We start from the raw sequence: 144179 nt of genomic DNA on the forward strand, positions 1-144179 counted from the left end.
TGAAGAAAAAATAATAAACCTCTATCCTCCTCTCTGCACTAGCGATTTTGGTTAGAGCAATTGCAAGAACAATATTGTATTCTTTCTCTGTCCCTGCTCTAATTAGCCTATGACTACACCCTGCTCTCTCCCTCTGTCAAATGGCGATGGATTGCTGTGGAGGCGTGTATTTATAAAGTTGAAGTATCGCGAGAACCGAGTCCCGAGATCCGACGACGTCACAATGACGTTCGGCCTCGATTTGGATTCGGAATTGGCGGGAGAGTACCGAGCTGCTCAGCTCGGTACTCGGATACCCAAAGTTCGGGTGGGTTCGGTTCTCGGAGAACCGGACCCGCCCATCTCTAGAAATAACACTGATCCTTGACTAACCATTACAATGTTCTGCTTTATCCTTTGAAATACTTAAACAAACATAACAAAACAAAATAAATCATGGCAATTACAAGAAAAATAAAAGCTCCAAACACCCCGAAGAATGATAAATAATTAGAGTAAAAAACAATACTAAGAATATATACGTTTTGTATTTCATTCCATATTTATTCTATATCACTTTGCCTTCCAGAAAAGCCATTGCATCATATGTAAGTAACTGTAGCTGTGATTATACAATAGAAATGTATTTAGATGACATAATGATCTATTATTCATTCATGCAGCAATTAAAATAATTATTGTACATAATGTAACATGAATACAGTATTACAATACATATCTAGTCACATCAATACACCTTTTTCCAAGTGGCAGCTACTTTTCATGCATTATTTTAACTCACTTGTAATGAAAATACTCAGTGATGATATAATAATACTGAATATTTGCTTCTCTTTTAGGACTCCTAACCCATACCCCCCAAGAGTGCCAATTTCTTTTGATTTCCTTTGGAGTGTGTATACCAGATTGGAATTATGACAACAGCAAATGGGGACATGAAGAGGCAAAATGGATCATGGCATGGGCAAATTAAGAGGGGGGACTAATTTTTTCAGAAATTTTATTACTTCCTTAACCCATGTTGCATCGAAATTCAACATATACCTTATCCACTACAGTACAAAAACATGCACAACCTGCTAATGGTGCATGGTAGTCCTCAAAAATAAATATATATATATATATATATATATATATATATATATATATATATATATATGGAACGCACAGGCTGGATGTTAGGTAACATCTTCAGGGGTGTTTTACTTGGGCGAGGATCCACCCCTCCTGATGAAATCTGCTTAGATGAAACGCGTCAAGTTGGCTGTGGATCCAGGGTCTTATTGATGATGTCCGCTATTACAGGAGTGAATTGATTGCTGGTTCAATGCTTGATTATACTGTATATCTGGTAAGTGTACATTCTGTTTTTAATAAAAATCTTTTATTTGGATAACACACTATGGAAGTGCCCCCATTTGTTTGATATTCCATATATATATATATATATATATATATAGTGTAACACAGGCCGCCTTCTGGTGATGCACACACGGATGGACAACTTCCTGCTATATCAACAGTACTTTTATTGTTCCATCACACAATAAACAGCATATATTTCGTTAGGTTTAAATCAGGCAACCGAACATTGACTAGACTTACTTTTCCTGTCTGGTCACCTGCCACTGTTTGGCATCGGCCGCAAAGCGTAGTAACACAATACGGGTTTTTTTTTAATACTTGAGACTCCTGCCCCAGTCTTAGCTTGATGGACAGGTGACACTCCCATCTTGCCTTTAAAAGGGAGTTCTCTGCAGAAGTTCTGTAATTGCTCCTCACTGCAGATAAACTCTGTCAGCTTTGCTGTTAGCTGTGGAATATAGCCTTTCAATGCATGTAAGTTAAATCACACTTTTACTTTGTTACACATATCTCACACTAGGGATGAGCGCACTCGGATTTATGAAATCCGAGCCCACCCGAACGTTGCGGATCCGAGTCGGATCCGAGACAGATCCGGGTATTGGCGCCAAATTCAAATCTGAAACTGAGGCTCTGACTCATAATCCCGTTGTCGGATCTCGCGATACTCGGATCCTATAAATTCCCCGCTAGTCGCCGCCATCTTCACTCAGGCATTGATCAGGGTAGAGGGAGGGTGTGTTAGGTGGTCCTCTGTCCTGGTAGATCTCGTGCTGTGCTGTTTAGTTCTGTGCTGTGCTGTTTAGTTCTGTGCTGTGCTGTGCTGTGCTGTGCTGTGCTGTGCTGTGCTGTGTTCTGCAGTATCAGTCCAGTGGTGCTGTGTGCTGTGCTCTGTCCTTCTGAGGTCAGTGGTGCTGCTGGGTCCTGTGCTGTGTCCTGTTCAGTCCAGTGGTGCTGTGTCCTGTGCTCTGTGCTTCTAAGGGCATAGTTATTTCCCCAATATTCCCCTGTGTTTAAAAAAATAAAAAAAAGTTTTTTAAAAAAATACCAAAAACTACTTTAATTTTTTTTAATTACCACAAAATTTGCACAACCAATCCTGCAGTATAAGCCCATTGGTACTGCAATATTACCAAGTTCACACATTCAGCAGTAAAAGTCCAGTGGTACTGCAATATTACAAAGTTTACACATTCTGCAGTATCAGTCCAGTGGTGCTGTGTCCTGTGCTCTGTCCTGCTGAGTTCCGTAGTGCTGCTGGGTCCTGTGCCGTGTCCTGTTCAGTCCAGTGGTGCTGTGTCCTGTGCTCTGTGCTTCTAAGGGCATAGTTATTTCCCCATTATTCCCAAGTTTTTAAAAAATAAAAAAAAAGTAAAAAAAAATAAAATTTTTTAAAAAAAAATATATATATAATAATTATAACCAAATTTGCAAAACCAATCCAGCAGTATAAGTCCATTGGTACTGCAATATTACCAAGTTCACACATTCTGCAGTATCAGTCCAGTGGTGCTGTGTCCTGTGCTCTGTCCTGCTGAGTTCCGTAGTGCTGCTGGGTCCTGTGCCGTGTCCTGTTCAGTCCAGTGGTGCTGTGTCCTGTGCTCTGTGCTTCTAAGGGCATAGTTATTTCCCCATTATTCCCAAGTTTTTAAAAAATAAAAAAAAAGTAAAAAAAAATAAAAAATTTAAAAAAAAAAAAAATATATAATAATTATAACCAAATTTGCAAAACCAATCCAGCAGTATAAGTCCATTGGTACTGCAATATTACAAAGTTCACACATTCTGCAGTATCAGTCCAGTGGTGCTGTGTCCTGTGCTCTGTCCTGCTGAGTTCCGTAGTGCTGCTGGGTCCTGTGCCGTGTCCTGTTCAGTCCAGTGGTGCTGTGTCCTGTGCTCTGTGCTTCTAAGGGCATAGTTATTTCCCCATTATTCCCAAGTTTTTTAAAAATAAAAAAAAAGTAAAAAAAAATAAAAAATTTAAAAAAAAAATAAATATAATAATTATAACCAAATTTGCAAAACCAATACAGCAGTATAAGTCCATTGGTACTGCAATATTACCAAGTTCACACATTCTGCAGTATCTTGTGCTACATATAATGGAGACCAAAAATTTGGAGGATAAAGTAGGGAAAGATCAAGACCCACTTCCTCCTAATGCTGAAGCTGCTGCCACTAGTCATGACATAGACGATGAAATGCCATCAACGTCGTCTTCCAAGCCCGATGCCCAATCTCGTAGTACCCGGCATGTAAAATCCAAAAAGCCCAAGTTAAGAAAAAGTAGCAAAAAGAGAAACTTAAAATCATCTGAGGAGAAACGTAAAGTTGCCAATATGCCATTTACGACACGGAGTGGCAAGGAACGGCTTAGGCCCTGGCCCGTGTTCATGACTAGTGGTTCAGCTTCACCCACGGATCTTAGCCCTCCTCCTCCTCCCCCCCCTACAAAAAATTGAAGAGAGTTATGCTGTCAGCAACAAAACAGCAAACAACTCTGCCTTCTAAAGAGAAATTATCACAAATCCACAAGGCGAGTCCAAGGATGTTGGTGGTTGTCAAGCCTGACCTTCCCATCACTGTACGGGAAGAGGTGGCTCGGGAGGAGGCTATTGATGATGTAGCTGGCACTGTGGAGGAACTTGATGATGAGGATGGTGATGTGGTTATTGTAAATGAGGCACCAGGGGGGGAAACAGCTGATGTCCATGGGATGAAAAAGCCCATCGTCATGCCTGGTCAGAAGACCAAAAAATGCACCTCTTCGGTCTGGAGTTATTTTTATCCAAATCCAGACAACCAATGTATGGCCATATGTAGCTTATGTAAAGCTCAAATAAGCAGGGGTAAGGATCTTGCCCACCTAGGAACATCCTCCCTTATACGTCACCTGAATAACCTTCATAGTTCAGTGGTTAGTTCAGGAACTGGGGCTAGGACCCTCATCGGTACAGGGACACCTAAATCCTGTGGTCCAGTTGGATACACACCAGCAACACCCTCCTCGTCAACTTCCTCCACAATCTCCATCAGATTCAGTCCTGCAGCCCAAGTCAGCAGCCAGACTGAGTCCTCCTCAATACGGGATTCATCCGAGGAATCCTGCAGCGGTACGCCTACTACTGCCACTGCTGCTGTTGCTGCTGTTAGTCGGTCATCTTCCCAGAGGGGAAGTCGTAAGACCGCTAAGTCTTTCACAAAACAATTGACCGTCCAACAGTCGTTTGCCATGACCACAAAATACGATAGTAGTCACCCTATTGCAAAGCGTATAACTGCGGCTGTAACTGCAATGTTGGTGTTAGACGTGCGCCCGGTGTCCGCCATCAGTGGAGTGGGATTTAGAGGGTTGATGGAGGTATTGTGTCCCCGGTACCAAATCCCGTCGAGATTCCACTTCACTAGGCAGGCGATACCAAAAATGTACAGAGAAGTACGATCAAGTGTCCTCAGTGCTCTTAAAAATGCGGTTGTACCCACTGTCCACTTAACCACGGACATGTGGACAAGTGGTTCTGGGCAAACGAAGGACTATATGACTGTGACAGCCCACTGGGTAGATGCATCCCCTTCCGCAGCAACAGCAACAGCTGCATCAGTAGCAGCATCTACAAAATGGCTGCTCATGCAAAGGCAGGCAACATTGTGTATTACAGGCTTTAATAAGAGGCACAACGCTGACAACATATTAGAGAAAATGAGGGAAATTATCTCCCAGTGGCTTACCCCACTTAGACTCTCATAGGGATTTGTGGTGTCAGACAATGCCAGTAACATTGTGCGGGCATTAAATATGGGCAATTTCCAGCACGTCCCATGTTTTGCCCACACCATTAATTTGGTGGTGCAGCATTACCTCAAGAGTGACAGGGGTGTGCAGGAGATGCTTGCGGTGGCGCGCAAAATTGCTGGACACTTTCGGCATTCAGCCAGTGCCTACCGCAGACTAGAGGCACATCAAAAAAGCATGAACCTGCCCTGCCATCACCTCAAACAAGAGGTTGTGACGCGCTGGAACTCCACCCTCTATATGCTGCAGAGGATGGAGGAGCAGCAAAAGGCCATTCAGGCCTACACAGCCACCTACGACATAGGCAAAGGAGTGGGGATGCGCCTCAGTCAAGCGAAGTGGAGACTGATTTCCGTGTTGTGCAAGGTTCTGCAGCCATTTGAACTTGCCACACGAGAAGTCAGTTCCGACACTGTCAGCTTGAGTCAGGTCATTCCCCTGATCAGGCTGTTGCAGAAGCAGCTGGAGAAAGTGAGGGAGGAGCTGGTAAGCCATTGCGATTACACCAAGCATGTAGCTCTTGTGGATGTAGCCCTTCGTACGCTTTGCCAGGATCCGAGGGTGGTCACTCTTTTAAAGTCAGAGGAATACATTCTGGCCACCGTGCTCGATCCTCGGTTTAAAGCGTATGTTGTGTCTCTGTTTCCGGCGGACACAAGTCTACAGCGGTGCAAAGACCTGCTGGTCAGGAGATTGTCCTCTGAAGAGGACCGTGACATGCCAACAGCTCCACCCTCATTTTCTTCCACATCTATGGCTGCGAGGAAAAAGCTCAGTTTTCCCAAAAGAGGCACTGGCGGGGATGCTGATAACATCTGGTCCGGACTGAAGGACCTGCGAACCATTGCAGACATGTCTACTCTCGCTGCATTGGATGCTGTCACAATAGAAAAAATTGTGGATGATTATTTTGCTGACACCATCCAAGTAGACATGTCAGACAGTCCATATTGTTACTGGCAGGAAAAAAAGGCAGTTTGGAAGCCCCTGTACAAACTGGCTCTATTTTACCTGAGTTGTCCCCCCTCCAGTGTGTACTCGGAAAGAGTTTTTAGTGCAGCGGGGAACCTGGTCAGTGAGCGGCGAAGGAGGTTGCTTCCTCACAACGTTGAAAAAATGATGTTTATAAAAATGAATAATCAATTCCTCAATGAAGTACAGCACTGCCCTCCAGATACTACAGAGGGACCTGTGGTTGTGGAGTCCAGCGGGGACGAATTGATAATGTGTGATGAGGAGGAAGTACACACTGTAGGGGGAGAGGAATCAGAGGTTGAGGATGAGGACGACATCTTGCCTCAGTAGAGCCTGTTTAGTCTGTACAGGGAGAGATGAATAGCTTTTTTGGTGTGGGGGCCCAAACAAACCAATCATTTCAGCCAAAGTTGTTTGGTAGGCCCTGTCGCTGAAATGATTGGTTTGTTAAAGTGTGCATGTCCTATTTCAACAACATAAGGGTGGGTGTGAGGGCCCAAGGACAATTCCATCTTGGAACTTTTTTTTTTGCATTATATGACCAATCAACAGTCGTTTGCCATGTTCAAAAAGTAAAACCAAATTTAAAAAAATTCAAGAAATTAAACCAAAAGTAAAATGCCGTGTCATAATTTAAAACAAGATGTATTGACGTGCTCTAAAACTACTGTATTGTTGTTTATATTTTATAAACACTACACTTGAAAGCTTGAGTCTTTCAATAAAAAAGTAACTGTCCATTGCACGAATATTTGCAACAGGGACAATTTTAGGGTTAAGAAAGTCAACTAATAACACTTCGACGCTGTCTGTCTTTATAAACACTACACTTGGAAGTTGGAGGAGGTATTGTGACCCCGGCACCAAATTTACTACCGGGGCCACTCCACTGTGCAGTCCATATTTAGGTGTATCAGATATTAAACAACGGTGACAGTTGATGCCCAATTTTTTAATTATATTGTGGCCTCGGTACCAAATTGTGTACCGGGGCCACCACACTACGCAGTCCAGATACTTGTTTGGTGGAATTCAGACCAGTTGAGGGTTTTATTATTATATTGTGGGGACCACTCTATCTATACCACACTACAACTCTATACCACTCTATTTAATACTTTAATTCTATTTAATACTTTAATTCTATTTCATACTTTAATTCTATTTAATACTTTAATTCTATTTCATACTTTAATTCTATTTAATACTTTAATTCTATTACTAATTACCATAAAGAGGAACTGCCGCTTCTATTTAATACTTTAATTCTATTAGTAGTTACCATAAAGAGGAACAAAATAAACCAATTTTACCAAAAGTATAATATGACTTAGACTTACAAACACTACACTTGAAAGATGGTGCCTTTAAATGAAAAAGTCAGTCTTCATTGCACGACTATGTGCAACAGGGACAGTTTTTTGGTTTACAAAGTCAACCAATAACACTTCGACCCTGTCTGTCTTTAACATACTTGATGGGATCTCAATGACGAATTGTCTGTACCATGTTTGGAGGAGGTATTGTGGCCCCGGTATCAAATTGGGTACCGGGGCCACCCCACTACGCAGTCCAGATACTTGTTTGGTGGAATTCTGACACGTGGAGGGTTTTTTAATTATATTGTGGCCTCGGTACCAAATTGTGTACCAGGGCCACCACACTACGCAGTCAAGATAGATAGATGCGTATCATAGATAAAGTACATTCAGTGGTGTGGGGCAAATTGAAAAATATTCAAAATGCACTGACATTATCAAAAACAAGAGGTTGTCACACGCTAAAACTCCAACATGTATATGATGGAGAGGATGGAGGAGCAGCCGTATGTGTAGTGTAATGCAGACCTGTTGAAGGTTTTTTATATATTTTATTGTGGTGCCCAGTGCCCACTCCTCTACGCAGTCCAGATACATTTATTGGTGCGATTCATAAAAGTTCAGGGTTTTTAATATATTGTGGTGACCCACTGCTCTACGCAGTCCAGGTACATTTATTGGTGCGATTCATAAAAGTTCAGGGTTTTTAATATATTGTGGTGACCCACTCCTCTACGCAGTCCAGGTACATTTATTGGTGCGAATCAAACAAGTTGATGGTTTTCTTATTATATATATTGTGGTGACCCACTCCTCTACGCAGTCCAGGTACATTTATTGGTGCGATTCATAAAAGTTCAGGGTTTTTAATATATTGTGGTGACCCACTCCTCTACGCAGTCCAGGTACATTTATTGGTGCGAATCAAACAAGTTGATGGTTTTCTTATTATATATATTGTGGTGACCCACTGCTCTACGCAGTCCAGGTACATTTATTGGTGCGATTCATAAAAGTTCAGGGTTTTTAATATATTGTGGTGACCCACTGCTCTACGCAGTCCAGGTACATTTATTGGTGCGATTCATAAAAGTTCAGGGTTTTTAATATATTGTGGTGACCCACTCCTCTACGCAGTCCAGGTACATTTATTGGTGCGAATCAAACAAGTTGATGGTTTTCTTATTATATATATTGTGGTGACCCACTCCTCTACGCAGTCCAGGTACATTTATTGGTGCGATTCATAAAAGTTCTCGGTTTTTAATATATTGTGGTGACCCACTCCTCTACGCAGTCCAGGTACATTTATTGGTGCGAATCAAACAAGTTGATGGTTTTCTTATTATATATATTGTGGTGACCCACTCCTCTACGCAGTCCAGGTACATTTATTGGTGCGAATCATAAAAGTTCAGGGTTTTTAATATATATTGTGGTGACCCACTCCTCTACGCAGTCCAGAAAGATACCTTGTTGCAACGTTTTGGACTAATAACTATATTGTGAGGTGTTCAGAATACACTGTAAATTAGTGGAAATGCTTGTTATTGAATGTTATTGAGGTTAATAATAGCCTAGGAGTGAAAATAAGCCCAAAAACTTGATTTTTAAACTTTTTATGTTTTTTTCAAAAAAAATCCGAATCCAAAACCTTAAATCCGAACCGAGACCTTTCGTCAAGTGTTTTGCGAGACAAATCCGAACCCCAAAAATAACGAAAATCCGGATCCAAAACACAAAACACGAGACCTCAAAAGTCGCCGGTGCACATCCCTATCTCACACCTGTATACCCTAACCTATGTGCACTGCTATAGCTGTGTGTAACTCGGTCTTCAGCCTTTACCTGCAGACTGTCAGCTGAATAACTGATTCCTCTCTTAGAGGCCTGTGGAAAATCACTCCCTTTATCACAATAGATTTAATAATACAGAAAGCAACCCCCGCAGCTATGCAAGGAAAATGTGAACTTGCGATTGAATTGTATAGATAAGAAGAAAGAAGCCCAGCACTGAGGTTTACCTGCAGTACCAATTATAATAATCACAACTTAAAAACCATATATAATAAACTTAATAGAGTTATTAGTACATTAAACCTGGTATCAGAATAGTAAATTTAAAAATCACATATAAAAGTAAATGGAGCCAACAAATACTCACCCTTCAGGAGCAAGTATATTTATAAATATCACCATGTCAGCATGTTAAATGTAATATATATATATATATATATATATATATAGTAACAAAACGCCCCCTTCTCGTGGCCCTTTTGTCATCTTCTGTTGCAAGAACATCCAGCAGATATCAGCAACACGAAAAATTCTTGTTTTAAATCAAATATATTTATTGTTTGCTTCACAATAAATAACACTTCTTTTGTCAGGATGACACCAGCAAGCAACCCCTTTTGCTTGCACCTCCTGGTGACCCACGGCTAACTAGACATAGACCAGCTCACTACTGACTGGCCAACTAGTTCAGCATCAGTCACATCTAACAAGAGCACAACTCAAGGTTAAATACACAAGGTCTCCTCCCACAGGCTTGGATGACTGACAGGCAACACTCCCACCTTGTCTTTAAAGGAAGTCTCCTCAGGTGTTCTGTAACGCCTATTCAGTACAGCCACCCCTATCAGCTCTGCTGCTAGCTGTGGATACAAACATGTTAAAGCATGTAAGCAAATCACATTTTACATCTACTTTATCACATGTCTCTCACCTGTACATAACTGATCTTAAGCACAGTGCTACACCTGTATATAACTTGGTTTACAGCCTTTAACCTGCAGACTCTTAGCTCCATATCTAATTCCAATCTGAGAGGCCTGTGGCAAACCACTCCCATTGCCACAATATATATATATATATATATATATATATATATATATATATATATATATATATATATATGTAATGAGCTGTCAAATCTTTATTTCTCTGTGCTCTGTCAGGAGATGTATAAAGTGGTATTGAAGTGGTCCACGTTAGCAGTGTCCACTAGTTGTTTAAAAGGTCAGGAGACTAAATAAAACACATTCCAGTGGAAGTCTCAATTGAAATAATAGGAAAAACATCCACATATGAATAACGGTGCCCGTTTAGCTACTTAAAGACTTTTTCTTTCTGTGCCAGTAACAAAAAAATTTGTGGCATATCCTTTTATTTGTTTATGGTCACTAATACCTGATAGAGATATCCCACTGGAAGCTCTAAACATTTTTGGCTCTACATCTGATGACAAAGTGGATTGGAAAAAGTGGAGCTGTTGCCTATAGCAACTAATCAGATTCTATTTATTATTTATTTAGTACATTCTACAAAATGACAGCTAGAATCTGATTGGTTGCTATAGGCAACATCTCCACTTTTTCCAACCCACAGTTTAGCAAATATATCCCCAGGAATTACTACGCCTACTGGTGGAATGGATGCTGACAAATCCCAAACTTAAAGTTACACATTTTTTACATTTAACTGATAATCATTGTTACTTAGCAATATATATATATATATATATATATATATATATATATATATATATATATAAATAAATATAAATAAAGTTGAATTTAAAAATATTTTATGTTGTCTAAATTTAACATTAAATATACATTAAATGCATCATTTAAAATTAAGTAGCGAACATATATGCATTTCCGTAATGCGCATTTGTACTAAAATGTGTCCGTACCTAAATTTGCATGAAATTTAGACACATAGTCCCTTATACATGGAGAGACGGAATGGGGGCAGTGCAGTAAAGGCATGTTTACAGTGTAAAGTAATAATAAATTATACTGCGCTCAAAACCCCAAGTATAACACAACTGGTTTGGACAACTGCAGGGAAGATTTAAAAGATTTTTAAAGGGGTAAACAACTGATATGGGGCTGCTTGTATTTCTTTACATTTTATATTGAAAATGTAACTTTCACATTTATTAATAACACTGTGAAAACACTGTACTCCTTATGACACTTCAATATATTATATTGTGTACAAACTGGATACTGAGACGTTCACATTTACTACTATCACTGTAAAGCGGCATCTCTACTCTGTTAGGCGTAAGACATTTGTATGTCTAACGTACACCAGATGTAGAACTAGTGCTGGTTTTTCAGTTGGACATATCTTGATATACGTAGAACTCTACATATACTTATAAGTACTCTTTTTATTTGAACCAGAATCTTTACGTCTATGCTCCAAGCACAAAATGGATCAATCTCTAAATGGGGCAATAAATGCGAAATCTACCATCAGGGGTTTACATATTTCCCTCCTCTCTGTCTGGCAGACAGTGTCCCTCCCCTTGGTGTGATTCACTTGCCACCAAACCGTAGTCTTCAGGTATTGGTTTCTGGAGCTCCATAGAGCCCTGACATAGAGATCTGCCCATGCTTTGACAGTCTAGGATGAATGCTGTACCTGTATGGATGTTTGGGGTGATCAGCAAGTCAGCAGAAGGGAGGAAAGCCTTCAAGAGTGGACATTTGATAAATGTTTGTGATGCAATTGAGCTTATGGTTCATTTATTCTACTATCAGCTTTTGTAGTATCAAATAACTGTGTCAATAACTGTAGCGGCTGTGGAGATTGGCCAACCTGAAGTTGTAAAGCAAAATTGAATTCACACAATACATCTGACTCACAGCAATGGACAAAAAAAAATATGTTTTATTATGTTGATCTGCCAATATGTGACACTTGAAATTTAGACAGCCTTTATATTCCAATAATTTTCAGAGTTAAAGTGATTGTCCACCTCATGATGACTTTAATTTAGAATCTTGAATGTTTCCGTGTGGAACTTTCACTATACACAAACTATAATGAGTCATCCCGTGTCTTCTTTCTTTTTAGCCCTGTATTTATATCACAAGGATGAATTGTTTATTTTTCTTTTATGGAATATGGACACAGCATCTTGCGCTTGTCCTATGTCACTTGTCCTATGCCAGTCCTGACCTGGCATAGGACAAGTGCATTATTAGTCATTAGTTTGTCAAAAGCTCCAGTTACCTCTGTGCCATCATCCAACCAAAAAGCTACAACCCTGTATTATAAATTAAAATGTCCTGTGCATCCTGGTTGTTATACACCATACGTACTGTTTCATTTGTAAACTATTATCATAAATGCTCCCCAATCTGCCAACACATCCAATATCCAAAAGCACACTTAGTTCAGGTAATGTTTTCTAAACTAGTGTAATTGTATACACAGCATAATGAAGCCTCAATCCATTATAAAAGAGTTTTAGAAGGGCATTTATTAAGAGGATTTCTATCCCAAAAGCCCTGGAGTGTATTGCTCTGTGTTCAGTTATGCTCAATGCTTGCATAAGCCACAAATGATTTAAAGAATGCTTACCAGTTCAACATCTTGTTGACTGATCTCCTGCAGATACGGGATCGTTGCTAGCTCTGCCAGAGCTTGATTAATCACCTGGGACTGTTCCGTTACTCGTTGCGATTGACTGAGGATGCTGGCATACTGCAGCCTTTCTATCACACCTGAACATGGAGAAACGCCACTCTATACTCAGCAAAAGAGGACAAACAAATGTATACACGTTCAGTTGAAATACATATTAATTTAGCTTATCATGACACTTTAACAAAGCTATGCTTGGCACTGTTTTAGAGTTTAATTAGTCTTTTCCCTTCTGTTCTTTGTGAACAACTTGTGTAACTAATTTACAGTAATTTACTCTTATCATTGTCGTAGCCTAACAGGCCTACCAGCTTCTCTTTAAGAGAACAAAAGAAAAAATATCACAGGGCTGTCAACTTGACCTTTTGCCGTATTTCCAAGTCCTTTCTAAGAGCAATAACCAGCAATTAATTAATTCATTGATGCTGTTATCTATAATACTAACTAATAATTCAACCCAGGTTAATAGCAATTGGAAAATAAGCATGGAGAAACAGGAGTAAAACATTATCAGCCGGAATGGGTCACATTGCCAGGTCTGACTTTTATCTTCTTTTTTTTATAGAAGATTTTTTAAGTGTGACATTCTGAATTCCCATTTCCCTGTAATGATGGGTTCCTGGTAGTACTATTTTTTTTTATTTTTTGTTAATTGTCATACAACATAATTATACAATACATAAAAAAGAGGAAACTTTAACATAGTGCTAAAAATATCATTTAATTTCCTTACATATTCAATGCAATATTTTTACTTAATTTTGAATACATTTTTGGATACATTTTTAAATACATCTTCCAGGTGCCGTCAATTTATCTAAAAGGAGTCTAATACCTACTCCAAAGAAAAACCCACTTTCTACATATAAACTATTTCATTTGATAATTGAATAGGGGGATTGTTTAAACCTATCCTTTTCTCATACCAACTTGTAAGTTTGAAGCATAAACAATTTGTAACTAAAATGTATTAGGTAATAAGTAAATAAAGCTTTCCCAAATTTCAAAAAAGGGATTTACTTTATTATCCTTATGCAAAGCGGTCTCCATCCAATCCATTCTAAAAGCAAAAAAACATTTCTGTCTGAAATATATCTAAGGATGGCGGTTTTTCATGTGTCCACATTTTCAAAACACTCTTCCGAGAAACAGCCGGAATAATCAAGAGTAATTTTCTACTTCCCCTCGTTATTTGAGAAGAGACTGTCACAATTCCCAATACAGCCCACTCCGGGGATAAAGGAACATAGTTTAAAAGATATATTGATGCATAGTGATAGACCTGCCTCCAAAAATGTCTAATGTATGGACATTTCCATATACAATGAAAAAACGTAGCCTTTGAGCAATGACATTACGGGCAACAATATGATTCAACTAGACCCATAATATAACCTCGATGTGGGGACAAATAGCCTCTATGGAATATCTTATAAAACATTTCCCTATATATACTAGCTGGTAACGTCTTGATAGAAAATACAAGTGTTTTAAAGATCATATCCAAAGTCACCTGAGGAAAAAGATCTACCCAGTAAGACAGTCCCGAACAAATTTTTGTATAATCAAACATTGTTTGTAAAAGTTTGTAATGAACAGAAATGGCCCCCTGACCTAATATTGGCCTAGAAATGACAGTATCTAATTCATTAATCCAGTCTTGGGCTGAGAGATGTTTAATAACCGAATATAATGGTGAGCCTGATGTACTCCAAAGACATGCATAAAGGGCAGTTCAAATTCCGCACTAATCTGAGCTACCATAAGTATTTTCCTAGCTTGCTGATCTACTAATGATCCTATATTGGGGATTTCCATATTCTGCCATATATTGAATGGATATATAGCTTTCCCCTCTTGAAAATCAGGATTCTTATAAAATGGTAAATAAAGCGAATGAGTACAATTAAGCCCATATTTTATTCGAGTTGTACTCCAAATTTTCCATGTAGTAAGTAATAAGGGGTTGTCTATCCATTATTCCAATAGGTCTTGCCTAGGTAAATGTAAGAAAGAAACCAAACTGCAAGTAGATACAAAAGAACTATCAGCTTTTAAATTGACGTAGACGTTTCGGGCATTAAGCCATTCACGAACATACCTAAGAATCACAGCTTGATTATAAATCTTTAAATTCGGAAAGTTGATTCCCCTTCTCGATATGGGCTGTTGCAGCTTAAGTAAGCCAGTTCTAGATCTCTTAGCTTGCCAAATAAATCAACGAAATTCCCCATCTTACAATTTTTCATTTACGGCAGTTAACAGAACTGGCAAAAGTTGCAGCGGACACAATATCTTTGGGAAAATAGTCATTTTTATCAAGTTTGCTTGACCTAGATATGACAGGAGAAGCTCATTCCATCTCCGAAGTTGAGCAACAACTTCTTTAATAATAGGACTAACATTCAAGGAGTAAAGATAATGTATATTCTTAGGTAATTTAATCCCTAGATATGTTAGTGAATGGGATGCCCACGTAACCCAAAGGCTCTCCCCCATGTTGGTTTAGTAACCTACCCCAAAACCATTGCCACAGATTATTAACTGTAAATCCAGACACCATCCCAAACTCTGCAAGTTTATCAAGCACTGGTGGTATTGAGGAATGTGGGTCAGAAATAAACAACAACAGATCATCAGCAGAGACTACCACCTTTACTTCTTCTACCCCCAAGGAAACACCATGAAAATCTGTCATTTCTGTCAATATTCGTAAAAGAGGATCATGGGCCAGGTTAAAAAGCAGGGGCGATAATGGACATCCTTGCCGCGTTCCACGAGTCATTTTTATCAGTTTATTGTTAATATTATCTAAAGATAGATATGTAATTGGATTATTATATATATGTATTTAACAAACCTGGCGAATTCCTCTCCAAATTGCCTATACTCAAATATAAGTTAAAGATGCTTCCATGAGATTTTGTCAAATGCTTGTTCTGCATCTATACTTAACAAAACTTCGGCAATTGCCTTAATTATATGTGTAGATTTAACAACAGCTGCAATAGCCGTAGGTGCCCCTCGTACCGAATGTCGACCTTGAGTAAAACCCAACTGATGAGATGTAATCAAATCAGGAAGATAGCTTTATTACCTATTTACCATTATTTTAACAAAAATTTTAAAATCTTGATTTAACAAAATGATCGGACGATAAGAAGATAAACCTTTTTTTGGCTTAGGGATAAATATTGTGTATGCTTCGTTAAAACGATGGAAGGGAAGGTATTCAGCATGCAATCTACCGTACATAGTAGAAAGAAATGGTATTATATTAAAACATAATATTTTATAGTATTCCCCTCCCCCCTAGACCATCAGATCCTGGTGATTTATTATAAGGCAAAAACTTAATAATTAAATAAATTTTCTCGATTAGGCATACTTGGAGCATAAATATTCAACAAAGTAAAATGTTTACAATTAATTAACAAATGCAAAATAATATATCTATCCTCAGTGTCAATTAACTGATCCTCATTAGTATAACGCAGTCTTTTGTTCAAAAGTATCGCAACTCCTCGCTGTTTAAGTTTCATAAGGGGGAGAAATACAATCTTGGATCCATGAAGACTTTAAAATCATCCCCTGAGTACAATTCTAATGTGTCTCCTGAATAAATACAATATCCGGTGACAAAGTCTTCAAATGGGTTATAACTTTATTCCGCTTAAGCAGTGAATTCAATCCTCCTACATTCCAGGAGAAAATATTACATTTAGACTCCAACATCCTGAAACTCAATTTCTATCATATTGTTTCTTATTATCCTATCCCCACTCTCGGGCAAGATAAAACAGTTAGGAATTTACCAAACACCTCTCCCGCCCTGTCCCAACAAGCAGGACGAGAACAAATTTCAATTTCTTTATATCTATGACCGCACCTGTATTGCCAAAAACTAATAACAATCAAAATCCTAAATAAAAGTTGTGGACTATAAATACATAACTTCTCCCTTTTACAATTTTCCACCTGACCTAACTTCATGCCTCCTGACTTTAAATACCAGAGGCATGGAGGAAAAAACTGCAATCACAAATAAGAAGGCAAAAAATATCAAACAAATTAACATCATTGGACAACCTATTCATTTGAATGATCTCATTTGCATAGTATCTGAAAGATTCATCTGATTTACAAAATCCTGGTCTTCAAAAATATAATTTTGCCCCTTATCCGTAATTCGTAATTTAGCAGGATATAATAAAGCAATCTGCACTTGATTCTCCGAAAGAATTTTACACAATGGAGCAAATTCTCTTAGTTTTTGCAAGGTAATAGTACAAAAAACCTGATATATCAGAATCCTTGACCCCCTTACTGTCAAAGATTCAGTTCTACGGAAAGAGCGTAAAATCATTTCCTTCTCTCTGAAGCTAAGAAACTTAGCAATGACTGGTCTAGGATGACTATTTATATTGCCATGTTCTGAACCAATTCTATGAGCCCTCTCTATTATAACACTCTTAGCATTAGCATCACCTACAGCTTCAATTATCTCAATTTCCAAAACTTTTAACAGATCAGTTCCATTCACTGTTTCAGGAATACCAATAAAACGGAGATTACTACGTCTAGAACAATTTTCAAGATCGTCTGTTTTGTCTATAAGCATTTTAACTGTTTTACTTTGGGAGGAGGTTTCCACCTGTAAGGCCTCATTAGAGTCCTCAATATCACTGACTCTAGTCTCTAAAGAATCAATGCGTTTAGCATTTGCTTCAATTTGTGCCATGGGAATAGTGACAGCAGCATGTATGCTATCTAATTTCTGATCAATCAAAGGCATTAATACAAGTGATTGTGCTTTAGCCATCTCTGCAGCTGTAGGAGAAATCAGGGAATCAGAACTGACTGTAGCTGTAGATGTACCAACTTCCAAAGAAGGTCTAGGGGGTTTCACTGTAGGGGAGGAGGAACTGCGAGTAACCTGTGATTTGACCTATGAATATTTAGATCTTCCACCTTTCACTCCAGGATTCTTTCCCCGGTATTTTCCCCCATATATCTATCTATACCGATTACCACACACCTTCCCCCTACCTCAGGTTACATCCAATCAAGAGGGAAAAGCTTAAATATTTCTAAATCAAATCATGCTAAAAGAAAAAAAAAAAGAAAGAAAAAATCTGACACAAAAAAATAAATTCCACAATATTGTAAGCGTCGGAATGTTAAAGATGTTAGAATAAAAACACCAAGTCCAGTATCAGTACGAGCATACGAGCATACAATCATATACTCAGGTATACTTAGTTATACCTCCACTTCTGCCTCACAGCCCTGGGGTTATGAGTTCAATTCCCGACCATGGCCTTATCTGTGTGGAGTTTGTATGTTCTCTCCGTGTTTGCGTGGGTTTCCTCCAGGTGCTCCGGATTCCTCCCACACTCCAAAAATATACTGGTAGGTTAATTGGCTGCTAGCAAAATTGACCCTAGTCTCTCTCTGTCTGTCTGTGTGTATATTAGGGAATTTAGACTGTAAGCTCCAATGGGGCAGGGACTGATGTGAATGAGTTCTCTGTACAGTGCTGCGGAATTAGTGGCGCTATATAAATAAATGTTGATGATACAGTGGATATGTATTTATGTACTTTTTCAGGCTGCCCCCACTTTGTGAAATCTCCTCCCTCATACAACAAGACTTTCCCTAACTGTCAAACCAAAGTGTTTGCTGAAAACTCACCTCTTTATGCAAGCTTATCAAATTCCCTCTTCAGTCTCTTAAACGCCCTAAGCAAATATACCGGATCACTGCCCTCTACACAATTCACTCAAAAACGTATTTTCCTTCTATATTCAAGCAACTCTCTGACTCCCAAACCAGCATTGCTGTGTTACTGGATCTAAGAACATTTTCCCATTGTTTTCTGGACCAATATGCATATGCAGTTTTGTGGCACTTAAACTCTTGTATCAAACTCTTTTTACTATAGATTGTAACCAGGCAGTGCCCTCTTACATCTCTGTTAATACTGAGTCTCGTTTTATTCCACTTACCAATTGTGCATCGGTGCAAAATATACTGACACTATATAGATGTTAATAAAATAAAAGAATAAATAAAGGTAATATCTTCTTGTTAGGCAATTAATGGGTGTTGGAATAAAACAGATCCCTTGGGGTGTATTAAATTTGTTTTGAAATACACCCATTTTTGGCTTCAAAATTCACCACTACTGAGGTAGAAAGACATAGAGAAAGAAAGATCATTTAGAAAAATACAATTTAGTATCCTGGAAATGCTACATATGTATATGTATATGTATATAAGATTTACTGCCTTTAAATGTCTTTATAGTTCTTTTTACTTAAATTATATGACCATTGAGTTACAAGTGAAATTAGCAAAATACAGGTTAACTTTTTATATCCTACACTTTTGTGGAGGTTGGGTAACTGGTAGAAATATCGATGAAGGACACTCAAGTTGCCAGCATCATTGCTCAAGAATGTTATTAAGAGCACTTTGGTTAGAAGTTTCCATTTAGAATCTCCTCGCTTGAATCCCAATGTTGTTATGAATGGTTTCTGGTAGGAGATGTAAAGCACGCAGTTACCAAAAATAACTCAGACAAATGCTCAGAAGTAAAATAATGACGCAGTAACACTATTTTTAAAATAAAGGGTTATATTCGTTGTGACACAGCCAATGTAACATATTTAATTCAGCGTCATGGTAGAATACAGCAAGGGGGAAGGACTGGAAGAAAATTAAAAACAAATTAACAAGCATGTTACAAACGTATGATTAACTCCTAGGGCTAGATTTACTAAGCTGCGGGTTTGAAAAAGTGGGGATGTTGCCTATAGCAACCAATCAGATTCTAGCTTTCATTTATTTAGTGCTTTCTACAAAATGACAGCTAGAATCTGATTGGTTGCTATAGGCAACATCCCCACTTTTTCAAACCCGCAGTTTAGTAAATCTAGCCCCTAATCTTCCAAATAATTTTTGATTCATTGACAATGAAGGTCCAAGGGGATGAGAATGTTCTGGATTATAACACATTAGGAAACACTGGAGAAGAAGTAATGTCATTAGGGATATGTTGAAGAATAAAGCAAACGAGATACATTGTTTAGGCACTATAGCTCCATACGGTTTTACCATTGGGATTTAACTTAATTATTTTACAAGCAATTAATTATATGTTCCACAGTAGCATTTTATTTGCTTTCATTTCACATACTTTGTAACTAAGTTAATTGATGCTCATTGATACCATTGCAATAGCCACTGGTGAAGCCATAATTGCAAAACCTGGTTGGGCATCCCCGGTTATACATTTACAGTTTGGAACACTGCATTTATTTGGTGACTGCTTTACATACCTTTATTATGGAAATGGAATAAAACTTTCCTTTGACTTTAAATACCACAGAGGGTATGATGTATCTGTGCTTTTGCTGTCTGTAGGCTGAACCATGTTATAGGCTATACTGAAATGGAACTTAGCAAGTTTAAAGAGATTGCAGTCAATATGGAAGGTTTGCATAGAGACCTCATGGAATCTGCACCCTATAAAGAAACCTGCTAATTACTGTATATCAGTGATGGGCAACAGATGGCATCAGCATGCCAGTCATCTCTCACTTGCGGCTTCCAAACTGCTTGAAAAACTATTCTTTCCTCTGAATCTGCTATATCTGCAGGTGAAGTTGTGTAAGAATAAAGAGCTGATTGGAGGAAGTCTTCTGCATCACAGGAGCGCTCGAGTAAGAAATCAGTGCAGAGCAGAAGATTACAGGTCAGTACCATATGTTTTCTCTCCTACCTCCATGAGAAATGCCTGAATCTTGACTGAAATGGAAAATGCACTTTATGGTGCAGTGGTAATTAATGGTTAATAAGTGGCCATTATTTAGCAGTCATTAGCATTAAGTACTGTTGGAGACCATGTAGGAGGGGTTGTAGATGACATGTGAAGAGTTTTGGAATACATGAGGGAACTAAGGTCATGTGGGGTATTTTGTGGCATATGGTCGGGGCACTTTTTGAGCAAACATTGGCTATTATACTGTTTATCTTATAATAAACTGCCTGTTGATATGTCATTACAGAGTAGTGTCTCTTTGATTAAATATATATATATATATATATATATATATATATATATATATATATATGCAACCATTCTGAAGGCTAGAGGGCCTCACATGTAGCCCTGGAAGTGTATCAGGTTGCCCATATGAAAGTCAGATAATTGGATGAAGTTGTTTCCAATTAAATGTAATAGATTTAATAGGTTAATATAATAATGTTAATACCACTTTTTTGATATCTAAGGTTCAGGATATAGGAAGTGTATGATGCTTAGTGTTATACTAATCCACTTTCTACCATTAGACACCCGCTACAATTGGGTAAGCGATCGCACCTTGCGTATGCTAGTTATGGATGACAAAGGATTAATGCTCAAAACGATATTTTGTTTGAAATGCTAATAGACTAGTTTGAACCAGTATTTCAGCGGGAAGACACATAGGCAGCAGTTGGAGAGTTGACCCCCACCCTTGGAGAGCATTGTTTGAACCAACCTATGACCTGCATTATACTGGACTGTCCTAAATCCTGAACCAATGGAAAAATGCCACAACATCACCACTGTTTTATATGTAACACAAACTGTATAAAAATCAGGTAATGAGACCATCATTCAGTCTATTTTGACCACAGGCTTCAGGACTGAATGACTGTATGCTGGATCCAGTGCGCTGCGTATGTATCGGCTGTACTTTATTTTATTTAATTGTTATTTGTTACATTTTGCTATTAATCCAAGACTTCTCCCGTGCTGCCCCCTTTCACTGGAACGACCTCCCTCGCTCCATCCGTCTCTCTCCCAATCTGTGCTCCTTCAAATGGGCACTTAAAACTCACCTGTTCCTTAAGGCCTACCAACCATCCATTTAACCTCTCATCTCTTCTGCTCATCCTCCCTTGACCCCTCTTCTCTCTCCCCTTTGATTCACTGGCTCCCTTTTGTGCCTGACTTTGTTTACCTTCCCTTAGGATGTAAGCTCGAATGAGCAGGGTCCTCTTCCCTCCAGTCTCCATACCTGTTCTTCTGCTCCGTCTCTACTGTATCTGCCCTCCCAGAGTTTCTGAAGTACTGGTACTGTGTGTTTATTGTTCTGTACGGTTCTACCCTGTATAGTCTACTGTATAGTCTACTGTTTGTACTGTGTGCGGCGCTGTGAAAACCTTGTGGGGCCCTACAAATAAACAATAATAATAATAATAATAATAATAATAATAATAATAATTAAATCTCTTTTGTGCATTGGAACCACACTTGACCGCAGTGGACAATATTTATTGATAGCGACCAAGCAAACATAACACCCATCACTGCCATATATGCTATTGCAGTTTGGGAGTCTGGTGTGTGCAGCTCAACAGGTCAATTGTTTGACACCTCTTGCCTGCAGTCTTTAGTTTGAGACTATTTAGAATTTTTATCTTGCTGATGTTAGTGCTGTGGACTCTATTTGTTTTTATCACTTTATTTGAGGATTACTGGAGACCCACAATCCCTAAAATGTGGATGATTTAATTCAAAAGCGTTGACAACATCTTCATATATATGAATGCATTTATTACTGAGACACCCTCCAACATTACTTCTTCCATTTAGTACAAAATACTCTGCTCCCAAAATTCCCACTTTATTTCCATTAGTTTACTATTATAGTTACTTGTGATTTGTTAATTAATTCATGTTAAAAAACACCCTTCTCATTAATAATTGTTTTCAGTATAGGAATCTGCATTAGAAAATTACGTTGAAACTTTTGGAGTAGAGTATTTTATACTGGGTGAATGGGTTCATGTTGGACAGTGTGTATTTAATGCAATACCTAATCTTTAACTGAATGTTACAGTATAAAACCTTGTTTTCAGTGACACATAACTTTACAATAAAACTAATCTGAGTGAATCTTGAACACATATTGTCCATGTGATTTTCAGAAACATCAGTACTAAAACTAATATTTACTCAATAGATTTGTCTGTGTTTTGCTTTATTATTGTGACCTCAATGTAGAGGTTTCTGTGAATCCCTGTAAGAGTTTTACGGCTATATATATTTTACAAAATACAGTCTTTCTGGGGTACGGGCAGCCTGCAGTGATATCACAACACTGTGTGTAATGATTGTGGCAGAGAACAACAGGCACAGTGGTTAGCATTGCTGCCTTGTTCCGCTGGGGTCATGAGTTTGATTCCGACCAGGTCCCTATCTGTGTGTAATTTGTAGAAAATAATGTACTCCCAGGCGCAATACTCTAGATATAGGATGAATACAGATATGTCAATATAGCTGTTTATGTAACACACGTTTTATTATACACATTGGCCCCAGTGCACTGGGTTTAAACAGATTAAAACAAATATGGTTACAGGGTCTCCTTATAACCATTCGTAAAGGCATACATTCGCAAGCTTCACAATCTTGTTAGTAATAATATACCATATCACTTAGGTAACCGATCTTGGCTATATTAGTCCACAGGCATAATAACAAGGCAACATGCTGAAATAAGTCAGAGTAATCTCTTAGTGTCCAATATATAGGGGTCTGCGTCTTCCACTTAGGAAGAGTGTAATTTGTATGTTAAACATAGAAGCATAGAATTTGACGGTGCATAAGAACCGCTTGGCCCATCTAGTCTGCCCATTTTTTAACCTATGGTAACCTCAAACCATATTTGATCCTTTATTCTTTGTAAGGATATCTTTATGTCTATCCCAAGCATGTTTAAATTGCTCTACTGCATTATCCTCTACCACCTCTGATGGGAGGCTATTCCACTTATCCACTATGTTCTCTCCACGTTCACATAGGTTTCCCCTGGTTGCTCCGCACACCAGAAACATACTGTTATGTTAATTGGCTGCTGACTAAAATTGTACCCTAATCTGTAAGTTTTTGGTTGTGTATTACGGATTTTACATTTGAAGTTCTAATGGGGCAGGGACTGATGTGAATGATAAATATTATTTCTACAGTTTTGAGTAATATACTGGCACTATATGAATAAACAATAATAAATATGCAATAAATAAATGTGTTGTATCTGTCTCTCCCTTGTGATATCATTTCCAAACTGCCTTCATCATGGTTGGAGCAGATAGTTTTTATTTTTTCAATCATGCTTGCCCAAAGCTAAAAACACAAATGGCACTTTAAAGTAGACGGGTGTTGGCCACACAGCCTTAAGACTGCAGAGCGGCATCTGTTACATAAAACAACCAAACTAAAGCATTACAGCTCCATGAGACATTGCGGTATCTGCTAAAACTCAGGCACCACATTATATTGACAAATATGTATGTTTTGGCCTTATAGATTTAATAGAAACAACTTGTTTGAAAGTGGCAGTGTTCCTTATGTTTTAGAGTTCTACTGTGCACTTTACTTTGATTAAAATGAATAATACGTACATTTTTCATGAGTCAGCAAAATGGTCTGATATCAACCCTCAACTCTTTAAATGAGCACAGTGATAATGAATTGGAAAAAAATACTGGATCTGTTTTGGGCATGTTTGCAAATCTGGTCTGTAGATGCTTGCTGTGGGCCTGTGCGTGGTCATCTGCCAAAAGCAATAACAGGCTTCTATGTAATCTGGTCACTTGGCATGAGTGTCTGTGTCAGCATTGACTTAATTATAAAAAAAAGTCACTGTAATTTATGATTAAAGTGAGATCAAAACAAGACTTTGCAAAATATAGAAACAAATCTGGAATGTTTGTCATTCCCAAGCACTATTGAATTTAAAACAGAGAGAGACAATAATGAATGTTTGCCATCCCAAGATAATGTTGAATTTAGACACAGGCAATATAACTGAATATTTGTACATTCTTAGGTATTTTGTGCATTTATTAATTTGCACATTATTATTATTATTATTATTATTATTATTATTATTAATAATAATAATAATAATAATAATAAAAAAATCATTTTATTGTACATATTTTGCATCAGTTTGTCATTCTTACTTTGTGCTAGTATTTCTGGATTGTAATCTTGGCAACCTGTTGCAGCATTAAAATGTCTGGATCTGTCAAGTTTGGCCACAATGTGTCATGGTGGGCTCAATGCCCTAGATTGTAAAATCTAACTTTTATGTCCAGCTTACCACATAAGTGTACTGCTGAAATTACTTCTTCAGCCACTCGCTATGGTCACTTAGCTTGGTTCAAGCTAGTCAAGCTATTCAGACACACTCCAGCTGGACCAAGGTCTGTGCCTGTAAATTCTCTCTCTAGCACACAACTTTCCTCAGCTCCTGACTGGCAGAATCCATTTCTCATTGGACATTCCACTTATTTCTCTCCAGCTAGCCCTAATAATCAGCTTCCCTGCCTCTAGAATGAAGCTGCAGATGAGAAAATGTAAATGTCCCTGAAAATGTTCGTCTTTTTCAATAATGAGGTACTGTACAGTATTTATTTATATTTTAAATAAAAATGATATTAAAAAAAAAATAATTCTGTATATTGGACGCAAATTTTTATTTTAATTTTTTTGGGCTTAAAATGTATTGATGAGAAGAGTATAAAAATGCAATAAATAATTTACCATGTTCATCGTGTATGTCATGATGGGGATTGTAGTGCACTTAAATCTCTTCTCACAAAAACACAGGATTCACATAAGCTTCTGTTTGCTGGAATCCAGCTCTCCAGGATACCCTCCTTTCTCCACCTGGCCGTAGGTCTGGGCCTGCAACTTCATAGTGATGTTTGTACACACAGTATAGACAGCACGTTTTGGAAGATTTATCAAACCATCTAAAAAGGAAAGGTAAAGGTGCTGCCCAAAACAGCCAATCAGATTCTAGCTATCATGTATATATTACAGTTTAGAAAATGATAGCTAGAATGATAGCTAGAATTGATTGGTTGCTGTGGGCAACTTTTACTTTTTAGAAGGTTTGAGAAATCTGCCCCTATGTGGGAACTGCACCTGTTCAGCAGCGTGGTATGCCTGGAATGTTACACATTTCATAATTGAAAAAAATTTTTTAAAAATTAAAAACATTGTTTCAATATATTGCTTCACTATCAATGAAACCCTTTTAAATATGACAAAATGTATATTAAAGCAAACAGTTAAAGACAGAGAGAACAAATTACGGCTTGAAGGAAATAAAGATTACTGTTCTAAAGAAACAGTCAGAAAAACATTTGGAACATATGGTCCTAATTAGGCTACACCTATTTTCCAGAGTAAAATTTAAAGCTGACATATATGTTGGTAATGTATTAATTAGAATGTGTTAATTATTTGGGAATTTAACATTGAAGAAGAAATTGTTAAAGATTTTTTTTAAAAGGCCAACTTTAGTTTTGTGAATTTCATTCAGTGATTTGAAATTACATCCTATACTCAAGCATCATCACCATCATCACCATTTATTTATATAGCGCCACTAATTCCGCAGCGCTGTACAGAGAACTCATTCACATCAGTCCCTGCCCCATTGGAGCTTACAGTCTAAATTTCCTAAAACAGACTCAGGGAGAGACAGACTAGGGTCAATTTGATAGCAGCCAATTAACCTACTAGGTATGATTTTGGCATGTGGAAGAAAACCGGAGCACTCGGAGGAAACCCACACAAACCTTTCTAAAGAATTTTGACTTTAAAATCAAACACCAACAAACTGCATAATTCTTGGCATTGATAGCATGGACTGATTAATATATTTTTTGCATTACAGATAATGATCAAGTTGAAAAGTGAATTTTGCAATAGTTGTCCTTTAAGGTAGAGTACACAGTTTTTGAGAATAAAGACTTGCTGTTGGTTCCTCTGGCATTGGAAGAAGGAAGGGCATAAACAGGAATTGACAAAGCAGATTGAAGAGCACAGAGAAAATAGTAGGCATGTTGAGTTCTTGTTTTTGAATGCAGCTGCCCTTGGAAGTACAGGAATGATTTGATGAGGTGATGACAACATTGTGTATGTAGGGAGGTTGGTGTAGTGTGCAGTAGCATTATAGTGCGTGAAGGAAAACCATACCAAAACCACAACAAGAAATGACCCTAATGGGAATCTGCTGTATATTATGCACATGCCAATTTACTCCCTATGGTTCATGTTATACATTGTTTCTTTCCTGGCCCTGAGCTGTCTCCTGGTTGACTCTAAATCCATTTTGATGGCATTCAGTATATTAATAAAATATATTAATATGAAATGTGCTGAAGCAACAAAGCTAGCTCCCGTAAAAAGGAGAAAACAAGCATCTGTTTGAAAAGCATCAAGTAAAAGCCCTTGGAATTAACACTCCTTATAATGGAATAAAAGGTTAAAGGTGAAGCGTGTTCACTGTGACCTTCCACCAGAGTTCCGATTGAGTGCCACATTATGTATCACATGGAATCCTATGCTCCTGAAAACATCTACATCTTAAAGTGCTAAATAATTCAGATGATTGTGTAAAAGCTTTAAAGTTTTAACGTTGAAAAGATTTCTGAAATACTGCAGCGTTAAAAACCTAGACAGTTTTTTAAAAAATATAATCTTTAGTTTTAGCAACAAAATTATTATTATTTGTCAACAATGTGCAAATATGCAGTAAAGAATGGCAACCAATCCACAATCAGTTTTTATTGTATGCCTTGCAATAGATCAGTCAAAGCTAATTGTAGATTGATTGCTATGGTTTGCTGCATATCTGCACATTTCAACACTGTTACCAAATGATCCGTTGAGATAGTCTCACCCTATATTGTCCAATCTGCATTATATATTAAGACTCCTCATTAAGACTTGTATTCATTCAAGACCCTTTACATTCAACAGAATATTATTCAAATTTAACAATTTAATTCTTAATTCCAAAATGATAAAATAACCAAGCATATCAAGGGGTAAATGAAGATTTTTCACTGCGTGAATTTCCCCTTTGAATTAAAAAAAATATTCATATGCACACTCTAGAATATTTTCTAGAAAGTTTGCATACAGTACAATATTCATAGATAGAGCACATCTTCCTCTGAAAAGTCTACAGGTCACACAGTCTTACAATGAGAAGTCAGCACACATTCTTGTACAGCATTGACAACGAAACAACTTTCTTTGTACTATAAACATTTTCACTGGCCTACATAGGAATTTCAAGGCAAATGTAAAGCCTTTCTACACACACAGAGGAATGAACAAAAATCACACATGATTGTGAAACCCAACTGGTTTTGCACTCAACAAGTTCATCTTCACTGTTCACGTGTGCATAAGCTTATGTATTTAGAAAATAACACATGTACAGCGGGTGAAATAAGTATTGAACACATCTACATTTTTCTCAGTAATTATATATTCAATGTGGCTGTTGTAATGAAATTTACACCAAATGTCAGCAACAACCCTTGCAATCCACACAAGCAAAGAAATCAAACCATAGATGTCCATAAATTAAGTTTTGTGTAATAATGTGAAATGACACAGGGAAAAAGTATTGAAGAAAAAGAGGTGCAAAAAGGAAAGCCAAAACACCAGCTGAACTCTATCAGTAATTAGAAAGCAATCCTGCCAGCTGGTTCAGTCACAACTGATGGCCTAAAAAAAGGTGTCTCATTACGAAGGTGTCACACAAGAAACATCTCATGATGGGTAAAAGCAAAGAGCTCTCTCAAGACCTTCGCTACCTTATTGTTGCAAAACATACTGATGGCATTGGCTACAGAAGGATCTCTAAACTGCTGAATGTTCCAATGAGCACTGTTGGGGCCATAATCCGCAAGTAGAAAGAATATCATTTCACCATAAACCGTCCACAACCAGGTGCACGTCGCTAGATTTCTGACAGAGGAGTGAAAAAAAATTATCAGAAGAATTGTTCAAGAACCAAGGACCACTTGTGTAGAGCTTCAGAATGACCTGGAATTAGCAGGTACAATTGTTTCAAAGAAAACAATAAGTAATGCACTCAACCGCCATTGCCTGTATGCATGATTTAATCCGAATTTGGGTTAAATCACCACACAAGACTCCTTTGCTGAAGAAAAAACAAGTTGCAGCTTGTTTAAAGTTTGCTGCACAACATTTGGACAAGCCTGTGAAATATTGGGAGACTATAGTGTGGTCAGATGAGAGCAAAATTGAACTCTTTGGATGCCATAATACACACCATGTTTGGTGGAGAAATGGCACTGCAAATCACCCCAAAAACACCATACCAACAGTAAAATATGAAGGTGGGAACATCATGGTGTGGGGCTGTATTTCTGCACATGCTACTGGCATACTGCATATAATTAAAGAAAGGATGAATGGAAAAATGTACTGAGATATTCTTGATAAAAATCTGCTGCTATCTACTTAGGATGCTGAAGATGAAATGAGGGTGGACATTTCAGCAAGTCAAATGATCCCAAACATACTGCCAATGACAATGTCAATTGGTTTCAGAGAAAGAAAATAAAGCTGCTAGAATGGCCCAGCCAATCACCTTACTTGAATCCAAGTGAAAATCTATGGAAATAACTAAAGATCAGAGTTCATAGAAGAAGCCCACGGAACCTTCAAGATTTGAACACTATTTGCATTGAAGAATGGGGCAAAATCACACCTGAGCAATGCATGCGACTAGTTTCTCCATAGAGGAGGCTTCTTGAAGCTGTCATTACCAACAAAGGCTTTTGTACAAAGTATTAAATACATTTCAGAAAGCATGTTCAATACTTTTTCCCTGTGTTATTTCACATTATTACACAAAACTTGAATGTGTGGATTACAAAGGTTGTTTCTGACATTGGTGTAAATTTTATTACAATAGCCACATTAAATATATATTTACTGAGAAAAATATTGATGTGTTCAAAACTTATTTCTCCCGCTGTAAATGTTGTCCATTATAGATTAACATCCCCATCAAGGTGGGTTTTCCAATTCACGTCCTTGCACAAGTAGGATATTGGCACTTGCCAATTCAGAATAAAAATATGCATATCACTTTAAATTAGTCCTGTTACAGGTTCTATCAGCGCATTTAGACAACTGAAATTTGGTTTAAATCTACATTTTGCTGCACGTTTAGGTTATAGGGTAACTAAACTAGCTCTAGATACCACATGGTTAGTTTGTTTCATTTGCTTATATTATGAATGTGTCATTATTAGAACTTTATACCACTTGTTACTAAGAATGAATTACTATTACATATAATATAGCAAAATAAGATACAAACAGACTAAAATTCTATTGTATTAGGATAATTAAATTAAGGCATATCCTTGTTGAAATGACTGCAAAGATTTATATTGAATCATAATGGTAATATATAGTTTTGATAATCCCGATGAATTTAATGTATAGTCCTATTCTGGTTACACAGGCCTAATTATTTTCTTACTTAATAAAACTGTACTGCCTGTATATGCACAAATATCCTGTATCCCACGGTAACTAATTAGCCATTTGCATTCATTTTGTAAACTGGACCAGGAAATCAAAAGCTAGAAATTGATTGGTTGCTATGGCTGCACATAGCACTCTTTTATTAAATAAGCCCCCACAAAATTAGTCACAGTTACTTTTGTTTCGTACAGATATAAAATTACCATAGAAACTGAAACAACATTTCACATTCTTGTTATGTTCTTTTCTAAAAGGCTTTGACATATTACGTTTAAGTTTTAGTTTCTATATCATTTCTCTATCGTCTTTTAAGGGTCACACCTATCCGCTGTTAATGTGCTTTTCATCATCTTAATTTCTTTCTAAATAGAAAAATGTGTAGTAAAAAAATATTTTTTTATTATTATAATGGCAGTATCGTGTTAGCCAGAAAAATCTATGTGATGTTATATACTTTTGTGTCAGCTAACCAAAAAAAAATGATTATATTTGCTAGCTTTCAGAACACCAAAGCCTCCTCATCAGGCAAATTTACAAATGAATGACGGAGGAAAAGGCACAACATTTAGGAGCTGCTACATCAAGAAATTTGTACAGGTGGGGGGGGGAATACATCATTTAGATAAAGTAATAAAACAAAGGTTTTAGTTAGGGATGGACTAGTAAAAGTCCTAGGAGTTCAGAGATGTGAATTTACTCTGCTGTGGGGTGTGAAGTGTGTCCATGTAGTGGGTCATAAATCCAGGTGTTATATTTAGTCCTTGAGTTAATGACTGGAATGTTCTTATCAGATTGAATTCCCATTGTCACGGTCTCAATTGATTCTAGGACTTTACGATGTGAATCCTAGGATCTGCACAGTTTAGTGTTTACTCTAACAGGGCGCGGAACCTAATGAGCAGATGGTGTTCACCAGGAACTGCCACAAAGCAGTATGGTCTTAGCTGTGTCTGCTCACAGGTCGCGGCCCCTGCCAGAGTACTGAGCGAGACCCTCTTGGAAAGGCAGGAGAGTAGAAGGAACTTGATAGGAGTGTCAGCTTTGCAGACGAGTAGAGTAGCAGGTACTTGAATAGAGTGTCAGCTTTGCAGACGAGTAGAATAGTTGGTACCTGAGTGGAGTGTCAGCTTTGCAGACGAGTAGAGTAGCAGGTACTTGAATGGAGTGTCAGCTTTGCAGACGAGTAGAATAGAATAGTTGGTACCTGAATAGAGTAGGGTGGCAGATGTTCAGAACGAACTTTATCAAATACATCCAGGAAGAAATGATAGTGCTCGGGTAACGTTGTGGATTGAGGTGAAGTAGAAATGGCTCGGAGAGGTTGCACTCGAGTAAGACACTTCTGGAAGAACACAGGTCCCCAAGAGAGAAGTTGAGAAGTGGACCAGTTTATCTGGGGGGAGTGCTGCTGGAGCCAGGGTAGGCCCAAGATGATGGGAGTTGTGGTAGAGGGAAGCATGTGCAAGGTGATTTCTTCATGATGAAGCGCTCCAACTTGCAAGATGGTTGGTTGGGTACAAAGTTCCACAGTACCATTAGCAATTCGGGAGCTGTCTATGGCTGTGATGTAAACAGGAATCTCCAGAGGCACAGTTGGTATGGAAGCCTGTGAAACCAAGGAAAAGAAGATAAAGTTCCCAGCTGCTCCTGAGTCCAGGAGGGCAGAGGTAAGAATAGGACCCGAGGGCCCGTAGAGGGTAACAGGAAAGGAACAGATACTGGGAGTTTTAATGGAGGGAGAGGTTTTGGAAAGCCCTAATCTGACCTCTCCGGAGCAGGTTAGGGTCTGGCATTTCCCGGCCTCTTGGAGCAGGAGTTTAAGAGATGACCTGGATCAGCGCAGTATAGGCACAACTTGTTCTTGAGTCCTCTGTCGCGTTCCTCTGGGTTCAGGCGGAGCACCCAATTTGCATGGGCTCATCTACCGGCCCCGGATGGGAGAAGTGAGAAGCAGGTCTAGTCGTAGTACGCCGGGAAGCATCCCTCTCAGAGGCCCTCTCGCGAAAGTGAAGATCCACCCTGTTGCAAAGTGAAATCATAGCCTCAAGTGTGGAGGGTAATTCCTGAGAAGCCAAGGCATCTTTGATTTTATCGGATAGACCTTGCCAGAAGGTAGCCACTAAGGCATCGTTGTTTCAACGCAGTTCGGATGACAGTGTTTGAAATTGGACAACGTATTGGGCCACCGAGCGGGAACCTTGGCGAAGGCGGAGGATGCTAGATGCTGCTGAGGTGACTCTTCCTGGTTCGTCGAATATTTTACGAAACGCTGCTATGAAAGCAGCACCATCCGCCAGGAGAGGATCATCACATTCCCAAAGAGGTGAAGCCCAGGCTAAAGCCTGGCCTGACAGGAGTTATATGAGATATGCCACCTTGGACCGCTGAGTGGGAAAGTTCTGTGGCTGGAGTTTAAACTGAATTGAACATTGATTCAGGAAACCCCGGCATAATTTAGGGCCCCCGTCGAATTTAGAGGGAGTTGGAAGGCACATAGTAGAATTGTAAGGCAGAGGTACGACAGGTTCCGGAGGGCCTGCTGCCTGGACAACTGAAGGTACTTGAAGAGAATCAAGGCGAGCAGCGAGGCTTTGGAATCCTTGTAGAAGCTGCCGCTGAATTGAATCCTGTTGCTCCACTCGGCTAAGCAAAGGCTGTAACATGTCTTTCGCCGAGGGTTCCACATTGAGATCCGTCATGGTAAAGAAAAATTCTGGCCTGTTCCTACTCTCACGGTCTCAATTGATTCTGGGTCTTTACGATGCGAATCCTAGGATCTGCACAGTTTAGCGTTTACTCTGCCACAAAGCAGTATGGCCTTAGCTGTGTCTGCTCACAGGTCGCGGCCCCTGCCAGAGTACTGAGCGAGGCCCTCTTGGAAAGGCAGGAGAGTAGAAGGAACTTGATAGGAGTGTCAGCTTTGCAGACGAGTAGAGTAGCAGGTACTTGAATGGAGTGTCAGCTTTGCAGATGAGTAGAATAGAATAGTTGGTACCTGAGTAGAGTGTTAGCTTTGCAGACGAGTAGAGTAGCAGGTACTTGAATGGAGTGTCAGCTTTGCAGATGAGTAAAATAGAATAGTTGGTACCTGAGTAGAGTGTCAGCTTTGCAGACGAGTAGAGTAGCCGGTACTGGAATAGAGTGTCAGCTTTGCAGACAAGAGGAGTAGAATAGTAGCCACTTCTTAGGTACCTAAAGGCAACTGAGGAACAGGCACTGAAGGTTTGGAGGAAGTGCCTTTTTGAATTCGGCGCCAGGATTGCCTGGCCAATAGGAAGGCAGTCAGAGTTTTCATAAGTTGCGGGTCTGCGCATGTGCAGACCCGAATCCAAGATGGCGGCACCCGGGATGGAGCGGACCGCCGGAGCCAGGTAAGTTTGCCGGGGGTCGGGTGAGCTGCCAGATACCCTGGCAGGTGACACCCATATATTTCTCTCCCTGTTATTTTGTAAAAAAACCTTTTAGTATTAAGACTTTTAAATCTGTCATACTGTGTCCTGGTCCAGAGAAGTGTTTACCCACGGGGGTGTCCAGGTGTCCTGGATTGCAGTTTCTGCTTGGTCTGTCCAATGTATATTCCCTCAGGGAACCTTGTACACTGTATCATGTACACCACATTGGAGGATTACATGAGAATATGTTAGTTATTTTATAGTCCCATTGTGTGTTGGGTATGTGGACTCTGTTTGTTGATAGGACATGGGTACAGCTTTCCATTTTTTTAATATTTTTTTTACAAGGGAAGGTGCCAGTATCCGATGGTGATGAGAGGGCACTTCTAACGAGGAGACTAAAGTTTGGAGGCTGGAGGCTGTTTGCATGAAAGTAGAGGTAAATCTGGGAATATTTCCTTCAGTCTATTGTCTTTCTGAAATATGGATTGAAGGTCAGCAGCAATTTTCAACAAGATGTTCATGTGGGGATTGCGAGTGACCACTAGGGGCACCCTACTGTTAACCTCCTTCTGTTTGTAGTCCAGGAGGCTACTCCTTGGGATCCTTGTGGCTCTGTGGATCTGTTCATCTCTAACTATCGAGTGGTATCCTTGTTGTAGGAATGTATTGCTCAGTGATAGCAGGTGTTATTTTCTGTCTTCATTGTCTGAACATATCCGAATGTATCTCAGAGCTTGGCTGTAAATGATGGACTTCTTTATGTGTCCTGGGTGAAAGCTGTTCCATCTCAGATATGCTGGGCTGCCTGTAGGTTTATGATAGACTGATGTTTGTAAAGTATTGTTTTTATTGTATAGGATTATGTCCAGGAAATATATCTGAGATCGTGAGTAGTTAAGAGTGAGTCTAATGGTTGGGTGAAATTTATTGAAGTTTTTATGGAAAGTCAGCAGTTCATCTTCAGAGCCCGTCCAGATTAATAGCAAATCATCAATATAACAGAAGTATGCTAGAGGTTTCATTGTGTACTGCAAGTTGATAGAATTGATGGGGCATCACTGTGGCTTAGTGGTTAGCACTTCTGCCTCACAGCACTGGGGTCATGAGTTCAATTCCCGACCATGGCCTTATCTGTGAGGAGTTTGTATGTTCTCCCTGTGTTTGCATGGGTTTCCTCCGGGTGCTCCGGTTTCCTCCCACACTCCAAAAACATACTGGTAGGTTAATTGGCTGCTATCAAAATTGACCTTAGTCTGTGTGTCTCTGTTCTGTCTGTCTCTGTCTGTCTGTGTGTTAGGGAATTTAGACTGTAAGCCCCAAGGGGCAGGGACTGATGTGAGTAAGTTCTCTGTACCGCTCTGCGGAATTAGTGGCGCTATATAAATAAATGGTAATAATAATAATAATAATAATAATAGAATTCCTCCTCTAGTTTAGCCATGAAAAGATTAGCATACTGAGGTGACATCTTACTACCCATGACACTTCCCATACAGTGCAGGTATATGTCTTTCCCAAAAGAAAAGTAATTATGATTGAGTACGAACCTGATCAGCTGCAGGGTTGGCTCTGTGGCTAGACTGTTTAATTGAAGGTAGTGTTGGCATGCGGCTATGCCATCTTTGTGGGTATGTTAGAGTACAGAGACTCCACATCCATGGTTGCCAGTATTGAGCCTTCTGGTAGTGGACCCAGGGCTGAAAGTTTGCAGAGAATGTCTGTGGTATCCTGGATATAACTAGTTGTACGACTCACCAAGCGTTTTAGAACATTCTCTATCCAGCCAGAAATATTTTCCGTTAAGCTCCCAATACCAGAAATTATTGGCCTCCCTGGATTGCCTTCTTTATGCATTTTAGGTAACATATATGTCAGACGCCATCCCCGCTGATTCCCTGTCAGACGGGGAACGGACGTCTGATCTCCCCGTCGGCTGCCGCAGGACTTCCGGATAGTGGGCGCATGTGCCCTGGTCTCACTTCCGTTGCTACGCAAAGCGACGCTACTCCTGTTCCCGCTGCCTCCTCCGCTCTCCACCAATCAATTCAGTCTGGATCCTATTTAAACCTGCCTCTGGCGCCATTAGGGTGCCAGAGTAACAGGTTCACCACCAGTGTTCCTGGCTTTCCTATTTCCTCCATACTCCTGAGTATTCTGATTCCTGATGACCTGTTGTGACCCCGGCTTGGCGACAAATCTACTATTCTGTGTGACCCATTCTGTACTGTGACTTCGGCTTGGCGACTATTCCTTTGGATTACCCTTTTGTACCTGATATTTCCTGACTGCTGTGACCCGGAACCGTCTGACCTCTCTACGCTACACTGGTAACTGGCTAATTGGACCGCGACCTGCGTGCTCTCTGCGGGGGTCCCTGGTGAACACCAGGGGTACGTTAGACTCCGCGCCTGTTTGACCAGTGGCACCAATACCGGTTAGTGTCATATTATCTTCAGCCTCATAGTCCACCAGCGTGACAATATAGAAGGTACCCATTTTGGGATTGTCCGGTATAAGGTCCAGTAGAGAGTATGATCCAGGGTTGAAACCATTTTTGATCTTTATAAGTTCTTCCGTGTATTGTTTGGTGGGGTCTTCCATAATCAGAGTGTAGTATTTTTTATCCGAGAGCTGTCTGTGTGCTTCCTGAATGTAATCTGATGAGTTCATAATTACTACAGCTCCTCCCTTATCTGCTGGTTTAATGATGATATTGTTGTTAGATTTTAATGATTTTATAGCCTTCCTCTCCTGCACATTGAGATTGTGTCACTTTGTGGTGTCTGTCCAAAATCTCAGATTTTACTTTATTTCTGAAACAGTCTATGTAGTGCTCCATAGTTTGGATGTGTCCCGGCTGTCGGGTCCAGTTTGTCCTCTTTTTCTTTCTAGGATTTTCTTGTTGCATATCAGCTTGTGATGTGATATCTGTTTTGTCATAAAAGAATTCCTTTAGCTGCAATCTATTGAAGAATTCCACCACATCACTGCAAAACTGAGCCCTGTCGAGTGGTTTTGTGGGACAGAATGTAAGTCCTCTGGATAAAACACTCTTTTCCACTGTGCTTGGCTCATATTGTGAGAGGTTCACAACAGATGACGATGGATCACTATATAGACTGTTTCAGAAAAAAAGTAAAATTGGAGATCTGAAATTCTACACCTAACACATTTATAGTAAAATACCATAAGGCAATCCTTGTAAAAGTGATGCACTTTGTGAAAGTATTGCTGGTGACTGTATTGCATAATGTGATTAGTTGAGTGCATGGCCTTGACTGCAGGTGTAATTATTTGTCCTGAGGTAAAGCCAAGTAGAAGGATCTCTCAAGGTGTAGCCTATAGCCAAGAGGCAATAACACCAAAGTGTCATTATTAATTACTTTAAGATATTAAATTAAGGTTTACAACACACTGATTTGACACATTTCTACTGTTTAACACCTGAAACTCGGAGTTCCTGAGGGGTTGAGATGTTACTGTTGTTGCCTTTGTATGTAAAGCATTTCACTTTGTACTGTGTACAGTAACGTTGTTGCTGTAATTTACTCAATTGTCAGACTCAGGATCTTGTGACCATATGCTTTCATCATGCTCCTTGCATCAATGAGGAAAACAATTATATCATATAATAGTGTGCCACTCTGCACTGCCTTACAATATTTTAGATATCAGTTAGCAGGGGCCAAATGGAACATTAGGCCCGGGGTGCCATCAGAGTTAGCATCCTGTGCCACAGCAAATTGGATCAAAATGATCCCTGTTCTGACAACTTCATACTTGTGACAGCCAGCCTGGTAACTTTGATTTTCTTAATTTAACTGTATGACTTCACAGAAGTCCTTCAATAAGTCAGAATTAGAAATTCTCCTAGAACTACTAGACAGATCATCTTGATTTTTTTTTTAAAGTGGAGGAAGTATAGATGTTTGAATGTGGGAAGAGTCAAATAGAAGTAGAAGACAATAAGTATGGAAAAGACAAGTTGGGACAGACAAGGAAGAGACCCACAACAGACTATTGGGGACAGAGCACCATAAGAAAAACAGGTGGCACTTTAGCTATTGTAGACAATCTCTAATAACAATTAGAGTATGCTTTGGCTCTGTTCAATACAGCTTCAGTATCCACACCCACTCCTCGTACACACCTTCATCTTAAATACAAATTGTAGCATTTTGACAGAATGGAATTTTGCCGTTTAGGGATGGATAGAAGTAAATCAAAGACAGAAAAATAAATCGAAAATTAGTAATTCCAAGAGCTGGCTCTTCCATAGAGTTGCAGTGGTTGCTCATAGTAATAGAAAAAGTAGAGGAAACACTGAAAAATGAATATTGCTATAAATATTTTTTTCTTAATTAGTTACATATAATGAAAAATGATTAAACCTTTCGAGTAGCAGAAATCAGCACAGAGACATAAAGGCATGCAGGATTTAGTAATGTGCAAAAAGCGTGTAGACAATCCAACTCTAGGCCTAATACGCATTATGCGTTTGTGGTGGTACTGACTGCATGTACTACCCTAAAAATGCATCGAACTGTATGGGGCAAGTATAAGTCTGGCTTTAAAAGTCTGTTCCAGCCTTTGTGGCTTACTATTCTCCTTCCTTATCTTGGTTTCTGAGATTCAATTTCTATTAGCAGTGCTCTTCACTATACTTCATTTAATTAATAAATATGCTTTTAATCAATAAAGAAAATGTGTAATATATTACACTGACATTCAAAAGGAAAACTAATTTTTATTGGTGAATTTTTCTTAAGAGTATTGCAACATGACTCTGAAAATTGTTTATATTATTAAGCATACATTATTATTATAGGCATTTTTAAAGCAAAAAAATTAACTTAATGCCGCTCAACTAGTACATTGAACATACATAACAATTGAACATACATAAGATACAAAGGAAAGAGATGTCTCTGCTTATGAGAATTTATGCTCTACATGGGAAGTATAGATGTAAGTGATAATGATAGCTTGGTGGGAACAGGAAGATCTGGTAAACATTGTTAGACACTTATTTATATTGTTATAATTTAAATATTTATGCACTTGTATTCCTCTGTCTTTCAAAATAAAATATATTTAAAGAAATGTCAGTTCTTCTTTATTCTTCTCTATTAGTCTCAATGACCTGACAGTTTTCACTATCTCACAAACAATATAGTACAGTGGATATTCTGTAATTCTTAGTATATGTCCTTAGAAGTTTTGCTTTTTGCTGGTTATGGTTGACTATAACATGTTGGTCATTACAATACATTACGATGGTTATTGTATGAAAACTGTGCTGGGGCATATGCACAAGAATTATGTACAAAAGTCCAACATTTCTGATGTCTGTGGCATAAGGGGTGTTTCTTAGAAGCAGAATGGTATAAAGCAGTTGTTCCCCACGTTTGGTGGAAGTTGTTGCCACCAAGGAGGCAATGGAGTGTAGCAAAGGAGGAACAGAACAATGGCAGATGCATCATTGTGTCCAGTACTTAGGTGGCAATCAGGAGATCTTCTACAACCTTGTCTTTGGTGTGATGGCACTACCTCAATACTGTCATGTAATTTCTTACTCCTTCACAAACGTTTAACTGTTTGTGGGAAAATGATTATGTGAGAGGTAAGGGAGGTTAGTCATTACTAACTGCTGTCAGCATTCCTTATTCTGTATGTTGGATCTAAATCTCTCTCACTATTTGTTCTTACTCTGTATGTATTGCCAGCTTGTACACTTCTGATTCTCTGATTCTGGTTTGAGGTCTAGAATAGATAATACACATAGTAACTGCAACTTTAAAAGCACTGTACTGAGAGATTTCAATTTTTGGGGAGGCACCAAAGGTATTTTCTGCCCTTGTCTATATTTGGTCTAGGACTGGCTGTGTATGAAATAATATAGAGGATCATGTGTCTGCTAGTGTACAAATTAAGGATGTTTCAAGTCACTGAGTAGAGCGAGTTACACAACTATATTTAAATAAATACAAGACACAAGACTAACAAATTGTCATTGACTAGTTTGAAAATATTATTGGTGCATTCTGTTGTCATGAGTTGAGATTGGGAGACATACGCTATTCAAACACCAGGCCACATGAACTTCAAATTTTTGTTTGCTCTTTATTTTTTTACTTTTTCTTAATGTGTCACTCTTAATTTATCTGTCAGTTTGTTTCTGTTTCATTGTAAATATAATATTAATGTAAGAATATTTAATATTTCTAATTTTTTTTTATTGCATTTTAAATGGCATGCTGAGGATCTACCTTGCTCACTGACCTTGCCCTCTGGTTGCTAGCCACTGGCTATACCCTTTCTGTAGTAACACTCATATATTTATGTTCCGCTGTTTATATTGTTAAATATTAGTGTGGTATTGTTAGATTAATAGAACACTATTATGCCTAACATTCAATTCCTGAGTTTTCAAGTAGTGTTGGTGCTGCAGATGTTGCTGGTATTTATGGTGTCACAGTTTAAAGTGAACACCTTTATACAAGTAGATGAGGGGATGTAAATTAAGAACTCTTGAAGAACAGTTCAGTTATACCACTTCAATGTTGAATAGAATAACAAAAGCAGATGGAAGATGTATTTTTGTAAATGCTTTCAACATTGCTTAGACTGCTGAAGTGATCAAGTGCTGAAATTAATTTATTTGCTCTATTAAATGCTAATCATTGCTTATTGCTTCAACCACGTACATTACGTACTGGGATTAAAATGGAAGGACGAAAACATACTTGACAAAGATGCATCTAGAGATAAGTGAACTTTACTTGTTTCATTTTCTTGGACAACAGGTCTATGGCTTTGAAGGTTGAATGGTTTGGAGCAGAATTTTTACTACTTGTTCTGTTCTGACATGCACAGCTTGGCGCATATTACGCTCGGAAAGATAGATAATGATTTTTGGGTATGAGTGTTCATGGGACAATATCACATTGGGTGATTATAAAGGGGAAGACAGGGCACACAGAGGCAGTCATGAAGGAAACAAGTCACAGGCCAGCAGATTTGGTGCAAATCACTCCAGCCAGTTTATTTCCTTGTTGCTTATACTGTATAAAAATAGAATTTGAAACTCATATACCTCTCATGAGTTTCTATACATTTCTTTCCTTTCAATCTGATGTTACTAGGAGCAACCTGGGTAGCTACTAAATATGCCTTTTGCAATGATAATACTCACAGAATCAATTTGATTATGGCAACTTGTGGAGATCCTAATCTAGTAAGCGATCTGCCAACCTGTGGCTCTCCAGGTGTTGTGAAATTACAAATCCCAGGATACCCTGATAGCTATCGCAGAAATATTACATAGTCTTTGTGGCAATGCAGGAATATAGCACTGTCTCTGTAGCAATGCAGGAATATGACAGTTTTTGTGCCAATGCAGGTATAAAACACAAGTTATGTGTCAATGTGTTTTGGCTCACACTGGAAGCCAGTTAAACTCCTAGAACAAGGAAATGAGAGGTCTTCACCTATTGCAAGCCATCTTTCCCGTAGAGAGTAATATTCTCACAGATACTCAGATGCCCCTAGGTCTTATACTCAGAGTAGTAGGAGTTTATTGTAGAAACCAGGTAGTTATGGGTGATGGAGGCATGGCATAATAGTACACAGGATAACCAGTGCCGATGCAAAAGTCGAGGGCAGGCAGCAAACAGGAATAACCATAGACAAGCCAAATGGTTGAGATGGGCAGCGAGCAGAGATGGTCCAGAAACAAGCCAAGGGTCAAGACGGACAGCAAGCATAGAATATCCAGGTAAGAGTAGGAGGTCGGCAACATGTAATCATATAGCAATCAACAAAGGCAGAGATTCTTTTCCAGATAATTGAGTCTCCTAGACCAGTGTTCAGCCATACTGTGAAAAGTATCCTGTATGTGGACCTAGCGCTGTTCTCACTACTGCTGCTAGCTGTCTGTCATTCTGATCCTGCATCACTCTGACCATTGTTCTCTTTTGCAACTAGATTTTGGTTGTACCTGGACATCTTGTTGTGCATGTCACTGCATCAGCATTATACTCATGCATACTGGATTGTTCACCTGGATCTGAGGCCATTACTAACAGAACAGTAATGGTTACCTTTGGGACTGAGTACTCTCTATCAATTTGTTTATTGCTGGAACACTTGTTGTTGCAATACTGGCATTGTACTATGTCTCTTCTCTGCGTCAGTTCTGAATTATGAAACACCATTTTACTCAACGTTACTCACAGTACCGTAGATATGTCTATTCAATCCAAATCGATAGGAAGATTCTTCCAAAGATAGAAACAGACCAATCAGTCCAGAAAAGAAAAAAAATCCACTTTCTTACAGATTTATGTGTATATAAACACTTGTGCTGAAGCTTTTATCCGTATCCGCCCGGAGGAAACTCACGCAAACACGGGGATAACATACAAACTCCTCACAGATAAGGCCATGGTTGGGAGTTGAACTCATGACCCCAGTGCTGTAAGGCAGAAGTGCTAACCACTAGGCCATTGTGGTGCCCTCAACATTGGTGCGTTGATGGGGAAGATATAAGACATTTCATTAACATCTGGTAAGGATCTCTGTATGTCTAAATATGGAATTATCATGGAACTCTTATTAGCGTGAATCTGATTGGACAATGCGGTCCATTATTAGGTTAAACACATCTACTCAAAAATCATTTAGAGAATCTGAGGAATTTCGTTTATCATCTATAAGCTCATCTGCCATTCTTTTCTTCTTCCTCAGTCTCCTAACTGGCAATGTTGTTTCCAAAGAGTCAATTTCCAATCTTATAGTTTTGTTTTTGCATGAAACTTTTCTGAATCTTGTATCATTGATAAGCATGTCAATAGATTTACAAAAGTACTGACAGCGGCATCCTCAAAACATCCTAATATAGTTGCTGCTGCTTTGGATTTCCCTGACCATCTTGTCTCACCAATTAGCTTTAACCGTTTCATTTCTTTTTTGTCCTAGATGTTTTCAACAACTTCTATCCATACAGACATTCTCTTGTAGGATGTTTTCACAAAAGTTGCTAAATTATGGAGCAACTTGAAAAAAGAAACGGCAGGCACGCAACATTTTGTTCTTTCAGTTAGCACAAAATTCAAGACATGGACATAGCACTATATATGAACATGTTGATCAGCCACATCAGTAATTTTAATATGCAAACCAATATACTGGCCATGGTAGCTTGCAGCTCCATCTGTACCATCAGATAAACATTTTTTGGGATCAATTTTAAGATACTGTAATGTTTTAGTCAATAGATCAAAAAGTCCCTGTCCTGTTCCATCATTACTTGGCACAACTGAAAGTAGTCGCTCACAGCTTTAAGCACATACCGAATAAAAAATATTTGCTGTCATTGCATGCAGTAACTTGATACAAAGTTGACTCCAGCTGCACATCATGATCCCAAGCTTCATTGCGCAGTTGCAATAGTAAAGATCCGGATCCTACATAACGTATGAGTCAGCCTCACACAGCCCGAATCAGTTATTTTTTCAGAGACGGGTTATTTATTATATTCTTAAATATAGAGTATAATCGAAAAATGATTTTATTAAAATAGTAATACCCTGTAAAGTTTAGTTGCATACAGTAATAATAGTGGAACTTCTATTACATTTTTAAGCTACTAATAGGTCATTAACATTTTTAACATCAGTGGCGCACGCAGGGGGGGTTTCTGAGTCTCTAGAAAGCCCCCCTGCGCTAACTAAGTGGCCACTGTCCTATACAGCAGCCGCGGCGCTGTCAAAGAAGCGTCCGCGGCGGTGCTGTATTGTATACAGCACCGCCGCAGACGCTTCTTAGACAGCGCCGCGGCTGCTGTATAGGACAGCGCTGGCGAAACGGAGCTGCTGCGTTTTTTTTTTTTTTGTGTCGGCGGACAATCCTCCGTGCGCCGCTGAACATAGTGTCTAATGTTCAAAGCTGAAGGTAGAGGTTACCAGCAATTGTGATCTGATCCTGCTTGAATTTAAACTTATTTTGACGTGAAGTGCTATTTCAAATGGCAGGAGAGTGGATCCAGGACATACAGTAATGTGCTACTCAGTGGTATAGCTAATCTGGTACTTTCAAGTTCTGGTGCTATAAATCAGCCATCATCTTCAATTTTCCATTCCACATGGATTTTGGGGCTTTGATCTTTGCAGAAATGCAAGGAATGCCTTAATCCACCCGTAATCACAGAGCAAATATGCAAAAGTGTAAGATCAGGTTCAAAATGTGCAAAACACTTGTAAGTGACCTTAGCCAGTAATAGAACTGGTTGTTAGGTGCGTCAAAACCCAGCTGCTGAAACCATTTTAACAAGGATGCCAGGGAAGTGGTTTGATCTTCGCACCAAAAGCAACATTTTGTCCATCTTGCCCAGAAACGCCTGGGATGTGTTGAAAACTGCACATTTTAGTTTCTTTTCTAACTAGCCAGACGAAATGCTTAGAAATTTTGCAATTATTTCTTATACAATACCTTTAAATCAAGTTTTTCATGTTATGATCATCGCACAGTCAGTGCTTTATTCCCTTCTGCAGTAACCATTTCTTATTTTACCTATGTAGGTATAAACATTTGCATAAATAATATATACATTTACTCACTAAAAATTGGGTGCATCTCATAAAGTCCAGTACTGGCATATTTCTTTGTTTCAGGATATCCAAACACTTTTCAGCTTCTTCTTTAGAAAGTGGACTGAATGGATTTTCATTTTCTAAAAAGATATAATAAAAATGATTTCCATTGCAGTTATTGTGATCTAACATGTGCAATTGAATAAAAACCTGCTGAGAGAAGCTTATTTAAAAGGGTTTTCTAAAATAAGAGAAACATTTCTTCCCTGTGTTTTCATATAGGTCTGTAGAGGTAGCAAATAACTGAAGAGGTTTCTTAAGATCAGCTTCTGCTACATAAAAGCCCATAAATGGTTTGTGTATGGATTTTGTGAACATCTGAAATGTCAAACTAATTAAATTTGGGGTCAGTAATAGTCATAATTATAGCATTCAGCTCCTTAATAAATTCTGCTAGCGGGATTTCACATTATGTGGAAAAAAAACCTCTTTGGTACACTTTGTTCCATATTTTATTTAATTACGTCTGTCCATTGAAGTAAATGTTATTCTAAGTTGTCCATTCCGTAAACTTTTCTTGGCTGGGCTTTGTTCTAATTATTAATATATGTGTAAATAATTGAAATAAGGAGTAAATAAAGGCTAGAGCCAAATCTGTACCCTGAAAAACACATAGCTACTAGTTGTTTAATTAATGTGCATTTATTTATGTCTATAAAGTGTGTGTGTGTGTGTGTGTGTGTGGGGGGGGGGGGGGGGGGCATGTCCCTTTTAGAGACAGTTAAACCATTATACTCAGGTTTTGCTTGCCTGCCACTTTTATTCCTATGTGAGCTCAAGCTGAGTTTTATTTGAAAACTTAGTGGTAGAACAAGGAGAATAGTAGCTTAGTTGAAAGGGGGGAGTGATAGGCCAGACTAATAATAGTAATACCTGGATTGTAGCTGACACTGAGTTTTAGTAAACGGCCTCCTGGGTAAAATGTCACTGCTTGCTCTACTCTTGCAGAAGATGACAGAATCTTGTCCCAGTGGATTTTTAAAGACTTGGCCATTTAGTTGTATCTCTGACATTTACTTCCAGAGGAAGAACCATTATAGGACCAATCTGAGGCAGGCATCAGTGGTACTCATCCAGTGACACTTTTAGAGGTAACATTTTGGGGGAGCTGTGTTCAACTTGCCAGGGTGTCCTCTAGAGAAAAGTGTGATTTGAGTTGGGATATCCCACTGCTATAAAAACAGATATTCTCACCCATGTTTGAGTAGGTCAGTTACCCTTCTACCTACATTAATTCCTGGGGAAAAATGTATTAATCTATGATTCTAGCAAATTGCAGATATTTAATGACTTTGCTTGGCAAATTGAAAACGGCAAAGTGTTTAAAGGCAAGTTTTACAGAAGGGGTAATTAGACTTGCTGGTAGACTTCCTATGTGTGTGAGTTTTAGGGGCAGAAGGCTGGATTACCCCCTTCCAGGGTATCTGTGTACATCTGTATAAAAGCAGACCGCTTGACCATGTAATGTAGTAGTATTATTCCTTTCTGGAGATCACTAGTACCACAAACTAGTGTAACTGTCCTTGTAAGGGCTACTTGAGCTAATAAAAAATATCACTGCTGAGGTTGGAAACCTGCATACATTACCAATGCTCTGCCCGCTACCTGCAGCTCTGGCCAGTGTGATTGGCCAGGGGGAACCATCCACAACAACCCTGATCTGAAGGCAAGAGGTCAGTTGTACCATCCTAGGTGCCAAGCAAGGGTGAACCCTAGCAGCGAGAGTTACCCAAAAGGAAGCAGTCTTAGGTGCCAGTGAAGGAGCCTAGTGGTGGCAGCTGGCCCCTCCTACTGCGGTTAGAGGGGCGCAACTTGGGATAAAGAAAGGGGATGGTGGCAAGGCAAACCCAGCTGGTCCCCAGCAGCACAGACATGGTAACATAGGAGGTCCATCCTGTCACAGCCATGTTGAATCAATGGTCAGAGTTCAATGATATATCTATCATCTATAATAGTATGTAAAACAGGGTCACACTGGGGCTCATTTAGACTTAGATGCATTTGCACATTGTACATATATAGAAAAAACGTAATAATGTGTATATGTTTAGTTGGACGCATCTCAGGATGTGCCCAGTTCCAAACCAGCAGCATTTGTGCCAGACATATATCAGGCATACAAGTGTGTATATTTACACTCCATAATGGCGTAGAGATGTGGCTTGACTTTGTTAGTAGTAAACGCCAAATTTGCATTACTCTATTTTTGCACAATATAATAAGTGTCAAATACACAAGAGAGAATATTGTCTTGACAGTTATTGATAAATGCAAAAGCAGCATTTTCATTATTACATAAAATTAAATACAAACACTGCCACACTGTTAGACAGTCGCAGCGGCCGCGGGCGACACTCATTACTTTACTCTGATGTCCCGGTCGTCGCCATGACGACCGGGGCGTCACTTCCGGATCCTGGCCGACCGTTGCCAAGGCAACGGTCGAGGAAGCTCTGTGCTCTGCGCTGCGTCCCGGCAACGGAGGAAGCCGGGCGCGCATGCGCAGAAGATAGCATGTTATACTTAAACATCCTGGGGCTTGATTTAACAAGCCTGTGGGCTGATTAACGCCTGATTCATTAATCAGGCAGGGGGTGTGTGTGTGTGGTTTAGAGCTAGGCTCTGATTGGTGGCCACTAGTATTTAAGGCAGTGAGGTTTGCAGTCTCACTGCCGGTTATAGTTCTGTATCCAGTCTGCTAGCCTGCTCCCTGCTTGTTCCTGTCTATTGGACCCTGTTACTGCTTACCCGTGTATGACCTTTGGCTTGAATTTGGACCTCGCTTGTGTATCTCGTGACCCTGACCTTTGGCTTGAATACTTATCTCCCTGTCTGCTTGTGACCTCTGACCTCTGCTTGAACTCCACTCCGCTGCTTGGGTTCTCCCTAGCCGGTGCACACTTCACGACCCTCTGCCAGTCTGCAGCCCAGTCTGTTCCCACCATCAGGGGCTCCAGTGAATACCTGACTGGTAGAGTAGACTCCGGGTTGTGTTGTGCCGGCTAGCGGGGTTCCTAACATTATAACCGGCCAAAACGTTTCGGAGACGAAGTTGGTATGGAAGGAAGCGGAACCAAATCGTCTCCTCTTCAAGCCCTGGCGGGTCATATTGAGACTCTCTATCAGATGATCCGGGAATTGTCCCAGCGTTTGTCCTCCCCAGATGGGGTCCCCCGGACTACACTGCTCAGTTCTGGTTCAGTTGATGAACCCAAGTTAAATTTGCCGGACCGGTTCTCCGGAAATAGAGCCCTGTTCCGGAATTTTAAAGAAAGCTGCAAACTCTACTTTCGGCTGAAACCTCGGTCTTCTGGTTCAGAACAGCAGAGAGTGGGAATTGTCATCTTCCTCCTGCAGGGTGACCCCCAGTCCTGGGCTTTCACCCTACCACAGTCGAGCCCTATCATGCAATCGTTGGAAGCCTTCTTTGATGCACTAGGCCTCATTTATGATGATCCAGATCGAGTTGCCTCTGCTGAGACTCATCTACGGGTTTTAAAGCAAGCTCAACGTTTTGCAGAAGAATACTGTGCTGAATTCCGCAGATGGTCGCCTGACTGTGAGTGGATTCACTCACTTGTGCAGTATCCTTCCCCTGCCTCGTTGGAGAGCCTTATGCCACTTGCTATTAAAATTGACAGAAGAATCAAGGAGAGGAGAACAGAGAAGGAGGCATCTTCCTGCTCTTCTGCAATTGTTCCCGCTCTCACGGATGTTGAGAAGCCTATGTCCTCAGGGCCGCTTCACCTATCTCCTGACAAAAGAAACAGGAGACGGTCACAAGGACTATGCCTTTATTGTGGGAAGAAAGGCCACTTCTCCTGTTCTTGCCCTTACAAACCTGAGAAAGGAGCATGTCTGGGAAAGATACACTTAGGCCTGCAAGTTGTTTCCCAAAAGAATGCTGTCCTGATTCCCGCACAAGTCACTTTTGGTGCCAGTTCCGTGGCCTTATCGGCCTTCATTGATAGTGGAGCTGCGGGCAATTTCCTTGATATCGGGTTCGCCCGCACCGCTGGGATTCCGCCTGTAAGACTCAAATCCGCTATTACCGTCTGTGACTTAGATGGGAATCCATTGCCTGGAGGTAAGGTTGAATGGGAGACTCCGCCTTTATACTTGAACATTGGAGCACTTCATTCGGAGTCCATAACCTTTCTCCTTATTGATTGCTCATCGGTTCCGTTGGTCCTGGGCCAGCCCTGGCTTTCTCGTCACAACCCTGTTGTGGATTGGGAGAGAGGAGAAATCGTTCAGTGGAGCTCGTATTGTTCACAGTCTTGCTTGACCCTGCTTCTGCGAATCGTCCAGTCTATTCCGGAGCAATTTCCCTCACAATACCACGACTTCTGGGACGTGTTTTCCAAGAGAGCTGCTGATACTTTGCCACCTCACCGTGACTTCGACTGTGCCATCGACCTCATACCTGGCTCCAAGTTACCCAAGGGACGCTTGTATTCTCTCTCGGGCCCCGAGACCAAGTCCATGCAGGATTATATTGAGGAGAATTTGGAGAAAGGCTTCATCAGGCCATCCAAATATCCGGTAGGAGCTGGATGTTTTTTGTGTCTAAAAAAGATGGAGGACTAAGACCCTGTATTGACTACAGAGGATTGAACCTCATCACAGTCAAAAACACCTACCCACTTCCTCTAATCTCCGTATTATTCGACCAATTAAGAGGTTCTTGGGCTTCGCCAATTACTATAGAAGATTCATTTGCGATTTTGCTGAGATTGTGGCTCCTATTGTCACCTTGACTCGCAAAGGGATGGATCCAATGAACTGGCCACCCCAGGCAATAACCACGTTTGAGACTTTAGAGAAAGCATTTGTATCAGCTCAGGTCCTTAGACATCCAGATTCTGAATTACCGTTTGTTCTTGAAGTTGATGCCTCCGACGTCGGTGCCATCTTGTCTCAAAAAGATTCCCATACTCACCGCCTACATCCGTGTGCCTACTTCTCCCGTCAGTTTTCCTCAGCAGAAGCCAACTATGATGTGGGTAACCGGGAGCTATTGGCAATCAAATGGGCCTTTGAGGAGTGGCGACATTGGCTAGAAGGCACTACACATCAGATTTCTGTTATAACTGATCACAAGAATCTACAATACATACAGTCAGCCAAACGCCTGAACCCCAGACAGGCTCGTTGGTCGCTGTTCTTCACCCGTTTTAACTTTGTGATTACCTACCGTCCAGGTTCTAAGAATGTCCGAGCAGACGCTCTGTCCAGAAGCTTCCTGGCACATCATGTTCCAGTTACTAGTCCTGAACCCATCATTCCCACTTCCATGATCCATGCTGGATTAACCCAAGACCTGAGCTGCCCCCTGCAAAGATTTCAAAGGTTAGCTCCTGATAACACTCCGGTAGGATGCTTATTCGTTCCTGTTCATTTAAGGAAAGCAGTCCTGGCTGAGGCACATGATAGTAAGACTGCTGGACATCCTGGAATACAGAAGACTTTGGAGATCCTCTCCCGTACTGTCTGGTGGCCATCGTTGCCCGCTGATGTCAAGAGTTATGTCCTCTCTTGTGAGGGTTGTGCCAGGAGTAAGGTTCTCAGGAGTCGTCCTGTAGGTCAGTTGCTTCCATTGTCTATCCCTGCAAAACCTTGGACACACTTGTCTATGGACTTTATAGTTGACCTGCCACTCTCTGCAGGTCACAACACCATCTGGGTGGTAGTGGACCGCTTCAGCAAGATGTCACATTTTATACCACTACCCAGGCTCCCTGGTGCTCGAGATCTGGCCATTCTGTTCATCCAGCATATATTCTGGCTTCATGGACTTCCTACTGACATCGTTTCTGACCACGGTTCCCAATTCGTGGCACAATTCTGGAAATCTTTTTGTACAGTTCTTGGGATCAAGATAAGCCTCTCGTCTGCTTACCATCCTCAGTCGAATGGGCAAACCGAAAGGGTTAACCAGTCCTTAGAACAGTTCCTACGATGTTACACCTTGGAATTTCATGATAACTGGTCTTCTCTGTTACCCTGGGCAGAATTTGCGTATAATAATTCATGTCACTCATCTACCAAAACCTCTCCATTTTACTGCAATTTTGGTTTTCACCCCAGATCTAATTCCTTATACTCTCTCAAGTCCGCTGGTATTCCGGAAATTCGTTCCACGGCCAGGGATCTCAAAGTTATCTGGAGAAAAGTACAGTCATCATTGAGACAAGCCTCACTTTTTGCAAAAAATTTTTCGGACCGCCACCGTACCACCTGCTCCCTCAAAGTGGGCCAGAAAGTGTGGCTGTCTACACGCAATATCAGGCTCAGACAGCCTTGCAAAAAACTAGGGCCTAAATTCATCGGTCCTTTCCTCATTATCAAGAAGATTAATGCTGTAGCATTCAGATTGAAAATCCCTGGTTCATTGAGGATCCCCAACACCTTCCATTGTTCTCTGCTTAAACCTGTGTTATACCCGAATCAGTTCCAGTCTTCGAATTTTTCTGTACGGAACACGAACAAATACATCATTCATAAGATCCTCGATTCTAAGAGAGTGCAGGCGCAGGTGCACTTTCTAGTTCAATGGAGGAATCGTGGGTTGGAAGAGCGGTCGAGGATTCCACAAAGACGGCTTCATGCTGCTAAACATTTAAAGGAGTTTTTCAAAAAATTCCCTAAAAAACCTGGGTGTCGGGGTTCTTTGACCCCTCCTCAAGGGGACTGCCGCGACACTCATTACTTTCCTCTGATGTCCCGGCCGTCGCCATGACGACCGGGGCGTCACTTCCGGATCCTGGCCGAGGAAGCTCTGTGCCCTGCGCTGCGTCCCGGCAACGGAGGAAGCCGGGCGCGCATGCGCAGAAGATAGCATGTTATACTTAAACATCCTGGGGCTTGATTTAACAAGCCTGTGGGCTGATAACGCCTGATTCATTAATCAGGCAGGGGGTGTGTGTGTGTGGTTCAGAGCTAGGCTCTGATTGGTAGCCACTAGTATTTAAGGCAGTGAGGTTTGCAGTCTCACTGCCGGTTATAGTTCTGTATCCAGTCTGCTAGCCTGCTCCCTGCTTGTTCCTGTCTATTGGACCCTGTTACTGCTTTCCCGTGTATGACCCTTGGCTTGAATTTGGACCTCGCTTGTGTATCTCGTGACCCTGACCTTTGGCTTGAATACTTACCTCCCTGTCTGCTTGTGACCTCTGACCTCTGCTTGAACTCCACTCCGCTGCTTGGGTTCTCCCTAGCCGGTGCACACTTCACGACCCTCTGCCAGTCTGCAGCCCAGTCTGTCCCCACCATCAGGGGCTCCAGTGAATACCTGACTGGTAGAGTAGACTCCGGGTTGTGTTGTGCCGGCTAGCGGGGTTCCTAACATTATAACCGGCCAAAACGTTTCGGAGACGAAGTTGGTATGGAAGGAAGCGGAACCAAATCGTCTCCTCTTCAAGCCCTGGCGTGTCATATTGAGACTCTCTATCAGATGATCTGGGAATTGTCCCAGCGTTTGTCCTCCCCAGACGGGGTCCCCCGGACTACACTGCTCAGTTCTGTTTCAGTTGATGAACCCAAGTTAAATTTGCCGGACCGGTTCTCCGGAAATAGAGCCCTGTTCCGGAATTTTAAAGAAAGCTGCAAACTCTACTTTCTACCCGGCTAGCGGGGTTCCTAACACAAATCTGCTCTTTAAATGGGAATCTCCTTCCCTGCATTAGTCCAAATGGAAATGTCAGTTAAGTAATGTGAATAGACAGCAGCAACTTGATATAATATAGTATATTTAATATAGCAGAATCCTTTTCAAACTCCTTACCACCACTTACAAGGCTCTCTCCCAGTCTACTGCCCCTTATATCTCTAACCTCCTCTCCATTCACACTCCTGCCCGCTTCCTGCGCTCAGCCAATGATCGCCGACTCTCCTCCACTCTGATCACCTCTTCCCACTCTAGAATCCAAGACTTCTCCCGCGCTGCCCCCCTTCACTGGAACGACCTCCCTTGCTCCATCCGTCTCTCACCCAACCTGTGCTCCTTCAAACGGGCACTTAAAACTCACCTGTTTCTTAAGGCCTACCAACCATCCACTCAACCTCTCATCTCTTCGGTTCTTCCCTTTGCCTCACTGGCTCCCTTCTGTGCCTGATTCTGTCCACCCTCCCTTAGGATGTAAGCTCGTATGAGCAGGGCCCTCTTTCCTCCTGTCTCCATACCTGTTCTTCCACTCCGTCTCTACTGTATTTGCCTGCCCAGAGTATTGGTATTTTATGTTTTATGTTCTGTACTGTTTTGCCCTGTATGGTCTACTGTTTGTACTGTGTACGGCGCTGCTGAAACCATGTGGCGCCTTACAAATAAACGATAATAATAATAATAGCATGGGCAGCATGGTGGTTAGCACTTCTGCCGCACAGCACTGGGGTCATGAGTTCAATTCCCGACCATGGCCTTTTCTGTGTGGAGTTCGTATGTTCTCCCCGTGTTTGCATGGGTTTCCTCCGGGTGCTCCGGTTTCCTCCCACACTCCAAAAACATACTAGTAGGTTAATTGACTGCTATCAAATTGACCCTAGTCTTTGTCTGTGTGTGTGTGTGTTAGGGAATTAGACTGTAAGCTCCAATGGGGCAGGGACTGATGTGAGTGAGTTCTCTGTACAGCGCTGCAGAATTAGTGGCGCTATATAAATAAATGGTGATGATGATGATATCCGCTACACTAATTAGTTAAGCTGGAGGGGACAAAATGCAATCAGGAGTGGCTAGGAGTCTGCTTTTAGTCATCATCATCAGTGCATATTCACCAGCTCTTTAGCGCCCAAAAGTTATAGCGTCCTAAAAATTGAATCTGCAATTAAGTTATTACATGAACATGGCCTTACTGTAGTTAGCCTACGCTTGCCTATTTATAAGGACTGAGAACTGTTTGCAGATCTAGGGGTCAAATCATGATACGTTCGATGCGACCACTGTGGTTCCAAAACACATAGTTTTTTTTTGCAAAGTATTGAAGGCAGAGTTGGACATACATATGCTTGCACTTTTCGATACCAATACAAACTTCTAACAGAACGCACTGGTTACCATAGTCAGAGGTGAACAATTTATACACTGTACAGTTGTAAAAACAGTGACATCACAAAGATACATAGTTACAGTATTAAGGTCCGCATTTATAGCTCAAAGGGTCTTGACCTCCCTAGAACTCCATCTGTCATTGGATGATTCCTCTGGTCATTTTTCCTTAAGATAGCCAGGTGTCCTTCTTCAGATTCCTGCCTCTAGACCTGTACAAACTGGTTCTTTTATGATCCCTGCGAGCTGGCTATTTGGTGTATGAAAAGTTATATTATATATAACTGGCGTTTGCAAGGTGCGAAAGTTACATAAATAACACCGGAAAAGTTATCATGTAATTGCGAACAGAATGATACCAAACTTGATGCAATTAATATTTTGGAAACATTAATTAGCTTTTTTTTTCACATTATATTTTTTATTAAATAAAATAAATAGATTAAACTTATTTGCATGTTGTTATTTTCTAAAGTAATTATTTGATTGCGTACTAAACACATCACAACTAATATTAGTGGACATAAAATATTAATTACCACTTTCATCCAATTATTAAACTTCAACAGTCACATATGTCTTATTTTATAGGACACCTGTTTTTTTCAAGTGTAAGGTGTCACAAATCTAAAAGAAGCAAAAATCTATATACAGACATATATGTATGCATTATGATGCACAGTACAGAAATACGTTACTTATGTAAACAAAAATAATGGATGTCCAACTGTAAATGAGCCCCTATGACTTTATTTGGTACATCTACAAGACATAAAAAAAATATGTTGCTGTATTTTCCCTCAGTTGGCCTTTTGTGAAACACATACAGTACTGACTCTCCAATATACGGTACAGTTGTATACTGATTTTTATGCACTGTTTGTTTAAGAATTTTATTGCATGCTTTTGTAAAAAAAGATATTTGGGGGATTGAGCCCAATTGCTGATCACATGTAATTCTTACATATTCAGTCTGTGTAGGGTACAGATTTAGGACCTGATTCATTAAGGAAAGTAAAGCAAAGGAGTAACTTTGCACCTTGGCAAAATCATGTTGCATTGGAGAGGGAGGAAAATTTTAAATGTGGGGACAGATTTATATTTGGGGAAGGGCATGTCCTAGATTAAGTTTAAATTTCAGTGTACACATTAAACTATCAAGTATTTGTGCGCTACAAGAAAAAACAGCCAGCATTTAACACTACATTTTAGTTTAATACATCTACCTTAAGAAAAAAGGATTTAACATTGGTTGCTAGTGGGTGTCAGTAATTATCATTTTGTATCACTGCATAACACAGCGATACAAAATGTACTGCGCCTGGCATTTACCATGCCATGGTCCATTGGCGAGCCATGGTCCTGCTGAAACCCCCCCTCTAAACTAGCTAAAAACTTCACAGGCAACCTTACTCTGCTGGCAAAAGGAGGACCACTGTGCAGCTATTGCGCATGCTCAGTCACAAATTCACATAGTGATGGGACCTGACATTATCCAATATATTATTATTATTATCTACTCAGGAAATAAAGCCTAGTGGGGAAATTTACTTAAGTGTGGGTTGAGCCAGGGCCGGATTTACCACTAGTCAACCTAGGCAATTGCCTAGGGCCCAGCAGTCCCCAGAGGGCCCTCCCAGGCCCGGCGGTGAGACCACCCTTTAAAAATGGGCCGCTATTTATGGACCAGTGCTATATGCTTCCCCCCGGGCTAAAGTCTGCCAGCCAGCCCCTGAATAGGACTATATATTATGCTAAAAAGCTATAGTGCTATGGATTTTTTCAGGGAGGGGGCCCCAAACCAGTATCTTGCCTAGGGCCCCATGAGGTCTAAATCCGGCTCTGGGTTGAGCAAAGAGCAGGTTTTAATGCAATTTGACATGTGCTTTTTAAACCATGCAATTTACTAAAGGCAAAACCGCACATCAAGTCGCATGAATCAAAACTGCAAGTTCTCAAACTGCATTTGCGTCTCGTCTGGAGACCTTGCTAGAATACAAACTGTTCCATGTATCAAGTGGCAGTTTGCCAAACTATATTGTAAAGAAAAGTATGTGGCTCTGACAGGACAGACAGCTCAAACTGCATGTTGTATGAGGGAAAGGAAAAACACGTGTCCGAACGGTTCACAGGTTGCCTGAGTGGTGATATTGCTTCTGATTGGCTCCCTGGGTATTAACTGGTAGGGCTCACCAGAGCTTAATTTGTTTTGCATCAGGTTCTCCTCAGGAGTGGTGCTTTCAGGGAAAAGAAGTATTTATTATGGTGGCGAAAATTATTAATTCATTTTGAAGGCATCATTTATTTAATAGTATATGGAGAGCATATTTATTTATTAATATGCAGGGGGCATATTTATTTATATACGGATCATATTGGTTATTTACGGGGCCATATTTACTTATTAATATATGAAGACAACATTTATTTATTCACTGTGTGGGGCAATTATAGTTACTTATAATGGGGACAACATTACTACACTTATTACTGGGGCATATACTGTATATTTACTTAGTACCAGGGCAACATTTCTTTATTAATTACGGTGGGAATCATTTTTACTTATTACTATACTTAATACGGGGGACATATACTTAACATGGGGAACATATTTCATTATTTATTATGGGAGATATTTATAATGCACTTATTCCATTGCGCATGCTGGTGCTTGTAGTTCTTCAAGTGCCTCTATACAATAACATCCATGTGCTGTCAGTTCATGCTGGCACTTGTAGTTTATTAGCTCATTAGTTAAAGGGCAATAAAGTGACTTTTTAACATTTACATGTATGAAGAACTGAATAAGTGAGTTAAATAATACACTTTCATAACTGATGTGTTGTTTATTATTATTATTATGTTTTATTTCTATGGCGCCATAAAGAAATTGAAGCATAGGATAGAACACAACCTGTCATATAGGGCAGTACAAACACAAAAACAGTGCAATTAAAAAACTAGTCAGCTGAGAGTAGGTGCACGGGGAAAAGAGGTATATAAAACCCCGGAACACTAGAAACTAGGAAAGGGAAGGAAGAGAGTAGGGCAGTGAACTAAAGCAAGCTGTGCCCAGCAGCATGGGGGCAACTAACAGGATCAGAGCATTGATGGAGATGCAATGGCAAGGGAGAAGAGGAGAACCAAGGGCGCGGGCCTTATGTCGATGTGCAAAAATAAGGCAGGGGAGCCATAACAGAGGTGACAGGAGGAGGAGGACACAAGGATTAAAGGGAAGCTTATAATCTAAAGGGAAGGTATAGATTGACAGGAAACACAAAGTGGGTGTCAGGATGAGGGGCCTAGAAATCTGAAGGAAGAGATGAGCAAGAGTGGGTAGTATAACAAATGGAGGAAGAATGAGGGTGAGGAATACTACGATTAGGGAAGAAGGATCATGAAGAGGGGGAGAAGGGTAGGCTTTGATGAACAGGTTGGTTTTAAGGGATCATTTGAGGTTTTGCAGGCTAGAAGATAGCCTTCTAGAATGAGGAAGATCTTCCAGAAAAGGGATGCAGCTCGGGAAAAATCTTGAATGCGGGAGTGAGACGTGGTAACCAGATGGGAGGTGAGGATGCGGTCATTGGCTGAGAGTAGAGAGCGAGAAGAAATATGAATGGAGATGATGCTGGAGATCTACGGAGCAGTAGCTTTGGAGTGGGCTTTGCAGGTGAGAGTGAAGAGGATTCTGCAACAGAGGGGGAGCCACTGCAGTGCTTAACAGAGAGGGGAGGCAGATGTAGACAGGCAAGAAAGAAAGATTAGCCGGGCTGCAGCGAGGAGTACGGACTGAAGAGGAGCAAGTCAGGTGTGGATGAGGCCAGTAAGGAGGAGATATTCACTGGAGATAAGGGACGTAGGCAAATCCTGGAAAAACAGCCCCATACCATTAACCCTCCTCCACCAAACTTCACAGTTGGCATAATGCAGTCAGGCAGGTAACGTTCTCCCTGCATCCACCAAACCCAGACTCGTCCATCTGACTGCCAAACAGAGAAGTGTGATTTGTCAGTGTCGATGTGCTTTACACCACTCCATCCGAAGCTTGGCATTGGTCTTGGTGATGTGTGGCTTGCATGCAGCTGCTCGGCCATGGAATCCCATACCATTAGACCCAGCACCTGTTCCCCCTGGGCAAAAACAGTAACAGGGGAAAGTAGCCAGATCCCGGGGCTGCAGTCCCTGCCCTGCCGCTAGATGAAGCTGTTTGAGCTCCTGCATGTGTTCTCCTTAGTCCCCCGCTGCCCAGTTTTGTGCTTGCATTAATGCCAGTGGAAGTTCAGTACTCTTCAGCTATGGAATCAGCAGAACGTTGGCAACTTTTACGCATCATGCGCCTTAGCAGTCATTGACCCCACTCTGTAATTTTATGTGGTCTGCTGCTTCGTGGTTGAGTTGCTGTTGTTCCTAAATGCTTCCACTTTCTAATAATATCACTTACAGTTGACCATGAAATATCCAGCTGGGATGAAATTTCACGACCCGTCTTATTGCAAAGGTGGCATCCTATCAGAGTACCACGCTTGAATGCACTGAGCTCTTCAGGACGACCCATTTTGTATCACAAATATTTGCAAATGGAGACTGCATGGCTGGGTGCTTGATTTTATACACCACTGACAATAGGTCTGATTGAAACACCTCAATATAGTGTGTATATATATATATATATATATATATATATATATATATATATATTTCAATAGGGACAGCTGATCAATATACAGTAATATGGCAATGTGTTGCAGAGTACTATGTGAATAAGCAATTGGAGTGTGAGAACTATATACTTGAGAATTGACTGTGTATGAAGGCTGTATAGACTATAACGGTTTCATATATATTAGACCATGGGGCCTGTGCCATATTCTTGATAATCAGGGATGGGTATTTAAACTTGTGTGTTGAATTCTGGACAACAATGACTGGGTTCAGAGGCGGGCTGGGCCGGGAGGCAACGGGGCAGCGGCCTCGGGCCGCTCAGTCCAACCGCTGTTAGGGCCGGGCCCCCCCTCTGGTGCAATATTTCTTATTTATTTTCTTCGGCCGCATCTCATGACATGCGATGCGGCCGCGTCACCGCAGAGGCGGCCGCATCACATGACATGCGATGCGGCCGCGTCATCAATAACGCGGCCGCATCGCGTGTCACGTGATGCGCCCACTTGTGCGCCCCTGGGCTTAAACGTGACAGCCCGCGCCTGACTGGGTTTTATTCCAGTGATTAGGGCTGTATAATATGCTGGTGGGCATTAGTAGGGCTGTAGCAATTACGGGGACTTTGATTAAATTTTGCACTGGGACTCCTTGTTACTCAGCTGATCAGATCACATTAGGTAGGGATGCAACTAACTGTCACTGGGCCCCGTAGCAAAGATCATCTTTGGAGAGGGGGCCCAACAATGCATACTTCCTCCATTTTCAGATATATATACTGCTAATTCCCCATAACTTCTACATGAATAAAATCTGACAGGAATAAAACAGACACACACACAAAAAAACTAATTTAAAAAGCAAACAGACGTATAGCTTTTAAAACATATTGTTGAAATTGCTGTTCCTCTCTGCAAGGTTATTTAGGAGACCCATCTCACTAATTGCAAAAAAGGGTAGCTAAGCAGTAGGACTGCAATGACCACATAAATGTGGCTGGTGATTGATAACATCACATCTGACCTTCATCCTTAGTTTCCATAACACCTTTATCATTAGTTTGTGATTTATGCTTTCTCACTGGGAAACATTTTGAGCCTGCTGCAGTTTTTATTGTTATTGAACAAATGTAAAATGCCATTCAATGAAGAGTTCATGGGATAAAAGATTGTCTATGGCTTTTCGGTCTCTCTTACTGTTCAATATTGTGGCATTTTGCTAGAAGTAATGTATATTCTTTTATCGTTTAGGTGAGTACTAATATATCCACAGAACACATTCTCCAGTCAGAAGCTTACCCATTTACACACACTGTGCACACTTATTACAGCAGATAATTAGGAGTTGTCTTCTGCTATACTGTATGTTTTAGTGGATGGGCTTAATGCTGGTCATCTATCCAGGAGGCTGCAAACAAATGGGCCATTAATGACATGCAGGTTATTAGCAGTTGTACAGTTAGTTTTTAAATATGTCTTGCTTTAGTTTACTTATCCTTATAGCACAACATGGACTTTTTTATTCATGGAGTTTATTTTGTTTATGGTTGCTATTATTTTTTCTCATGAACATACAAACATATAATTTGTCAGAATTTCGAAAGGCATCATTTAAAGGTTTATGAAATGCAATATCCAGGGTGGCAAATGAAAAGAAACTCCCTTTCTATAAAAAATGATTAATTATCAAAATAAGCAAATAAGGAGTTAAGTGACAACCAAAGTTCAGTGAGAGTGAACGCACAAAACTTAGAAAATACTTAATTTTATGTAAGTCGTAGGCAGATTCTTCTCTTGAAAACACTTGTTTGCAAATATCACATCTAGAAAATTCCAAAGAAAAAGAGAGCACCACACATAGTGTAAATCTTTACACCAAAAGGTATAAAAATAGTGATGCCAAATAAACTTGTATCAGAGTATAAAAAACAGTGTTCTTATTTGTTGTTTAAGATAGAAATCTTCCTGGACACGTTTTTCAAATCACAGGATTTAATTCCAAACATAGCTGTAACTCAAAATCAAAACCAAAGATGGTGTAGTATGCAAAAGATTAAGACTTCTTAAAAGACTCATTTTATTTTATCAAAAAGATATATATATATATATATATACAAGTTAACCCGTGCATGATACTCATGCATTCTAGTCAAATCAAGCTACTTAAAAAGGTTCTTGTCATGCATTTGGGCCTAGCCCAGGCCTCCTCAGGGGAAGAGCGTTACTTCCTGACGCAAGCGCCCTTTTTTAACGTGGTTTTGTCCACATGTCACCACCTCATCATTTTTCTCCATCACCTCATCCTTTATCTTCATCGCCACGTCCTTCATCAAGCTACTTAAGGTGTTAAAAACTCCCCACTGTCACCCCCGGCAACCACCAACCACTCCCAACTGTCACTTCCCCTTCAAGAAATATATAGGTCAGTGTATAACTCTGCCCAGCCGGTGGCGCTGCAGCTTGTTTGTTTTTTTTCCACACACGCCACTAGGCATTTATATAGTAGATATATATATATATATATATATATATATATATATATATAGTATAATCCTATAAAACACATAAGACAAGCAAATGCCGAACATTAAAATCAATTATATACACTTATCTGTAATTCAACATCTCAGCATAGATCTCGTAAACAGGGCGGATTCCTGGCCTGGATGACAGATGTCACACTGCCGTGCTAAAATGGAGGATCCATTCCTCGCACCAACGCATTTTGTTTTGTCTAATGAGACTTTTCAAAGTATATATATATATATATATATTAGCATAGTATAGAAAGAAAGGGCAGTTCCAAAAAATACAATATTTCTTCAGATATCCTTATCAAGCAGAGACATTCATATTGTCAATTGTCAATCAATTGTTTAGGTAAAAATTGTATATAGATATATTTGTGAAAAGTATTTCCCCCACAATGAATGATAGTATGTAATGTGGTAATTGAAGCATGCCATGAATGCCATATATCAGCATTATCATCATCATCATCATCATCATCATCATCTATTTATATAGCGTCACTAATTCCTCAGCGCTGTACTCACTCACATCAGTCCCTGCCCCCATTGGAACTTACAGTCTAAATTCCCTAACACACACAGAGAGACAGAGACAGAGAGAGAGAGAGAGAGAGAGACTAGGGTGCATGTTGATAGCAGCCAATTAACCAACTTGTATGTTTTTGGAGTGTGTATATATTAAGCTCAACCTTATTATCGCAGCCACAATAAACACTTAGGGCTAGATTTACTAAGCTGCGGGTTTGAGAAAGTGGGGATGTTGCCTATGGCAACCAATCAGATTCTAGTTATCATTTTGTAGAAGGTACTAAATAAATGAAAGCTAGAATCTGATTGGTTGCTATAGGCAACATCCCCACTTTTTCAAACCCGCAGCTTAGTAAATCTAGCCCTTAGTGCTTTATTTATCAAAGAGTTAAGTGCCCTGTTGCAGTGAAAATTAATTTTTTCTCCAACAAAAGCGCTTGTTATCATATTGTGCTATCTATAAAAGGGGTTACCACTGGTGATAACCTTCCTATTAGCAATGCTAGGTGTTAAATGTTAATTATATTTGACCCTAACGTCCAACAGATAACAGACACAGCAACTTCTTTCTTGAATAAACGGTGCTTTTTATTGTACACATCACCAATAATACAGCACACTCTTGTCCTGCCTAGTCACCGGTCAACTGCAGAAAACAACAATACAGGTTTTAATCATTTACACTTCTCAGGCTCCCTATTAAAGGCAAGATGGGAGTGTCATCTGTCCATCAAGTTAGGGCTGTGGGAGGAATGTAAACTACTTAAACCTGTCTGCTTCATTATTCCGTTGTGACCGATGCCAGATCGTGGCCGGTGGCTAAGGAGTTGGTCTCCATCTATCTAGCGTTACGGTCACAAGAAAGACTGTGAAACTCTCTGCTGTCACTTTACTTTATCATCCTGACAATAAAAGCAAAGTAAAAAGCAAAAAGGTGTTCGTGTATATATATATATATATATATATATATATACATATATATACTAGAATGCTGTATCAGTTCCATTGCGCACAGAAGGCCAGTATCACTCAGCGATATTTTTTGTTATCACCACAAGAAGCAGGTAATACAAACCAAACAGTTATCACTATAATTATTCTATTTTAATAAATAGGTCCCATATTTTAACTTAAGGCATTCTGTGTGACATGTGCATTTTTGCACAAGTCTTTGTTAATCATGCAAAATGGCCTTGATTGATAAACCCTCCCCCATGTCTCTGCAGCAATTGATCACTTGCTTTCTCATTTAGTTTCAATAAGTTTACAGCCTTACCATGGGTGCAAAGTCTAATACACATTCCATAATTTACATATGTCTCTTTTTACTTTACTCTTCAACATATCTTCATAGGCATGCACAGTATTTGAGCAGTAAATCCAGGAATACAATATGCTGTGTTTTTTTTTTCATATATAGGCATGGGTTAAAAATGAATCAACCTTTGATGAAACTAGGCCATAGAATGCAAATTTAGAATCTGGACCATCTCGTCTTCATTATTCACTCTACCTCAGCAGCTTGTTAGGTTCAGCGGAAGGGTATATTTTACAATGCTTTCCGTTATGACACGTATTATTAATAATGGACTGTAATTTCAGCAAATTAACATCACCTGTCTGTTTAGATATTAGTATAGATTAGATATGCAGTCACTTTTATTAGAGGGAAAGGGTTTTTTGGTGTTGAGATGATCAGGTGACCAAGGCGCAGTTGACCTGTTTGTCAGATTAGAGTTTAATCCCTGCATACCTTTTACCATACACTGCTGCCTCTTGAAAGGTTACATTTCACTCTATCTTCTCTGTCTGTTCCATTTTACTGTGCACTTCCATCTGTCACTGTGGACATATTTCACATGCATAGAGAAAGTAAATGCAGATTTCATATACAAAGTGTCAGCGCAAAACTCCTTTCAATGATAATTTCATGAAAATGTGACATCAAGAGATATAATCTATGTAAGTGACTCAGTAATAATGGTAAATGTATTTCTGGTAGCTAGGTGCCAATCTGACCTGCTGATGACACTGTTCCTAATACATAAAAAGATACATGCATGTATAGTAAATTACATATCTTTGCAATCCCTTGTTGCAGCATCTCAACTACAGTATATATAGTATCAGGTTTGGAATATATAAAAAAGGGAGAAGGAGGGGGTGAAAGTGTGAAGCAAGATTATGGCCCCTAGTTATTAATTGCAGAGACAGAAAATAAATTATTGCCGCAATTTACTAAGAAATCCATGCAGTATCCAGGGATCTGCCATGTGTGACCCAGCCCGCCGGCTCCCGCATGCACAGTGGAACTGAAAGTCCGGACTTGGGTATCCATGTATTTTTGTTTACTCAATGTGGGAACGCCCTCTTGCACCCCAGTTTGTACATGGAGAGTGCAGAGAATCGATGTATTTTTGTTTATACAATTGTAAGTTCCAACTCTCTTGCACCCCATTTTCAGTTCTTTACATTAATTAATTCCAAATTGTGTCAGGTGAGTCCCCAGGTCTCCTATGGCTGCTAGTGCTTGGGAAAGACTTGCCTTTAAAAACTGTGTGCAGGTAAGCTTTAACCCAGATAAAAAAGAATAGCATTTGCTTATGTCAGGACTGGCCAGAAGGGGAAGACTTTGGTGTGAGTTGGTCAGCTTAACATACATTACAATATGTGGAACTAAGATTCACTGTTTTTAATATAGGAAGTAGTCGATAGCACGTGTTTTTTGACGGAGATAGGGTTCTATTCGTCAACGTGAGAAAAGCCATATGTCTGAACTCAAATAAATAAGATATTTTCATTAATTTAATTCAACGTGTTTGCGTGGGTTTCCTCCGGGTGCTCCGATTTCCTCCCACACTCCAAAAACATACTGGTAGGTTAATTGGCTCTATCAAAATTGACCCTAGTCTCTCTCTCTCTGTCTGTGTGTGTGTGTGTGTGTGTGTTAGGGAATTTAGTCTGTAAGCTCCAATTGGGCAGGGACTGATGTGAATGAGTTCTTTGTACAGCGCTGTGGAATCAGTGGCGCTATATAAATACATGGTGATGATGATGATTATGATGATGAAAGTATGGAATTTGTCATTGAAACAAGACCTATCCTGGTTTGGCGAGGAGGGGGGGGCGGTCTTCTGCTAATATATTCAATTGTTGCCTTAGAGCTGGGGGAACTTCTGATTAGCTAATGATATACTACTATTTCAATCATGCTCTTTCAGCCAGTACCTTTCAGCTAATGCTTGGACTTGTAGTTCAATGAGAAATGCTTATGCCTCTATCATATATCTGATTATACTTCACAATAGCATGAGTTCTTATCATGTGACCTAGAATAGAGCAATGGGAATTGATGTGATTTAGTTTCTAGTAACTCACCCTGTCTTGGTACTAGAAATTATAATTAGCACAATTATATTACAATGACATTTCCTGCATAATCCTATCTGCAGTTTCTTCTACTTCTCATCTCTATATTTCACTTTCACCATAAGCAGTGTTGTCATTTTTTAAAAATACCAGTTATCTCCACATCTAAAATTAGCTGTAAATGTAGACCTTATTATTATTGGATTTTATCCCAGGCAGCGGCACCGGCTGTAATTTTCTTTGGTTACTCATACATATTAAATAATACATAACTCCTTCCTGTACCCACTGCTGGAAAGCACACCAATGGTTATATAAAAAAAGAAAAAGAAAAAAAAATCTATATTTCTGTGATTTAATTCACTATTTCAACCTATAACATGATTAATTCAAATTTGTAGATTTTTTTAAAACTTAAATAAGCATACTAGACCCAAACCAAAAACCATAATGAACCCCATCCCACTGAAGAGGATGGAATTCAGATACATGTATCATTAGATGTACCGTACTAGACCATTTAAGTCTAATATGCTCATTTTACATTAAAAAAGTCCAATCAAGATGAGATTTACAATAGAAAGTGGAACACGTAAAGATGGTTACTAGTTTGTACTACTGAACTACGTTTATATTACTCATGATATTTCTTTTATGATGCAGACAACCAGGAAACCTCAAGACATGAACTTTGCTCAGCTAGTGCCAGTGTTGGACTGGCCCACTGGAATAGCGGAGAAATCCCTGGTGGGCCCCACTGTCTGAAGGGTCTGCCCACTTCCTGTATGGGCGGGGCCACGTGCGTGGTCATTGCTTTGGTTTTGATGCTTGTTAAAGGCATTAAAATAATCAATGAAATGTTGCATATTCAAGCATAAATAGTTACATTTTATAGTATTTTTAGCAGCTTTTAAAATTGACACATTATGTTGGGCGTGGTCAACATGGGGCATTGATACATACATTATAATAAAACATTACATTTATCAGGCCTTCCCTATCATGCCACCCCCCACCCCAGAAACACATTACAACACCCGCAGCCCACTGCACTTATCTATGCTTCTGATACTGCTGACATCCATCAGGGTGGGAACTTCCTGTAGAGTGAGCAGGGAAGCTCTTAGTCTCACAACATTCATAAATCTCAAGATCCTCAGCTTGCTCTATCCAGGAACTGGGAGTAGCTATCCACTCCCTCCTGCTAACCAGAGCTGGATTAAGGCTCGGGGGGCCCTAGGCATTTAAGACAGGGGGGCTCCTATGATGTAATATGGTTATTAGACACATTTTCAACAACTACACAGGCAATACTGTGAGCACTACTGTTAGGTGCACACAGTTCTACCTTCACAACCAGTACAATGTGAAGTAGGACATACCTCCTAACTGCCCTTGTAGTCAGACCAAATCCTGACTAAGCGGGACAGTCACCCACCAAATTCAGGACAGTTGGCAGACTGTCCTGGTCTCTCCTACCTGTCTTGTCATTGTCTCCACTTGTGGCTGCTGGTGTCTTTAGATCAGTTGCTGCTTGTCTGGATCCTGGAATGTTGGGGGCCCTATTAGGAAAAAAAAAATGGGTAAATGAAATTTAGAAAACTCCAACCAGCAGCGGTGTTAAATCAATATAACACCCAAGTTTTAAAATTAGGCCTCACTACAGCCCCAACATTAAAATAATAGTATTCACATTGATTAAATGCATCTATTTCCCTCCAACTAGCCATGATATTAAATAGTAAATACATTTAATAAATAGACCTATTTCCCTACAACCAGCCCCAACATTAAATTAATAGTATTCCCATTAATAAATAAACCTATTTCCCTCCCTCTAAACAACCCCAGCAAGAAATTAAATAGCATTTATATTTAATAAAAATAACCATTTCCACAACCATCTCAGGCATTAAATAATTCATAATTTCATTTAATAAATATACCTAATTTTCCCCAAACAGCTCCACATTCACTTAATAGCACACATTATAGTCATATACTGTCCCCCACACACATTATAGACATATACTGTCCCCCACACACATTATAGTCATATACTGTCCCCCCAGACACATTATAGTCATATACTGTCCCCCCACACACATTATAGACATATACTGTCACCCCACACACATTATAGTCAAATACTGTCCCCCACACACATTATAGTCATATACTGTCCCCCCACACACATTATAGTCATATACTGTCCCCCCACACACATTATAGTCATATACTGTCCCCCACACACATTATAGTCATATACTGTTCCCCCCACACACATTATAGTCATATACTGTCCCCCCACACACATTATAGTCATATACTGTCCCCCCACACACATTATAGTCATATACTGTCCCCCACACACATTACAGTCATATACTGCCCCCACACACACACATTATAGTCATATACTGTCCCCCCACACATATTATAGTCATATACTGTCCCCCCACACATATTATAGTCATATACTGTCCCCCCACACACATTATAGTCATATACTGTCCCCCACACACATTATAGTCATATACTGTCCCCCCACACACATTATAGTCATATACTGTCCCCCCACACACATTATAGTCATATACTGTCCCCCCATACACATTATAGTCATATACTGTTCCCCCACACACATTATAGTCATATACTGTCCCCCCACACACATTATAGTCATATACTGTCCCCCCACACACATTATAGTAATATACTGTCCCCCCACACACATTATAGTCATATACTGTTCCCCCACACACATTATAGACATATACTGTCCCCCCACACACATTATAGTCATATACTGTCCCCCCACACACATTGGCCATTTTTTTTCCCCCCTCCTACAGCCATTGCCCCCCCGCAGACATTTTCATCCCCAATTCCCCCTGCAGACATTGTCACTTACCCCCCCTACCCCCACCAGACATTGTCACTCACCTCCCCTTCCCCCTGCAGACATTGTCACTCACCCCACCCCCCATTCCCCCTGCAGACATTATCACCCACCACCCCTTCCCCCTGCAGACTTTGTCACTCACCCCACCCCCCATTCCCCCTGCAGACATTGTCACCCACCACCCCTTCCCCCTGCAGACATTGTCACTCACACCCCCCCTGCCCCCTGCAGACATTGTCACTCACCCCACCCCCCCTTCCCCCTGCAGACATTGTCACTCACACACACCCCCCTTCCCCCTGCAGACATTGTCACTCACACCCCCCCTTTCCCCTGCAGACATGTCACTCACACCCCCCCTTACCCCTGCAGACATTTTCAATCACTGCTCCTGTGCAGTTATTTTTACTCATTCTCTCCCCCTCCTGCAGTAACTGTCACTATCCCCCGGGCGGAATACAAGGAAAAAGAGCACACCAACTCACCGCAACAGACCGACGGCTCCTAGGCTCCTAGACGTCACATCGCGTGGCCGCGCGGAAGTAAGAAAAAAAAAAAGTAAAAGCTGCGGGACTGGAAGCGCAGGGAACCGGACTGGCCCAAACAGCCATCGGCCCTTCTGGCAAATGCCAGAAGTGCCAGATGGTCAGTCCGGCCCTGGTTCACATTGAAAAGAGTTAAAAATACTATACAATGAATGTAGCCATTAAGCTCAAACATGTTCTGACTGTCTTGAACATGGTCATATCTTTCCACTTTGCCCAAATTTCTTTCACACTTTGGACCTGAACCATTAAGGAAAGTAAAGCAAACAACTCCTGTTACAATGCAAGGGGTGCAAATTAGTTTATTATATTGCATGTAAGTTAAATACTGGCTGTTTTTTCATGTAGCACACAAATAGTTGATAGCTTTATGTTGACACTGGAATTTAAAGTTGATCTACGATATGTCCTACCCCCAACTATAAATCTGTCCCCACATTTGAAATTTGCCTCCCCCTTCATTGCAGCATGGTTTTGCCAAGGTGCAAAGTTACTCCTTTTTTTGTGCTTTACTTTCCTTTGAGTCTAAACTAAAGTTGGAGGATGTGCAAATTCTCAAACTTTAGATCAGTTCTATGAACCAGTTCAGTGACCACTTTGAAACATTCTCTTGTCCTGATCAGGTTGGGTTCCTGTTAAATGCGTGTGAATGAATGTTTTGCTGTGACCATGGAGCCGGCCACAGTGTTTACTATGGTGCTACCTTACTGCCTTGTTATTGCTTGTTTCTCACAATATCAGATATATAGAGAGACAGGTGATGTTCTGTGCTACTCTCTGATAAGGGTGATCAATTCACTGATCTCTCTGACATTCCTCTGGGGCTCAGCTCAGAGCTTCTTCCGCCGCGTGAAACCATTGCATGACGTGGCGGGTGGCAGATGCAGTTCTGCTCTGTGCACCAATCTCTGCACGAGAGATCAGTTTGTGAGCTGATATTCCTGAGATGCATCTGCTGCCTGCCCCTTCACATACTGCAAGACACTAATTCATCAATGACAAGTTGACCCAGCAGCAATATAATAAATGCTGTTGGCAAGTCCATGGCAGTATCGTTAGTATTGTTAAGTGTTGCCAGGAGGGAGAACTAGTGTCTGCTTTTCCTTATTTGAAATCAAGAAATGGGCTTTCAATCCACTGCTCAAATTGTGAAGAAAAACCTACAAAAGCAGAGTGTATGAATTTTTCCCAAAAGAACAGTGCAAAGAATTTGTTTTTTTAACCAACAATATCTTACAATCACCATAGTTAAGCAGTTCACTTAGAAGAGGATACAATGCCCTTTAAATTAAGGGGCCTCTAAAACTCAGACTCCTGTACTAGTTACTGTAAGGTATTTGCTGTCCTGATGGAAACTTTCTTTTTTACTAATTTTGAAAACAGACCTAAACTTAGTCCATATTAGTCCTTTTTTAATACAGTAAAATAGTCTGGGCCTGATTCAGTTCGGAAAGCAAATGGGCGTAATTTCTGTGTTTTAAAAACAGTATGCAACTTATGCGTAGTTCCGTTTGTATTTAAATGATGCAATCACTCATCAGGGCCCTATTTTTAGCGACTATCAGGCTGCACCAGGACCGGAAAATCTCCAAGCCTCGACTCAGCAGCCTATTTAAAGGAAAAAAAATGCAGGTGGCCCAGTGACACAGCCAAAGGTAGCCCCCCTGTCCCCCAGCCCAGCCAGCCTCTGGCTATCTATGTTTGCGTTATGATGATTTATTTCATTAATGTATCTGCTATTTTATTTTATGTTTAGTATTTTCATATGTCTTATCTGTGCAATGATTGTCCGACGCTACAGAATCTGTGGCGCACTTTAAATAAACACTGATGATGAGTCACTTTATGTAAGAAAAATGTTGTCTTGCCCTAGAATTAAACAAGTTATGTTTAAAGGAAAAAACAAACAATGTCAGGTACTCTGATGCTAAAGTATTACTAAGATGTGAAAGAATTAAATAAAATATTGAAATACATAAAAGTATACAAAGAGTTCACCAGATTTCAAAAACTACTGGGCACTCTGTAATCAAGTAACAAATGTTATGCTTAAACAATAAAAAAGTCTATTGCTTCACCTAATTGAAGTTTTTTGCTTAGCAATGTAAACAAGTACAATGTTGTTGAGATTCGCAGTCCAATCTGGTTAGAGAACAAATGGAATATATGCTTGCCTTAAACAATAACAAGTTCACAGTTTCTACTACTAATATAGGGAAGGATTTTGTTCAGCAGTGTAAGCTAGCAAGATGTTGCAAGGATCTTTAGTTCACTGTGGTCTACCTGCTCTATGTGTATAAGCTAACCAGCCTGCCAGTTCAAATCAGTACTCGTATCCACCATGGGTACAAGGTGTGCTGTGCTTCAGTCCCTGAATTAGAGAGTCCCTCACTGGCCCACTGACTAATGATTCCAAGTTTTTTTCATCTTAAAATGATAAGATACATGCATACATGGTTGTGCCTGGGGCTCTGGTCTAGAAGGCCCGGGCATATCAGCACTGCCCCTAGTGATATCTAGGTCCTCCCCGAGGACCAGCCACTGTATTAAATGTTCTGCTGCTGGCAACAAGGATTTGCCTCCTGCACTGATTGGCTCAGCTCGCTGTCTGTTAACCTATGTTGTAGGAGGTAATAATGCAATGTGAGGCCTCTGTATTAAATGTGGGGACTATTCATTTAATCATGGGGCTAGTTGAGTTGAAGAGCAAGAGCAGTCACTCAGTGCTTGGCTTCTCAGGAGGTGAATAGTACTTATCCCTTTCCAAACAGGACCCCAAGAGTCCAGAATACAGCAAAGCAGCAACAGAGTTTAAGGCTGCAGCAGGTAGTAAAAGCTGCAAGAACAGTTAGGAGAGCAGCTGTCAACTGTACTGATTCTGGTGAGACAGTACTGATTTTTGGGAAAATCTCAAGATCACAGAGGCACGTACCCATGAATATTCTTCCAGCCCAGAATACTACAACTTCACACAAGGCTGACCAAGGTGGAGCCATGAATCTAACATGCTTTCATCCTTAAACAACATCCTCTTACCTTGAGGGAAGGTGGGGGTGCAGAAATACACAGAGGGTGGAAAGCAGGTTTCATAATGCTGGATGGATGTGTCACATAGACCAAGAGAGACAATTGCGTACCATGGTATCCAAAGGCAATCTAAAGGCCCAAAGCAACTTGTCAGATGGGCATCCCAGGCCAATGTTCTTTGTGGAGAACCAAACATTTTTTCCGTTTTTATAAACAGGGGGAACCCTGTGTTGTTTGTTTGCTTGGTTCCTGTAGGCTTGCTGAGCCTTTATTTGTTGTTGTTATTTGTTGAATTGCTTTTTTTGTCTGAAGTAGCTTAGCATGGAGATCTTAAAGTGCAAGCAATGAGCAACAAGATATGGTGGATGGATATACTCATGGATGATTACCATAATTGGTGGATAAAAATTGCTCGAAAAGGTGGAAATGTGGATGGAATAATTATACACAAATTCAGATGTTCATAATATCTGTACCCAGTTGTCTTATTGATAGTTGCTAAAACTTCACATATACCGCTCTAAAGACTGATTTATTCGCTCCATCTGCCCATTAGATTGAGGGTGGTTGGCAGAATGTAGATGAAGAGAGAAACCCAAACAGTTGCAGAATGCCTTCCAAAACTAGAACTGGAATCTTCAGTTAGAGACGACATCCATTGGACAACCATGTAGTCAGTAGATCTCTTTTAGAAATACGGCCCCCCATGGCTGTATCTGATGCTTCTATATCGAAGATGAATGGGTTTTGTGGATCTGAATGTATCAAGATGGATGCTGAGGAGAGGGCCTTTTTCAACTTAGTGAAGCCATTGACGCCACAATGGTGCAAACACTCAATATGCACGGTCATCATCATCATCATCATTTATTTATATAGCGCCAACATATTCCGTAGCGCTTTACAATTGGGGACAAACATACTAAACTAATAAGCCAACTGGGTAAAACAGAAAAAGAGGTGAGAAGGCCCTGCTCGCAAGCTTACAATCTATGGGACAATGGGAGTTTGATACATGAGGTTAAGTCTACATGTTGCATTTTGGCCCAGCCAGACTGCAAAGGTAAAAGTGATTCATAAGCTAAATGATGAAGCCCACAAAACAGTGTAGGTTTTAAGGTCAGTGGACATCAGCCATTGGCATATGTCCTTTGTCCTGCCTGGATTCAGTTGCATTTCTTGGCAGAAAGAAACTTTGTTTGTTGTGTCCTTCTCAAAAGTGCATTTTGCTAGTTTGGTATAAAAATGATATTGACAAAGGCACTCCAAAACAATATAAGTGTGCTTCCTGTGTGTCTGCAACTCTTAGGAATATATCATGATGTCATCTAACTAGACAATTACAAATTTTTCCAGCAAATCTTTAAACATGTCATTAATGAAATCTGGTAAGGTAGCTGAAGCATTCCAAAAACAAAATGGCATTATTAGATATTCAAAATATAAGGTTGTAAACGCTATCTTCCACCCATCACCCACCTTTACTCTGACTAGATTAAATGACCCTCTTAGGTCTAGATTTGTAAAAACAAAGATGATAGTGGTGCGTAGTTTCTCTAATAATTGTGGAATGAGAGCTAGTGGATATCAGTTGAGTATATATATCTGATTTAGAGCTCTATATGCAAAACAAGGTCAGAAGGAATCATCTTTCTTTTCCACCAAAATATAGAAGCTCCTGCTGGAGAAGTGCAATGCTGAAAAAAATCTTTTATAAGATTCTTCTATATATTCTCTTAATATTTTCAACTTTGCTCTTACACCTCCTGGATAGCTACTCTGGCCAGTATGCTGCCTTGTCCTTCCTCATGCAGCTACTGCCCAGGATTCCCTCCATATCCCATCTATCTATTCATCTCACACTGGCCCTCTGCTTCTGTCCTGTCTGCCTCCAACTTCACACTTCAGGATTTCATTTAGGCTCTGATACTGCACTGATTTGTCTCTTATTGTAGCTTTACTTGCCTTACTATAGCCACTGCATTGCTCTTCCACATTAACAGTGTGCCAAAGGTTTGCTTCACCTATCTCATTGTACTATTTTATTCTCAACATTTTTTGCTGTTCCATAATACTTGTGTGCAATATTATTGATTTTGCTTGACTATTCCATTGCTGCTGTTTCTCTGCTTGTTTACCTTGCCAAGATTCTGCTCTACCTTAACCTAGCTGTACTTCACACACTTTTTATATTTTACTCACCTATTCCGCATCACTACTGTCTTAACTGCACTCAATTTATTTGTTAATCTTATTACCTCTTTTCTATCATTTTTCTCTCCCTTCTCTCCTTATTTTTTGTATCACAATCACCTCACCGCTAGCCTTCTGATCTGTCATTTCCCTTTGTCCTCCCTCTCCCAATGTCTATACTCTGTTTCTCCCCTGATCCTCTGCCTCACTGCTTCCTCCACCATCTCCCCCTCTCTCCTCCTAACCTCCCTCCACCCCTCTCCCAATAGCCCCCCTTGCTCCTCTTCTCTCTGCTTCCCACCTATCCCCACCCCTTTCTCCCGCATAAATCAATTCCCTTTACTCGCTCCTTACCTCTCCTGCCTCTCTCTCTCTCTCCCATCTATACCCACCAGATCAGCCCCATCTCCACTTCTCTTCCATCCACAGTTCCCCTACGCTGCTTCCCCTGCCCACTGTGGGGCACACACCTAGTTCTGTTTCTTATCTCATTCCTCCCAACTCTACCCATCACTCCCCTCTTTAGAAATCCTGCCTATCCTTGCAATCCAGAAACCCCAATAACCTCATCCACATCTCTCCTCTTCCCTCTATCCTGTGGTCTCTGGAATGACAGGTCAGTGTATAACAAACTGGCCACCATCCATGATCACTTTATCACTAGCTCTTTCATTCTACTTTCCATCACTTAAACCTGGCTATCCTCTGATAACACCACCTCTTCCTCTCCTGTTTTTGTGTTCTTCTCCCACACTCCCAGGCCTGGGTGCTAGTACAGTGGTCGGAGTTGGTAAACATTTATTGTAAAGATTCAATACAATAGCCTTTTGCATTAAGGGGATGATTGAATTAGCAGCAAGGTTCCGTGCTAACCTTGCGGGTATGCTACCATGTGTTGTTGCAGGGTGATCTTAGGTCATTTTTGCTCACACATCTTAGAAGAGTGATGTTTTCATTACTGTAATTGTGGTTATGTACACAGAAACATAGTCGCAAGTTTACTAAGGAACCTTTCGTCTAATTGAATATGTATACATACATACAGTGATGATGCTTGTATATGGTGGTATGCCATAATACCACTTCTCCAACTGCTTTGATTGTGAAGCCACCACTTTACCATACACTTACATTTTCCATACCGCCACTTCTATATTTCCACTTCAACCACTGTACATATATATGTATGCACTATATATCCTGCATCCTCCATTTATTCTGAGCAACAAAGCTGTGCTTTCCATTTCATCCGTATAGGAAACTGCTTGATAAAAATGTTATCATTTCCAATTCTGGTATATCATGGGAAATAAAGTGTAAACTGTACACCTTTCTGCTATCAAATTGATTGTGTTGACTGCTCTCTGAGCAGTGTCAGTAAAGTAGCTTCATAAACTCACACATTGTGACATGTGCGTGAGACCTCAACCATTTCCTATCACTTCTAATGACATCTGTCAGTGTGCAATCTGGAGTAATACTTTAGATGCCGTGACATTATTGTAACACAGATAGCATAAAAAAAACAAAGATTTTAAGGTTTTCTTTTTAAGCTCTTTGTTTGGGGGAGAATACTACTCATTTAAATTTCTATTTTCTGTCAGAATGTTATTATTGTAATTATATTTATTTGGCTACTGTAGCATTTTCCCACAGTTCATGTTTCATTATTCACTTGCTGTTTCTACATTGAAAATAGTACCCATAATATTGATGACTCATAAAATGGCTTTATTATCAAATGAAAAACAAAATAATAGAAGCAGATACAGAAATATATGTGGACTTGACACATATTTAATTTATTTTTTCACTCGTCCAAGATGAAGCAGTTTATACAATGAAAGGCTCTTGCATCTATAGTTATACCACTGTGGCGTAGGGCAAAAAAGTTCTAACAGGAATATAAAAAGGGAATAATAAAGGCTTCAATTCCCCACAATCGAAGATTTTTTTTTTAACTGGGAGTACAGAGAATTTTCATTTGGGGAAAAATTTGAAGGGGTAGGTCCTGATTCATTAAGGAAAGTTAAGCAAAAAATTGAGTAAGTTTTCTTTCTTAAGTGTCCTGGACAAAACCATGTTGCAATGCAAGGGGTGAAAATGAGTTTATTATTTTGCACATAAATACTTGATAGCTTATTTGTACACTGACATTTAAAGTTGATCTAGGACATGCCCTACCCCAACTATAAATCTGCCATCACATTTTAAATTTACGTCCCCCTCCAGTGCAACATGGTTTTGCCTTACTTGCTTACTTTTGCTTAACTTTCCATAATGAATCAGACCCTAGAAGCCTAAGTGAAGGAGTAGGAGCAAGGTGAGCAGCTTTAGGTACATACATGATTTTGTGGAAGCTAGACAACAGGTAAGTAATCTTTTGGGACTGGGTTTTACTTATAATAATTAACCTGAAACTGAACTTTCAGCCAAGAAGTATGTTGAAAGAATACTATTCTATATAGCATGCTGGTTTTCTTTCCAAACAAAGGAAAGGTTGGATAATAATAAATGATTACATTCGTAAAAGGAAAGGAGTATTGATAAAAAAATAAAAAAAATTGGGCATACAGGATAAATGGTCTTGTTACATTTTTCTGTTCTGTGTTTTATTTTCTGCTCTGTCTCAGAAATCAATTCCAGATTTTGCTGAATATCAGAGTTGTTGTGTGTCTGTTGCCTAGCAACCTAACTCACCCTGCTTCCGAAGCTGGTAATGAAGATTCCACATTGCAGCTGATTATCAGCTCTTGCTAGACTCATTGCTGCTCATTACTTAACAGCTGAGCAATCATCACTCTCTGCTCACATGCTTTCTACTCAGCAGCTGATCAGTCACCCTTGCTGCTCACATGATTTCTACCCAGCCAGTGATTGGCCAGGACCTACATAAATAAACTCATTGACATTATTGCCTCGCTGGTGTTAGGTTTACCTAGGCTAGTTCCTGCAGCTTTATTCTGGGATTTGATTATCTCTGCTGCTAGATTTCTGTGTTTTAACTTGGCTTTGTTTACTGGGCCTTGCTGTTGGATCTCTGCCTGCCCTTGAACTCTTAACCTGTTATTTGACTTTGTGTACCTCTGCTCTCCTCTGACCTGGCTGGCTTGCTTTGACCATTCTCTTTTGTGTCCTGTTTGTCTTGTTTTGTTTGCATGTTGCTCCATTGTTGTGAGTCAACAATGGAGTCTCCCTGACTCTACCTCAGTTACAACCAATAGCAACTATAGACTACTGAGATTAAGTTCAGGGTGCATCCGAGTACCAGTGAACACTGTAGTTCCAGGAAAAATGGCTGCTAATGTTGAAAAGTATCCCACAGCATAAGTTCTGTATAGAGGTTATTGGTTGCTGATTGTGGGGTTCACAAAAGGCCTTTATCTGTCTTTAACATTCTGGACTTCATTCAAATTCAAATGTGACTTGCATGCAAATAACGGTCTAAAAAAGAACACATAACTTGAGCGTAGTTCTGATCCAAGTGGATCTCGAGATGCATTTCAGTTTGAATCTGGGTATAAGTACACTCTGCCTACATTGTACTTGCCGCATGCTAACAGACAGATCAGAGTGAAGTATTTGCACAAGTGTCTGTGCAATATCAGGTAACATCAGAATGCATACAGAAAAAATTATATTACTAAACAATCAAAACTTTAAATAATCATTAATAAAAATATGGTGGGCTTAGAAAAAAATATTTTTATATCATTCTATTACATTAAATACATAAATCTTAATGTATACTGTACATACAATGTATTGTTGTGGTATATCTTACTTGCATACATATGTTCTGTGCTAGCTACTGGCACACATGTATGTACTTTTCAAACAGAGTCTAAGGTGTGCAAGTCATCACTATCAGCGGGCACTTACACCTACCCTATAGCGCCTGCAAATGATACATTTGAAACTAAGCATACTTTAGAGAAATCCAGGATTTCGCATCTGTGTGGGCACACCTTCGGTATGTCCTTACTGTAAATTGCATATGTCTGTCCGCCCCTTCCCACTCCTGTTCCTTCCTTCAAGTCGTAGGCAGTTGCAGTTACATTTGGACATTAATTCCTTGCCAATGCTTTAATTGACCCATAAGGTCTCTTTCTGAGTATGTGCAGAGCTATTTAACGTAAGTATGTAAGTATGGCATGCAAACAGTCTCAAGTTCCAATATGAATCAAGTCCTCTATGTCTCTATCTTTCAGTCCTAGCTAGCATCAGCAGGATAACATTTCAAGTACAAGACCTCATATACCCTTGATTGGTGGCACAAACGGAAGTCCACCCACCACCTATCCAGACTCTGAGACAAATCTTGTCTCTTATGTAAATCCTAAAATTATAGTCTTGTTCCATGTGTGATTGTCTGAACAGAGTGGTTAAAGAAGATAAATAAAAAATAATGGAAATTACAGTTAGTAATCTGAGATTCAATGTTGGTAAAGTTTGTAATCTATGTTTAGACTTGAGAAAATCTAAAGGTATTTTAAATAATGCACAAATGAGATAGCATACTCAGTTGTCAGGAAGAAAAGTTGTATCAGAAACAAAATTAATATATGTTATTTTAAGGAGAACCTAAACCAGGTCAGAAATAATTTACAAGGAAATAATAGCAGATCTTAACAACATGTGGGAAGAGCATAAGGAAGAAGTCTAGAAAGTTTATGGATGCATTAAAGTGCTTGGTGGAGTGTGGAGGGATGTATACTGCAGGCTATGTTTGCGATAATCTTCTTAATCAGCTTGAATTCTCTGCTAATAAGTGAATTTTGGTTACAGCTATTACAATTGATTAAGTCATTTTCCTCCTTGTGTATCAAAATACTTGAGTTTGGCGTATGACAGAATGGTGGTTTATTCTCTATGTAGCATTAAGCAGTTATAGGATACAGAAGGAGATTAGCTCAGCAAATAATCTCTAATATTTATCAGGGAATGCAACCAGATTCCAAAGCTCTAATAAACACACTTTGTCAGTTGGGGGTTCCCATAATTTTGAAATAGTAAACCAGAATAACCATATCAGTCTGCCTTTTCAGGACTCTTTTTTGGAGCCAGTTATTGCGTAAAATAAATAGAAAACTATTCTCACTAATTCTGATAAGAAGTGTGCATGGCGAGTCTGAATTGCAAGGAATTTAAGGCCTGATTCATTAACAAACGCAAAATGAATGTAATGTGCCTGATTCAATAAGGAATGTACTCATTTTTTTTACTTAAGTTTTCTCCTGGACAAAACCACGTTACAATGCAAGGGGTGCAGATTAGTTTATTATTTTGCACATAAGGAAAATACTGGCTTTTTTTCCTAGATCAACTTTAAATTTCAATGCACAAATAAGCTATCAAGAATTTGTGTGCTCTATAAAAAAAACAGCCAGTATTTTCCTTATGTGCAAAATATTAAACTTATTTCCACCCCTTGCATACCAAAATGGTTTTGTCCAGAAAACTTAAGCAAGAAATCTTACTCAATTTCTTGCTTAACTTTTCTTAATGAATCAAGCCCAATGTGTTCATTTTTAAAAATGCACATACATCGGGTATACGCACGTCCGTATTCAACAAGGAGCGGATATGAAGAAATGTCTTGTGATGAACATGGGTCTAGGTCCGCTCTACTTTAACAGACAATACACTGCAGAATATGTCCAATACATATGTGGAATATCAAGTCACAAAAGAATGCACAAGAAAATAAAAATCAGTTAATGCCACCTACTAGTAATAAAGTCATTAATAACAAAACATTAAAAATTATATATTTTTTCTTCCATAAACACATTTTATTAGAATGTTCTTAATGTCTACTGTATATAAAATATTTTTTTACAGTTGCTCCTGATTGCAAACACATGTTCTGGCATACATACGTAGCTGTCATCATTAGTAATCGGCACTTACACCTGACCTGTAGCTGGTACAAGTTCTATGACTGAAAATAACGTATCTTTGAGATGCCCTAAGCTCGTTTCGGACGCTGCTGTGTGCGCTTGAGCTTGGCATGCCCTTACTGTACATTGACAAAGTGCATCCGCCCAGTCCCCTCCCCGTTCCTCTCCTGAAATCGCTTGTTGTAGTAAGAGTTCTTTGTGCTCAAAGATGAATTCGACGTTGCTGCGTTCTCTGGCGTATGCTCTGGTTAAAGAGCAGGTGCACAGTAATTGTGCACAAAATACGCTACATATCGCCATTTATGCTCCTCAATGAATCAGGCCCTTAATGTGCATTTTTACAGATTTCCACCAAGGAAAACTGGCCCACTGATCAGCACATTAGTGGTATATAATATAATGATATATGTAAGGAATCAGGAGATGTAGTATTTAAAGAGGCCTTCTCGTTTAGTCATTATAGATCATCCTAATTATGGAGGTAGAATAACATAAGATTAAATTACCCCTAGATAAGCACAATATTCTATAAACATGGTGTAAACAAAGGTTAATTACAGAAATACATTTTTTGCCATGAGAAAAATATAGTTAGAAAAACCATTCAGTTAGATTAGATAATGTTGAAATGATTCTTGGTGAATTGCGCCATTTTAACAAGGGAATTCCGGGATGCGGGAGAAATGCAGCTCTCGCGGGAGCCCGGGAGACAGACCCAAATTTCGGGAGTCTCCTGGACTCTCCGGGAGAGTTGGCAAGTATGACTTACTGGTCACTTATGGAAGACTGAATGCATTGTCAGTCTAAAGGGCCAATGATCACACTAGAATTCTCAAGTCTTTTCTAAATGTTCTTAATTGTTTTCAGTGGTGTATATAGAAATGTTAGATCATCTCTCCAGCTGGCATGCTTTTTAGTATCCCCTCTGTCTCAGTGTTCACCCCTCACTACAAAAAAGCATAGTTTTTTCTTTTTTGGGAGGCGAAACAGTTTACAATAGTAAGATATAAAATCTATAAAATGCAATGCTTACTAACAAAGGGACACAGTGTACCTATCATTCATGTAAACTTATAGAACAAAAGAACAAACTAATGTATTTACCATACACTACACTGATTATATGATGAAGATAATGACCAAGGGCCTGATTCATCTTCAGACATATGTCTCTTTGCGTGCCTTATCTTGCGTGAAATTGCTCTACACATGCTCAGAAATGGACTTTACGCCAAGTGCATGTAATTTAAATGGAAATGCAAATTACACTTCTGACTGCCTACTATTTGAAGGGCGGAACAAGGGTAGGGGAGGGGCGGATGCACGTAGTCAATGTACAGTAAGGGCGTGCCGAGCTAGAGCGCACACATTCATCCGATTCAAGCTCTGGGCATCTCTGAGGCACCTGTCTTTTAGCCGTATCACTTACATAATCTTGGGCATATCAAAGGTATGTGATTTTCAGTCATAGCACATGTACCAGATACAGGGCAGATGTAAGTGCCAATTGATAATGATGACAGACGCGTATGCATTCCAGAATATGTGTTTGCAAGTAAGTGAAACTGTTCAAATGCATTTTATGTACAATAGGTATTAAGAACATCCTGATATATTTATTTCATGCAAAAAAAAAAAAGATTATTTTTACGAGTTATTAATGTATTTAAAAAATGTTTTCTATGCGTTCTGATTGGACTTGTGCACATATGCATTATGCATATCCTGCAGTGTGTTATGTTTGTCTAAATACAGCAAGTAATTTTTAGCCAGAGCGTACTTATCCCGTATTAAAATTGAAATATTTCTCGAGATACGCTTTTAAAAAAAAACGCAAAATGCGTTCACATTGCATTCCACGCTGAGTCAGACCCAGAATGTCTAGTTTTGACAGTGACTTGTGATGAAATAATACACCTTTAATATCCATAAAAAATAGTAGTAAGATTAGGCCTGTTTTCATCAAGAACTATATTTCTTTGACAGTAGTATAAGGCTATATATATATATATATATATATATATATATATATATACTAAAAACAAGCAGGAAATAATGTAACATTATGTTGCTGAAGAGCTGATTTTCTGACAATTACAATACAATACTACAAGGCTGCTTGTGAATGATTGATGCACACAGTACTATCTTTGTGTGCAGTCTTTTAAACACTAATCTCTCATTCCCACCTAATGGTCAGTGGGACTCCGCCTTTGCTCTTGGCGATCCATTCTTACCTGCCAATACAGTTTGATGAGTCTGCTGATGTGCCTCTCTGTCCCTCCTGTCAGCCAGTAGATGAAGTCAGCAGTCATGGAACTCCTAATAACAAAGGCAGAATTCACAAGTTAAAAGAAATACTGGAATGTACCAGTATTTAGACCTTGTTAAAGTGAATTGAAACCTCAAAGTAATTGTATTTTTGACCAACATACTATTGGTAAACAATAATGTTTGAGCTTTGTTTGATTTTAGTATTTGAAACATATTTTGTTGCTCTTTTATTTGGAGCTGGCATTTTGCTTTGATATCTTATTCTAACGCTCTTATTGGCTGTTAGGTTGCTCTAGTCCTGTCCAAGTTGGTTAGTCTTCTGATTGTAAAAGTTGCTCACACCCAAGTTAAATGTACCTTAAAATTGCCCATAGCTGTTTAGTCATGGGTAATGTCTAGTCTTTCATCAACTGCATATAAACATCTTTCTTGTGCTGTCTGCTTAATGTATGAATCTTACCATTGTATGCCTTATTCTATATAAATTATAATTTATTCTACTTATTCAAACACAATACAAAATCCAATACAGTTATGTTATGACTGTGCTCAGTGGTCAGATCCTATTAACACCATAAAGTATGTAATGTAAATAGATGATCTTGTCCAGCAAAAAAAGTCATCCTGTATTTTGGCAAGAACAGTAACAAAAATGGCATCTGGCAACATGGCACACATACAAACATCTCTGTGCCTGTATCTTCTCTTTTTCTAGGACTAAAACATTCAATGAAAACGAATGTAAAATAAATCAATAGAAACCACTCTAGTTTACATGGAGGCAGGAGATAGCTAATACAGCTTTCCTCTGAACTGGCATGGGAGTGCCCTCTACTGGGAGATGTCCTATTGACACCATTGTAGTGAGGTCACTGCTAGTGTGGGATTTGATGTACACACCGTTCAGTTTGAACATTTGTGCTGTGTTTGGGTACCAGGAAGAGATATACACATACACGTAAGTGTGTAGTAAATAAATAATGGTTAAACTAAGGGTGACAATATCTATGAACCATTTACTGTAGACCACCTTTTTAGATGATTGACCCTAGTCTCTGTATGTGTGTGTGTATCTTAGGGAATTTACACTGAAAGCTCCAATGGGGCAGGGACTGATGTGAATGAGTTCTCTGTACAGCGCTGTGGAATCAGTGGCGCTATATAAATAAATGGTGATGAGGATGATGATGATTACTGAGGTTTTTTTTAATTTTCCAAAAAGAGTGAGTCACTTTATAATACAGTCAGTAATGTCCAAAAGTTTTGAGAATGACAGAAATATTATTTTTTACAAAGTCTGCTGCTTCAGTTTTTGTGATGACAATTTGCATATAATCCAGAATGTCATGAAGAGTGGTCAGATGAATTGCAATTAATTTCAAAGTGCCTCTTTACCATGAAATTAACTTTATCCCCAAAACAACATTTCCACTGCATTTCAGCCCTGCCACAAAAGGACCAGCTGGCATCAGGAAAGTGATTCTCTCGTTAACACAGGTGAGAGTGTTGACGAGGACAAGGCTGGAGATCACTCTGTCATGCTGATTGAATTAGAATAAGATACTGGAAGCTTTAAAAGGAAGGCGGTGCTTGAAATTATTGTTCTACCTCTGTTAACCATGGTTATCTGAGGAGTCATTTTTCAGCGCACCGAGTATAAACCCCTCTATGTGTATAGAATTAATCATATAATTCTATATGAGGGGAGCTGCACCCACACAAATATAGATTTTAGAAGAAACAAAGTGGAAGAAAGAATTGTGTTTCCAGTGCACTCGATAGTTTATTGGGGAATTACACCCTTACTATTTAGTGAGGTTGATATTGGAGGAATACACTCCTGCCCTATTAATAAGCAGGAGACACTGATAATAGGAATCCTACAGGGGACACTTTCATCCCTCTACATTTGTTAATGTAATGCAACAATGTGGTTGTATGATAGAGTGTGTATATATATCTCAACATTTACAGTGTGGATACTGTTTCCTGTGACTTAGTGCATGTAAGCACACTGCAGATAGAATAAACATTTTGGATTTTCAATACTATCATAATATAATTATGCTGATCTAACTAGTTGAATCTGATATGATTACATTGTAGTATTGTACTAGGGTCTATAAATATGGGATACCCCTAATGCTTAAGTAATATTGTTATTTGAATATCAATTTAATAAATGTCTAATCAAGGTATAAGATCCCATTGCAACAATTAATGGTTGAGCTGACTATCACAATATATAATTACTGGGACAACGAGACAGCTGGATAGTTTTTCTACCTTTTTAACAGTATTGAGTATCTCTCTTCAAGTCACTACCACCTCTTCTCTTTTAATATTTCGCTATAATTGTTTTAAAATTATTCTAATAAAGGTTATATTTTTAATATATGTTTGTCACACATAACAAAGAACAAAAGAGTGCCCTGGAAACACAATTCTTTCTTCCACTTTGTTTCTTCTGAAACCATGATTATGTGCTAGGAAACACGTGCAGTCATCAGTGCTTTGCATAAAAAGGGCTTCACAGGCAAGGATATTGCTGCTAATAAGATTGCAGCTAAATCAACCATTTATCGCATCCATAAGAACTTCAAGGAGAGAGGTTCAATAGTTGTGAAGAAGGTTTTCAGGGCGCCCAAGAACGTTCAGCAAGTGCCAGGACCATCTTCCAAAGTTGATTCAGCTGAGGGATTGGGGCACCACCAGTGCAGAGCTTGCTCAGGAATGGCAGCAGGCAGGTGTGACTGCATCTGCCTGCACAGTGAGGTGAAGACTTTTGGAGGATGTCCTGGTGTCAAGAAGGCCAGCAAAAAAGCCACTTCTCTCCAGGAAAAACATCAGGGACAGACTGATATTCTGCAAAAGGTACAGGGATTGGACTGCTGAGGACTGGGGTAAAGACATTTTCTCTGATGAATCCCCTTTCAGATTGTTTGGGGCATCTGGAAAAAGATTGTCCGGAGAAGGAATGGTGAGAGCTCCATCAGTCATGCCAACAGTAAAGCATCCTGAGACCATTCATGTGTGGGGTTGCTTCTCAGCAAGGGAGTGAGCTCACTCACAATTTTGCCTAAGAACATAGCCATGAATAAAGAATGGTACCAGAACATCCTCCAAGAGCAACTTCTCCCAACCATCCAAGAACAGTTTGGTGACGAACAAAGACGAAGTTGATTGACAGTATGCCAGGGCGAATTGCAGAGATCTTCAAAAAGAATGGTCAACACTGCAAATATTGACTCTTTGCATAAACTTAATGTAATTGTCAATAAAAGCCTTTGACAATTATGATTGTAATTTTACTTCAGTATACCATAGCAACATCTGACAAAAAGGTCTAAAAACACTGAAGCAACAAACTTTGTGAAAACCAATACTTGTGTCATTCTCAAAAATTTTGGCCATGATTGTACATCTTAAGATATGTTTTGTGAGTTTTAATTCTATATATTACACCACTGAGCAGGGTGGCAAAGTAAGCAAGTAACAATCTCTCTTGCAGGAGTGCTCACCTCTGAGAACACTGTTTACAGGTAACTAATAAAATAAGACACATAAGTATGTTAAAGTATATTAATGCATTGAAATGCCAACCTTAACTATTGCGATGACCTGAAAGATGGAGCTTCTAACCAAATCATTTTCTACTTGGCTTCCCCGAGTTTTTCAGTGGCTTCTTGGCTTTGTCCTTATATGCCCTTATATCTGGATTGTGTGACTGCTTATTGCATCTTTCATATCCTGGGCTGCATTGTCATCACTCATTGCTGTAAGAGCTGTATTGCTTTTCTACTGCCCATGTTCCCAGTCTTGTTTCCTCTCTCTTTTTCTGTTATTGTTTATCATTTGTTATACCTTATTTGTTCTTCTTGTACTGTACTGGTTTATTTCTTTATGAAGTCATTGCTTATTTCAGGCTGGTTCATGAGTTTGGATGTACACAGTCAAACCCAGGCTTTCACATGATTTTGCTGCTTCCTTTTAATGGAAATCACAACAGAATGCTTGGTCCAAAAAGATGTCTGAATGCTGCATTTCAGTTATTGTTTGGCCTCTCCGGATTGCTTGTCTTTCCTACTTTCATTTTTTCTTGTGTTGTTAACAACTGCATTGTCTGTTTCCAGTATGGGGTCTTCCTTAGTTTGCTTTTCTTACTGATCACTACTGGAGGATCTTCCTTGATTTGCTGCTTACTTGTAAACATGAATACCGATGCAACAGAATACATGAGAGCAAAGCTGAAACTTTTATTATAATCTCCATATGGGCAAAAGATTATGAATTAGAAATGATTCAGAATGTGCATCAATTTGTGGACAAGGAAAACTATGAGCTTAATTCCATGCATGGTTTATTATCAGTATTGACCATTCTTATGTAGACATCAAGTCATCTACTACTGTTAGTCTGTCCATCCTGTCTGGTCATCTGACACTATCAATCTTTCATCTTCTCCTTTTTATCAACTTATGCATGCTGTTTCCAACACATTCATTCAGCTCTGATGTTTTAACTAAACAATCATCTGGGAATTATATTCAGCCACACCTCAGCCACTTAAACCTTATGCTATACCTGTAACCTTGTATTTTAGTTTTGTCAATATAAGCCTCTCATTTTATTTTCCACAGATAACTCTGTGTGCTGAGATGAATGCCACATTCAGTTGTTCTGCTGTGGGGTCTGCCACAACTAGTCCTATTCCGGTGTCTCCCAAGATGTCTGCCGAAGCCAGTACTGCCAAGCCTCCTGACCCCACTGATTCATCTCTTATAGTGTCTGCAGAGTCACAGAGACATCAGTGGTTCATATTTGAAGCTGCCTAGCCACAAGTGGTAAATTTTGGAAGTTGAGCAACAATCAATGTTCCATGTTTAGGCAGTCCAGCCGTCAATGGTCTGTATTGATGTATGGTGATTGATAATCCAAATATATGTGACAGAATTACTTTTCAATTGTCAACATAGTCAATTAAACATAGGGGAGCTCACCTAGAATTGGACACGTCAATACCTCCACATGTGTTGTTTTCCCCTTTAAATATCAAATGGGAATCCTATTTCCTACAATAGTCTAAATGTAAATGTCAATTAAGTAATGCAAAATGTTGTCCACTACCTGATGTGATATAGCCATAGTGCTAATGATTTAAATACTATCAGCTCAATCTGAGTCAATGTTTAGTCAATCAGAAGTGGCAAATAGTGCAGCAGACAGTCCTTATTGGGTTTCATTGCACCAACCGTCCAGTATCCGCAAGATATGTAATTCATAAAAGGCATATATATGAGTAATCATGTCTCAATTACCTTAACATGCCCTTACAGTAATCAGCCTATACCTGTCTGCCATCGTTCATGCAAGACAATGAAATACAAAATTTTAGATACTACTGTATGCGTAAACATTTTTCGTGCACATGCACAGTATGGAAAGGTGTTTCTTTTGCAAAATAAAAATGGCATACGTCCAACTTTAAATTATGTACTTAATAATGGTCATCAAAGCTAAGGTTAAAGTTAAAGTGCTAGAGGGCAATCTTACATGTTATCACTTCAACATGGTGCAAAATTAACTTATACTAAACGTGACCCACCACGTCAAACTCAAAGTAACACTATGGAGTAGGCAAGAGTAGTGCAATCGAGTGCTTCCTCATCACTTTGCTACATTTGTATTAACGATGAACAAAGTTGCTGCAAATTTTCACATGAATCGAATTTACCTGAGGAACAGGCTGTTTTGCAGAGGTGTGAAGTTCCGGCTATACAATCTTCATGTTCCACTTTTGCTTTACCATCCCACAGAATTATATTTCACACTAATTTTGTAAATTTGCATTTTGCAAAATTTATAGTCTATGAATAGAGCTGGGATAGTGATAGTCATGATATTGTGCCCTGTAGGGAAGTGAATTCTAAGCAGAACAAAAATTATAGAAAGAATTTTGCGCAGAACACTTAATCCCAAATTCTGTGTGTGAAATTCCACAGCCAAATGTATAATGGGACAAATATTCAGTGGAAAATTTTGCTAATCTCAAACATGGGTCAGATTTCTGCATATAATTTTATGTGATTGTTGTATGAATGAACCACATGTAACAGAAAAGCAATTGACTTAATTTAATAGTCTTTAAATTGACTATGAAAACCTACAAGAAGCTGAATAAGTAAAAAAGCTAAATTTAAGAGCATCCCGAGATTTATAACACTGTATTTATTATCTGCCTGTGTAAAGACCGGTCATGCAAAACCAAATGTCTTTGGGATATACACTAGAATCAGAAAAAGCTGACTCATTGTCTTATTGTGCTGTTAAACTCTTTAGTTAGGAGATGAATTGAAAACACTTAAAAAAAAGAAAGAAAAAAATTGTAAAGACAATTGTGAAATAGTTATTTAACAATGAATTTAGAAGGTGCCATAACATATAGAAACCAAACATTAACTTTGCTTTTGTTAACTGGACTAAAAAAGAATACAAACTGCAGGTTTTTTTTTAAACAACTGGTCATTAATAACATTAATTAATTCATTTATGACATTGTGACGGCTGAAATAACAGAAGCACAATGGATGAAATATAGTTCTTGAACGAAAGGGAGTAATGTGATGCTCATACACCAATGAAAACAATTCTGCTTGTAGTAAGAAACATAGCAGGCTGCTACCAGGAAAAAGCTAATAATTGAAGAAAGTAATATAATACAATGGGCCTAATTTATCAAAGGCACTGAACACCGTAGATTTGTATCTGTTACGTCTCACTGGAGACAACTACCAACCGGTATTGGCACTGGCCTTCCCAGGGCGCGGAGTCTAACGGACCTCCCGGTCTTCTCCAAGAACCGCCAGAAGGCGGGATGGTTTTAGCTGCCGGAGTCCCGCAGGTCGCGGCCCCTGGGTTTGCCCACCGGCATGGTAGAGAGATAGTAGTAGGGTGAACGGTTCTGGGAACACAGTAAAAGGCCTCGTCTAGCTGGATATTAAACAGCTTAACTGTAAGAAGTAGGAAGCCAGACGTACCTTGCTGTCTAGTAGAGAGGCACGAGGAGACAAACACGAGAGGAGTCAGGAACTGTAGCCGGTTCGGTACACAGAAGGTCAGCCAGTGCGTGTTGCCAGGGATTCAGCCGATGCAGGGTTAATCAGATAAGCTGGGTCGGTACACAGAAAGTCAGCCAGTATTCACAGGGAGAAGTGCACAGGGAATGCACAGGGATCAGGAGCAGCCAGACACTAAGTACACTTGTTGCTCTGACACAGGAGACTGTCAGAGTGAAGACTAAATAGTGGGGAAATGTGAATTCCCCGCCTCTCAGGTCATGTGATCAGACAGACCTAACAGTATCATTGTTAATATGAAGTGTGGCAAGACCATGTTACACTCCCCTGCGGGGAAACAGGGACTGACGCAACACAAAAGAACTTACCTTGAAAACGATGGTCACCTCCAGTCCGCTTCCGATATCCCAGCTGCGATCCGATCCCAGCAGATCCGCAGCCGCAACCCTCGCCACCTCCAACCACGTCCCTCTAAGAAAGAGACAAAGATTACGGCCGTGCCTACCAGGTAAGGGCTGTCCGAGAATATGGCAACGAACAAGGACCCTCTCAGTCCAAGCCCACTTGCCACCTCCTCGCTTTGCTCTTGCCAAGACGCAGGGGACTACAGGCACTTAAGACCAAGACTAATCCGAGGACTAATCGCGCCTCAAGTACCTCACACACCTGCCGGTGAGGGCCTAACCGAAAGGGGGAATCGAGCGTAATACTCACCGGGACACTCCCACTTCCGATCCGGTTCTCCTGCACCTTCCCGATGCCTGCGGATGACAAGAACACACAGCCTCCCTCTACACTCTCAGTGAGACTAAGATGGCACCCACAAACACTAAACTGACTACAACAGCGACCCGACCCTAACAACACTCTAATGGTCGGCAACGCAACTACGTCAAACAATTATGTCTACCTAGGTGTGGTGCACTAACGGAACTGCTCACTTACTACTACGGGGAACACCAGCCGGTGTTCACGGACTATACCGGAGGGCGGTTCCTAACTCCCTCACCCAGGTCTAACCAAGGAGACTGTCTCCTTACGATGGGGTCACCCACGGACCCTAAGGACCGGCTGCTTCAAGCCCGGCTGAGGCTAAGTGGAACAGCACACTAACCCGCGGGCCGACTGCCGCACGGAACAGCCGATCAAACGGAACCGCCCGACTGACTTTACTCGGGTATCTCACACGTGTCCCTACGTCCGGAACCACAGGTCCACCTGCACGGAACCGGCCTTGGGGACCCTCAATCAGAACCACGGCCGCCCCTGGAACTGCCTCAAGGTGTGCTGCACTGCCACCAACTCACTCAGCCACCCCCTCTGGGAACCAGTGTGACCCCGGGGACCCAAGGGACAGGAAAACTACGTGTGTTCTCCCCTGACTATGTGTATGCTGGTAACTACACTTGTCCCCACAGCACGGGTTAGCACAGAACAACACAGGAACAAGAGCCTACCTTTAATGGGGGCCTGACTTCTTGCCCCTGGACACAATTACGTAGCACACCCAAAATACCGTAATTTAACAATACCCGCCACACAGACAGAATACAATATACAGTACTTTGTAAGCTACTTACCAGAGCACACCGCTGCTAGCCAACCAGCCGGTTGCTACAGCACCACAGGAGCCTCCTCTCTACTGTACCTCCTAACTACGTGTGCTCACCTCACACAGGACCGCGCCTACACTCACGAGGCTCCCATGCCTCTATCACACCACCACCAGGGCCTTCTGCCCTTCACATCATGGGCCTCTTGCCCAGTTGCACACAGAGCCTTGTGCTCTGATTAATGGGCCTCAGCCCCCTCTCTACCTCAGGGCTCTGAGCCCACTAACTAGGGCCTTGTGCCCTGCTACCTAGGGGTCCTAGCCCCTGCCTACTAAGGCCTGTGGCCTCCCTGACTAACTGAGGGCCTTGTGCCCTTTATAGCCTACGGGCTACTAGCCCCTACTCAGGCCCTCTGGCCTTCCTACGGCCTCTAGGCCACTAACTACCTAAGGGCCTTGTGCCCTTGCACCTGGGGCTCTCACGCCCCCTGCCTAACTAACAGGGGCTTGTCCCCTTTATCCAAAGTATTATGGCCTACTGGCCCACTAATTCCTAGTGCCCAGGTCCCTGGGCCTTGTCCCCCTAATAGACAGTCCCCACGGGCCTTGTGCCTGACCGTGGCCACGGGCCTAGTGCCCGAATTTAACGTTGAGTATACTTACCTGCTCTGCGCAGGAATCTCAACTTGCCACGCTGTCTTCTTCCTTCTCCGGGTCTTCCAGACCTTCCAGCCGGCGGCGCCTCTTCTCCTGTTTGGCGCTGTTGAGGGCTGCTTGGCGGGGGCGCTCTCAGCCCTTACAAGGGCTCCCCGCCGACGTTCTCTGCTCCGGCGACTTGCTTGGAGTCTTCTTTCTCCGCCGCTCCAGACGTCTGCTTCCTTCCTCCGCTGACGGACTTCTGAGAAAATGGCGCCACCCGATGACTTATATAGTCGCCGGCGTGACGTCATTAGCCGGCGCGAGCGCTGATTGGCTCGCGTTGGCGCCAATCTTTTAAATGGCTGGGCGCGAGCCGTGATTGGCTCGCGCATCTGGCCGCTGATTGGCCAGCGGGGAAAGATGAGCCCTGATTGGCTCATCCTTCCTCCGCGGACGGGACCTGCAAAGAAGAAGGATGTATACTCACCGCTGGATCACTGGACCGGTAAGTAAGATTTCTCTTCTTTCTTCACCCTCTTGCTGGGCACCGGAGCTGGGGACCTCTTCTGTCCCTCCAGGTACGCGGCGACGGCGGGCATCTTCGCCCGCTTCTCGGGCACAGCGATGGCACTCCTCTCCAGGGACATCCTTACAACCACACTTCTGGTGAAGCACACTCGAACAACTTTACAGTGCCAAGAACCAGCGGGTTACCTTGGCATTTATCTCCCTGTTGTTCTGCATCCACCACAATGGTGCATGATCTGTTTTTAAGGTGAATACTCTGCCTAGGAGGTAATAGCACAGAGCTTCTTTAGCCCATTTTATAGCAAGATATTCCTTGTCCACGGTGGCATAGTTTTGTTCTCTTGGGAGTAACTTCTGAATTAGGTACAGGACAGGGTTTTCTATTCCATCCTTCTCCTGCAATAAGACTGCACCTAAGTCGAAACCAGAGGCATCAGGTTGAAAGAAGAACCTTCAGGTAAAGTCCGGTGTTTGTTGAACTGAAGAAGAACAGAGGGCTAAGTGAAGATCTGATCAAGCAGCTTCTGCATAGTCAGATCAGGTTAATCTATCTGAACAACTTTTTGTAACATGTTCAGAAGTTGAGCAGCTCTATTGGCGAAGTTACTTACAAACTGCCTTTAGCAACCTACTAAGCCTATAAAGGTTCTTAACTACGATTTATTTTCTGGTCTTGGCCAATTTTTGCCTCAACTTTGTCTAGTTGGGGTTTTACATGCCCACGTCCAACAACATACCCCAATTACTTGGCTTCTCTCATGGCTATGACACATTTCTCTGGGTTAGTTGTTAGTTCTGCAGACCGTAATGAAGCTAAGACCAACTTGACTTTGGCTAAATGTGATTTCCAGTTAGGGGTATAAATTACTATATCATCTAAATAAGTGGCTGCATAAGCTGTGTGAGGTTGTAGTAATTTATTTATGGCCCTTTGGAAGATGGCAGGGGTCCCATGCAACCCAAAGGCTAGGACATTATATTGAAAGAGACCCTCGGGGGTGAAAAATGCTGTATTTGGCTAGACTGAGGAAGTAAGGGAACTTGCCAATACCCCTTCTTGCTTCTGTTGGATTAGTCTTCCTGCAGACAGGGCCTACAGCTGTGGGGAAAAGGCACTAACCATGTAAGTAAACCAGACTTTAAACTATTATTTTGTTACACATATGTCTTCCACTTGTTTACCTTTAAACTAGGTGCACTGTTACATAAATGTGTAAATCTGTTTGTATGCTTTCTCTGCAGATTGCCATCTAAATACCTCCCTTTGTGACAGATGGTGCACTTCTGCAAACTAGAGGTGCACCTAGGTATGTGGAGAGGCATAAAATCTGAAAAGGTGGACTGCACAAAAGTGTAAACAACAATGTCCAGTCTCTTACCACTTTAGCCCCAAATTTTGTTAAAATAACTTTGTTTTATAGCTTAAGTAAATTATGAGTATAGGCATACATGATCTGTTTTTTATTGCACTTTTGTGTGTGAATTTTTTCATTAAATTATTGGTCTATCTAGAAATGTGGTTCTCTCCTGAAGTGCAACATGGAAGCACAAAATTGGTCCCAAAAGTATAGGACAGGCTGGTACAAATTTCAAGTCCTTTTGCGGAATGATAATGACCATGTGTCCTTTCACACAGCAAGAAACAGCCCTACAAATGCACCCACTTCACTACTTTATCTCTATTCAATAATCCTGATATTCCGTTTTGATCAGTACTACAAAACTAGATGCACTGCTTCACCTACTTTGCATTTTACAAGGAACATCCTCACTCCACCCAACTCCTCCCCTTGGCCTGTGCAAACGTCCCCTTCTCTTCAAACCCTGCCATCTTGCTCAACAAGCCTATACATTGTAGTGAAAAGCAAGTTGCACCTGTGCAAACTGCAGGGCCTAAGCTGAGCTTCCACTGCGCATCAGCAGTTTTGGGCTCTACAAATAACTTCCAGTGTATATGTTCTTGAGAATTTCTTGATTTTGTTCTTAAAACCATTGTAGTGTTTTGGAGCTTGTTTTGGTGGTTTGTTTTGGACTTTAGACAAGAATGTGAACTTGATGAAAAATGGTAGAAAACTGATAAAATCGTGTAAGTTTAATGTCAGGAGCCGCGGCGGCCTCGGGCACCGCCGCGACTCACTTCCTGTTCAAGTAAACGTCCCGGCCGTCTCCATGAAGACCGAGGCGTCACTTCCGGTTTCTTGGGCCCGACCGTTGCCAAGGCAACGGCTGGACGCCAAATGTAACAAGCGGTGCGCCCCGGCAAGTGAGTCAGCCGGGCGCATGCACTAGGATAAGCCTGCGGGCTAATTTATGTTAATGGCATGTCTGTGATGCGTTTTCAGGGCTAAGCCCTGATTGGCCAAACTCTGTATATAAGGCAGGGAGGGCTTAGCCTCCCTGCCGGTTATAGCGTCCAGTTACCTGTTAGCCTAACCTGCTCCTGCCTTGTATTGGTGAAAACCTGTTGGACTGATTCCCTGTGTATGACCCCTTGCCTGGATTTGGACCCTGCCTGTGTTTCTCGTGACCCTGACCTCTGGCTTGTTTACCGACCTCCCTGTCTGCTCGTGACCCTTGACCTCGGCTTGTTTATTGGAATTGCTACCTGCTGCCGGCCCTTGACCTCTGCTTGGACTTATCTCCGCTTGCCTGGGTTCTCCCCAGTCGGTACACACTTCACGACCCTCTGTCAGTCTGCAGCCCAGTCTGTCCCCACCATCAGGGGCTCCAGTGAACACCTGACTAACTGAGTAGACTCCGAGTTGTGTTGTGCCGGCTGGAGGGGTTCCTAACATTATAACCGGCCCAAAAAAACGTTCTGGAGACGGAATTGGTATGGATGAAAGTGGAACCAAATCGTCTCCATTTCAAGCCCTAGCGGGTCATGTTGAGACCCTGTACCAAATGGTCCGGGGACTGTCCCAGTGGTTGTCCTCTCAAGAGGAGGACTCCCGGTCTACATTGCCCATTTCCGGTTCCATTGTTGAACCCAAGTTAAACTTGCCGGACCGGTTCTCCGGAAATAGAGCACTTTTCCGGAATTTTAAAGATAGTTGCAAACTCTATTTTCGGCTGAAACCTTAGTCTTCTGGTTCAGAACAGCAGAGAGTTGGAGTTGTCATCTCCCTCCTGCAGGGTGACCCCCAGTCCTGGGCTTTCACCCTACCACAATCGAGTCCTATCCTGCAATCGTTGGAAGCCTTCTTCAACGAATTAGGTCTCCTCTATGATGATCCCGATCGAGTTGCCTCTGCTGAGGCTCATCTACGGGCCTTAAAGCAAGGCCAGCGCTCGGCAGAAGAATACTGCGCTGAATTCCGCAGATGGTTGCCTAACAGTGAATGGAATGATTCAGCGTTACGTAGCCAGTTTCGCTTAGGACTGTCGGAGGAGATTAAGGATTCACTTGTGCAGTATCCTTCCCCTCGTTGGAGAGCCTTATGCAACTTGCTATTAAAATTGACAGGAGGATCAAGGAGAGGAGGACAGAGAAAGAGACGTCTTCTTTTTCGTTTGTATTTATTCCAGCTTCCACGGATGTTGAGAAGCCTACACAGTCAGGGGCGTTTCGCTTCCCTCCTGAGGAAAGAGACAAAAGATGGTCACTAGGTCTATGTCTTTATTGTGGCAATAAGGGCCACTTCTCCTGCTCTTGTCCATACAAACCTGAGAAAGGAGCGTGTCTGGGAAAGGTCCACTTAGGGTTGCAAATTGTTTCCCAAAAGAATGCTGTCCTGGTTCCCGCACAAGTCACTTTCAGTGCCAATTCCGTGGCCCTGTCGGCCTTCATTGATAGTGGAGCGGCAGGCAACTTCCTCGACATCGGATTCGCCCCATTCTGCCGGGATTCCTATGGTCAAGCTTCGTTCTGCAGTTACAGTTTGTGGCCTAGATGGGAGTCCTTTGCCTGGAGGGAAAATTGTTTGGGAGACTCCATCACTACAACTGAACATAGGAGCTCTTCATTCAGAGTCTATAATCCTCCTCCTTATCGACTGTCCGTCAGTTCCGCTGATTCTGGGTCATCCGTGGCTTTCTCGTCATAACCCTGTTGTAGATTGGGTGAAAGGAGAGATTGTCCAGTGGAGCTCTTTTTGTTCACAGTCCTGCTTGACCTTGCCACTCCGGATCCTGCAAGCAGTTCCTGAGCAGCTTCCTTCTCAATACCATGAGTTCCTGGATGTGTTCTCCAAACAAGCTGCTGACTCCCTACCGCCTCATCGCGGTTTTGACTGTGCCATCGAACTGATTCCTGGTTCCAAGTTACCAAAGGGGCGCTTGTATTCTCTCTCTGGTCCCGAGACCAAGTCCATGCAAGCTTATATTGAGGAGAATCTTGAGAAGGGGTTCATCAGGCCATCTAAATCTCCTGTGGGTGCCGGATGCTTCTTTGTGTCAAAAAAAGATGGTGGACTGCGGCCCTGCATTGACTATCGAGGTCTCAATCAAATTACAGCCAAGAACACCTATCCTCTCCCTTTCATCTCAGTGTTATTCGATCAGTTAAGAGGTGCCACCGTCTTCACCAAAATCGATCTCCGTGGAGCATACAACCTCATCCGCATCAGAGAGGGAGATGAATGGAAGACGGCATTCAATACACACTCCGGCCACTACGAATATCTGGTCATGCTGTTTGGCCTCAGTAATGCACCTGCTGTGTTTCAGGATCTGATTAATGAAGTGCTACGGGAGTTTCTCGATTGTTTCGTGGTCGTCTATTTAGACGACATCCTCATCTATTCCAAGTCATTAACTATACATCGGGGTCACGTCAAACAGGTCCTACAGAAATTGCGAGAACACCACCTTTACGCCAAATTAGAAAAGTGCGAGTTTGAGGTGCAGAAGGTATCCTTCCTAGGTTACGTAATTTCTTCAGAAGGGTTCTCTATGGATCCAACCAAGGTCCAAGCTATCCTGGATTGGGTGCAACCAAATAATCTCAAAGCGGTGCAGAGGTTCCTGGGCTTCGCTAATTATTATAGAAGATTCATTCATGGCTTTGCTGATATTGTGGCCCCTATTGTCACTCTGACCCGCAAAGGAATGGATTCCGCTAATTGGTCGGCTCAAGCAAAAGCTGCATATGAAAACTTGAAAAAGGCCTTTGTATCCGCCCAGGTCCTTAGACACCCAGATCCTAAAAAAACGTTTGTTCTGGAGGTTGACGCCTCTGATGTCAGTGCTGGTGCTATATTATCTCAGAAGGACTCTCATACTCACCGTCTGCACCCATGTGCCTACTTCTCGCGTAAGTTCTCTTCAGCCGAAGCCAACTACGATGTGGGCAAAAGGGAACTACTGGCAATTAAATGGGCCTTTGAGGAGTGGCGACATTGGCTGGAGGGTGCAATACATCAAATCTCTGTTATCACAGACCATAAAAACCTACAATATATAAAATCGGCCAAACGCCTGAACCCCAGACAGGCCCATTGGTCACTGTTCTTTACTCGTTTTAATTTCGTAATCACCTACCGACCAGGTTGTAAAAATGTCCGGGCAGATGCGCTATCTCGGAGCTTCTTGGCACATCATGTTCCAGTTACTAATCCGGAACCCATCATTCCTTCTTCCATAATTCATGCTGGGCTAACTCAAGACCTGAGCACAACACTTCAAAGGTTCAAAAGACTAGCTCCTGATAATATGCCAGAGGGACGTCTATTTGTTCCGGTTCACTTAAGGAAGGCGGTTCTTGGAGAGGCACATAATATTAAGACTGCTGGTCATCCTGGAGTTCAGAAAACGCTGGAAATCCTCTCCTGAACAGTCTGGTGGCAATCATTATCTGCTGACGTCAAAAGTTATGTCCTCTTTTGTGATAACTGTGCCAGGAATAAAGTCCCCAGGAGTCGGCCCGCAGGCTAATTGGTTCCATTGCCCATCCCTGCGAAGCCTTGGACACACTTATCAATGGACTTTATAGTCGATCTACCACTCTCTGCAGGACATAACACCATATGGGTGGTAGTTGACCGCTTCAGTAAAATGTCAAATTTCATACCGTTACCTAGGCTCCCTAGTGCCCGAGATTTGGCTATCCTGTTTATCCAGCATATATTCCGTCTTCATGGACTTCCTACCGATATCGCGTCGGATCGTGGTTCGCAATTTATAGCACAATTTTGGAAATCCTTTTGTACCCTGCTTGGAATCAAGATTAGCCTGTCGCCTGCATACCACCCTCAGTCTAATGGGCAGACTGAGAGGGTTAATCAGTCCTTGGAGCAGTTCTTACGATGCTACATTTCCGAATTTCACGAAAACTGGTCGTCCTTATTGCCTTGGGCAGAATTCGCCTATAACAATTCATATCATTCATCTACCCAAATCTCGCCATTCTATTGCAACTTTGGTTTTCATCCCAGATCAAATTCCTTGTATTCCCTCAGATCCGTTGGTATTCTGGAAATTCGTTCCACAGCTGCTGACCTCATGGTCATTTGGAAAAAAGTGCAATTCGCTTTAAGATTGGCTTAATTTTGGGCGAAATTTTTTTCGGATCGCCACCGTCCTATCTGCTCCCTCAAAGTGGGCCAGAAAGTGTGGCTTTCTACACGAAATATTAGGCTCAGACAGCCTTGCAGGAAATTGGGTCCTAAATTCATCGGTCCGTTTCTCATTGTTAAGCAGATCAATGCCGTGGCATTTAGGCTGAAAATTTCTGGGTCATTAAGGATACCAAACACCTTCCATTGTTCTTTGCTCAAGCCTGTGCTATACCCAAGTCAATCCCAGCTTCCAAGTCCGCATGTACAGAATCGGAATAAACCTCAAAGATACATAATTCAGAAGATTCTCAATTCTAAGAACGTGCAGGGCCCGGTGCACTTCCTGGTGCAGTGGAGGAATCGCAGCTTGGAAGAGCGGTCCTGGGTCCCGCGAAGGAGACTTAATGCTTCAAAACTTTTAAGAGAATTCTTTAAAAAATTTCCTAAAAAACCTGGGTGTCGGGGTTCCTTAACCCCTCCTCAAGGGGGGGGGGTACTGTCAGGAGCCGCGGCTGCCTCGGGCACCGCCGCGACTCACTTCCTGTTCAAGTGAACGTCCCGGCCGTCTCCATGACGACCGAGGCGTCACTTCCAGTTTCTCGGGCCCGACCGTTGCCAAGGTTGCTAAGCCCTGATTGGCCAAACTCTGTATATAAGGTAGGGAGGGCTTAGCCTCCCTGCCGGTTATAGCGTCCAGTTACCTGTTAGCCTAACCTGCTCCTGCTCCTGCCTTGTATTGGTGAAAACCTGTTGGACTGATTCCCTGTGTATGACCCCTTGCCTGGATTTGGACCCTGCCTGTGTTTCTCGTGACCCTGACCTCTGGCTTGCTTACCAACCTCCCTGTCTGCTCGTGACCCTTGACCTCGGCTTGTTTATTGGAATTGCTACTATTCTTCTGCCCTTGACCTCTGCTTGGACTTATCTCCGCTTGCCTGGGTTCTCCCCAGTCGGTACACACTTCACAACCCTCTGTCAGTCTGCAGCCCAGTCTGTCCCCACCATCAGGGGCTCCAGTGAACACCTGACTGGCAGAGTAGACTCCGAGTTGTGTTGTGCCGGCTGGAGGGGTTCCTAACATTTAAGCTATTTTTTGTTTCAACATTAGTATTTATCTCACATACACTCTATTTAGTAATGACCACCTGACAGCTAGTAACATTATGAGCTGTGGCGAGTTGGTCTACTAGATATTTTGTCTGCACCCAATGTCAGAAGTCAAAAATAAGCTGCTTCTCTCTCATTACTCACATTGATGTGATGGTTTTTTCTCTCTTGCCTGTAGACCAAGGGTCTCATGTAGAATTGAATATATTAAAAACATAAGCGTGCGTCCATTTATCAGACTATGGTGCATCTTACTCTTTTGACTCCTTATGATAGGAGAGGCAGAGCGGGGGAGGGAACGACCAGGCAAGTGTAGACCATGTACAGTGAGGGTGTGTTTATGTAATTGGCACTAAGTAAACAAGGACACAGTCACAGATACGCCTGTGAAGAGGTGTATCTCTTATAGGTGCTGGAGGACTGGTGCAATCATATGAAATTATAATGATCAACCGATAGTATAGTGGCTATTTTTTATGAAGTTGTGGCTATTTTATTACGTAACAGACATACTGCAGGAAATAAGATTGGCATTTGACTTTATAGGAGAAAACCCCATATATTTATATGAACATAATTTTTTATATTTGTGTGTATGTAATTACATTTTATGTGAAACATCTGAGTATCACATTTATTAATCTGTGTCCAGACATTTTTCCCTGCTTTGTATATGGCTCTTCATAATAGTATATTGTATAAAAAAAATGGTTGTGTGACTTTTGTATTTCTCTAAGCCATCTCTATACTACTGTGTGTTGCATGAATATATACACTTGTTTATCCTGATGTATACCTGGTGCAAATGATACTGTTGTACAGCTGGATGTATCTTGAGATTTGTACATAAATGCACTTTTGCTTGTATGTATCTTCTCCTGCATATGTTCTGGGCAGAAATGTGGCCAACTCTGCACAAGCCCACAAATTTTTATCCTCAAGGCAATGTTAAGCTTTGTGGCACTAGGAGATGGCATTGGACGCAAATGAAACAGCTGGATGTCAGATTAATAAATAAATACATTTCCTACTAGTAAAATGAAATGGCATTGGATGCAAATGATTAAGAGTGGCAGAGCAGTGGTGGATTGGATAGCCGTTTAATAAAAGATACATGTGAGCAAAGCCCATCACTTCTTAATATGATAGTATAAGAAGATAGCACTGATCGCAAACAAAAAAGAGGGGCAGAGTAGCGTCAGATAGGAACGCGGTTTACTATGACATACAGACACCAGGATTTTCAATAATAGAGAAGATGGCAATTGACAAACGTTACATAGATAAAGAAGCCGACTCAAATAGATATTATAGTTGGATGGCAATGTTGTGGAGGACTTACCTGGCCGGGGCCGTCGTCATCCCTCGGGCGGCGGTTCCCTCCGTTCAGCCGGGACGGTGAGCCAATCAGGGCTCACCTCCCGGCCATTTCAAAAAAGAAAATGGCGACGGACCAATCCGAGCCCGCCATGTCATCACGTGGCGTCGCGTCGACGCTACGTGATGACGTTAGCGCGGCGCCGACTATTTAAGTCAGCGTGCGCGCCGCCATGTGCAGTCCGTCGGCGGAGAGATCAAGAAGAGGACGTGTCGCGGAGAGCTGCGGGATCAAGACTAGAAGAGAAGACAGCGGAGACCAGCAGTGGCGGCAGAGAGCCCTTGTTAGGGCTAAGAGCGCCTCTGCTGCCTGAAGACCGGCGTGATCAAGAACAGAAGCCGGCGGCAGAGCGTAGAAGCAGCGGCAGGCGGGGAAGGAGTCCAGGAGAAGCTCCCCGAAGACAGCCCCAGGTAAGGCCTTGCCAGGCAACTCCTCTCCCGGGCCCACGCCCGCAGCACACGAAATAAAGTCGGGCACTAGGCCCGTGGGCACAGTCGGGCACAAGGCCCGTGGCACCGTGAAGTAGGGGCACAAGGCCCAGGGACCTGGGCACTAGGCCCCAACGAAGTTAGTGGGCCAGTAGGCCATTAGTATATATGATAAAGGGGACAAGCCCCTATTAGCTAGACAGGGGCGTGAGAGCCCAGGTACAAGGGCACAAGGCCCTTAGGTAGTTAGTGGCCTAGAGGCCATAGGAAGGCCAGAGGGCCTGGTTAGGGGCTAGTAGCCCGTATGCTATTAAGGGCACAAGGCCCTCAGTCAGTTAGGGAGGCCACAGGCCTCAGGCAGGGGCTAGGACCCCTAGGTAGTAGGGCACAAGGCCCTAGTTAGTGGGCTCAGAGCCCTGAGGTAGAGAGGGGGCTGAGGCCCGTTAATCAGAGCACAAGGCTCTGTGTGTAGCTGGGCAGAGACCCATGGTGTGTAGGGCATAAGGCCCTGGTGGTGTGTGGTAGAGGCGTGGGAGCCTCGTGAGTGTAGGCGCGGTCCTGTGTGAGGTGAGCACACGTGGTTAGGAGGTACAGTAGAGCGTAGGCTCCTGTGGTGCTGTAGCAACCTGCTGGTTGGCTAGCAGTGGTGTGCTCGGGTAAGTAGCGTGCAAAGTACTGTATACTGTATTTATTCTGTCTGTGCGGCGAGTATAGTTTACATTACGGTATTTTGGGGGTGTGCTACATAACTGTGTCCAGGGGCAAGACGTCAGGCCCCCATTAAAGGTAGGCTCTTGTTCCTGTGGTTTTCCTGTGCTAACCCGTGTTGTGGGGACAAGTGTAGTTACCAGCATACACATAGTCAGGGGAGAACACACGTAGTTTCCCTGTCCCTTAGGTCCCCGGGGTCACACTGGTACCCAGAGGGGGTGGCTGAGTGAGTCGGTGGCAGTGCAGCACACCTTGAGGCAGTTCCAGGGGCGGCCGTGGTTCTGATCAAGGGTCCTCAAGGCCGGTTCCGTGCAGGTGGACCTGTGGTTCCGGACGTAGGGACACGTGTGAGATACCCGAGTACAGGCAGTCGGGCGGTTCAGTTCGATCGGCTGTTCCGTGCGGCAGTCGGCCCGCGGGTTAGTGTGCTGTTCTACGGAGCCTCAGCCGGGCTTAAAGAACTGGTCCTTAGGGTCCGTGAGTGACCCCATAGCAAGAAGGCAGCTTCTTGGTACGACCTGGGTGAGGGGGTTAGGAACCGCCCTCCGGTTTAGGCTGTGAACACCGGCTGGTGTTCCCCGTAGCGTGTAAGTGAGTAGTTCCGTTAGTGCACCACACCTAGTTAGTCCTAGTGTTTTGACTTAGTTGCGTTGCCGACCATTAGAACGTTGTTAGGGTCGGGTCGCTGTTGCAGTCAGTCCAGTTTGGTGGGTGCCATCTTAGTCTCACGGAGAGCGCAGAGGGAGGCTGTGTGTTCTTGTCATCCGCAGGAGTCGGGAAGGTGCAGGAGAACCGGATCGGAAGTGGGAGTGTCCCGGTGAGTATCACGCTCGATTCCTCCTTTCGATTAGGCCCTCACCGGCAGGTGTGTGAGGTACTTGAGGCGGGATTAGTCCTCGGACTAGTCTTGGCCTTCAGTGCCTGTAGTCCCCCGCGTCTTGGCAAGAACAAAGTGAGGAGGCGGCAAGGAGCTTGGACTGACTGTGCCCTTGTTCTTTGCCGTAGTCTCGGACAGCCCTTACTTGGTAGACTCGGTTTAACTGTGTTTTTTCCCTCTTAGGTGTTACTTGCGGGCGTCCGGAGAAAACCCAATCCGGGACCGAGGTAGGATCCAGTCATCCACGCGGATCGTGGTAAATTTGGAGGTATTAGGAGTTAGTCGCCCTGTGAGGCACATCTCCGATAGGGACCTTACAATGTAATAAAAGTTGGACAAGAAATATGGATTTTGGGCTATGGATTAGATTAGGGTTCAGGCTCAAAGTGAGCATCAAAGTGGGCATCTTCCTCATTTTGCTCATCATTCTTATTCATGTCAGCACTGATTTCTACAAGATAATCACCCAATATCACAGTATCACAGTGTAAAGGTTTCCTGGAAACCCTCACACTCTCAAGATGCCACGCTGGCATGGGCACTTCCCTATATTGAAATCACTAGTCCTATATTAGAGATCTTTGATGATTTTCTTGAAGTAATGAGACAAACTTTTAATGATCTGAATTGGAAAGATACTGCTGAAAACATTTTAATAAGACTTTGTCAGGGGAGATGCTCAGTAGTAAAATATACTCCAGATTTAACACCTCATTGAATTCTGAGGAGCAAATATCTGTTTATTGTAAGGGCCTGTCTGATACAGTCAAAAATGAGATGTGCCCACTGAACTTGAACTTTTTATCCACCTTTGTATTTGTATTAATGCTTGATTGGTCAAGTGATGACAAGAGAAAAGGGATTCAAAGCGGATTTATCCCAGTTATCAGGAACCTACAGCCTCAAATTATTTGGAGAAACTTGAGGTTAAATCAACTAATAAACTTGAGACTGAACCTATGCAAGTAGACGCACTTCACGAACAAATTGAAGGAAGGGAGCAACAACTCCTAGGACAGTGACCACTGTGACAGAGGCTGACTTTTCCATTACACTACAGGCAGCTTAAGCTATTCCCACATCTTTATAATTGTGTCCTGTTGGCATGTCTTACAAGTCAAATATCTGCATTCACGTTAGTGTGACATCATTGGTCTTACACCTGTGTATGAATCAACTGTGGAAGAAATCAGGATCCAGATGCTTCTATAAAGTGAGAATGATCAGAGTGATGTTTATTTAGAAAAGAGTCAGCAAATATACACAATGCAAGGTTCAACATACTCTTATACCCTTGTGGAATTAGAGGTATATATAACTTGAAACAATGAATCTGGAATATAATAGGCTTATTCAGGGTCGGCCCCACTATTAAATGGGAAATGAAAAATGAATATTTTATTTAAATTCAGATTTACTACATTTTGAAAACTTGCTAATCTATATCTGTGTATCATTAGCTGTAGATACCCAGTACACAGCAAAAAGAAAGGGAAGGATGAATATTTGCTGGGCTTTTTATTTTTTTTATTTTTTTAATATTTCAAAACACTTTGAGGCTCAATATGACAATTATCACCATTTTCTAAACAGAGATCTGGGGGTAAATGTATTATAGTGTGGGTTACACAAGTCGCCGGAAATCGGCGAGATGACAGCTTAAATTTAAAGCGGCGCTGCCTTGTAAAGGGAAACCCTTTTAAGCTGTCATCTCGCCGATTTCCGGGGACTTGTACAACCCGCACTATGATTCATTTACCCCATGTTCTGTGTTTATGGTCAGGGTAAAAATTAAAATGTTGTTGGTAATTCATTAACTGTTATTGCTCACATTACCCCAGGCCAAAGTTTTTATACCACATATATAGAGTTAATAGCATATTGTGATTACAGTGTGATTACATTTTCTGTTACTGGGTTGCTACTGTAAAAATGTAGGTGTTCATTTTGTCATACTTTCTATGTATTGGTCAAAGTGTACCCATCACACCTGTACAGAGGAGTCAGCCATTATGTGGGTTAAGCAATAATCATACCTCCCAACTGTCCCAATTTCAGCTGGGACAGTCCCGGATTAAACATGTTTGTTGGGAGAAGGATAGCATGTAATGGGCAGCTTAGCACTTTACAGCGCAAGGCAGGCCTCTGGGAGTATAACCAAGTTTGTACTAGCCCTGCTTCCTTTTGTCTTACAGCTGATTTGGTCCCGCCCACATGAGGCCACTTCCAGAATATTTTCAGGGCCACTTTAAGTTCCCAATCCACCCCTGCCCACAGAGGAAGACGTGTAGGAGTAACCTGTGCTGCTCACTAATGCAGAGGAGTTTCCTGCTCACTGCCTCTGATGTACTGTGATTGGCTGAGTGACTGTGTCAGCCAATCAGAGCACAGGCACGCCCCCTACCCATACTGCCATTGAAAAGACTCAAGGCAGCACTGCAGGAAAAGGTAAGTGTATGGTAGTTTGTGTCTGTGTGTATGAGAGAGAGAATGTGTCAGTGTGTATGACTGTGTGTATGAGAGAGAGAATGTGTGTCAGTGTGTATGACTGTGTGTATGAGAGAGAGAATGTGTGTCAGTGTGTATGACTGTGTGTATGAGAGAGAGAATGTGTGTCAGGTGTGTATGACTGTGTGTATGAGAGAGAGAATGTGTGTCAGGTGTGTATGACTGTGTGTATGAGAGAGAGAATGTGTGTCAGTGTGTATGACTGTGTGTATGAGAGAGAGAATGTGAGTCAGTGTGTATGACTGTGTGTATGAGAGAGAGAATGTGTCAGTGTGTATGACTGTGTATATGAGAGAGAGAATGTGTGTCAGGTGTGTATGACTGTGTGTATGAGAGAGAGAATGTGTGTCAGGTGTGTATGACTGTGTGTATGAGAGAGAGAATGTGTGTCAGTGTGTATGACTGTGTGTATGAGAGAGAGAATGTGTGTCAGTGTGTATGACTGTGTGTATGAGAGAGAGAATGTGTGTCAGTGTGTATGACTGTGTGTATGAGAGAGAGAATGTGTGTCAGGTGTGTATGACTGTGTGTATGAGAGAGAGAATGTGTGTCAGGTGTGTATGACTGTGTGTATGAGAGAGAGAATGTGTGTCAGTGTGTATGACTGTGTGTATGAGAGAGAGAATGTGAGTCAGTGTGTATGACTGTGTGTATGAGAGAGAGAATGTGTCAGTGTGTATGACTGTGTATATGAGAGAGAGAATGTGTGTCAGGTGTGTATGACTGTGTGTATGAGAGAGAGAATGTGTGTCAGGTGTGTATGACTATATGTATGAGAGAGAGAATGTGTCCGTGTGTATGACTGTGTGTATGAGAGAGAGAATGTGTCAGTGTGTATTAGAGTGAATGTCAGTCAGTTTGTATGACAGATGTTTGTATAAAAGAAAAGGTGTGAGTCAGTGTGCATGAGAAATGTATTAGTGTGTGTCCGTGTGTTGCTATTGATTTAACATCCGTGCTGGTTGGGAATGAGGGGCTAGAGTGTTCACTCGTGGCTCTTCTTTTCATATTTATTGTACCTATCCTCTTTCCCAAACAAGAACCCAACATTCCAGGATTGAGACAAGCAACTACCGAGCTTAAGACATCAGGAAGTGAAAGCTGAAAGAACAAGTAGGAGAGAGCAGGATAGCTGCCAACTGTTCTGATGGGACAGTCCTGATTTTGGGTAACTGTTCCTCTTTGTACCGATCTAGAGGTTGGGGTCCAGTCTGTGCACTTTTCGCAGACACTGCATTCTTATATTCTACAATATGACACTAGCCATGTCCTCAGTGGGCTGATCATGCCCCCCCCTAGCTACACACTCAGGTGGCTGACCACACTCCCTCTGGTGGGCCCCTACCATGACATCCCCTGGTGGGCCCTTCATGTCCCAGTACGACACTGGGTCTATTCCCTATGATCTATTTTCTACGCTATAGATATTGTATCTGAATAAGCATTATGCAACTACACAATTTTATGCAGATATAAGTATCAATTTTATCATTATCTATAAAGACCGAATTCCACATTACCAATCCACACAATGCATTTAAGTACAGCAAGTCTGCAAAGCTGTCACTCAAATTCTGCCTGTTTAGCTAGAGAAACAACAGCCTCCTAACGTGTCATCCTGCTTCAATGAAGTGGAAGAGAGACATATTTAGCGAAGTTTAAAAACGCCAATTATTTTATGAATATATATTAATCAATGTCAACCTTTGCTATATATTTATGTCAAATAGTGGCTTTACCTGCTCTTTAACTTGACACTAATAGAATTATTATGGAAAAAAATTGTCCCCTCCTATCCTCCAATCCCTTGGTAGACTATTTACCCAGAAGAGCAACTGGCATGCTGTTCATATGCACTTCAGTTACCATCTGCAAATACACATAGTTTATGATGAAAACACAAAAGATATTTTGACAATTATGAATTTGAATTGCCAATGGCTTTATAATTAAAATAGAAAGCAAGATATAGGACAGCACTAATAGGTATCCCTCAGGATTAGGATACCCATGTGCCAATCCCGATGTATTTAGGATGGTTTAAATTCATTCAGAAGCTCAGCATACAATTTTGCTAGAACTTCAATATCTATTTTAATTAGCCTAAAATTATCACAATCAGTATGATCTTTGTTGGTTAGTTGTCGGGATTACAGAAATATTAGCGTGTAAGGAATCGAAGTGCAATATAGCATCTTCTAATAACCCTTTGAGAGTTTTGACAGGACAAGGTGCTAAAATAACACCACATTTCCTATAATATAACCCATAGAACGCATCCAGGCTTGGGCACTCTGGTTACTTTAAGGTGTTTGATTGTATTCATAAATAGTCACTTTTATTTCTGCATCTACGACTGCTCTGATGAAAATTGAGGAAATAATAAAAATGTATCAAATTTGGATGTGAAGCCCACTAGAGAAGCAGCATACAAATTAAATTAATAAGTAGGAATTTTTCGTTACATCATCGGATCTCAGATCTCGCGAGTTTTGGATTCTATAAATATCGCCCTCCACGGCGATCCAGCGCCATTTCACAGAGGGACACAGAAGGGGTAGCACAGTTCTTGGCAGTCTCTAGTGCAGTTGAGCAGCGTCAGTGTTCTTCAAAGTCTCCAGTGACATTCAGGAGAGCTCCATTGCTAATTGTCATTGCTGAAATAGGAAAATTAGGTCTGGCAGACTTGGTCTTCTAAATCTGCAGTCACATTGAACTGTGTTATATAGGCAAAACACAAAGAGGAGAGCTCCAGTGCTCCATTGCTAATTGTCATTGCTGAAATAGAAATAATAGGGCTGGCAGTGTTGTTCTTAATCTGCAGTAACATTGTACTGTGTTTTAAAATGGATTCACAGCAGTACACAGAAGACTAGGAGCACCAAGCAGCTGCTGGCACCAGTCATGATCCCTCTACGTCATCTGCTAAAACCAATGTTAAAGTGCATAGTGTATTACCTTCCACTTTGCTGCTGATTCATCAGTATTGTACAAAGTGCTTGTAATCTGCACTTTACGTCAAAGGTACCTAACTATATTATAATTTTTGTGAATTGGGGCTGATTCGAAGCTCAGTGATGAACTTGCTTTTTGCTGTGAATTACAATGGCACCCTGGAGTCTGATAAAAGCACGCATCCCGGGAGGGGGGTCAGCGCTTGTCGCCATGTATTAGCTGTAGAATTACCACAGTTATCCAAGGAACGGGTGGAGCAATAAAATGAACCATAACTGATTTCATGATCCAAGGGCAGTTCCATCTTGCACCACTTTTCTTTACTGACACTGCTGTGTTGCAATGTGTCCTAGATGTGCTAGGAACTGCTGTGTGTTTGAGTCATTGCTCTGTCGCTTACTATCCAGGCAGGTCCAGTCTTTGCTTGAAAGTGTATGAAAATAATATTGACTGCAAATGACTTTAAATTAGTGTTATTGAGGTTACTAATAGTGTAGGAGAAGAAAAAGCAAAATTATGGGATTTTAGCAAAAAAATAGGGATTTTAGAAACTGGAGCCAAGGCTGCAGGGAACAGTTGGGCTAGGCTTGCTGTCAGGAATGGGCCTACCCCATCATTAGGTGTTATCAGCTGTTTCCCAGGTGCCAGCATGCCCTGGCAGTTATGGGCATGCTTATAGTACTACAAGCACCAGCATGCACAAAGACTCAATGGCAGCCTGGGCATGCTTGGACCTGTAGTGCACCAATTTTTTATGTAATAAAATCATTATTACCCCACACCCACTGCCCAGGGGTGTGGGAAGAGCCCTATTGCTAACAGCATGGGGTCGGACCTCCCTAGGGAATCCAGCCTTGTTTTGACCAGCCTGGGGCTAGTTTGGCATAATGGAAGGGGTCCCCATGCTGTGGGTTTCCCTGCTATAGTGTCACCAGCCCAGACTGGCAAAGCCGATGGCTGGTTATAGTAAAGTGAGGGGGACCCCACGCTTTTTGTCCCCCCACCTGATTCTGTTAGTTTCAGCTTAGGCTGGCAACACTAGGGTTGGTCCAGTTGTTTGGGGGGAGAGGGGGAAAGTTATGTTTTTTTGTTTTAATTTTTTCTGAGTTTTTTTTTTTTACATGTATTGCTGTTTTAAATATAGTGATTTATGTCAACATTATGACTGTCTATTTCACAACCCTGTCTACATTTTACATGTTGACCGTTTAACTGTGTAGACATTATGAACATGTAGACATTCTGACTGTCCACCTTTTTTACGTAGGCATAACAATGTAGACATTCATTTCTATTGTATTGTCTTATGTTTTCACATTTTTGCCGTCCCCTAAATGTTTGCTAAGTGCACTCCTATGACATTCTGCAGGAGACAATTAAAAAGTCACAAAAAAAGCTATTCCCACCAACCAAACCCCATTCTGTAAAATAATGTATGTAATGATGTAATTATTAATACACAGAAATACATGATTGTGACTATAATATGCTCCATTTGTCTCCTCATGCAGATATTGGTGGGGAGCAGTCACAAGAAGCCCACTGCCACCAGCAAAGGGCCTAATTACAGGACCAACGCCATGAGATAAAATTCATGCAAGAATGTCTGGACCACATCCTGCAACATTGTGACCTCTTTCAGGATGCTATATAATTTAATCTACATGTACAAAAATAATATATAAATTCTAAAAACGTATTTAATTTTCTAATAAACTATATTTTTTTCATCATAGGTTGACGTGATTACTTAAGCAATCTTCACAGTCTGTAGGGGAAAAATATATGTTAGAATGTCTACTTAAAATACGATAATATTGAACCCTACTAATTGGATGTGATGCTAACATACACCAAGGCTAAGGCCCTTTGCACTACCTTAAGCCATCAACATTTGCGTGTCACAGCCTTGTAACTTGTGCTGGATCCAATTGATATAGATGTGTGTTCTTCAACAACTGCTGAAGTAACTGTACTCCTGTTGACGTCTGTATCTGAGTTTAGAGGTGTTCACTGCTAGAGTATACCTAAAGGTAATTATTAAACAAATTACATTTTTGTTTAATTGCATTACTATCTAACTGCATGAGAAGCCTGATAACATACTAGAACCAAGGAAAGAAAATTACTTTCTTGTTGGAACATCCATCTCTTCAAGAGATTCTCCTTTATATGCATTAATTCCCTTTTTCGATGGTGGGTAGCAATGTTGTTAATTTTTGCAAGCTATAAAGTGTTTTCTTATACTCTTTAGTACTCTCTCTTTACTCTGATATCATGTCCCATAATCCTGACAAATTGTCCTAACTTGTTTTGTAAGCTCATTATTTGGTACAGTGTGTCTACACGATTCATCAGGTTAGTTGCTGTGAGGTGGCCAATGGTCAGCTCCACTTGCAGCTAAAACCTTCAATAGACAGTCAGACCCTCTGATTTTGATTATTCCTCCCAGCCTTGCAAAGACATAGGAACTGTCTTTTAAAGCGTTAGTGATAAAGATCTCGAAGGAAGTACACATCTATTTAGCAAGCAGCACTATCACCTTCCTAACCCTTTACCTGGTCAAATTATCACTCAGTTCCATTTCAAGCTTTGATAGGCTCTCACACACATCTGCATTGACAATGTCACAATGTCTATTATCAGAGGTATCACGTCCACCTTGCCTGATGTAAAGTACTAAGGGCACAGATAGACCATAGGTGCTGTACTGTGTATCAAGAAGTGTGATAACAGCAGTCTTATTTCATGGTCATCTTTCAAAGACTTTCTCCAACCACTATTTCTGCACCTTTCTTTAGAGAACAGCCAATTTTGAAAGCCAGAGATTGCATTCTATATTTGTTACCGGATGCATCAAAACCACACAATTCCCTTGCACCCTTGACAACCATAGCAAATATGTCTGCCTGAATAGCAACTTTCTTATACTTAGATACACAAAGCTAATCTAACTCACTGACAGCAAAAGCAAATTGTGCTAGTTCTCTCAGCATCTGAGTTATGTATGCATTCTGTGTCCTATCTATCAAACACAATATATTTTTACATTTAAACATAATGGGGTAATTTCTAACATACAATGGTATTCTATATTGATGCATTCTGTGGACAATTTGTTTATTGCCAGTAGTATAAGTTAGAAAAATGCTGAGTGAACTCAATTGCTTTTCTGGGACCTTTGTTTCTCTGATTTCATTGTATAACAGGCATGTTTCCACAAAGCGGTTTTAACAAAAAATCCCAAAGAGTGTTGGCATGGCAACATGACAAGTAGTCATACAAGTCTTCATACCAGTCCTCATGCAACCTCTCCGCCTTTTAAGTACAACTATATTAAGGGGATAGTCACCTTTGTTGCAGAGTCTTTCTAGCAGAACATACTTACATTTTGAACCTTTTGGCTCAGCTATGTCCATTTTATTTGCATGTTTCCTTTGTAAGAGTTAAAATAGCTTACTATTTATTTTTGACAATAAACATAGAAGGGTCATTTGGTTCATTCTCACACAGATAACTGAACTTAGTGGGCCTGGTTTAAATCCGAATGCAACTTGCACACAAGTTGCAGTTTAAAAAAGAGCATGGAAGTTGAGAATAGATCCGACAGTATTCAAATCCAGGTGGGTCTGCTTTTCAATTTGAATCTGGGTGCAAGTACGCTCTGCCTAAATGGTACTTGTCTTACATAGACAGACAGAACAGACTGCATTTAATGCATTTGCAATATATGGTCACATCAGAATCTAAAATAAAAATTATATTATAAAATGAACAACTCTAAACAGTATAATCATTAAAAAAAATATGGTTGATTTAAAAAAAATATTTTTTGATATTTTATTTTTGACATTAAATAAATCAAAATGTTCTTCATGCGTACTTTACATACAATGTGTTTATATGCTCTGCTACTTGCATACTTGCATATATGTAATCTGTGCTATCAAGTGGTATTCATACGTGTACTTTTTCACATAACTATGCCATGGTAGTTAACACTATCAGTCGGCACTTACACCTTCCCTGTAACTGGTGCAAATGATACATCTGAAACCAAGTGTACTTAAGAGAAACCCAGGACTTGAATCGGCTGCATCTGTGTCAGAACACCCTCGGTATGCTGCAGGACCGTAACGAGGGTGGTGCGGCCGGTGAGACTGCTCATGGCGCAATGCTGAGGGGGCGCAACGGCCGCCCGCTCTTTGCTGTGCACAACTATGTGAAACATAATCAGCTGTAAAGCTTGCTGGAGACACCAGCAGGATCGTTTACAATCAGGATTGCCCCGTATCTCTTTATATGTGGCCGCATGCTGCCTGCTTCTGTACAGAAGCATACAGAAGCAGCATGCGACCACTCATCACACAGGCTCGCCCCCTGACCTCTCAGCTTCTCCTCTACATTGTGCACGGCTCCTTCCCCTGCTTTTCTGCTGTTTCCACTCCTCCCTAACCGTGTGTCTGCCTGTCTGTCTTTATTTATCTATCACCACGTCTCTTCTCCCTCTTTCCTCTCCCCCCTCCTTTTCTGTGTGTGTCTGTACTTTTCTTAGTTAGTTCACTTCTTACATGGACTCGTATCTTCCAGCTTCATCAGACAAGATTAGCAGCGCAAGGTAACCCATCCATTATCATGTTTCTGATTAGACCAATAACGCTATAATGCAGTCAGAAAATGCCAGTGTCTGACTTATGAAGCGTGGAAGAGAGGTCACTGTTAAATACCTTTACTTTGTTCTAGGCAGATATATAGCTCTGTAATTCTGGAGGTTCATGACACTGAGACCTGACCTCTGCAGTCAGTATGGGAAGACCACGTGAAATGGAGCAGTCTGTCCCACTTACAAATTAGGATATGGCCAGTCTCATCATCAAAACATCCTGTACAGCAGCCGTCACTAAAACTTATCTACTGTGTCATGTCTGCACAGTGTTGCTCTTTTTCCAAACAGATGAGGGGTTCTAAGAAATGAATTACTTAAGTAACCTATATAAGTATTTTCTGTTCATACAGTTGAATAAAATAAGAGTTCTACAATTCATCATCATCATCACCATTTATTTATACAGGGCCACTAATTCCGCAGCGCTGTACAGAGAACTCATTCACATCTGTCTCAGCCCCATTGGAACTTACAGTCTAAATTCCCTAACATACCCACACACAGACAGACAGACACAGAGAGACTATGGTAAATTTGATAGCAGTGTGACCTCCCAGGGCGCAATATAGAGCGTTTCTCACGGCTGGGAAAGGCAACCTACACCTAACAAGATAGGGTTGGGTTGGGGGGGGGCGCCATTGCTCTTTATCGCCCAGGGCACTAAAATCTCTAGTTACCGCTCTGGTATGCTGGTACTGCCTACGTCTATCTGCTCCTTTCTACCCCTTTTCCGCCCATGCAAAGTGTGTATTCATATTATGGTCCTCATAAGTATAGAAGTGCAAACACACACCTATTAGTGTTGCTTTACTGACTCAGTTAGCAAATACATGTCTCAATCCAACCGTTTAGCAAAGATGAAAATCTGATCATTTCCAAATCGAGATCAATTCTGAATGGTCATTGTGCACACACGATAATCCATACTGAACAATAAAACCTATCTATGTGTTTGGATAGCATATAAATTGTGACTGTGGCTTTATATGTTTGTGATGGAAAGAGGAATAAAAGTGGCAGTAGACTGTCAGGTAAGTCTGAACAGGGAGTTGTACATTCTTTGATTTACATGCGAAAATGTTAATTTTTGGTTTACCTATCCTTTAAGTTAAGAATACAAGTAACAATCAAAGGACTTTGGTGAGAAAATGGAAATGTGTTATTTTTAGCTATAATTATATGTTACATCACAGTTTTACATCAGGAAGACCGCAGAGAGATTGAACACACAGCTCTGTGCTTAACCAATTCCTGTCATCTCACAGATAACCTTTTCAGAGAAAATGGACATTTAAAGAAAGTGCGCAGATCATAGTGCAATAAGCATCTAAGTACGTTAGGTTTGCTATTTAAAGGTCACATACCTTTCCTTGATCGCTCACTTCATTTTTGCAGACTACAGACTAAGATATGTGGTTGTGCACATTTGTTGATGGTTGCCTAAGCATCTTAACATTTTACTGAGATGACTGCTTGGAACTAAAATTCTACTGTTATTCACTATGGCAAAAGTTCAGTTTGTGAATACTCACAGACTGCAGATAGATTCTGCGCTCAACAAAGTTTATTTGCATAAATATTTATATACTTTTTTAAAAAATACTGTTTATTAATAGAGATGAGCGGGCTTGGATTGCGCTAATCCGAGCCCACCCGAACAGTGCGGATCCGACGGGATCCGAGCACTGTTCGGGTATTTCCGGCGGGCAAAAAAATGAAACCGAAGTTATGACGTCCAAGTCTCGCGTCGGATCTCGCGAGACTCTCAACACATCTTCTGCACCAGATTCTCGGGATGAGGATGGATTCCTTTCTCCTCCATAAAACGTTTCACAGGAACTAGCTACTAAATGCAGCCTGCTTACATCACTACTGGATACAACTATAATATAATTGCTCATAATTCACTTAAATGCTGCTTCATTTAAACTAAACATATGAGTTGCCACATTTTCCACTTGAGATGATATGAATCACGTTTCTTCTATGCTGTGTAGGAACTTGCAAGCCGTAAAAGTGTTGTTATTTTTACCTAATCGCATTGGTTTTACAGTGTCACAGTCAAATTATCCTCCAAAGAAAACAACATTTAAATAAGTGGAGGTAGTTTCTTCAGGGAGAAGAGGTAGCACTCAGGAGCTGGGGTACCTGGAACACATGTTTGACAGGACATAACAGTGTCTGTCTCCCAAGTTTTACTATTGGTGTCTCTTTACTAAGGATTCCACATAAGTTTCTTATATTTATATGATATGAGGTACAGGAACAAGATGCATTTTTTCAGGAGTTACTCCTATGAGATCCAAGTGGACCAGAGATCTGAGGACATTACCGACAGCATCCAGGGCATCAGATGGGTATGTAGGGCTGTGTACCTTTATATATTTGTATATATATATAGCTGGCTTCCAAAACAAGAAGCAGATTTATTCATGTATTTTCATAAGTGATAAACCTTCAAATATATTATTATGATTTCTTTATTCCAAGGGTAGAGCAGACAAAAATGGAATACACTTACACTAACCATATTCATGGAAAGACAGATAAAGAACAACCTGTTAGTTACAGTTGTCATTTTTTGTAGGGGAGTGGATCTTACTATCTTATGTGTGTTACTATATTCACTTATGCTGGGAATCTTTCCCAAGTATCCAGTACTCTATCAGTAAAGTTATGCTTCCTAGAATGATGTTCATGTTTTACCTCTCTGTCTTGGCTTCCTTAAAGTGAAACCTGATATAGAGGCATTTATTTTTTTTATATTTACCAGCAACTAGTTTTACCTGTTATTATTCTTGCCTATTTCCATTGTCCTTATTACCTCTCCTTCTATTATTCTTTGCCTTCCATGCCCTAATTGGTTATTGTCCTCCATCTTGCTATTGTCTCCCTGCTTATTCTTACCTGTTATCCGCTGTCCTTACTATCTTACTGTTCTGCTATCATTCTTACCTGTCTTCATTGTCCTTATTATCTCACTGTACTGTTGTTCCATGCCCTCCACGCCCTAATTCATTATTATCTTCCACCTTTTCATTGTCTTCCTGCCTTAGTTCTTACCTGTTTTTCACTGTCCCCACTATCTCACTGTTCTGTTACTCTCTCTCCCTACTATGCCTCCCCGCTCTCACTCCATACCCATACTCTCCCCCCGCCCTACCTCTCCCGTTCCTCCCCGCCATCCTCCGCGCGCTGCTCATCTTGCTAACCTCATCCCCATTTCCCCCCTCTCCTCTCCCCCTTTCTTCTGTGCCCTCTGGAATGCCAGATCCGTCCACAACAAGCTGACTGCTATCCACGACCTCTTTCTATCCAAATCCTTTAACCTTCTTGCCGTTACTGAAACCTGGCTCTCCGATTCTGATACTACTTCCCCCGCTGCCCTCTCCTATGGTGGCCTCTCCTTCACCCACTTCGCCAGGCCTGGTGCCTGCCCTGGCGGTGGAGTTGGCCTCCTCCTCTCCTCCACCTGTACTTTTCGTGTCATTCCCCCTGAACCCTCCCTCTCCTTCTCCTCTTTTGAAGCTCACTCCATCCGCCTCTTCTACCCCATCCATCTCCGCGTCACTGTCATCTACCGCCCCCCTGGCCCCACCTCCCTCTTCCTTGACAACTTTGCTAGCTGGCTTCCTCACTACCTCTCCTCCGATCTCCCCTCCATCATTCTCGGTGACTTTAATATCCCCATCGACAACCCCACCTACCCTGCTTCCAGCAAACTGCTCACCCTCTCTTCCTCCCTTGGTCTCACCCAATGGACCTCCTCCTCTACCCACTGCCTTGGTCACTCCCTTGATCTTGTCTTCTCCTACCTATGTAATCTCTCCGACTTCTCCATCTCTCCCTTTCCTCTATCCGACCACCATCTTTTCTCCTTCTCTCTCTCCTCTTCTCCTGCTCCCCTCCCCCTGCCCAAACCTACTCTGTCCATACGCAACCTCGATGCTCTTGACCCTGCCTCTCTGTCCTCCTCTCTCGATACCCTCCTTTCTCCCCTTTCCTCCCAGGCCTGCCCCAACCAGGCGGTCTCCCTCTACAATCACACCCTCACCTCCGCTCTGGACGCGGTCGCCCCTGCCCACTCAGTCCACCCCCGCTGCTCCAAACCCCAACCCTGGCACTCCAAATTTACCCGCTTCCTCCAAAAATGCTCCCGTTCCGCCGAACGTCACTGGAGAAAATCCCGCTCCCTGGCTGACTTCCTCCACTTTAAATTCATCCTTTCATCCTACAGCTCTGCCCTCTCACTCGCTAAACAATCTTTCTTTAAATCCCTCATCTCTTCCCAGTCCTCTAACCCCCGCCGCCTCTTTGCCACCTTCAGCACTCTCTTGGCCCCCTCCCCTCCCCCCACCCCCTCCTCCCTGACTGCCTCTGATTTTGTCTCCTTCTTCTCCTCTAAAATCGAGGCCATCCGACTTGAAATCTCCTCCTCCACTCTCTCTTCCACCCCTCCCACTCTTCTGTCCTGCCCCCCCAACCACCTTCCCCTCCACTCCTTCCGTCCCACCACCGGCGAGGAAGTCCACTCTCTCATTTTATCCTCCCCCCCACTACCTGCCCCCTGGATCCCATCCCCTCCCACCTTCTTCGCTCCCTTTCCCCCACCACCTGCTCCCACCTCGCTCACCTCTTTAATCTCTCCCTCTCCACTGGCATCTTCCCCTCCTCCTTCAAACATGCTCTCGTATCCCCCATTCTTAAGAAACCTAATCTCGACCCCACTTCTCTCTCGAACTATCGCCCCATATCTCTTCTCCCTTTTGCCTCCAAAATTCTCGAGAGGCTCGTCTGCAGCCGTCTCACCTCCTACCTTTCTGAATACTCCCTCCTTGATCCTCTCCAGTCTGGTTTCCGCCCCCTCCACTCCACTGAAACTGCCCTGGCTAAAGTCACCAATGACCTCCTCTCTGCAAAAGCCAGGGGCCACTTCTCCCTTCTCATCCTCCTTGACCTCTCTGCAGCCTTTGACACCGTTGACCACCCCCTCCTCCTTCACACCCTCCAGTCTTTCGGCCTCTCCGGCCCAGTCCTGTCCTGGTTCACCTCTTACCTTACTCACCGTTCCTTCTCTGTCACCACCTCTGGGTCTCTCTCCCCCCCATCCACCCTTCCAGTTGGTGTCCCTCAGGGCTCTGTTCTGGGACCCTTACTCTTCTCTCTATACACCTCCTCCCTGGGTGAACTCATCAGCTCCTTCGGCTTCAGCTACCACCTTTACGCTGACGACACTCAACTATACCTCTCCTCTCCTGATCTCTCTCCCTCCCTCCTCTCTAGGGTGTCTGCTTGCCTCTCTGCCATCTCCTCCTGGATGTCCTCTCGATTCCTCAAACTTAACCTTGCCAAAACTGAGCTCATAGTTTTTCCTCCCTCTCATACCCCATCCCCTTCTGACCTCTCCATCACTGTCGACAACACCTCTATCTCCCCTGTCCCCCAACTTCGCTGCCTTGGTGTCATCCTCGACTCCTCTCTCTCCTTTGGCCCCCACATCCTCTCTCTTGCTAAATCCTGCCGCTTCCAGCTGCGCAACATCGCTCGCATCTGGCCCTTCCTCTCCCAAGATGCCACCAAATGCCTTATCCACTCTCTGATCATCTCCCGCCTGGACTACTGCAACTTCCTCCTCACTGGCCTCCCCCACTCTCATCTCGATCCCCTTCGATCCGTCCTTAACGCTGCAGCTAGGCTTATTTTCCTCTCTCGCCGCTCCTCTTTTGTCTCCCCCTCTACCTAGCCCTTCACTGGCTCCCATTCCCCTTCAGAATCCTCTTTAAGCTCCTCACACTCACCTACAAGGCCCTCAACAACTCCACTGCGCCCTACATCTCCACCCTCCTCTCTATTCATGCTCCATCCCGCCCTCACCATTCTGCCTCTGACCGTCGCCTCTCTTCCCCCGTTATAACCTCCTCCCACGAGTGTATACAAAACTTCGCCCGCGCTGCCCCCCTCCACTGGAACAAGCTCCCTCCCTCCATCAGAACTTCCCCTAATCTGTCCAGCTTCAAACGGGCCCTAAAAACCCACCTTTTTCTTAAAGCCTTTCTGTCTCCCACTTAACTTCCTACCTTATCTTCTGCCTCTGTCCCCCTACTCTCCCTCTCTCCCCTGCGTCTCTCTGTCTGTCCACCCCTCCCCTTAGATTGTACGCTCCTCTGAGCAGGGCCATCTCTCCTCCTGTTTCCACCACTTCTAACTCTGCTCTCCAGCTACTTAGCCCTCCTCCTCGAGGGTCCTCCACCCCACGTCCACTCTCGCTCCCTCCTCCCCCCTGGGGGTCTCCCTGTCTTCCGCGCCTTCCTTCTTGGGCCCCGTCGTTTGCGGATCCTCCCTCCCCCTTCCCCGCCCTCTCTAGCTGTGCATTGAGCGTACTGAGTTGCTGTGTTTACTGTACTGTGCTGTCTCCCATTGTATTGTGATTTTGTTTGTCTCTGTACGGCGCTGCGGATGCCTTGTGGCGCCTTATAAATAAATATTAATAATAATAATAATAATAATAATATTTATACAATCAAAAGTGATAAGTGGATAATATCTACTGGGTGTTATTTACTAAATGGAAGCTGTACATTAACCCTTAGCAAGCAATCAGCAATTAGCTTTGATTGATCTTGTGCTACTTAGGTAACAAGTAAATGTCTGCTTGCTAAAGGTGTTTTATACAGTTCTACTATGACTACACTGTGCTATATATAGTCATATATAGTCATAATGTATTTGTCTGCATTAATGTGTGATGTGTGAATATGTAAAGCAACTAAATAAGTGTGTAGTGACATATAGAGAAGCAAACAAAGCAGATTACTTATTCTATTTTGATTCAATTGAGTGACTTGGGATGTACTTTCCTTGCATGAATGGTTCTCTGTAAGCTTTACTGACATTCAGGGTATAGCATATATATATATATATATATATATATATATATATAGGCAGCACGGTGGCTAAGTGGTTAGCACTTCTGCCTTACAGCACTGGGGTCATGAGTTCAATTCCCAGCTATGGCCTTATCTGTGAGGAGTTTGTATGCTCTCCCTGTGTTTGCGTGGGTTTCCTCTGGGTGTTCCGGTTTCCTCCCACAGTCCAAAAAATACTAGTAGGTTGATTGGCTGCTAACAAAATGACCCTAGTCTGTGTGTCTGTCTGTGTGTGTGTTAGGGAATTTAGACTGTAAGTCCCAATGGGGCAGAGACTGATGTGAGTGAGTTCTCTGTACAGCGCTGCTGAATTAGTGGCGCTATATAAATAAATGGTGATGATGATATATGTGTGTGTGTGTTTGTGTATTTGTCTGTTATCACCATTTCTTAGTGGTTATTACTTTTAAGATTTAGAAGTCATGTGGCATGGGGTAGGAGGAAGGCGTGGTGACATTTCGCGTCAACCATAGCCCCTTAGGATTTATATATGAATTGATTCTTTTAAATAAGGTTGAGTTGCATATAACATTTCATGTGAATCAGAAGTCATAGTAGATCAATTAAATATGGTGATATTGGTATTCACATTTCATATCCAATGGGCATTGTTTTTAAATGTTTCTATTTGTGCCCAATGGTTAATAAAAAAATGTAAATGAACATATACATACATACTCTATTTTGCTATTCAGGCACAGTGTTATTATATGACATTATATAGAAATGGCTGTGGCAACCTATATATTTTAGTCTATACATGTTATGATGTTCAGAATAGACTGGAAATTAGTGCAAATGAATGTTATTGAGGTTAATAATAGTGTAGGAGTGAAAAAAAATAAAATAAAGATGGATTTTAGCACTTTTTATGCTTTTTTTAAAAAAAAAATCAGAACCCAAAACCCTAAATCAGAACCAAAACCTTTCGTTGGGTGTTTTGGCAAAACAAATCAGAACCCAAAACCTCAAGCTAATCAGAACCCAAAACCCAAAACACTAAAAGTGGCCGGTGCACACCCCTATTTATTAATAATATGGAATACAAAAGAATACGAAAATGCAAAAATTTAAGAGTAGGCCAGCAATAACATTATATAGACAAGTATGGGGCAGATAGCATTCCTAAACATGATATATAATGTTAGTAATAAACATTCCCCAATAACGTTTTTACATTATGAAATCAGCTGTGTGCTGGTCTTGTACCATAGTGATGTTACATTTTTAACATTTAAAACAGGAAGGGAAGGGGCTATAGGGTGGAGAGGAGAGAATGGAACAGTACATGGTTGCAGGGAGGGGGGAGAAATTAGGTATGGAGTGTGGGGAAGAAAGTTCACGCAATGAAAATGCAGAGGTGGTCTAGGCTAGGAATCTGGTCACAGGTTTGGTGCTGGTCAGAATCTGAGCAGAGGTTGATTATGATAAGAAGCCCAGGGGGACCAAACTTTGTGGAAAGATAAGGAGGAGCCCCTTAAGGATGCTGGTAATATGTTCCACCTGGTACATGTGCCAAACCCAACTGCAGACTATTTGAAGCGTCGGAGGCATGGGGTTATTTCAGGAAACAGTGATTTGGCAGATCACCACACTAACAATATTTCTGAATAGTTTATGGGTGTGAGAAGGGAAGTCTGGAATAGGCAGGGGCAAAAGCACATGTTTGGGATCACAAGGCAGAGGTATACCAAGGACTATTGAGGCAAGAGAAAGTACAGCGGCCCAGTGCGGGCGTAGTTTGGGACAGTCCCACCCTATATACATAAAGGTTCCAATATGGTCACAGTTTCTCCAGCAAGCAGTGATTGTCTGTGGGTATATGCCATTTTCTTTAATTCGGACATTGATAGTACATCATGCTGTCCATTTGTAGATATCTGACCACTCTTCGTGGTCTAATGGTTCTCCCAGATCAGTCTCCCACTGTGTCTGGAAACAGTCTTCAACCTCCATAGTGAGAGGAAGGAATGTATTATACAGTGCAGAGAGACACAGGTTCTCAAACACAGTGGGCGTTCTAGCTGACAGCTGGGTTTTGATTGTTTGATGGAATTGCCTGATCTGCAGATATTGAAGGAACTGTCCCACTGCAAATCCACAGTGCTTTGCCAGGTCAGAGAACTGTGGGAATGATGTGATTTAGGTAATATGATTAAGAAGTAATTTATCCCTACCAACCTACTTGCTATGCATAGGAAGGGAAAGGCCAGGTGTGAATGCAAGATTAGACCAGAGGGGGTATCAGAATCGACGGGGTGGGAGTGAGAGGCCATTCAATTACATAGGGACCAGATAGAGAGCCAACACCGATTGAGCTTGAGCAGGGGCTGGTTGCTGTGCTGTAGGGAGCGAAAGAGCGGAGCAGATTGGTGACCGCTCCAGTCAGTCTCATCCTATGTCAACCCAGACCCTAGCAGTGAGTGCCGCTGCACACATGGGGCTAAACACACCGCATAGTAGCAATTAAGGAGATTGGGGATGACGAAGCCACCTGCCATAGGGGAGCATTGGAGGATGCAGGCGGAGATTCTGGGTCGCTTATTTGACCAGATAAAGAGCATTAGAGAGGCCTACAACATTTTGATGGTTGAAGGTAGACCCCTAATGGGTAGAGTGTGAAAGAGGTATAGCAATCTGGAAAGTAAATTCATCTTCACTGATATGATTCAGCCCACCCAAGATATCATAAGATTGTCCCAAGACGTTAAGTCTTTTTTAATGCAGGCTATGAGTGGGGGATATTTGGCCTGATAAAGGTGTTCTATCTTTCTGTTGAGTGCCATACCCAGATATCTGATGTGGTTGGAGTTCCAGTAATAAGGAAAATTCAGTTCCAAGAGCTGCTTCAGTTTGGGAGAGATGTGAAAGTCTAGGATGTCTGTTTAAGACATGTTGATTTTAAAATTTGACAGAGTGGAGAAGGTATCAAGTTCCCAAAATAGATTAGGAAGTGAGGTTAAGGTATTAGCGATGTTGAGGAGAATGTCATCAGCATAGAGTGTGATCTTATGAGTGTTAGTGGGCAATTGTATGCCAGTGATATCAGGATTTAGGCATATTTTCATAGCTAGGGGTTCAATGACTAACGCAAAGAGGAGGGAGGACAGAGGACAACCCAGTTGGGTCCCATTTCGATTGGGGAAAGAGGGGGAGGAGCAGCCGCTCACCTGGACTGAGCCAGTGGGGTCGCAGTATAGGGCCGAAACCCCAGTGAGAAAACGATCCCGAAAGCCATAGGAAGCAAGAGTCTTCATCATGAAGGGTCAACCAACGTGGTGAAACGTCTTCTCAGAATCTAGTGCAGGAGGAGGGAGTGATGTTCGTGCTCGTTAATGTGGTGGATAAGTTCTATGGTCCGTCTAGTATTATCCTCGGCCAAGGCAAATCCGACCTGGTCAGGATGTACTAGTTTCTGGAGCACAGTATTAACTAGATTTGCAAGTACTTTAGATCAACGTTTAATAGTGAAATGAGGCGGTAACTACTACAAAGGGAGGGGTCTTTGCCCTCTTTTGGTATGACTGTGATCCGGACCCGGGTTGTGGCTGGGTCAAAGAAGTCCCCATCAAAAATTGAATGATACATAAGGGTAAGATTAGGGCTAAGGACACAAGCAAATGTTTTGTAGTATTTAGCTGGAAAGCCATCTGAGCCCATAGCAGAGGCAAACTTCATGCAGTGCAGGGCTGTGTTGGTTTCCTAATCTATTATATTATAAGATGTAAAGAGAAAAAAGTATCCACCGCACCAGGCAATCATTCACCCTGTATGTTATATAAAATATCTATAATATAAATGCCTAGTGGCATATGTTAGTCTGTCTGTGTGTGTGTGTGTGTGTGTGTGTGTGTGTGTGTGTGTGTGTGTGTGTGTGTGTGTGTAAAAAATAAAACTAAGCTGCAGCGCCACCTGCTGGGCGGAGTTATACACTGACCTACTAAATTCTTAGTGTGTGTGGAAAAAAAATTCAGAAAGGGCTGAAATTTGGTATATTAAGATGTTTTTAATTTGTTAATTTAATTTGTTAATTGTTAAAAGTGTTTATAAAGATTTAAAAAATATATATATATATTTCTTGAAGGAGAAGTGACAGCTGGGAGTGGTTGGTGGTTGCCGGGGGTGACAGTGGGGAGTGGTTGGTGGTTGCCGGGGGTGACAGAGTGAGAGGAGTGTGATACTCAGGACCACTGAGAGAGATCCCTGTGTCTGGATAGACATCTGGATAGATGTGGCGATGAAAATGAAGGATGAGGTGATGGAGAAGAATGATGAGGTGGTGACATGTGGACAAAACCACGTTAAAAAAGGGCGCTTACGTCGGGAAGTAACGCTCTTCCCCTGAGAAGGCCTGGGCTATGGCCCAAATGCATGACAAGAACCTTTTTAACACCTTAAGTAGCTTGATTTGACTAGAATGCATGAGTATCATGCACGGGTTAACTTGTATAATTATAAAATTCCAACAATTACTTTGGTGGTTCTACCCTACCATGTATAGCTCATAGAAATTAACAAAAGAAAAAGAAAGAAAGTATGGAATGTAAATAGGGGCACTCTTAGAGTGATAGAGTAATATTTGAAAATAAAATACTTTATTGGATATATATATATAATAAGATGATCCCTAAATAGCCAATGAGCCACCAGTAGTGAAATATTTAAAAACAAAAATGAACAGTGACAAAAGTGCAAAATGTGTGATTAAAATTGGCAGCTGCTGCTGCCCCGCCTCGCTATGTTAAGTATATTTTAGTAGTGAATCAATAATCACAATAGTAAATTATTATGAGATCCTAAATTTTTAATCTCTCAATAAAGATTATATAATCTCTTTTAATGTCCTAATTGATATAATATAACAATAGCTATTGAAAATTTGACAGACAAATTAATATTATATCTGAAAATTAACTAGATGCAAGAGAAAAAAGTCATTGAGAAATACACTGCACCAGGTTCAGATGGCTCTATATAAATACCAGCCTCTGTATGGAGATTGAACTAAGTAAAAGGCTTCTCCCCTTCCTAGAGAGAATGCTGTGATACTATCACTCCTGAATCAATGCTATTTTAAAAGTAGCCTACTTATGCTAAAAATAGATAAAGGTACGCTACTCTAGGCGGTTCACGTCCTGGATATGCCAAATGTAGCTGCCTTGATAAAGATTTTTACAAATTGAAACGCGTCGGCAGGCAATCCAGGTGGCCGTGAGAAGAGCCGCGCTGACCGGAATATGAGGAATCGATCCCCAAGTGGTGTATAACGTGCAGTGACAACCAGCCGGCTGCCCGATCGATGGAGAGGGATAGAAAGGTTTCCCTACACGTTTAATATCATCCCGCTTAGGGTAAGAGTCCAATTCTACCAGGATCGTCAGCGACTGTTCTCTAATTAACACTCTTTTTAAAATCGTTTTATGTGCTTTTATGTATATTAAAGTGTTGTTGGAAGTAATGCACTATGTGGAGCAACTTCTTCTTTTTTGAGAGAACGCCCAGAAATTAGGGTGAATAATTTGAAGATTTCCATAATAATCTACGTGTACCTGAGGGAGTTAAAGACCCCCTTATTATATACGAACGTTGGTGGAAAATTGATAGTTGGATCTATATCATCGATTTGTGGATTTAAAACTTTGGACAATTTGAGCATTGGAAACCTTTTTTCTGGACTATATATCATCAGTTTGTGCATATGGGACATTCTGTATAGGAATTACATAAGGTGTACCTGTCTGTTTAAGTATAGGCGCCGGAGCTATTTACTGTATATATACATCTGATTTAACATACATACATAGATAGGTTGTATGCAAAGTTTATAGTGGCAGCTGAATACTAGTCAGCGCAGACATTATCATAACTTTATATATTCGATGAGAACCAATGGCTGTGCTTTTAAAGGGAAGAGACATCCCCTGTGATTGCATCACAATTGTTCAGCCAATCAGATATCCTGAATGTCGAAAAATACCACTGAGGATTGACAGATGTTTAGACCTATCCTGAAGCTGAGATTGAAAGTCCCACCTTACCAGTTAAAGTAACTGTTTAACCAAACAGGTTATTATAACATGTATTTATTACTTGTATCTACAGGTAAATCAAATATCCCTGATGAAGTGGTCCAGGTAAATAAACGGACCCCCGTTGTGATAAATACTCTAAGCAATGAAAAAATGAAAAATAAAAATGAATGTAAACATCTTATACTCAAATTCGAATGCAAAAAGAAAAAAATTAAAAATCTAACCATGATGGTGCTAAAATATAGGTAATAATGATTAATTAACCCTATGAAAAATATTCTTATGGCTGAAAAAGCAATGCCCTATTGAAGTGAAAGAAATGGTTGTAAGATAAGGTGAACGTTGAGAATATGTTCAGCTATAAATCAATGAATAAAAATATTAAAAAGTGAAAACAGGTGAAGTAACAGTGAAATGGTGTAAAAATGCTAAATATTAAAAAAAAAAAAAAATAAAGTGGTAAAGTGATAAAGAAGAAAAATATGAACTTGGGCAACAAGTGAAATAAGTGTGAAAAACTAGTGAAATAGTAATATAGTGTCACGGTAATTATTGGAGAGGATTTATGTATTTATATAGAAATTAGCTCATATTGAATATGATCCTAAATCCTATCCCTTGGTACCTGAAATAGATATGAAATATTAAAAGTACCATTATTTACTAAAAATTATTAGTGAAATGCTCATATATATTTACAATCTACACAAAGACCAAGTAGTTAGTATGATCATTTAATCCATTCGGTATCAAGCTATTCATAAGGAATATTTTTTTGGACTCTCTTTTTAATAGTTCTTGTTGTAAATCCCCTCCTCTGATACCGAGGGTAATTTTTTCCATAACAAACGCTATCAAAGAGTCGTGATTGCCTTTACGATGTGATAAAAATGTTTGGCCACTGTTGTGAGTGATTTAAATTTGTTTATATCACTAAGAGCATTTCTGATATTACTAACATGCTCTACTAATCGCCTTTTAAATGGTCTTGTAGTCATGCCAATATATTTCAAGTTACAGGGACAGGTCAGAAAATAAATAACTCCTGTTGAGCTACAATTCACAAACTCTTTAATTTTCCAAATCTTGTGGAATCTATCTTCATACTCATCCATTTCTATCGTATACTTGCAAGCTTTGCACCGGCCAGGTTTATGGAAACCAGTAATGGATTTGGATGTTTTCTGTTTGTTGGTAAAGTGACTATGGACCAGATGATCATTCAAATTTTGTGCCCTCCTCCAAATTATTGAAACTCGTTCTTCCACTTCTTGTTTCAGATCTGTATTGAGTAAAAGGACATGCCAATACCATTGAAAAATATCCCTAATCTCTCGCCACTCAGAGCAAAATGTACCTATCATTCTTACTTTGTCCTTTGTTGGAGGTTTCGGTGGAGGAAAGATTAAGGAATCCCTTTCTATTCGGTTTACTGTTCGTACCACATTCTTCAGAGATTAACCACTGTAACCTCTCTGTTTGAATCTATTGAACAATTCTTTAGATTTCTTATCGTACGTATCTGCATTGGAACAATTGCATTGTGTCCTAAGGAATTCACCCTTAGGAACCCCTTTGATCAAAGGTGGAAAGTGAGAACTGGCATGATGTAAGATCTTGTTCATAGCAGTAGATTTTCTAAACATATCAGTAACTAGTCTTCCATCCGAGTCTATTTGGATTGTGAGGTCCAAGAAGTTTATCTTGTACTCATGAATTTCTGATGTTAGCTGTAAATTAAGATGGTTCATAATAAGTTGGTCAGTAAATTCATGGAAGAGGCTCTCCTCCCCCTCTCAAAGAATGAAAATATCATTGATATACCTCAGCCATAATAGTATATGGCTGGTATATTTATCATTATCTTCTTGAAATACTGTCTCAGTGTCCACGCCGTTCCCTTAATCAGGTCCCGGCTGTCACTCACCGGACTGTGAGTGCCGCTTCTCGTGTGTTTAGGAACTGTGGCCGTCCACCATCCTGAGGGTCTGCGCATGTGCAGCCCTTTCAAACCTTCAGTACCTGTTGCTTTTAGTTAATTGGCTGATCAGGCAACACTCCCTATTTAAAGCACCTGTGGTCAATACCTAGTTGCCTGATCTTGGAGTCTCATTCCCCATGAGCCTCTGAAGGTGTTCCTGTGTTTCCTCGTGTATTCAGCTCCTGCTGATTCCTGTTGTTCGTTTGTGGTTTCCAGACCACTTCAACTCTCCTGTGTTCATCGTGACTGCACCAGCTGATTCCTATCCGCTGCCTTCGTGCTTCTACAGTATCCTGCTCACTTCAACTCTCCTGTGTTCATCGTGACTGCACCAGCTGATTCCTATCCGCTGCCTCTGTGCTTCTACAGTATCCTGCTCACTTCAACACTCCTGTGTTCATCGTGACTGCACCAGCTGATTCCTATCCGCTGCCTCCGTGCTTCTACAGAGTCCTGCTCACCTCAACTCTCCAGTGTTCATCGTGTCTGCAGCCAGCTGATTCCTATCCGCTGTCTCCGTGCTTCTACAGTGTTCCTGCTCATTTCAACTCGCCTGTCTTCATCGGGTCAGCGCTCCGCTGCTTTCATCTCAGCTACTGGTTATCAGACCGCCTCAACTCTCCCGTGTTCTCCAGGTGTCCAGTTCCATATACTACTGCTTCCTGAGTATTGCCTTGTTCTTGCTGGTCTACCTACCGTGCGCTGCACCAACTTGGTTACCGCTTCCATCTTCCAGTGGTCTCTCCTCCTGCCGGCCTTCAGCCGCTCAGGTATCCCTGCACGTCTTTCTGACAGCCTGCTCTCCTGAACCGAGGTATGCATACTTCTCATTGACTGTGCTTGTGTATTGCATATCTAGCTGGACTGAGTTTGTTCTCCTCCGGAGTTCCTATCCACTGAGACTATTGCTATCATTTGACTGTGTTTCCTATTTGCCTGGATAGTTATGGTGACTCTGTATATTTGTGCAGTGCTGCTCAGTTATTATTATATTGTGCATATCATCGTGGGATCAAGTTCTGTGTGCCCGTGTATACTCTGCATTGCATTCATCTCCTCGTGCTCCTCCTCACATATATATTGCAGTGGTACAACTTGCTAGATGCAGACCACTGTCTCCTGTTCCCTGTGACACCAGTTTCAAGTATCCTCTCACATAGCAGTGGTACAACTTGCTAATGCAGACCACTGACTCCCCTGATACCTTCACCTGGATTCCATTCCTTCACCTAGACAGCGGTACAACTTGCTATACGCAGACCGCTGACTCTCACCACCTCCTCGTTACTCCTGGACATTCCTCCTCACTATAGCAGTGGTACAACTTGCTATCCGCAGACCACTGACTACCCTCTCGTTTCCTTGTCCATCTAGTTCCTCGTGTACAGTTATCTACCTATTACCAGTGCTGCTAGTCATAGACTTTTCTCGAGCATTCTCTTACCATCTGCTGTCTCCTGTTCCGTGGTCACCCCACTACCAGAGTACCATATTACCAACTATACTGCTCTGGTAAGTCCATCATCTGGTGATACCTGGGTAAAGACTCCTAGTGCCCGTGAGAGTAAGATCAGGCCATGACAGACCCAGATTCGGAACCTACATCTAAAGAGATGCTGCAGCATCTGGTTACCCGTATGGAACAACAGGATGCTCGCCAACAGCTGTTGCTGCAATGTTACCAGGCGTTAGCCTTCCAAGGAACATCTGGGCAAAATATCACAGCTACTGTTGATGCTCCTGTGCTTTCCTCCGTTTCCCCAGTGCCATCCCAGGTGTCTACGGCTTCCACGCTTCACCTGCCTACTCCGTCAAAGTATGATGGAGACCCCAAAACATGTAGGGGTTTTCTCAATCAATGCTCAGTTCATTTTGAGCTCCAACCTCAAAATTTCTCTACTCATCGTTCCAGAGTGGCCTATCTCATTTCCTTGTTTTCCGGACAAGCTCTCGCATGGGCTTCCCCTCTGTGGGAGAGAAATGATCCATTATTACAGGATAGTGCCAAATTTATTTCCACGTTCCGAAGTGTACTTGATGAACCAGGTCGGGTCATTTCCGCTGCATCCAGCATCCTCCGTCTATGTCAGGGTTCTCGTACAGTAGGCCAGTACGTCATTCAATTTAGGATATTAGCCTCTGAACTTCAGTGGAACACTGAAGCGTTAATTGCCGCCTTCTGGCAGGGGCTTTCTGATAAAATTAAAGATGCACTGACTACTCAAGAACTACCTACTTCTTTAGAAGATTTAATTTCTCTTTGCCACCGTGTAGACATGAGATTTCGTGAAAGAGAGTCTGAAAAAACAACTTCAGTTAAAGCACCTCTTCGCTTAAGTCCTCAACTTCGCCCAGCTTCATCTCCGGTTATACCCATGGAGATAGGACGCTCCAAATTAACGTCAGAGGAGAGGGACCGAAGAGTAAAGAATAGACTTTGTATCTATTGTGCTGATTCCACACATATGCTCAATTCATGTCCTAAAAAATCGGGAAATGCCAGGCCCTAACCAGTTCTGGAGAGGTGAAGTTAGGGTCCCTGGAGTCCTCTCCATGTGCTACGAAATTAAAAGTCTGTGCTTTTGATGTTACAGTTTCCTTTGCTACCAAATCCTTTAAGTCCCAAGCACTTATTGACTCTGGAGCTGCGGGAAACTTTATTTCTAAATCCCTTGTGAATCAATGGTCCCTACCAGTGATTACCTTGAAGACACCTATTACTGTGACTGCTATTGATGGATCACGCATTATCAATGGTCTCATCACCCAGAGTACGTCTCCAGTAACCCTTCAGATTGGTGTATTACACCAAGAAGAGATTTCATTTTTAATTCTTCCCGTTACTACAAGTCCGATTGTTTTAGGCCTTCCATGGCTTCAATGTCACTCTCCCTAGATTGACTGGCACACTCCTCAAGTTACGTCTTGGGGAGCTGAATGTCATCATCGTTGTCTCTCTCAAGTCGTTCCTCTTAAAATACAGCAATCCTCCATTTCACCTTCCTCACCGGGACTTCCTCCTCAGTATGCTTCGTTTGCCGATGTATTTGATAAAACTCAGACTGAACGTCTTCCTCCTCATCGTTCGTGGGATTGTCCGATTGATCTTCTACCTGGCAAGACTTCTCCCAGGGGTCGTGTGTATCCATTTTCGTTACCTGAAACTCAAGCTACATCTGAATACATCCGAGAGAATCTCCAGCGAGGATTTATTCGACCTTCTACTTCTCCCGCTGGAGCCTGGGTTTTCTTCGTAAAAAAGAAGGATGGATCACTACGCCCCTGCATAGATTATCGTGGACTTAATGCCATTACTATAAAAAATCGGTATCCCATTCCACTTATTACTGAGTTATTTGATCATATTAAGGGAGCTCGGATCTTTACCAAGTTGGATCTTCGTGGTGCCTACAATTTAATTAGAATCAGGTCCGGTGACGAATGGAAGACAGCTTTCAACACCAGAGATGGGCATTATGAATACTTAGTAATGCCCTTCGAGTTATGTAATGCCCCCGCTGTTTTCCAGGGCTGCATTAATGAGATCTTCCGGGACTTGTTATATGTTTGTGTCGTCGTCTATCTGGACGACATATTGATCTTTTCACAGGACCTGCCTTCTCATCACCAACATGTGGCAGAAGTTCTTTCCAGACTCCGGAGAAATTCATTATTCTGCAAATTAGAAAAATGTTCATTCGAGTTGCCCCAGATTCCATTTTTGGGATATATTGTCTCCGGAGTTGGTCTGCAGATGGATCCAGAAAAGGTGAATGCTGTGTTACATTGGCCTCAGCCAACTACTCTTCGTGCAATTCAGCGTTTTTTAGGTTTTGCCAATTACTATAGACGCTTCATTCAAGATTTCTCATCGATTGCATCTCCTATTGAGGCCCTAACTCGTAAAGGGGCCAATACTAAGCAATGGTCATCTGAGGCTCTTCAAGCCTTTCAGTTTCTTAAAGAGTCCTTCTCCTCTGCTCCCATTCTTTGACAGCCTGATGTGACGCTTCCCTTCTTCCTAGAGGTAGATGCCTCTAATGTTGGTTTAGGAGCCATTCTCTCCCAAAGATCGGAGCAACAAAAATTCCATCCTTGTGCCTTTTACTCTCGGGGTCTTCTGCCTGCGGAGAAGAATTACACCATCGGGGACAAGGAGTTGCTGGCTATTAAAGTAGCATTAGAGGAGTGGAGATACTTGTTGGAGGGAGCTCGTCATCCTGTGACAATTTTTACTGATCATAAGAATTTGTCATATCTACAGTCTGCTCAATCTTTGAATCCTCGTCAAGCAAGATGGTCTCTTTTCTTTTCTCGTTTTGAGTTAATCATAACCTTTAAACCAGCTGCTAAGAATAAAAAAGCAGACGCTCTATCTCGAGCCTTTGTGACATCCTCAGACGTTGAAGAGGGTCCCAACCACTCTATATTAGACCCCAAATGTGTTTCTCTGGCTGCTTCTTCCACTAAAGTGCTACCATTTGGGAAAACCCTCGTGCCTCCTGCTCTTAGGAAGAAAATCCTTTCGTGGTTTCACTCTTCTCGTTTTTCTGGACACTCTGATGAACGCAAGACCTTTGAAATTCTCTCTCGAAGTTACTGGTGGCCTTCTATGAGGAGAGATGTAAAAGATTTTGTAGCCGCATGTGAATTGTGTTCCCAGTTCAAGACTCCCCGCAGAACTCCAGCGGGTTTGCTCCAACCACTACCCATTCCGTCCAAGCCATGGACCCATATTAGTATGGACTTTGTTACTAATCTTCCTCCTAGTAAAAACTGCAATACTATTTGGGTAGTGGTGGACAGGTTTTCGAACATGGCGCATTTCGTTCCCTTGACTGGTTTGCCTTCTTCTTCTACTCTGGCTGAGTATTTCATCAAAGAAATCTTTCGTATTCATGGATGTCCGTCCGAGATTGTTTCAGATAGAGGAGTACAATTCGTTTCCAGATTCTGGCGGGCCCTTTGTAAGACCTTGGGCATACGATTATCACTCTCATCTTCCTACCATCCTCCATCAAACGGACAAACTGAAAGGGTCAATCAAGATCTTTAGACTTTTATAAGGATGTTCTCGTCAGCCAACCAAGACAACTGGGTAGAATTGCTTCCATGGGCTGAATTCGCTCATAACAACATGTACCATGAGTCATCTTCTAAAACTCCATTCTTTGTGGTTTACGGTCACCATCCGTCTTTTCCGGAATTTCCTGCCCTCCCTCCCACCCAAGTTCCTGCTGTAGAGACTGTTTGCCAAACCTTCAAAAATATTTGGTCTCAGGTTAAAACCTGTTTAAAGAAGACATCTGCCAGATATAAGTCTTTTGCAGATAAAAGGAGACGGGCTATTCCACCACTGAAAATCGGAGATCGTGTTTGGTTATCAACCAAAAATATCCGTTTGAAGGTCCCATCTATGAAGTTCGCTCCTTGTTTTATTGGTCCGTATAGGATCATTCAAGTTATAAATCCAGTTTGTTTCAAACTTCTACTTCCTAAGAACCTTCGTATTTCCAATGCCTTCCATGTGTCTTTGCTCAAACCTCTTATCATCAACCGTTTCTCGGTCCCTCCTTCAGCAACTCGGCCAGTTCAAATTCATCAAGAGGAAGACTTTGAGATTACTCACGTTTTGGATGCAAAAATTTCGCGAGGAGTTCTTCGTTTCCTCGTTCATTGGAAGGGCTTTGGTCCTGAGGAGCGCTCATGGATCAAAGCTGAAGATCTTAACGCTCCAGCTCTTCTTAAGAAGTTTTACTCCAAGTATCCGGACAAACCCGGTTCCAGGTGTTCTGTGCCCACCTTTAAAAGGGGGGGTACTGTCACTCACCGGACTGTGAGTGCCGCTTCTCGTGTGTTTAGGAACCGTGGCCGTCCACCATCCTGAGGGTCTGCGCATGTGCAGCCCTTTCAAACCTTCAGTACCTGTTGCTTTTAGTTAATTGGCTGATCAGGCAACACTCCCTATTTAAAGCACCTGTGGTCAATACCTAGTTGCCTGATCTTGGAGTCTCATTCCCCATGAGCCTCTGAAGGTGTTCCTGTGTTTCCTCGTGTATTCAGCTCCTGCTGATTCCTGTTGTTCGTTTGTGGTTTCCAGACCACTTCAACTCTCCTGTGTTCATCGTGATTGCATCAGCTGATTCCTATCCGCTGCCTTCGTGCTTCTACAGTATCCTGCTCACTTCAACTCTCCTGTGTTCATCGTGACTGCACCAGCTGATTCCTATCCACTGCCTCTGTGCTTCTACAGTATCCTGCTCACTTCAACACTCCTGTGTTCATCGTGACTGCACCAGCTGATTCCTATCCGCTGCCTCCGTGCTTCTACAGAGTCCTGCTCACCTCAACTCTCCAGTGTTCATCGTGTCTGCAGCCAGCTGATTCCTATCCGCTGTCTCCGTGCTTCTACAGTGTTCCTGCTCATTTCAACTCACCTGTCTTCATCGGGTCAGCGCTCCGCTGCTTTCATCTCAGCTACTGGTTATCAGACCGCCTCAACTCTCCCGTGTTCTCCAGGTGTCCAGTTCCATATACTACTGCTTCCTGAGTATTGCCTTGTTCTTGCTGGTCTACCTACCGTGCGCTGCACCAACTTGGTTACTGCTTCCATCTTCCAGTGGTCTCTCCTCCTGCCAGCCTTCAGCCGCTCAGGTATCCCTGCACGTCTTTCTGACAGCCTGCTCTCCTGAACCGCGGTATGCATACTTCTCATTGACTGTGCTTGTGTATTGCATATCTAGCTGGACTGAGTTTGTTCTCCTCCGGAGTTCCTATCCACTGAGACTATTGCTGTCATTTCACTGTGTTTCCTATTTGCCTGGATAGTTATGGTGACTCTGTATATTTGTGCAGTGCTGCTCAGTTATTATTATATTGTGCATATCATCGTGGGATCAAGTTCTGTGTGCCCGTGTATACTCTGCATTGCATTCATCTCCTCGTGCTCCTCCTCACATATATATTGCAGTGGTACAACTTGCTAGATGCAGACCACTGTCTCCTGTTCCCTGTGACACCAGTTTCAAGTATCCTCTCACATAGCAGTGGTACAACTTGCTAATGCAGACCACTGACTCCCCTGATACCTTCACCTGGATTCCATTCCTTCACCTAGACAGCGGTACAACTTGCTATACGCAGACCGCTGACTCTCACCACCTCCTCGTTACTCCTGGACATTCCTCCTCACTATAGCAGTGGTACAACTTGCTATCCGCAGACCACTGACTACCCTCTTGTTTCCTTGTCCATCTAGTTCCTCGTGTACAGTTATCTACCTATTACCAGTGCTGCTAGTCATAGACTTTTCTCGAGCATTCTCTTATCATCTGCTGTCTCCTGTTCCGTGGTCACCACACTACCAGAGTACCATATTACCAACTATACTGCTCTGGTAAGTCCATCATCTGGTGATACCTGGGTAAAGACTCCTAGTGCCCGTGACACCGGCTCTGTGACTTTCCCTTTAAGAACCATGATTCTGCTTGCTTCTCCTTCAGACCTTACTTTCACAGGTGTTCCCAGCTACTGCGATCTGGACCACTCCCTAAACCTTATTGGTTCTGGAGCACTATATTAACCTCCCAAGGTTATGGGCTTATTGCCTGATCTTCATGTTACTCAGTCTACCTTGGTCTAGGCTATATCTCCTACTGCTGTTACCTGTGTGCTGAACTTCTTTCGTGATTTCATTGTATTTTGTGAACTGCCGTGTACTCAGCTTGCTGAGTTGTACATATCTTATACTGTTGCTGTTATACCATCTATCAATATACTATATTGCAACGCTACTAACATCTTCTGTGTTTTGTTCAACCTCCACCATCCACTGCTAATAACATCTAAGTAGTGGCAAAAGGGATCCATAAAATATCCATAGCCATGACACTCAGCCTCCCACCATCCAAGGAATAAATTTGCATACGTTGGAGCACATGCTGTGCCCATTGCAGTGCCTCTGATTTGTAAATAATACTCCTCATCAAAAATGAAATCATTTTTCATCAATACAAATTCCAAAAGTGATGTTATAAACTTATTGAAGTCATTTTGTATTTCCATGTTCAAGAAGTATTGGGCCGCGTTAATCCCTTGTTGGTGGGAGATGTTTGTATACAAAGATTCAATATAGAGTGAAGCCAGTTTGATATTTGGACTGACCATAGCATCATTAATTTTTGCTAAAACATCCAGACTATCTCTGCTGTAGGGTGCTAAGCTAGTAACAAATCTACGTAGATGGAGGTCTATGTATTTACTGGCATTCTCGGTTAGACTGGCATTACCCGAGATGATAGGTCTATCCGGTGGGTTCTATTCACATTTATGGATCTTAGGTAAGGCATAGAACGTAGGAGTCTAGGGGTTCCCCTTTTTGAGAAACTCATAATCTGATTTGGAGATGGTACCATTAGTGAATGCACTCTTGATTAAGTTGGTATACAAAATCAGAAATTTGGCCGTGTCACGGGCACTAGGAGTCTTTACCCAGGGATCACCAGATGGTAGGCTTACCAGAGCAATGTAGATGGTAATAGGGTACTCTGGTAGCTGGGTGATCACGGAACATGAAATGATGGCCGATGAGATGCTCAGGAAAGTCTATGACTAGCAACACTGGTAATAATGAGGTAAAGATACACAAGGAACTGTATGGACAAGGACACGTGAAGGTAGTCAGTGGTCTGCGATAGCAAGTTGTACCACTGCTATAGTGAGGAGGAATGTCCAACAGAAACAAGGAGGTGATGAGAGTCAGCGGTCTGCGGGTAGCAAGTTGTACCGTTGTCTGAGTGAAGGAATGGAATCCAAGTGGAGGTATCCAGGTAGTCAGTGGTCTGCGGTAGCAAGTTGTACCACTGCTATGTGAGAGGATAATGGAACAGGTGATACCGGAAACAGGGATCAGTGGTCTGACATCAGCAAGTTGTACCACTGAATATATATGTGAGGAGGTGCACGGGGGAAGACTGCAACACAGGATATACACAGGCACCTTATACACGATCCACAGTAATATGCACAATATAGATATATATATATGTAAATGACTGATTAGGTCTGCAATCTAGAAAGTCTCTTGAAATAGTCCAGCACAATGATAACACAGTCAATGATGGCAATAGACTCAGCGGATAGCAGACTCCAGAGAGAACCAAACACAGTCCAGCAAGATATGCAATACACAGCACAGTCAATGAGAAGTATGCATACCGTGGTTCAGCAGTAGCAGTCAGATGGGATTGCAGCGGTACCTGAGCGGCTGGAGGCCGACTGGATAGGAAGTCCCTGGATAGGAGAAGCAGCGGTCTAGCAGGTGCAGCGCACAGGTGAGTAGACCGACAGGGACACGAATCCACAGGAGTCAGCAACACGTGGAACTGGACTCATAGGAAACCCAGGAGAATGGAGATGATCCAGCAGAGGGTAGTAGAAGAGATACAAATCCAATGCTGACAGGAGGGTAGAGGCCAGTGGAACACGTGAAGGCGTGGAGAGTGGATCAGCAGGAGATGGACGATAGCGCTGACCACAGCGGCAGGACTCAGCGGCACACGGAGGTAACCAGTAGCAACCACAGGAACCAACAGCGATGGGAAACAGGAGTGCAGCGCAGGGCAGGAGCTGTAGATCACGAAGTGTAGCAGATGGTAATGAAAAGCGGCAGTCTCGAGGAAGTCACAGCAAAGATGAGATGAGAGTGTAGTGCACGGAGGCAGCGGATAGTAATCAGCTGGCAGTCACGATGTTGAACACAGGCGAGTTGCAAGCAGGAGACTGTAGTGCACAGAGGCAGCGGATAGTAGTCAGCTGGCAGTCACGATGTTGAACACAGGCGAGTTGCAAGCAGGAGACTGTAGTGCACGGAGGCAGCGGATAGAAATCAGCAAACAGACTTGATGAGAAGCAGGTGAGTGAGGTAAAAGCTGGAGTGCACGGAGGCAGCGGATAGCAATGAGTAAACAGTCACATTGATATAAAATAACGTTGAAGTGGTGTAGAAGACTGTAGTGCACGGAGGCAGCGGATAGGAATCAGCAAACAGTCATGATGATACAGTTGATGGTAGAAGTGGTATGGAACCACAGTAGTAGAAGTGGTTTGGAAACCACAGGAATCAGCAGCACTGAATACACAAGAATACAGGAACACCTTCAGAGACTCATGAGGAATGAGACTCCAAGATCAGGCAACGTGGTAGTGACCACAGGTGCTTAATATAGGGAGGTTGCCTGATCTGCCAATTAAGTTAAAGGGGTATACACTGAAGTATAGAAAAGGGCTGCGCATGCGCAGACCCTCAGGAAGGTGGACGGCCACGGTTCCTAAATGTCCGGGAAGAGGCACTCACGGTCCGGTGAGTGACAGGCCGTAGGGTTCAAAATTAAACTTTTATAGCAATGTGCATTGTTAAGTTGTCTGTATATTTCTGTAGTATATTCATCAACTGGCCATAGTACAACATTGCCTCCTTTATCATAAGGTTTGAGCACTACTTCTTAACAACTTTCAATTTCTTTGAGTGCTTTAAATTCCTGTTTGGTTAAATTGTGTTTAAGAGTTATCAATCTGTTATTATCTCTGAATAATCTATCCAGTTGATTTGAAACTAAGTCTCGATAGACTTTGAGGACAAATAGATATGTCTGGAGTAAAGTTGGACTTCTTTTTAAGTTGTTTTATTCCAGGCCCATGATGTGGCATCTTATTCAATGTTTGTGAACACTCATTGAGCTCTTCTAGAATCTGCAAGGTTTGTCTCTACTCCTCTGTATGGAAAATCTCATCGGTCACGTGAACAATAGATTCATCAGTCAAGATCTAATTTGTTGATTCTTGTTGTCCTGACCTGTCCTGGAAAAATGTCTTTAGCAATGGTTTTCTAGGGAACAACATCAAATCCTTCTCCCATTCAAAGCGTTCAAAGGATCGAGTGGGGGAAAACATCAGCCCACGGCTAAGAACATCTATATGGATGGGGTTAAGTTGTATATTGGAAAGATTGATGATTCTTAATGTATCATTTAATATTTGGGACTTCTGTTGCTCCTTCTGAAGGGGTAGCGGCCCTCATGTACCTCCATCTGTTTTCTTTTGCATTCTTTTGGTCTTGCGCCCTTCCCCATTTGAATCGATTTATATCCATATTTCCCCCTCACTTCGAGTTTCTGGGGCCTCTTCCTAAAAAAGATCTGTTAGAATTCAAACCATCCCTCTCTCTGTGAGAAATAATAGAGGCTTCACTTTTCGAAGAGTCCACTTCATAGGTACTAAGGGAATTATAAGTTCTTTGATATTTCTGTGTATCCCATTTAAATACATTATTGTGTGCATAGTCATTGCTATCGCGTATGACCTTTTTCCATTTCTTTTCCATAATGATTTTATCAAATTCATCAAGATCCGATTTAAAATCACTATATGCCTTCTGAAACTGTTCAAGACCCTCAAAGGTCTTCAGTTTGTTTCCTAATTGGTTTGTTTCCCCATGGTATTGTTCTAGTAAAAGGGTTTCATGTTTAATCAATATCTGTATAAGATCATTAGAACATTTAACTAGAGAAAGCTCCCATTCTTTTTTAAGTTCAGAAGAAGCTAAATCAAAAGCAGGATACATTTTGGGTCGTAGACCTCTGGGTGCCTTAAGATAGTATTGATTCAGGAGAAATAGAATCACAGCATTCCACTAGAAAGGGAACAAGCCTTTCACTTAGTTCAATCTCCATACAGAGGCTGGTATTTATACGGAGCCGTCTGAACCTGGTGAAGTGTATTTCTCAATGGGTTTTCTCTTGCACCTAGTTAATTTTCAGATATAATATTAATTTGTCTGTCAAATTTTAAATAGCCATTGTTATATTGTATCAATTAGGACATTAAAAGATATTATAAAATCTTTATTGAGAGATTAACAATTTGGGATCTCATAATAATTTACTATTGTGATTATTGATTCACTACTAAAATATACTTAATATAGCATGACGGGGCAGCAGCTGCCAACTTTAATCACAGATTTTGCACTTTTGTCACTGTTCATTTTTGTTTTTAAATATTTCGCTGCTGGTGGCTCATTGGCCATTTAGGGATCATTTTAATATATATATAATAAAGTATTTCATTTTAAAATATTACTCTATCACTTTAAGAGTGCCCCTATTTACATACCATGCTTTATTTCTTTTTCTTTTGTTAAAAATTAAAAAGTGCAATACTAAAAGCAACTGACCTGTGTATCAAAAGGGTTAGAAAATGTACAAGGAAAAGGAAGCCAGTGTGATTTGCAAAATAAGTAGCAACTATTGTGAAAGCAAAACAGATGGTCTTTAGGAAATATATGCAGACTCATATTCATAAAACTGAGGTAAATACAAGTACATTTACAGAGGAGAAAGTCCAAACAGAACTCTCCAAACTGAAAGTGGATAAATCAAAGGGACCAGGTGGAATACATCCAAGCATATTAAAACAGCTTAAAGGGGTCCTGGTAACACCACTAACAGAGAATTATTCAACCAGTCACTAGTGTATGGCCTACAGCCCAAAACATATCAGGAAAAACTAAAAGCAGAGAAGGGAATAAAGGGACATCATAGAAACTTTCAAATGTATCAAGGGTTTTATCAAGGTAGAAGAGGGAAACATTCTTAAAAAAGAGAAATAATAGAACACGGGGACATGCACTGAAACTGTAGAAAGTAGGTGCAGAGAGAATTTGACGAAAAAATATTTCACAGAAAGAGTAGTGAATAAGTGGATAATCCTCCCATCAGCGGTGGTAGAGTATCATCAGTAGTGCGATTTAAACATCCTTGGGATCGAGAAAAGGATCTCCTTAAAAAGAATAAAAAATCAAATAGGGTTTGAGGTTACCATAGGTTAAAAAATTGGGACTAGATGTGCCAAGCTGTTCTTATCTGTTGTCAAATTCTATGTTTCTATGAAAAATGTTTGAGAGAAAAACTTGCCTTGGAACGTCACATACGGAGAGGTGGGTTTCTTGTAGAAAGACTAGGTCCATGTGTGACTTCTTTAAGGCAGCCAAAAGAATGGAGCGTCTTTTTGATGTGTTCAGCCCTTTGACATGAACAGTAATTGAAGAGACATGTTTAAAAGAGAACTTGAATCATGATGCTGAGGGGCTCTGTCAAATTAGGGGCCCATGGAGGCCTCTGCAAGACCAGCAGATATTGCAATGGTCATGAGTTGCGTGAGGGGGTTAGTGGAGGTGATAGTTAAGAGGTAAGGGGTAAAGGTAAGATCAAACTGCTGGAAACCAACTTGGGAGGGGAGGACAAGGCCGGTCATTGCGTGTCCGGCCAATGGTTGCTCGAATTTAGAAAGGATAAAGGGTGCTGCAACAGTATGCAACATTGGAAGGGAGCAGGGAAAGGGAGGTGGTCTAGCTAAAGTTGTGATAGAGTGGTGGGTTTGGATAGTGGTCAACAAATGTAAATGTAAATTGTAAGCGTGGATACAACATTATTATTTATGAGAACGCTGTCATCAGAACATGTGCAGAGTGGAAGTAAATATTTGTGTGTTGCAACAGTGCAAATTTAGTGTGTAAGCAAGATAGAGTAATCAGAGTAAGAAAACATTAAAATCATTAGTGCAAAAAATGTCCATAGAACCTGTAACATAAAAGAAAGGTGGAACCGTGATCACTGGATAACCAATATCCCTCAGTGATGGCAAATGATGAGTCCAGAGCGAGGGGTGAGGTGTCCAAACAGCAATACAGGTCATGGAGGATCACTTTGTATTAAGTTCGTCGACATGCAGTCATCGAAGAAAGAGGAGATAGAAAGAAACAAGGGATGGGGGAGAGTCAGTATCAAGAGCCACGAAGGAGAGAGATTCTGGGGATCTGTCACGGCTCAGAATAATTTGTGGATCCCCTGCCTTTATTTTAGATGGTATCAGTAGAGGATGGTGGAGATAGAGCACGATGATAATCACAGGTTAAAGTTCTTAACTCGTAAGAATCACGGATAACAATAACACAGGAGATGATGGTAGTGTTGCAACGTAGTATATTAGTTGATGGTACAACAGCAATTAAAATAAAAATATATATACAACTCAGCAGAGCTGAGCACACGGCAGTTCATCAGATTACAGGAATAATCACAGATGTTACTTCATAGGTGGTAACCGTTGGCAACAGCATGACATAGGCAATATAACATTTCAACGCAGAGATGATAAGTAGAACACTTGGATCCAATAAGAAACACACAGCAGATGAACGTGAATCACTGATACAGCTAAAGTCCAATTAGAATAGTATGTAGACCTTGGCTGATCCGGAATGTTAATATGATTTAACTAGCAAGTGGTTACAGGTATCACAATAGTTCTTATCTAGCGGAACAGGAAACGTTATACGACATCTAAGGACTTGAGTGTAGATAGAGACATGTAATAAGATGTTGCCTAGAAGTAACAGAGAGGTGAAGAGAATCTAACCCGTGCGTAGAACTACAGGTCACAGATGATCCGGTTCACAGGTACAAGGTGAGTTCACTACAATAGGCAACAGCTGAACAGGAGCACACAACTTGAGCTGAAGAAATGGCTACAGGCTCGGCAATCAATTCATAGTAAAAGTCCAGCAATAAATAATCAGCAGAGTAATAATAAGCCGTGCCAGACGTAGAACTACAGATGACAAACAACTTGATTGAAGTTCAATATCGTAGTGCAGCAATATAGACAGCCGAATAGAATGGTACTTGAGCCAATAGATATAAGCACAGGTGTAGTAGACAACTCACGAAATAGTTCAGTGTGCAGATGAATAGCAGAAAGTCACTTCAGCTTGTAGATGAACCCCAGAGAGGAATACAGCTGAGCCGATGAAGAGTAACGATAATAGGTAACTTCTGCAGCAGGTAATATCCAGGGAACAGATAATGAACAACGAAAAGTCCAGGTATACAGCCAGAACCCGCTGCAGCGTGAGTAACACGAAGATCAGGCAATGAGTCCATAATCACAGGAGGTTAAAATAGTACTCTAGAACCAATAAGCTTCGGGAGGAGGTCCCAATTAAGGTAGCAAGAAACACCTGCGAAAAAGTAATGTCTCTGAAGCAGAAGCAAGCCCAATCATAGTTCTTAAAGGGAAAGTCACAACGCCGGCACCTAGCTATGGGACCGGCGTGTGACAGGATCAAGTCTATGTCCAGTGTCATCCAGAAGCACTCATCTCCATATCATGATGTCGCTGATGGGGCTGGAGAAGGTGTAGAGCTAGGAGAGAGTCCCAATTTTTCAAGTATGAGTGCAACTTCTGCCGGAGTCTTGACAATGAGGGATCTGGATTCTGGGAAAACCTGGAGCCGAAGTGGAAGCACCACTGGTAGCGGTATCCATGTTGGTGCAAATCCCTTGTAGTGTCCTGTAGCTCAAAATATTTTTGAGTGGTGAGAGGGGCCAGGTCTGCAAACAATTGAATTCCATTGGCAAGGTACGGAATGGAGTCGCAATTCCTTGTAGTTTGCATGACTTTCTTCTTTACATGATAATAATGCATGTGAAGATTGACATCTCTAGGTTGGTGGACTGGGGTCGATCTAGGTCAGAGAGATCTGTGTGCTCTATTAAGAAGGAGAGCTGCATCCGTGGCATCCATTAGAATAGTTTTAAAGAAGCTGAGCAGGAAGCCAGGTAAGGCTAGAGCATCTACAGTCTCAGGGAATTTTTCAAGCTCTATTTTACATATCATCACACTTCTCCTTTATAGATGCAACATCCGCGCGCAGCGAGGAGAGATCTTGGGTGGTGTCCACTAGAGATCTGCAGATTTCATCCATTTTTGTCTCCAGTGCATCAGTGCGGTCGCCAATTTCATTAATATCTTTACGAAAATCCCAGATTTCCTGGCGTAGTTCTGTGTGAAACGCCGTCTTGATGTCTTGAAATAGAGAGCTGATTAAGTGTCTAATGGCGGAAGGGATTTCATCCTCCCCCGGTGGTTCTGAACTTGGTGAACGGTCAACGTGAAGCTGAGCCATTGATACCATTTGTGAATTAGGTTGCTTTTTGCGCCTGTCAAAGAAGTTGGAAGCTTCAACCGAGGAGGTCCGTTTTGTTCTGGCTGCCATAACAGACCAGTTGTATCCATGCTGCAAGTTAAGTAGCAAAAAATAATAAGTTGATGCCCCTACATAGGGTAGATAGTACATATTAGCTGGGGAAAAGCCAGAAGAGAATAGTTGATAACAGTGCTTGAGAGCTGGATTATAGTATATCCAGAAGCCATCAAGTGTGCTGTGAGAGTAAGCACAGTCTAACTGTCTGGTTTTATGCGACAAATGCAGCTGTAGTTTTCAAGTTGGACATTAAGTGGCAGCAATGTGTTACACCGGGGAGACAAGCTGACAGAAAGTTGTGTGTTGCAGGGATTAACAGTCTCTTGTCTAGAGTAACTTTACTAGTGCAGAATTGAACAACAGTGCCACTGAACCTCTATTTTGTGCATGTTTACAGGCTGTGGACCAGAACCTGCAGCTTCTGCCCATCTCAGCTGTATGTGCGTCCTGGTCCCACTGAAGAATATTTTAGTGGAACAAGGGCACCCTGCAAGAGTCTGCTAGAGGGGGTGTCAGCAGCTGATGCAATGTAAAAGGCTGCACCACTGAACCTGATTTACGTGTGGAAGTGATACTAAAATAAGTGCTGCTGCCCATATGGGATGCGAGGTGGGGAACACCGCACTAACCTGTCACCTTAAGTGAGACCTGTGTGAGGGAGCTGGTCCCATGGTGTCTGCATGCGGAGGTTGCTGGCAATACTTTGAATGCCCCTGACGCGTACTGTCATCCGTGGTTCTGGACTGCAGGTAGTTAAGGTCATTGGCTGCCGTTCTGGGTGTATATCACTGTTTCCTGGGGTATGTATTCAGCAACAGGGCTGGCAGTATGAGGCTCGATAAGCAGTGGGGTCCCGCTTAGGTGATGTGTCTGTGAGCTGTTCGGAGGGAATGTCCTA

At 41.5% G+C, this 144179-nt stretch overlaps 1 long non-coding RNA gene across 1 annotated transcript; it reads right to left on the reverse strand.

Moving 5' to 3' along the window:
- Positions 1 to 12862: 12862 nt before the first annotated feature.
- Positions 12863 to 81369, reverse strand: LOC142142740 (uncharacterized). Its single transcript, XR_012689305.1, has 3 exons — positions 81282 to 81369; positions 44313 to 44425; positions 12863 to 13002 (listed from the first exon to the last, which is right to left on the reverse strand). It is a non-coding gene; the product is annotated as an uncharacterized LOC142142740 (long non-coding RNA).
- Between the last annotated feature and the right edge of the window lie 62810 nt (positions 81370 to 144179).

Source organism: Mixophyes fleayi, chromosome 3 (assembly GCF_038048845.1).
Source record: "Mixophyes fleayi isolate aMixFle1 chromosome 3, aMixFle1.hap1, whole genome shotgun sequence".
Lineage (NCBI taxonomy): Eukaryota > Metazoa > Chordata > Amphibia > Anura > Limnodynastidae > Mixophyes > Mixophyes fleayi.